This window comes from Myotis myotis, unplaced genomic scaffold, assembly GCF_014108235.1.
Source record: "Myotis myotis isolate mMyoMyo1 unplaced genomic scaffold, mMyoMyo1.p scaffold_m19_p_3, whole genome shotgun sequence".
Classification (NCBI taxonomy): Eukaryota; Metazoa; Chordata; class Mammalia; order Chiroptera; family Vespertilionidae; genus Myotis; species Myotis myotis.
In genome coordinates, this window is record NW_023416335.1 from 203,134,001 (window position 1) to 203,249,474 (window position 115,474).

At 42.8% G+C, this 115,474-nt stretch overlaps 4 protein-coding genes and 1 long non-coding RNA gene across 12 annotated transcripts; 2 read left to right on the forward strand and 3 right to left on the reverse strand.

Moving 5' to 3' along the window:
• The first annotated feature begins 5,739 nt into the window (after positions 1-5,739).
• On the forward strand, positions 5,740-8,827 carry ASCL4 (achaete-scute family bHLH transcription factor 4). Its single transcript, XM_036296503.1, has one exon. The coding sequence runs from the start codon at positions 7,375-7,377 to the stop codon at positions 7,864-7,866; it is 492 nt and encodes a 163-aa protein (XP_036152396.1). The 5' UTR covers positions 5,740-7,374; the 3' UTR covers positions 7,867-8,827.
• Positions 8,828-23,117: 14,290 nt separating this feature from the next.
• Positions 23,118-42,031, reverse strand: RTCB (RNA 2',3'-cyclic phosphate and 5'-OH ligase). The gene is made up of 12 exons (XM_036298602.1): positions 41,842-42,031; positions 40,374-40,452; positions 38,954-39,021; positions 37,206-37,305; positions 34,811-34,967; positions 33,740-33,896; positions 32,663-32,822; positions 30,872-31,047; positions 30,159-30,347; positions 29,433-29,543; positions 27,892-28,011; positions 23,118-25,328 (listed from the first exon to the last, which is right to left on the reverse strand). The coding sequence occupies exons 1-12, from the start codon at positions 41,932-41,934 to the stop codon at positions 25,221-25,223; spliced, it is 1,518 nt and encodes a 505-aa protein (XP_036154495.1). The 5' UTR covers positions 41,935-42,031; the 3' UTR covers positions 23,118-25,220.
• Positions 42,032-43,229: 1,198 nt separating this feature from the next.
• BPIFC (BPI fold containing family C) lies at positions 43,230-78,240 on the reverse strand. Of its 6 annotated transcripts, XM_036298597.1 has the most exons (18): positions 78,105-78,236; positions 77,535-77,626; positions 72,451-72,512; positions 71,688-71,811; positions 69,603-69,723; positions 65,652-65,780; positions 64,257-64,412; positions 64,060-64,123; positions 62,044-62,104; positions 58,634-58,725; positions 57,010-57,186; positions 55,807-55,860; positions 54,571-54,741; positions 53,877-53,944; positions 46,840-46,882; positions 45,172-45,235; positions 44,360-44,436; positions 43,230-43,831 (listed from the first exon to the last, which is right to left on the reverse strand). In XM_036298597.1, the coding sequence occupies exons 4-18, from the start codon at positions 71,809-71,811 to the stop codon at positions 43,709-43,711; spliced, it is 1,524 nt and encodes a 507-aa protein (XP_036154490.1). In that variant the 5' UTR covers positions 72,451-72,512; positions 77,535-77,626; positions 78,105-78,236; the 3' UTR covers positions 43,230-43,708. The 6 variants fall into 6 exon arrangements, with proteins under 6 accessions (XP_036154490.1, XP_036154494.1, XP_036154489.1 ...); XM_036298601.1 differs by lacking the exon at positions 69,603-69,723 and having other exon boundaries at positions 78,105-78,240; XM_036298596.1 differs by lacking the exon at positions 72,451-72,512 and having other exon boundaries at positions 78,105-78,234.
• Positions 78,241-87,070: 8,830 nt separating this feature from the next.
• On the reverse strand, positions 87,071-92,523 carry LOC118650006. Its single transcript, XR_004965827.1, has 3 exons — positions 92,413-92,523; positions 88,757-88,854; positions 87,071-88,655 (listed from the first exon to the last, which is right to left on the reverse strand). It is a non-coding gene; the product is annotated as an uncharacterized LOC118650006 (long non-coding RNA).
• A 156-nt stretch (positions 92,524-92,679) lies between these two features.
• FBXO7 (F-box protein 7) lies at positions 92,680-115,233 on the forward strand. 3 transcript variants are annotated; one of them, XM_036297701.1, is made up of 9 exons: positions 92,680-92,997; positions 96,669-96,963; positions 101,200-101,427; positions 103,524-103,665; positions 106,149-106,232; positions 110,126-110,221; positions 111,477-111,653; positions 113,556-113,593; positions 114,548-115,233. In XM_036297701.1, the coding sequence occupies exons 1-9, from the start codon at positions 92,876-92,878 to the stop codon at positions 114,938-114,940; spliced, it is 1,575 nt and encodes a 524-aa protein (XP_036153594.1). In that variant the 5' UTR covers positions 92,680-92,875; the 3' UTR covers positions 114,941-115,233. The 3 variants fall into 3 exon arrangements, with proteins under 3 accessions (XP_036153594.1, XP_036153596.1, XP_036153595.1); XM_036297703.1 differs by lacking the exon at positions 92,680-92,997 and adding an exon at positions 93,053-93,187 and having other exon boundaries at positions 96,821-96,963; positions 114,548-115,228; XM_036297702.1 differs by lacking the exon at positions 92,680-92,997 and adding an exon at positions 93,826-94,817 and having other exon boundaries at positions 114,548-115,228.
• Positions 115,234-115,474: the final 241 nt, after the last annotated feature.

Genomic DNA, 115,474 nt, shown 5'->3' on the forward strand with positions numbered 1-115,474 from the left:
CTTCATTAGAAATAGGGAAAGAATCGAGAATGAGGTTTTGGCCTCGGGACCACCAGGCTTTGGGGTTAATTTAACGTATTGCTCTGATCTATTTTAGGGTTTTAAGGCATAAAAATTAAATTGCCCATCTGTGATTCTAGGCTGGTCACAAAGGATTAGTAGTTGCCAATGAAGGAGGATGACAACTCGGGAGGGAAAGATAAGAGCAGTACCAGCGGCCTCCTAAAATTCCAACAGTAAGGATAAAAGAAATTAAAAAGTAACTGAAAAATGTAATACTAAAGAACTTTCATGTAGTTATTAGGATGTGGCTTACCAAATCTTCAAGGAATAGATCATGTCCACCTTTTACAAATGCTTCCGCAGCGTAGAAATAGATGGAAAGCTACTCAACTTTTTTTAAAGTTTAAATTAATGCTAAAACTTCACAAAAGGAGAGCACAAGAATATAAAACTATGAACCAATATAATGTGGGACTGTGGGAACAAAGTCTCAACAAAATATTAACAAATTGAATCCAGCAGTGTATTAAAAGAATTATGACTCCACAAGATTTAATCCCAGGAATGCAAAAAGGCTCGACATTAGCAAACCTATTATTGTAGTTTACTGCACTAATAAAGAAGAAAATATACGTAGTTATCTTTACATATGTATTTGATAAAATCTAACAGCTATTCCTGATAATACTCTTAGCAAACTAAGAGTAGAAGAAAATTTCCTTAATTTGATAAAGAATATCTTCTACATGGTGGAACATTAGAAGCTTTCCTGTAAAAAATACAAGGATGCTAGCTAACTATTCCTACTACAATTAGCATTGGATTGAAGATCTTGGGCAGTGAAATTCAATAAGAAAAATAAATGAGTTATAGTAAGGAAGAAACAAAACTATGATTACTAGTAGACAATATGATTATAGTTAAAATCCTACAAAATCATCTTTTGAAAATAATGATTAGAACTATCTTGAGTGAGATGATGCTTTACAATTGTATACGTTTAGCAAAACTCATTAAATTGTGTATTTAATATATGTGCATTTAACTGTATGTAGATTTTTACCTCAAAAACCATGAGAACTAATAAGAGAGATCACTGCAATGTCTGGATTAAAGATTAACATGAAATAAATCAGTAGCTTTGAAGAATAGAAAAAAAATCCCATTCATACCAGCAACCAAACCTGAAGAAACCTGTGGAACTTTATTAAAGGGCAGAAAAGAAACCCTGAATTAATGAGTTCTATGTTCCTATAAGAGAGCATCAATATTTTATAAAAAGTCCATGCTTGCCCTGGCCTGTTTTCTCAGTGGTTAGAACATCAGCCCTCGGACCTAAGGTTTGCAAGTTCGATTCCCAGTCAAGGGGTACCTTGCTTGTAGACTCAATCCCTGGCCCAGGTTGGGGCGAGTGTGGGAGACAACCAATGGATGGGTCTCTCTTGCATGGATGTTTTTCTCCCTACCCGCCCCCCCTCCTTCCCTTCCAGTCTCTCTAAAATTCAATGGGGGGAAAAATATCCTCAGGTGAGGATTTTTTTAAAAAGTCAATTCTCTCTCAATTAATCTGTATATTGAACACAATCGCAATTACAATCTCAAAATGTGTTTGTTTGTTTGTTTGTTTGTCCTGGATACAAACAAGCATGTCACCTTTTTTGCTCTTCTTTTCCAAATTTGGGCATCCTTGCTCAATAGTTATTCCAGGTGGGTTGTAGTTAGCCACCCATTCTTCGAGCCTTGAGTTTGGTGCCTTTTTCTGATTCACACCAAGGTGCCACATAGACAAGAAAAGACCTTGTAAACGTGTGTTTGGAAAGGTAGCCTAAATAAGAAAGAAAAGACAAAAACCATAAGGAAAGAATTCATGTATTTGACTACATCAAAATTTTACATTTCTATATGATAAAAGGCTGCAGAGACAAGATTAAAATGCAAATAGCGTTTGAGATGAGAACAAAAAAATAGAAAAAAAAGAAACAAAAAAAAAGAAAAAAAAATAGTACTAGATTGTACCTAAATATTTGTGGTTCTTTAAATCTGGCTGTAAGTTATATTATCTTTAAAAGAGAATGTAGCTGAAACCAGTTTGGCTCAGTGGATAGAGCGTCGGCCTGCGGACTGAAGGGTCCCGGGTTCGGTTCCGGTCAGGGGCATGTACCTGGGTTGCGGGCACATCCCCAGTGGGAGATGTGCAGGGGGCGGTTGATCGATGTTTCTCTTTCATCGATGTTTCTAACTATCTCTCTCCCTTCCTCTCTGTAAAAAATCAATAAAATATATTTAAAAAAAAAAAAGAGAGAGAGAGAATGTAGTGGTGTGGGTAAAGGATTAATAAAGCTTTTACCCTTCTGCATGGCAGTTCGACCTTCAGTTAACTTTCTGTTATCTGTTCCTCTAAAACCTGATAAAATAGACTTGTCAACTATGTCGTTAGGCAACATTACTCATATTAGAGCAATTACTTGATTGGTAAATTGCATTTGGCCTGGCAAAACTGTAATTACCCGATGGGAGAGCATCGCTTTGGGCTTTCCTGAGTGTGAAAACTCTTTAATTGGCCCTGGTGGGCCCCTGGAAGCTCTGCCTGTGAGGTGGGTACAAGAAAGACTGGCTCCTGAGGGCTGTGCGTCTTCTAAGTCAGGGCAGCTGCCAAGGGGACCTGGTGTAAGTCTTCTTTCCTTGCACCTGAGCTGTCAGGTGGCGGCAGGCAGGCGAGGAGGGAGCGGCTGTGTGATCGCTTTGTAGAGGATTACAAGCGCTCCCGGCGAGGCGGAACACCTAATTCTGCTGTGCTCCAAGCAGTCGTTCCTTCCAAATGAATCCGGTGCGCCATGTGGCCCATGGTAGTCTTAGCGAATCTCGATGTTGAGTTGCACCGAAGAAGTTGTACCCCTGGTGGATGTTGCATGTGGTGATACAGTTTATTATATAGAAAAAGCTATAAACAAAAAGGCTGATTGGATAGAATCACGTGGGATAATCAATCTGAGTGTGAACTACACCTGTGAGGAATCTGATGTCTATCATGAGTTCATAATACTGTGTGTTTCCCTGTTCCCTCTTGTGATAGTTGCAAATATGGGGCCAGCAGAGTATGTGTACACCTCTGTGTCATGAGCCTGGGAAGCCCAAATCTATACACTGGTATCAGGCATTTCACAAGAGTGGAACAAAGTCTCTTCACCTCACCTCACATGTTTCAAGCAAGTGACGAAGGACCTGTCTGAGTTTTAGGGGTGGAAGTTTTCCTTGACCTTAGAGATGCCTTTAAAGCTACTGAACCTGATATTATTATTATTATTATTATTATTATTATTATTATTAGAGAGAGAGAGAAAGAGATCGATTTGTTGTTTCACTTATTTTGTGCATTCATTGGCTGTTTCTTGTATGTGCCCTGACCAGAGATCAAACCTGAAACCTTGGCGTATTGGACGACACTCTAACCAATGAACTACCCAGCCAGGGCTTTGAACCTGATTTTTAGTGACTTGCATCCCCCTTTATAAGTAGATCCACATAGGGCTACGCCAGTGGTTCTCAACCTTCCTCATGCCGCGACCCTTTAATACAGTTCCTCATGTTGTGGTGACCCCCAACCATAAAATTATTTTCGTTGCTACTTCATAACTGTAATGTTGCTACTGTTATGAATCGTAATGTAAATATCTGATACGCAGGATGTATTTAGGCAACCCCTGTGAAAGGGTCATTCGACCCCCAAAGGGGTCGCGACCCCCAGGTTGAGAACCGCTGGGCTACACAAACCTAGTCCCAGTGTCCTTGGAGGGTTAGCATACCTGTTACTCCATCCGGCCAGTGTGGGAGGCATCTTTCAAGTTGCAGAGAACATCTGTCTGGGTCAAAACTGACTGGAGAGTGATTGGGAGTCAGAGCCTCCTCTTTCGGTCTCTTGTTTTGAGGAAGGAGGCCTCTCCCACTCCCCACCTTCACATCTTGTGAGTAAAATAATGTATTTTCTCACGGGAAAATACATTATTTCCAATTCATTTATGCCTTCAAAAGCATGAGAAAAACTCCCATTAGCATTCTGTGTGACCATGTGGATACATCATAACATCACTTGGACCCTATAAAAGACCACTACAGGATCAGTACCTGACAATTTTATTTTTTAAATATATTTCTTTATTGATTTCAGAGAGGAAGGAAGAGGGAGAGAGAGATAGAAACATCAATGATGAGAGAGAATCATTGATTGGCTGCCTCCTGCATGCCCCCGACTGGGGATCGAGCCCGCAACCCGGGCATGTGCCCTTGGCCGGAATCAAACCCAGGACCCTTCAGTCCGCAGGCCGATGCTCTATCCACTGAGCCAAACTGGCTAGGGCAGGACCTGACAGTTTTAGATTATAGTATTAGTGGGGTAGTAGGGGAGAGGTGGACCTTAGTCCTATAGGTATTTATTCTTCAGAAACAAATTTGTAGAGCTGGAAAACCTGGTCTGAGAGCTTTAAATTGTCATAATAAACCTGCTGATTTGGGTCAGACAGGGTGTCCTTTAAGTTTTCTTTACATTCTCTTATTTTAAACTTCATTCGGTTAAAAAATACAAAAGTAATGTGTTCTTTGGTGATGAGTTAAACAGTAGAGAGATTCATAAAGAAAAATAAACACCCTATCCCCAGTGCCACCCTTTTAAAAGTTCAGTGTTTGTCTTTCCACTTCATTTTCTGTGCCCACACAAGCACGTATAAAGACATGTGTCGTGTACAATAGTTTGTTTTGACTTCAAGCTGGGTATGCTACTCTGCAATTTCTCCTTTTCACTTAAGGCATTATGAACACATCTACAAGTTCTCACATATAGATCTAATTCATTACTTTATTTTTTAAAATATATTTTATTGATTTTTTTACAGAGAGGAAGGGAAAGGGATAGAGAGTTAGAAACATTGATGAGAGAGAAACATTGATCAGCTGCCTTCTGCACACCTCCTACTGGGGATGTGCCTGCAACCAAGGTACATGCCCTTGACCGGAATCGAACCTGGAACCTTTCAGTCTGCAGGTTGATGCTCTATCCATTGATCCAAACCGGTTAGGCTAATTCATTACTTTCAATAATAGCATAATATCCTAGTAACTATTAGAATATTATTATAATAATAGCATAATATTCTAATAACTATTAGCTCTTTTTCTATTGGTGAACATTCAGGCTGTTTCCTTTTTTAAAATCACTATCAACAATATTGCAATAGATATTAACGTACGTAGAAATCCATATTGGTGCATTTATTTTTGGACAAATTGTAGGGGTCTCTGGGTCAATAATATGTGATGCGCACTATTAATTTCAATACTTACTTTCCCAAAAGCTTGTAGCAGTTTATGCTTCTGCCCCTTCCCCAAATCTTTGCCTGCCATGGATGTTAGCAATCTTTTTCATTTCTGCCAATATGAGGATGAAAAATACCTTTAACTGTTCTCTCCTGTGCTCCCCACCCCCCAAATCTATTCTCCACTCTGCAGATAGTGATCGTTTTGAAAAACAAATTTTACTACATCACCTCCCTGCTCAAAATACTCCACTTATTTTCTGTCATTCTTAGAATAAAGGCCAATACCTTTGACATGAAAAACAAAAAACAAAAAACACCTTGTGGTCTAATGGTCTACCTGCCTCTCAGGAGGGCGTTTCTCCCAATAGAAAGGGCCTTCCCCAGGTCGAACTCTACTGAGAAATTAAGATGACATATTAGCTTGTTTGCCGGAACAAGCCTCATAGGGCGTTACGCTTTTTAAAATGTGACTAACTTATGCCTGAAAGGAATAATTATTTCTATATTATGTGCCTTGATGGAAGTGTTTTTCCAGTTGCTTGGGGCAGACCATTTAGAGTAAACAGGGAAACGAAGGACTTGTCAAAAGGAAAAAAAAAAACAACAACAACATGTTAGGGCGACGCCTTGGCTCCCAAGGAATAGGCAGAAAGTCTGATGGTAAATGTAGGGGGTTTTTGCTTCTCTTGTTTTTAAGTTGGACTTTTAAAGCAGAAGCTGCCTTTAATGTGCTGGTGTGCAGAACAGGAAATCTGATTTTTCGGTGTGATAACACATTCTTTGACATTAACCCGGACGGTTGGATTGTTAATGACACTTTCATCTTCAAAGCCCTTCACCATCACGGGTGGATTAATTATTCGTTTTTTTGGGTGTGTGTTAAAAAGTCTTCAAAGCCTTCATCCTTTCCTCCTTGGAATTGGGGCTCTTCAACCTTTCAAATGTTGCTTTCCTGCCCCCAAGGGAGACAATAAATTGCCTCTTTTTTTTTTTTAAGACAAAAAGAATACAATAGAAATATACTCTTTACACTATGGAAAGCTGATGTCCTTATATCCTGGGTGGGATTAGAAGAGGTCGGAAAGCAGTGTTTAAACTGTGTTTACAGTAAGCACTGTGAGATGTAACTCTGGCGAAGAGTGTTTGTTACCGCTCGGGCTTTTGATGTGCTCCTGGAAAGTGCCACAGCTACCCAGAGCACCCCGCGTTCGCCATAGGGGAGCCTAATAGGTGAGTGTTGCTCAAGTATTATTCCAATTCCTGTCCCCTTCAAACAGTGCCTAATGGGGTATTTTTAAAGACTTGGTTTTGGAGAAGAAAACCCTCAAGCCTTTCCTCGGGGGTCCTCCTGGATTTGACACATTGTATAACCACAAGGGAGCAGTCTTTTCTTTTGATGAGGTCTTCTCTCCACCTCCCCCAAAATGAAAGAGCAAGTGCAAGTTTGCAAACAGTCTCAAAGCCCTTTCCATTAGCCCTGGACGCCGGAAACCACAAAGGGCAGTTCAAGTTGTGATTTTCAAGGAGAAAGCCTCCGGGAAACTTTCGCTCCGCCGCCAGGAGGCCTGTCGGTTCCTGGGAGGAGCCCTTGGGAATCCGCGAGGATTCCTCGGCTCTTGAAGACCCAGATCAGTGGATTACAGTAATTGCAAACCTCGGGTGGCTTCGGAAGATTACTCTGTTTGGTGTGCGCTCACATTTCCAGGCTGGGGGACCGAGCAGAGGAACCCCTTTTGTTACCTTTTTGAAAGAAGAAGATCAGAGAGGAAGACGAGGTTTGAAGTGCGGATTAGGGGTCCTAAATCTTGGCCTGGCACCTCCGTCTGGAACTTTATAAGGAGACGGAGGCGTGCACTGGCTTTCCGGAATCATGCACAGTTTCCCGGGAGCGTGTTCTGGAACTGAGCTTCGGGGCTCAGAAACGTCTCCCCACACAGACCTTCCGTGCCAGGCAGTCTGAATGGACCATCCTCTCCGCTTTGAAGATTTGCAGCCTCGTTTTCTGCTGAGACATTAACTTCTTGGTTGATTTGTTCGTTGGCTTTTTTTTTTTTGACGAGCGATGGAGACACGGAAATCGGCCGGACTGCTGACCTTGCCGTACCCCCTCCACCCGGGGCCCCTGAACCTGCCCGAGACCCTGCCCCGCCTCCCTCTGAGGGACCCCTTCAGGGTCTCCTTGCATCTGGACGCCGCGTGCTGCGCCCCGAGACGGCCCTACCTGCCCCTGCCGCTGGACGGCGCCTTCGAGCCCGCCTTCCTCCGCAAGCGCAACGAGCGCGAGCGGCAGCGGGTGCGCTGCGTGAACGAGGGGTACGCGCGCCTCCGCGACCACCTGCCCCGGGAGCTGGCGGCCAAGCGGCTGAGCAAAGTGGAGACGCTCCGCGCCGCCATCGGCTACATCAAGCACCTCCAGGAGCTGCTGGAGCGCCACGCGCGGGGGCAGGACGGCCCGGCCGGCCCCCAGCGCAGGTCCGACTGCAACAGCGACGGCGAGTCCAAGGCCTCGTCCGCGCCTTCGCCCTGCAGCGAGCCCGAGGAAGGGGGCAGCTAGCGAGCCCCGGACCGCCGCCGGGACCCCGGCCTGGACCCCGGCGCCCGTGCACCGCGCGTCTTTGCCCTCTGGTCTAAGGTTCTCTCCGAAGGTGGTTGCGTTTTTAATCCGGTTTCTCCTCCAGGGGGGAAAAAAATCTTAGAAAAAAGAAATTCGTGCTTTAAAGGGAAAAAGATATTCTGACATTCTGGTTGGGTTTCCGCCTCCCCCTTTTATTGGCTTTGTGCCTCCAACTTAATTAGGTGCCTGCTTAAAGGAACTTCTGGACTTCTCACATGCAAACGGTACCAGATGCGGAGCACCTCGTCCTGGAAACCCAAAGGGCAGTGACAGTTTCCCTCCGTCCTCGGTGTGGGTAAATCATGTACCTAAATATCGAAATAAATCCAACCTTAACCAAAGAAGAGCTTCCCAAAAATAAATAAAGGACAGCTCTCAAGGCGAGAGGCACGTTTTCCTGCGTCCCTCCCCTTAGGAATTACATTGGGCGGCACCGCGCCTTGCTCGGTGAAGGTGACACCCGAGGACGCGTGTGCCCGCGGCGCTGCGGGGCCGGCCTGTGCCGTTGACCGAGCGGGTGAGCCGCGGCGCCGGCGAAGGCATGTCTCCTTGACACTTCCCGTCTCATCAAAAAGTGGCGATTCTGGAAACTCCACAGGAGTCGGCAGATAACATGTTAGCGTCCATGAACCTTTTGGAAGAGAGCTCAGATTTGTGTGAAAACTTACTTTTCCTCTCTGTTGTTGTTGTTGTGTGTGTTTTTTTCCTTTTCTTTGCATCGCCCCTTGCAGTTCTTACTCAACTGTTGGTTAAATTGAAGTGACACCGTGACCTTTTTGTTTGTCTCAAGTAAATGCTTAGATGGTTGAACGGGATGGGCTGGGGCTGGTCCATTCTCACACTTTCATCACAAGGAGGGCTCCCAATTATCTAGGGCAGTGGTTCTCAACCTTCTTCATGCCGCGACCCTTTAGTACAGTTTCTCATGTTGTGGTGACCCCCAACCATAAAATTATTTTCGTTGCTACTTCATAACGGTAATGTTGCTACTGTTATGAACCATAATGTAAATATCTGATATGCAGGATGTATTTAGGCGACCCCTGTGAAAGGGTCGTTCGACCCCCCAAAGGGGTCGCGACCCACAGGTTGAGAACCGCTGATCTAGTGCCGCCAGCTTGTTCCTAGTTTCTTAAAAATACTTAATTCTGGTCATTTATTTTTTTTCCTCTGAGAAACAATTAGAAAACCATAGATAAGTAAAAAAAAAACCAAAACTGACATAAGATAAACTTCCTCTCTCAAAAGTTCTAATATGCTGAATTGCCCTTTCCTCCGAAGTAGCTGCGGTACGGGGGCGGGGAATGGAGCTAGGAAATAAACGGAGAGGAAACTGACAAGGGTGCGCCCCCTCAGGGAACTGTTTCACTTGACCCCCACCCTGGCTTCATTGGGTGGGTTGTATTACCCCCTTTTTACAGATGAGTCAGCCGAGGGAAGCTAATAGCCAGTGCACACCTTTCACATGCCAGGAACTATGCTGCGTGCTTTTTTTACATTTTGTTGTATTTAATTTTCATACCTCTCTGAGGTGGGTGTTACACATATTTTGTGGTTAAAAAAAAGAAGCTCAAGCAGATTGCCCGCCTGGCCCAGACCAGTGTTGCTGACCCCAACGCCCAACTTGCTGTCTCCCTTATCATGCCTTCCCTTGCTCTCAGCTAACGTTACTTGGCCTGTGGAATGCTGAATCCATCTTAGAAGGTATAATTACTAATATTTATAACTATGAGTATAATGGTATTCTGTTGTTTTCAGCCGCACAGGCAAATGCTGTGCAATGATTCACAGCCAAGCTTTCTTTTTTCCCAAGAACAGTGGTGGAGCTCTTGAGTTTGAAGGAGCAAAGGATATAAGAGCCATTTTCTCTAATCTCACACACTCCCATAACATATCCACTTTAGCCTTCAGGCAAGTTGTTATTCTATAAGGGCGGGGGCGGGGGGACCTTCAGTGAAGCCAGCCTACCTGAGGTATATTTACTAATTAGGAAAAAAGAAAAGGGAAAACATTCATGCTGCCTTCCTAGGTAACTTAGAGGAAATGCTAATTAACGAAATTGTTAAAAACCTTGAGAGACTTTTCTAGGGGCCTTAGTGGGGCAGTAATCACAATGTCCGTTCCTTTATTCTACTCTCTTTTCCAAAGTAGGAATAATAACCTGGCCAGGTGGCTCAGTTGGTTAGAGCATCATCCTGATACGCCAAGTTTGCAGGTTGGATCCCCAGTCAGGGCACAGATAAGAATCAATAAGTGGAACAACAAATCAATGCTTCTCTCTCTCAAATCAATAAATAAAAGTTTTAAAAGTAGGAATAATAATAAAAAAGAGTATATTTTGTTTAATCTACACAGACTATGTGATTGTTTTCTAACTGCAGGGAAAAAGAAATACTTTTTCTTTACTTAATTCATTAAAATAGTTGTATAAAGTCTGTGAATAAATATCCTTTGCTGAGATAAGTGACTTATAAAGAGGGCAGGTCAGTTTTAAAAGGGAACTTTATTTTGGATAAAATGCCTTGAGAGACTTTTAATGTGGTTTTGATTGAAGCCTACTAAGAATAAGGCAATCATTTTGAGAAACCTTTTGAAAAAAATAAAATCCCAGCTCAATTATATACCTATTTTTAGAGAAAAAACAAAATCAGGCAGTTTTTCTGGAACCTTCCTGATGGCTTACAGGAGGAGCACCATTCCAGGAATGAGGCCTTTTAAAATGTTCAATCTCCCCCTTTCCTGTGAATGAATGCTTCATTAACCATAGAACCATTTGATTCTCAAAAAGAAAATTGGTTCTAGATACTTTCATCATCGTATTCTTGCCACAATCATTTTTGCTGCAAACATTTTGCCCACGCGACTAATTGACCATAAGGCAATCTTGCTGTATAAAAGATAAAATAACGCCGAAGCCGGTTTGGCTCAGTGGATGGAGCGTCGGCCTGCGGACTGAAGGGTCCCGGGTTCGATTCCGGTCAAGGGCGTGTACCTGGGTTGCGGGCACTTCCCCAGTGGGGGATGTGCAGGAGGCAGCTGATCGATGTTTCTCTCTCATCGATGTTTCTAGCTCTCTATCTCTCTCCCTTCCTCTCTGTAAAAGATCAATAAAATATATTTAAAAAAAAAAAAAAAGATAAAATAACTGGTTGACCGTTTGGGTTTTTGTTTGTTTGGTTTCATTTCCGCATTGACGAATCAACTGTGTTCAGTGGACTTAATGTACTTAAGCTCGTTGTCAGTTTGGTTTCATTTCTTCATTGACAAGTTTTCACAGTTACTCCCATTTTTATATTACATATAAATCTTGCCCTGGCCGGTGTACTCAGTGGTTAGAGCATCTGCTAACCCACAGAAGGGTCTCAGCTTTGAGTCCCAGTCAAGGGTCCTGTTTGTGGTGCATGCAGGAAGCAACCAGAGGATGAAGATGTGTCTCTCACATCGATGTTTCTCTCTGTCTCTCTCTGTCTCTCTCCGTCTCTCTCCATCTCTCTCCATCTCTCCCCCTTTTTCCCTTCTTCCCACTCTCTCTGAAAAGTAATGGGGAAAATATCCTCTGGTGAGGAAGAACAAAAAACAGATCTTACCTAGGCCTCATAATGGCCAGTGGTTCTCAACTTTCCTAATGCTGCGACCCTTTAATACAGTTCCTCATGTTGTGGTGACCCCCAATTTCATTGTTACAAACTGAACATAATTAAAGCATAGTGATTAATCACAAAAACAATATGTAATTATATATGTGTTTTCCGATGGTCTTAGGCGACCCTTGTGAAAGGGTCGTTTGACCTCCAAAGGGTTCGCGACCCACAGGTTGAGAACTGCTGGCCTAGACGGTGATAAGCAGATAGGGTGGTGGAGATGGTCTTAAAATAGATGAAGATGATTTGCCCCAAGAGTTGGTTTCTCCTCCTCCTCCTCCTCCTCCTCCTCCTCTCTTCCTCCTCCTTCTCCTTCTCTTCTTCTCCTCCTCCTTCTCCTTCTCTTCTTCTCCTCCTCCTTCTCCTTCTTCTTCTTCTTCCTCTTCCTCTTCCTCTTCCTCTTCCTCTTCCTCTTCCTCTTCCTCTTCCTCTTCCTCTTCTTCTTCTTCTTCTTCTTCTTCTTCTTCTTCTTCTTCTTCTCCTTCTTCTTCTTCCTTCTCTTCTTCTTCCTCTCTCCTCCTCCTCCTCCTCATTCTTCTTCTTTTGGTTTCTTATTTTGAAACCCATGACATTGGGAGGAGAGACACTGAGGGCCCTCTCGGAGGGTGCAGAGTTGAGCCAACATTTCCCACAGAACAAAGACAAGTGCTTAGATACAATCCACAAAGTAAAATCAGTTATCTGCACAGTATAACCATGAATCTACACACATTTTTAATGTATTCAAATATTTTGTATTTCTCAATAAACTTTAAAAAATGTTATGTCCTTGTTAAGGTCCCTCTTTTATTTTCCATGATTTTATCCTTTTTTATGGCAAAATTGCCTTATGGTCAATTCCTTAGGTGGTGAAAGCGTTTGCAGTGAAAATGCTTGTGGCAGATATCAATGGCAAAGATGCTACAGTGACAATACCGGACATGGACAAAATCAATTACCAGCAAGCTTTGTAGAAGCCGTAGAGGGAGTTTTATGGAAATGATGCATTCATGAAAGGAGAAACATTTATATGGCCTTCAAGGTCTTCCCTGGTTTTTTGGCCACTCAGCCCAGACATATCCAATGACTATAAATTGTTTTTACAGTATTCCCTGTGGTTCATAACCCTAATAGGTGTGACACTCCACCCCCACCCCTGAGTGTACAGAGGAAGGAGAGGCAGTGTTGGGGCAGGGCAGAGTGTGCCCTGGCCTTGGGCTTGGTCCTACTCTGCCACTCAGTGACCTGATGACCTGAGATGAGTCCCTAACTTCTGTGCCCTCAGTTCCCTGTGCTAGGACATAGTAATATTAGATTGCATCATCTTTTAGGCCTTCCAGCTAGAAAATGCCCTTCATCTGACATGTGCAGAGTCCTAGACCAGGGGCGACAAAAGCCACTGAAAGCACGAGGACTACGCCCTCCATCTTACCCTGGGTCCTCCATTTTTGGGCAGAGCCATGTGCTCGGTGGGGCTTCTTCCCGGAAGCCCAAGCCTCTGCTAGCCACACCCAGGACTTCTCTGGACTAACCAATGATAATCAAGGGAAGTGCACGCCATCAATATGACCACATCCTGTGTAACGAGACACCGACTTGCGCCTGGCCAATCGGCAGGACCCACAGTCACCTCTCCACCCCTTACTCCACTCCCCTATAAAACTCCTCTTCCCATCGGGCTAGCCCTCTCTCTGCCACCTGCTGCTATGTCAGTAAGGAGGGTGGGGGAGCCAGACCTAGGTTTGAAATAAAGGACTCTTTGCTTTTGCATCGGACTCGCTGGCTCCCTGGTGGGCTCTTGGGAATCTTGAAATCTGGGCATAACAGCCACATGCCTGCCTCTTGCACGTGGTACAGCAGCAGCCTCTCTCCCACTAGGAGGATCCAGTCCCAGAGTGGCAGCTTCCTTTTGAGTTCTAGTTGCTGTTGTAATGCCTATTTTTTTCAAAAACAAGCTTCATAATTTTTTGTTGAATAGAATTTAACACTAGATTGCCCAAGGAAGTCATTTTGACTGCTTTTTAATTTCAATTAGAAAAACAATTATGTATATAAGGACACAATGTCTTAGAATTTTGTGACTTTTTGTACAACATATAAATGCGTTTATTAATAATTGTAGTTACCTCCCCCTCCTTCATTTCTGATATATATATATGTGTTATACCTATATTGCCCAAAAGCAGTCATTTTGACTGCTTGGGAAATTTTAGACTCTTATTATTGAATTGAGTAAATTTCTTATATGACCAGTTCGGCTCTGTATTGAAATAACAGTTTTCATTTTTTTTTCGGTTACCGTCACATGATAACATACAAGTACAGGATAAATTGTCGATACTTGATAAGTTGCAGGTGCTCAATAAGCTAAACTAGTACTTGTTATTCGAATCTTTATGCAGTGATACTTGTTCTAATAAGTTATTGTATTTCTTTTGCGCCCTAAATTCATGAAGGAAATGTCGAATAGAAGTGAGTTATTGGAAAAGCTAAGGAACATGAGTGAAGAGTGCTCCGATATTATTCTTTCACAATGCAGTCATTTTGACTGCTTTTGGGCAATATAGGTATCTACTAAATTTCAGTCTTTCTAGTGCTAAAGAATCTTACAAGCTTGCCCAGCCAGCATGCTCAGTGGTTGAGCATCAACCTATGAACCAGAAGGTCACGGTTCAATTCCTAGTCAGGGCACATGCCCAGGTTGTGAGCGTTATCCCCAGTGTGGGGTGTGCAGGAGGCAGCCGATCAATAATTCTCTCTCCTCATTGATGTTTCTCTCTCTCAATAAAAACAAAATTTTTAAAAAGTATCTTACATTCTAGAAAATGCACCCTTTTTGCCTCAACATGAGGAAAAAAGGTATAAGTGGTATAACTGGTGTCTTACATGAAAAATGATATGAGGATACAGAGCAGCTTTAAGTGAGTAGAGAACTAGGAGGAAAAGCTTTTGGAGTTGTGGCATTGATGGGTGAAGACAGAATGAGAATTACAGGCAGATGGTCCAAGGGGAACAGAAATGTCTCAAAGGCAGGAACTGTGATTAGAGAGAAGCTGAGTAATAGGATGGCTAAGACAAGGTTCTAGAAGGCATTGAAAGCCAGGTTTTAAAAAAAAATCATGAACTTTATTTTTTAGACAATGGGGAACTATTGAAAAAACGACTTTTTGTTTGTTTGGAAAGAGGGTGAACCGTTTAGCACTGTGGTTGAGGATCACTCTAGTGGCAGGAAGCAGCAGGCCAATAGGATATTGCAATAATTAAGAGAGGAAGTGAGAGCCTGTGGCAGTGGCAGTGGGAATGGGAAGGAGGAGATGGACTGGGAGGCCATGTGGGAGTAGCATTGATAGGTCTTGGTAATTCAAAAGATGGGGAGGAGGGAGGAGGGAGTGGTGTAAGTTAAAGACATCTCTACTAAGTCCCCATCCAATGAAATGGGGAGCACAGGAAGAGAAGCAGATTAACAAGGTACAAGTCTTATTTTGGAGGTGCTGGGTTTGAAATACTGACAGGTTACTATTCCAGTCCATAAACAGTTGGAAATACTGATGTTGAGGTCAGAAGGGAAGTCAAGAACAGCTGTAGACTTGAGAGCCACACCTACAGAGAGGAATAGGAACAGGTGAGATCTCCCAGGGAGCATGTTGATGAAGACAAGAGAAGAAAACTGGGGTGGGCCCACACTGAAGGAGTGCAGAAGAAATGTCTTTGGAGAGGATGAATCTGGCTGGTATGAGATCATGGCAATTGAGTGTGGATGTCATTTTATAAGGAGGGAGTGACTGACAATATCCTATGGTGTCATAGGTGACAGCATACAGGAACCCATTGGTTTTAGCCATTAAAAAAAAAATCACTAGAGCCCTAGCTGGTTTGGCTCAGTGGATAGAGTGTCAGCCTGCGGAATGAAGGGTCCCAGGTTCAATTCTGGCCAAGGGCACATGCCTGGGTTGTGGGCTTGATCTCCAGTGAGGGGAATGCAGGAGGCAGCCGATCAATGATTCTCTCTCATCACTGATGTTTCTCTCTCTCTCCCTCTCCCTTCCTCTGGGAAAAATTTTTTTTATATATATCTACACTAATAAAAGACAAAGATGCTAATTGACCATACCTTTGCTCCGCTCATCAGCCAATCAGAAGAGTATGCAAATTAACCCAACAAAGATGGCCATTAAATTTGCTCCCGCTGTGCCGCCCTGCGCAGGATCTGGGCCTGCCGTGTGCAACCGGGGGAGACGGGGCAGGAACCGCAGGATTGGGCATGCCATCTGCCACCGGGGGAGTGGGCCTAAGCCAGCAGGTGGTTATCTCCTGAGGGGTCCCAGACTGTGAGAGGGCACAGGTTGGGCTGAGAGATGTCCCCCCATCCCCCCGCCAGTGCACAAATTTTTGTGCACCAGGCTTCTAGTATATATATATATGACTAGAGACATTTGTCAGAGCATAATAGGGGTGGGGTGAGAAAGCAGAGGTAAGGTGAAGACTGCTCTTTTGAGATGCTTCACAGTGAATAAAGAGAGCTGGGCTGATGCAAAGGGAAACCAGTTGGAGAAAAGGATGGTATATCAAAGACAGTTCTGAGCCTGAGGTCTTAGGTGAAAGTTCTAGTTGATTCAGAGACTCATAGGTGATGAGGCTTCAAGGAGTCTGAAGTCCAGTGAAGGTGAAGGTCCTAGGAACTGGGAAGGTAACAAGTACAGGTAAAGACTGAGGCAGGTGTTTAAATCAGGAAGATGAGCATGGTTTGTCACTTGCAGGTTATATTCCATATCATTTTGTATTAGTTTCAGGTGTATGGTATAGTCGTCAGATAATCATATACTTTATAAAGTATTCTCCTGATATTTCCAGTACCCACCTTGCCAGGTTAGTACATACATACATACATACATAGTTACTACAATATTATGACTTTATTCCCTATGCGGTACTTTTTACATCCTCATGATTCTTTTGTAACTACCAATCTATACTTCTCAATCCCTCCACCCTTTTCACCTGTAATTGAAAAAAAATTTTTTTTTAAAAAAATGTTTTTATTGATTCCAGAGAGTGGAAGGGAGAGGAAGAGAGAGATAGAAACATCAATGATGAGAAAGAATCATCAATGGGTTGTATGGTCCCTACTGGGGATAAAGCTCACAAATTGAACCTCGACCTCCTGGTTCATAGGTTGATGTTCAACCACAGGCCAGGCATGTACTGGCCAGGCATGTAATTGAAAAAAAAAATTTAAAAAAGAACTACATAAAACAAACTGATTAAAAAATGGATGAAGGAAAAAAATGAGAAGAGGGTTGTATGAAAAGTATGACTCTATGGGTTTAGTATTGTCCCTTATGTAATGTCTGGTTTCACAAGTATTAACAGTTTTTAATGACTTGGTTAAAAAGTTGGCACAAGTCTCCTTTGTGATGACACAATTTTAAATTTGACTCATTTATATTTTATAGTTTACTAGGGGCCTGGTGCACGAAATTCGTGCACTGGGTGTGTGTGTGTGGGGGGGGAGAGTGTCCCTCAGCCCAGCCTGCCCCCTCTCACATACTGGGAGCCCTCAGGCGTAGACCCCCATCACCCTCCAATCGCCTGATCGGCCCCTTGCCCAGGCCTGACGCCTCCGCCAGAGGTGTCAGGCTTGGACAGGGGACCCCTATCTCCCCCCGATCACTGGCTCTGGCCCCCGCCCAGGCCTGAGGCCTCTGGCCCAGGAATCATGCCTGGGCAGGGGACCCCCATCTCCCTCTGATCGCTTGCTCCACCCCCCGTCCAAGCCTGACGCCTCTGACCCAGGCTTCAGGCCTGGGCAAGGGGACCATCATATCCCCTCAATCCCCAGCTCCGCCCCCCACCCAGGCCTGATGCCTCAGCCAGAGGAGTTGACCCTCATCACCCTCCGATCACCAATCACCGGATCGGCCCCTTGACCAGGCCTGAGGCCTCAGGCAGAGGTGTCAGGCCTGGGCAGGGGACCCCCAGCTCCCCGCGGTTGCAGGCTCCGCCCCTGCCCAGGCCTAACGCCTCTGGCCTAGGCATCCGGCCCGGGCAGCGGGGACCTGCAGTGGCAGCGGGGGGCGCCGCGATCGTGGGCTTCGCTTTAGGCCCAGGCAAGGGACCCCTAGCTCCTGGGACTGCCAGCTTCGACCGTGCCCAGCTCCCATCGCTGGCTCCACCCCTACTTCCTGCTATCACTGGCCAGGGTGGCAAAGGCGCCTGATTCTCCGATCATGGCTGGGGGGCAGGGCAAAGGCGGCCCTGGGTTTCAGATCACTCTTAGCTCCCCCCTGGGTTTCAGATCACTGTCAGTGGCAGGGGGCTTCTTCCTGCTTTCCCTTTCGCCTCCCTGCATTGTGCCTACATATGCAAAATAGCCGCCATCTTGTTGGCAGTTAACTGCCAATCTTAGTTGGCAGTTAACTGCCAATCTTAGTTGGCAGTTAATTTGCATATAGCCCGGATTAGCCAATGAAAACGGTATCGCCATACGCCAATTACCATTTTTCTCTTTTATTAGTGTAGATAGTTTCATGACAATAGCTAACTCTGGAAAGTTCTACAGTGTTCATTGTATGAGATAATGCTAATATATGCAATACACCTTGCCCAAGAGTCTGGCAGCAAATAATAGATGCTCACTAATTTATTTCCTTTTGTGTGTGGCTTCTGAGACAAACAAACAAACAAACAGAACAAAAAACCTCTTTTCATATAGAAAAACTTCAACAGAGCAACCAGTGCAGAGTAAGAATTAAGGGCTGGAGAGAAAGAAAATAGTACCTTAGTACTTTCTTCCCTTTGTGAAATTTCTGGGGGCAAGGGAAGAACAGGATAATCTAGGAAAGAATAGTGCTTGGAGGAGAGTGGAATTGAGGCATCCTTCATTCATCTGGATCGTCTGCTTCTATGGTCAGCAGTTGCTGATCTGTCAGTAGCATAACTTGAACCCTGGACCATTGCGCTGAACTGTCATTCTTCTGACTCCAGGTGCTATAAGCCTTAGCTTGAATTTGAGAGCGAAGTCCTATCAAGCTGGAAAGGCATTTCACAGGATGAGTCAGCGTTACTCAGCTATAAGCACGCCAACCAAGATGTGTCAGATGGTGCGTTTTCAAAAGCGTTCTGAGCTGTTTCTGTCTAGACAAAGGTTTTCTTCAAAGCTCTCGAGGTTATCACTGTCATCTGCAGAAATGGGTAACAAGCCCACGTGTCACGCTGGGAATGACTTTTGATGGAAATGTGGGCTGAGGTGGAATCCTTCCCTGCAGAGTGATTGCTAAAAAGGCAGGCTCTGCCCCTAGGCCCTATCAGCCATTGCCAACCCTTTCATCCCATCAGGCGGACCGACCGGCTGCTGGGAGAGGGCAGAGGGCCTAAAGTTGCTTTATATTTTCTTTATTGGTCCATGAAACCATAGAACTATTTCCAGCTCTTTGATTATTATTGCTGAGTTATGTGTGTGTTTGATGCCCAGGCTGTCTGGGTGGTGAGATTGGTTTTTAATCCTTTCGTAGCTATTTAGCTGCGTCCTTTTGTGAAAACCTGTCAGCGGCCTTTTCATGTTGGGTTACTTGCTGTCATTAACCAGGGCCAGAGCGAAACCGCAGATGCTGCAGAAGGTGCAGCCAGACGAGAAAACTCTCCAAACTGGTTTTTGCCTACAGAGCAAGCCTTGAAGGGGCCACTTCTGAAGACATTTCTCATTTCCCTGACAGTGGAAATCTCTGGGGAAGGAATCCTATCTCAGTCATAGGACCAGAAAGCGCCTTGGGAAATGACCTGGTTTAACCCTGGGGGTTTTAGTGAAATGAAGGATTAAACCATAGAGGGCAGAAGTGTATCTGTTCTCTCTTAAAACACCTCCATTGACAGAAATTTCCCATTAGCTAACATTTTCTGAGGACCGATGAGAAGGCGGGCTGGCCCTTAAATGTACTACTCTCATCTGATCTTCACAACATTCCTATGATGTAGGTATTATATATCACTTCTATTTTAAAGATGAGGAGACTGAAGCTTAGAGAGGCGAAGCACTTATCACACAGACAGGTGGTAGCAAACTGTGTCTGGTTGGTCTTCATCCATCCATCTGTCCATCCATCCATTCATCAATCAGCAAGCACGTACTGACTGCCTACATGGAGCTTAATATTAGGAAGAGGAAGAGTCAATAAACAAGCATAAATATGTATGTTTCAGTTGGTGATCATGGCTAAGAAAAATAAAACCAGGATTTCTGCAATTCAATCACTTTCCACCCTTATTTTCAACCACCATCTCTTCTTTCACTGTTCTGAAGTAGTCCTTTGCAGATTCAAATGACTACATCACTTTCAATCCTAACAGCCTATTTGAAGACTCACAGCTCAATACCCACCTAGGAAAAACCAAAACAAACAAAGCAAGGGACAAGTAGAATAAAGTACATTTGGGGCCCTGGCTATTTAGGGGACCCCCACACCCCCAACACCCATTTAGCTGCACAGGAATCAAGGTTGATTTGGAACGTGAGAGCACTTCCTGATATAATTCTGGTTTGACATGTGAGGGAGAGGACGTGTTCTTACAGAAGGCCCACGACTTCAGCTATACCTTGACAAAGTAGAAAGGATCTAGATTCCAAGATTCCAGTCCTGACCTCAGCACTTTCTCTGAACTTATTTCTTCATCAGTAGAATTCAGGGTAGTAACACCTATTCCATCTCACAGTCTTACAGTAAAGGTGAAACGAGGCCACATAGGTATAAGATCTCCATCAACTAGAAAGTTCTATCACTATTAACCCATGTGCAAAGCAATTCTCTAATGGAAGACAGGGATAGCTTTGCAGAGAAATATAACCACTGTATTGATACTGAGGAAAACTCCTGTTCAGCAGTTAATGTTGATTACATTCTTATGTATAATGAAACAGTAATATGCTAGGTTTTCTAATTTGTGTAATGAGCCACTCCAAAACTTACAACAGCCATGATTTATTATCAGAGAAATAGAATTGCTGGATGGCCTAAGATGGTCTCTCTTTTTATGGTCCTGTGTCCCCAAGGAGGTCTGGGCTTCTTTCAGTACCAATCTCAGAGCAGCAAGAGGGAAAGAATGGAGGCTGCTAGGCCGTTGGAGGGTCTGCATTCTTTTGGTCAAAGCAAGTCACAAGGCCAGTGCAGACTGAGACGGAAGGGTCCACCTCTTGATGGGGGAAAGCCACCTTGCAGAGGAACCCAGGATAGGAGAAAACTGCGGTGGCCTGCTGGCAAATGACCTACCATAAATACTTTGTATAGGAGATTATCCTAAAAAATTATTTGTAAGTTAATTTTTAAATTATTTCAAACTTAAAGTTGTCAGAGCAGTACGGAGAACTCCCACACCCCCATTCACCCACATTCCCTGTTTATATTTTACCTTACCGCATTTGCCCACTCTGAATAATTAAGTACTAATTATCATTAGTTTTCTGAATCTTTAAACATGAGTGAGCCACTCATTTCTTCCAAATAAGGACTGACATGTGTTCTTCCAATACCACCAAGCACTTCTTAAATTTTTAGTGGCCACTGGCTGGGTGTCCAATTTAACTTAATTCTAACACCACTGATCTAGAGATAGCCTCTGATCCCACAGGTAAAGGGCTCAGTCCCAGAAGACTTCAGACACCAATCCAAGTCCAGGTGGTTACCTGTGCTTTTGACTGAGTGACTGAAACTCAAAGGTTCCCATGACCCCTTCCTTGATTAATTTGCTAGAACAGCTCACAGTACTAAGGAAACCAATTTACTTACTAGATTTGTGATTTATTACAAAGGATATTATATATATGAATGAACAGCCACATGAAGAAAGGTCTGAAAGGGTCCCAAACACAGGAGCTTCTGTGCCTTAAGTCTGGGGTGCATCACCCTGTAGGCACTGGGATGTGTTGTGGAAGCTCTCTGAACCTGGTCCTTGTGTTGTTTTATGGAGGCTTCATTATGTAGGCATGATTGATTAGATCACTGGTCATTGATGATTGAAGTCCATCTCCAGTCCTCCCCTCCCTGGAGGTCAGGGTTGGGGCCGAATGTTCCATCCTTCTAATCACAAGGTTGGTTCTCTAGGCAACCGGCCCCCATACTTAGGGACTTTCCAAAAATCACCTCATTAGCATAAACTGTTATAGTTGAAAGGGACTTGCTATGAATAATGAGACACTTTTATTCCTCTTAGCACTTAGGAAATTCCAAGGGTTTTAGAAACTCTGTGCCAGAAACAACCAAATATATTATTTATTAATCACAATATAACACAAGGGCACTACCCTGCGTAACTGCCACCAAGAAATCAACCAAGGCACACCACTGCTGACCCACGTATAGATTCTATTCTAATCTCACCACCTGCCCCAACAAGGTCAGTTTTTCCCATTTCGTCCAGGATACTATCCAGAATATATATTGCCTTTCAGTTGTCATGTGTTTTCAGACTCTGGAACAATTTTTAAGTCTTTCCCTTTCCTGGACAGTTTTGAGTGTACAGACTTTCATTCTGCAGGAGGACCCTCGACGTGGGTCCCTCTGATGTTTGCTGACTCAGGCCATGCACTCTTGACAGGAACATCTGAGATGGTGCTGTGTTGCTCTCTGCCTTCCAGAGACATGGCTCGTTCTACCATTGGTCACGGTAACTGTGATCACCTAGTGCTTGGCACTTTGTTCACTTACTACCTATGTGCAAGGTAGAACTTGAGTCACCACACACTTCTCTATAACATGCCCCCTAGTAACATTATCTTTTTAGATCGCCGGTGTTTCAGATGTTAGTTTTAGAGCAAGAGCTTTTAAAGATCAGAATCTATCATAATGACTTGGCATGCTCCAAGGTGCCTGATGGATAATTAACAGCATCTTCATAACTCAACTGATCAAGATGGGCACAAGTCATGTTCTCTGGACAACATGAAAATCCCATATAGTCAAGCATTGGAGCAGATGCAAAAAGAGTAAGGACTGTGAGTAGAAAATAAGGACAAAATAGGCTGTGTGAGTTTTGCACAGGGTTGTGAAAGTTTCTGCAACATCAATGATGCTGACAAGCAATTTTCAGAAGTAGGAGAAAAACCTGATAGTGAACATGAAAATAAAATGAAGTGTTAAGCAGAAAAAACAGGAAAAGTTAAAAAACATGTTATCTTGTATTCAAGTTTTCAAAGGTTATATGAAGATTAAAGTGGGAGTGTCTTAAGATCTGCAAGATTTTGTTGAATTTTTAAACCTTCACTTCTTTGTTGCTCCAGGAAACTCACAAAATTAGAAAATTGGTGTCCATATTTTGTCTGTCTCATGAACTGTTTTCCTAACTACATTCAGACAACAGGAATATCACAGCCCATCATCAGTGTGAATGTCAGTGCTTTTGAGAATATTAATTATAAACCGGCTGACTTAAGAGGCCTTTTAAAGGGACCAAGATGTGCACAGTATTAGGACTCATCTTCATAAACCCGACAGGGGCTTATCAGAGGGAGCTCCTAGCTACGTGCACATGTAGAGGCATGGAGTATTTTTATTCCGGGCAATAAAAACAGCTGGCTACTTCAGCTTCATTGGAACATTTATTTTAAAGTGGCTTTTTGCCTCAAATGGGAGAGTAACATCTTTAGAACAAGGGAAACAATGTTTATACCTTTCTTTTTGAACTCAAAATATTAACCATTACTTTCTGTGGTCATTAATAGGGCCAACTTCACTGGAAATGCTACATATAGGAGAAGCTAATAAAGCAGAAGTGCCACTGCATAAACTATTCTCTGTATTTCCCCTTACCTGCTCCCTTCTCTGAAGAGTAACTTTTTTTTTTTCCCACCCACACTTGTCTTTTTTAGAGGAAGGGAGAGGGATAGAAATATCAACAATGAGAGACAATCATTGAGTGGCTGCCTCCTGCATGCCTCCTACTGGGAATCAAGCCCACAACCTGGACATGTGCCCTGACCAGGAACTGAACCTGTGACCTTTTGGTTCATGGGTTGACTCTCAACTACTGAGCCGTACCAGTTGGTCAAGAATTTTAAAGTGTCTAAAAAACCTGAAAGTATCTAAGTTCATCTGTAGCATTTCTTGCACTGACATCAGTTAGTTTTGGGAGGAAACCTTGCTTTAAATTAGTCTCAAATGACATACCATTAGACAAGCCCAGTTTCAGGAAGTCTACATGGACACTCCAATGTTGCCTCATCTCCAGAGAATCCAGCACCTGCCAAGAGCCTGTTTCTCATCTTTAAATTAAAGGCCCTCCAGCATTCACTGGTAACTTGTACCCTTAAGTCTTCTGTGTACAGCTACTGGTCCAATCTGAAGGCACAAGTAATCTATAATTATTATGTTGATTCCTAACTTATATTTATTGATAACTTTCAAGCTCTACCATAAAAAATGTTTTAAGTTACTGAGTGCTCAGAGTAAAGCCATGCTGTTATTTCCTATCATATATTTTACAGAGGAAGTCTGCTTTTCTCTAGCCTTCCAAATAGCATCTAGAGAAGATAGTCCAATGGGGGCGTGGGGGGAGAGAGGGAGGAGAGTTATTTTAAGTTGTGGGATGAGTTGTAAGAATATTTTTTAGGGTGAGTCTCTGAAAGCATCCTGGGAGACAATCAGAAAACATCAACATTGACCAAAGTGACACAAGTACAAATACTAATTGACCTAAGCTATAAAATATTAAACAAAATATAAACAACCTATTACAACTTTATTAGACTTTTCTCTTTATTGGCTATTTGGATTCAACTGAGGCCTTAGTAACCTACTTTAACATCTTGAAGGTGTCAGTACATAACATGAAATGTGATTAGATGGCACAAAACTAGTCAACTTGTCAACACTGAGCAACCAGTATCACAGATGTGGCCGTTTCCTGCTTTTATAATGATTCCATCACCCATGTAAAGGTATTGCTGCTGTAGTGCAAGTTATTATTTAAGAAAGGTTTGCCAGACCAGGCATAATTAATGACAGATACCAGCAATGCCATTTTGCAGACTAAGTCAAAACTCTGCCTTATATTTGGAATGAGAGAGGTAGCAACTCTATGAAAAATTACTTTTTCTTTTGGGTCCCTATTCCCACACTGCCACACATATTCCCTCCTCAATGTGTCCCATCAGCCAATCATCTAACATCCTGACATGACCTGTGGATACTCTCCCAGTAAAAGTGGTAGGATTTTGCTCAGCGCAGGGGAAGGAGGTAGACAGTGGATAAATGGACAAAGTGGCAAAAGGAGGGCAGAAACATTCTAAAACCTTCTCGTTTAACAGAATGTTCTTCATGACACCTCTCAGGATGTAGAGAAGAGCTTGGTGTAAAGAAGTTCATTCTGATGGTTACAGATTAGTATGACTGAGTAAGGTGGTTTCTTGAACCACACCCATCCACTAACAGGTTTCCCTAAAAATCTGTGGACAACCAGGGAGGAAGTGTATGCATCCCTTTCCAAATGGGGACCATGTGACTCCTCCCAGAAGGTGATTTTATAACACTGGTTCCCCAGGCATCAGCCTCCCCATCAGCCACTTGCAATGGGCGGTTACAGCAACACACTTTGGAACCTGTCAGGTCTCTGAGTTCTGATATCTGAAGAGCATTTCGGTCGACGTCCACTTCAGTAAGGGCATTGGAGTCCATGGCCACAGTCAGGGCTCTACCCTTTGATAACAGCAATCGGTCTCAGTTTAATGGCCTTCTTGCTGATTCCAGCATCATGGCAGGTGTTCACCACATCCGTCACGTTCTTATAGGACTCAGGAGCCTGCAGGAGTGGAGTTAAACATGGAGTTAAACTTCACTTGTAATTAAAGAAATGCACATTAAAACAATACTGAGACTTTCCCTCCCTATCAAATAAGCAAAGATTAAAAAGATAATTAAGTTCATGTTGGTAAAGGGGTAGTAAGATAAACACTCTCATCTTGTTTTATATTTTTTTGAAATTTCTCATGATTTCCCTAAAGAACATGTATCACTTGAATAACTAAGAAAAGCAGCAAACACAACTGAATGAAACATGCACACTAATACCCAACTGGAAGGAAATGCACCAACCACCCTATTAGTGGTAAATATCTTTAGATGGTGGAGTTATTGGTAGTTGTCAAAATTCCTGGAATTAACATGTATTATCTTCACAAGAAGGGAGAGTTATAAAATTCATATATATAACTAACACTATGTATGTGTTTGCATATATGTGTATATATGTACACACACAAATTCTGCGGATTTCTAGCAAGACCTCCCTTCCTTTCTTCCTACCCACACTCACTGTTTTGCCACCATTAGAATGAATCTCATCACATACACCCTTTATCTCCATTTACGTCAACACAGCAGCTCAGGTCTCCCAGACCTATTCGCATAGAGCTCTGTACACAGTTCCGTACATACCCCCTTCTGGCCCATCTCTGTTCTCTTCTGATTTCTGAGACTTTTCCACTGTGGTCTCTCCAACTCCTTCCATTGAGTCAAGTGCAAAATCCTTTCCCTCTTTCCTTCTTTAACATTCCCTTCACCTTTTCGTTCTTGCTGAATCATGGATTTCCCCTGAGGATGTTACTTCTGCCTCCAACTTTCTGAAATGGTAGCTATCTTCTTTCTCAGACTAGGTCATGCCATTAGGCTGAGGAGTGGGACATGTGTCCTTGCTCTTCCTGGTTCTTTACAGACCATTCTCCCTCCTTCCTCCCTAAACACTACCAGTTTTGAATCTTGCAGTCAGCATTTATTACCATCTACTACCTCTTTTTGTTGCAATTATCTGTTAGTCTCAATCACTCCCCATCGTTCCGTGAAGATTTCTAGCCCCTTGCTCACTGTTACTCTCTCCTGCTATAATTCTGAGTGATTTCAGTTTTGAGGAAGAGGATTCTTTCAAGTAGCCTGGCTTCTTAGTTCACTGACTTCTGTTCCTTCAATGCTTACCCTGGCCATTCTCTCCCTGGGTCATACCCCAGAATTTATTACCAATGATCACAAGTCCTTCATTATCTGTTCCAAGGCTGGTGATTACAGCCTAGGTTTCCAGCTCTCTCTCCATCGTGTTCTATCTCTGGTAATCCTGCAAACCCATGAGACCTACAATCTCTTAGCAACACCCTCAACAATCTTGCTTCTTATTCACTGTGCTGCACTCGCAACCCTGATTAAAGGTAACCCAAGTTGGCCCAGCCAGTGTGGCTCAGTGGTTGAGCATCAACCCATGAACTAGGAGGTCATGGTTCAATTCTGGTCAGGGCACATGCCCAGGTGTGGGCTTGATTCCCAGTTGGGAGCGTGCAGTAGGCAGCTGATCAACGTTTCTATCTCTCTGTCCCTCTCCCTTCCTCTCTATCTAAAATAAAAAATCTATATATATAAAAGCCAAGCGACCAGAACGACTGGTCGTTATGATGCGCACTACAGCTGGCCAACTGGCCCAATGGGGGCAGGGCTGGCCGGCCAACCTCCCTTGGTCCTCCTGTCCCCAATCGGCCCCTGTAACCCCATCGGGGCTGGGGCCTGCCAACCAGACCACACCTGTGCACGAATTCGTGCGCTGGGCTTCTAGTAAACATATAAAAGGTAACCCAACCTCTACTTCATGCCTGCACTTCTACAACTGAATGCACCTGACAACCCCCAACCACTGAATTTAGCTCAAGTGTGTCCTTGGTGCTGTCCTGGCAAATTACCTAAAATTTCACTAGACCAATTACTTTCTCTCTCTTTTAGTTAATTATGTCATACTTTCTCCTTCGTCCTCACTCTCAGCTGCTGGCCCTATGGCCTATTACTCTGAAAAACTGTTGTTTCTTAAACATCCAAGCATAATCTCACTTGGATTTTTGCACCTGCTGTTCTCTATGCCTGTAAAGCTTTCCCCTAGATACCCACATAGCCTGTTGCTCACTCCTTTCATCTCTTCATTCAAGCATCACCTTACCATACCCTATTTAAATTGTACCCACTCCCAATCTCTCCGTAACTCCCTTCCTAGTTTTACTTTGTAGTACTTATTATCTAATGCACTATTGTTTTTACTATTTTGGAAAGTTTCATAAGGAAGGGATTTATGTTAGTTTTGTTCATTGCAGTATTCCTAGCATTTAAAACAGTACCTAACTAAAGCAGATGCTTAATAAGTATTAGCTAAATAACTGAATAAAAATATTGTAAAATATGCAGGTAAAAAATATACTAAGAGTAGTTAGTTATCTCTGGTTGGTGGAATTCTAGATTTTTTTGTATTCCCTAAAATCTCTTAATTAAATCTGTGTTGTTCTTAAAATCAGAGAAAAAAAAATAAAGTTATTAAAAAGTAAGGTTTTGTCACTTACCTCTTCCATAACCAGTTTGGGTGAGGCAACACGAATTGCAATTCCCATATCTGCCAATTTGTCTAAGACGTCCTGGAAATCTAAGTTACGTCGAGATTTTGCTCGGGACAATGCACGGCCCTAGATTGGGAAAGAAATGAACTTCACTTTATAAATTTAATTTTGTATTTCTCATTACTGTTATCAACTCAATATGAACACATTAATTTTTAATTGTAAACAGTATGTCTGCTGTAACAAAAGCTTTGTACTCTTTTTTTTTTTTTTTAAATATATTTTATCGATTTTTTGCAGAGAGGAAGGGAGAGAGATAGAGAGCTAGAAACATTGATGAGAGAGAAATATCAATCAGCTGCCTCCTGCACATCTCCCACTGGGGATTGTGCCTGCAACCCAGGTACATGCCCTTGACCGGAATCGAACCTGGGACCCTTCAGTCCGCAGGCCGACACTCTATCCACTGAGCCAAACCGGTTTCGGCACTTTGTACTCTTTATGGTTTAAAAGTCTGCCAACCTTAGCCTTACTGACATTTTGGACCAGATAATTCTTTGTTGTGGGGGCTGTCCTGTACATTGTAGGATGTTTTCCAACATCTTTGACCTCCACCCACCAGATGCCAAGAGCAAAACTCCCCTCCCCAAGCGTGACAATAAAAAATACCCCAGATGATGCTTGTGTGTATGACATGTCATACTGGTTTTAATCACTGGGTTAAAATTAGGAGTTGGGAGGCAGCTGGAAATGAAAAAGGATTAGAGAAAAGAGTAGGATTAAAACATATTTGTGACAGTTTGTGCTATGTGAGGGTATTCTAGACAGCTTCTATTTTCTACTACAGCACTAGCTAAGCACGCTAATGGCTTAGCACAGGGCTTGGCAAACTGGTTTGCGAGCCAAATCTGGCCTACCACAGCTGTTTTTGTAAATAAAATTTTACTGGAACAGAGCAATGCCCATTTGTTTATGTACAGTCTATGGCTGCTTTTCCACTACAATGGCACAATGGAACAGCTGTCACGCAGACCATATGACCCCCAAAACCTAAAATATTTAGTCTGTTGCTTTATAGAAAAAAGTTTACCAATGCCTTGCTTAGAAGAGGCAATATGTTGATATAATTATGCAGTCTACCCAAAGGCTCTGATTTGCAAATAGGGCATATCCCACAAATCTTGACTGGACCCACCCGTAAGGGGCAAATTATGAAAATGACTAGGTCCGGTGAATGAGATAACTTGTGAGGTAAACCTGCATCAGTTAAAGTTGTACCAATTAGGCTAGTGTGACTGAGATCTGGATTTTGTGGACTTGCAGAAATCAGAAATAGTTGCTGGCCTGACAATGACCCTGCTAGTAGAGATAATAGATGACTTCGGTTGGTTCACCAGACAGTATATATTATGGGGATAAATTCAGGTAGACGACAAGACCCAAACCTCAACTTTGTTAATGCTCAATCAAGTACATTTACTTCTTAAAATTCAAAACAATGACTAAACAGAAGAGAGCATTTCTAAGTAAGTTTTTATTTTCCTTACCGCTCCATGGCAGGTTGTCCCAAAGGTCTCAGTCATGCCCTGCTCAGTGCCAGTAAGAACATAACTACAGGTTCCCATGGTGCCACCAATGAGCACTGGTTGTCCAGTGAGCTGAGGATGCACACAGATCAAACATGTTAAAATTCAGAAAAGCATGAGCTTTTTATGCCTGAGATTTAAATTGCCTCTTATATTGGAGGATTGTGGGAGAAACCTGAGCTTCTATTGCATTTCTCTCACAACTATATTGACATTATTTTGATTCTTTGATAATAGAGAAGGGAGGAAAGATGAAGGGAATAAAAATGGGAAGACCGGTAAGGCAGCAGAAGGCAGACTGAATGCAAGAGCAAAGCATTCAGGGAAAGGTCATTAGGAGGAACCATCCTAGTGAGGCACCTGCCTCTCCAGGCTTCAGTTTCCTCATCTGTGAAATGGGAGTAGGTTAAGGTCTTTCTAACGCCATCACAGTCAGACACCAAAAAGATAAAAAGAACGAAACAGATTGAGTTTAATCTTAATCCTGTCTTCCAATCATTCAAAGTACTTAAAAACAGAATCTAGAGAATAGATGATGGGGAGAGTCTGCTTCAGATATTAGAAATCAGTTTTCATGGATGACAGATTTTCTTTTCATAACTGCTGTCTTCCTATTTAAATTAACCATCTTTAGAACTAGCTAAGTCATGCACCCACTGCCTGCAACCACAAATGCTTTGCACGTACTTGGTAATCAACAGCAATGAGGGGATGGTGAGGAGGGAAAGCTCGGGTGGATCCCTTCCTGTGTACTAACAGGGTCCGCTCCTTTCCATCCACCACATGCTGTTCCACTTTGGCGATATTGTGAGAAACATCATAGATGACGTGTAGGTCCAAGTCATCAGGGGTTGTGTTGAATACCTTGGCAAAAGCCTAAAAGAAAAAGCTTAAGTTAAATGCAGCCAGAACCAGCTCTTCAAAACTCATCTTACTGATCCCAGCGAGTCTGTTCCGGAAGGGAGCGAGGGATTTAAGAGTTCAAAAACAGTAGTATTACTCATCTTCACGTAAAGGTAAAAACTGTCTTTTAGACCACCTAGGAATTCCATTCCATAAATTCCAAGTTTGGCTGGAAAGCTTCTTGACTATTCTTGACCCCTCCCTTCAGAACTGACTCTTCCTCAGCCTTCTGAATCGTAGTGAATGGTACTTCTAGCCTCTCCAGGCTCAAGGAAAATTCCAGGAATAATGTTGGCTTCTTTCTTCCCTCATTCCCCACACCTGAGAGTCTGCTTATTTATTTTAAGGAGATACCAAAAGCTTACAGTGCCAATATTTTAAATATTTATTATATAAATTTCCAAAACCACATTTTCCAAAACCCTGATTTGACTACACTGTTTAAAGCACTTAACTTCATCATGAGTAAGTTGGAACAGAAGAGCAACTTCAAGTACCTGACGGGTTAAGAAGGTCATGGAAGAGCGGTTGACCCAGGCATAGTTCCCAGCTGCTGCCATTCCCTTCAGGTAGTCCTGACCCTCTGGAGAAGCGATTCGAGCACAAGCCAACTGACGGTCATTGACTATAATCTTGTCTCTCTTCATGGCTTTTTCCATAGCAACCAGGGCATCTGGAACAAGAGAGTAGCAAGTCCAAACTAGCCAGCTTTCACGAAATAATTCAGATTTATTACAGAAAGGTACGATACATTCAAACCCATTCTATAAAAAAAAGAAGTTAAATACAACTTTCCCTTTGAAGTGTTTCTCAGTTCATCTATTGGCTTGGTCAAGATATATTATTGAGACTATTTTCTATCAGAACTGTGACACAAGCTAAGTGGGCTACAAAGACAACATCTGCCCTCCAGGGACTTATAAGGGAAAAAAGGTATGTACACGCACAGCAACAACATGTACTAGTTACTCCTTTACTGGCAGGTAAATGAATAAGAACAGAAGTAGTAAACATTTTATATCATCATGGTTTTTAAAAATAATTTTTAGTGACTTAGTGTAAAAGAACTGGATACAAGTTGCCAGACCTGGAGGAAAATCAAATCCATGACAAGTGTAGAGAAGAACTCAGCATAAAGTTAAAAAATTCTAGTAAATGCTCCATATATTTGCTACATGAAATATTTTAAGGGGTCAGGCTGGCACAAATTATTAAATTCTCATAGGATGAAATGTACATATAAGGATGAACTATAATATGCAATTTAAAGTTCACAATAATTTCCATATCTCTATAAATTTTCATATATTCATAAATCCTTTCAAACATTCTATTAAGTATTCAGAGCGATCTTCCTACTATTTCCCTGCTTCCTATTTTTGTTCATGCTGCCTTTTGGTCATGAGTGTCCTTTGTTTATGACTGTCCAAACTGCAAACATTATGTGGCCATGAAGCCACTTCTGAAATACTGGCATGTTTTTCCTTTGTCTCTTCTATAATATTTAATCCATTACTACCTTCTGTCTTTACCCTTTCTTTGTAATGAACATCACATATCTCTCATGAGACAATGTGAGGGCAGAATTCTTGCCTATTCCATCACAGAATCCACTGTAACACCTAATCAGTATGTAAATTTAAGACATATTTGTTATATTATGTCTACAACATAAATTCCCCATTTAAGGTCCTTCCTGCTCTTTCTCAGCCAGATAATAATTTTAAGAGGACAACAAAACAGCTGGAGCCAACATTTACTGAGTACCAAGCATCAGACACTGATGTAAGTAATTTACATATATTTCATTTAATCTCCTATGAAAAAACCATATGAAATAATTATTATTCCCATTTTTTTTTTTTCAGACAAGGAAATTAAGGCCTAGTGAAGTTAATTTGTTCAAGGTCTAGTTAGAAGAACCAGGGTAAAAATCTACACAGGATAGCTCTAGAGCTTTCTTTCTTAAATCTCTATATAGTTCCCCATAAAACGTACATTTGGGTCCAGCCCAGCCAGTGTTGCTCAGTGGTTGAACATCACCCTATGATCCAGGAGATCACAATTCGATTCCCAGTCAGGACCCATGCCTGGGTTGTGGGCTAAGTTCCAAGTGGGGGGTGGGGGGGGTGGGGTGGGGGGAAGAGGGGTATGCAGGAGGCAAGCTGATCAATGATTCTCTCTCATCATTGATGTTTCTCTCTCCTCTCTCTCTTCTCTCTCCCCTTCTCTCTGAAATCAATAAAAATATATTTTAAAAAAAGAAAAAAACTAGGTCCAGAATATACCTGTGGCTACTTGGTGGCCCAAGCCTCTGCTTCCACTGTGGATCATCACGCACACCTGTCCTTTATGGTCGATGCCCATCTTCTTAGCAGCATACTCATTGAAAATCTCATCTACAACTTGGATTTCTGCATAGTGGTTACCTGCTCCCAGGGTCCCCAACTGAAAATACAAGAATGTCTGGTAAAATAGCTTCTAATCTGATAAAAAATCCATTTAAAAGTAAATAGGTAAACAAACAATAACAAAACAAGAAAACAATCACACAAATAGTGTTTTATGTAACAAAAATATTTTTAATCTTTTGAAATGCTTCACTCATTTTAAGCAATAGTCCACACAACAGAGATAAGGCAGAGCAGCTCCTGAAGTTTACTGTATCATTATCTGCTTGAGGAACACACATATCAAAAGCTTCACAAACCAAAAACCATACCATTAAGTGGCTCAAATGACATTTTAAACATTATTGGGAGAAGGGTCAAGTTTGGAGATGAACAACTATGAGTTCACTGACATCATTATCCATCATTGAAAGTCTATGTCCCTTAACTGGAGCTAATAGATGATTTAGGAAACCAGAGTATGGCAGTGCTTGAAGAGTTTTTAACTATCCCAATTTTCAGATGAGAAAATGAGACCCAAATAGGCAAAAAAGACTTGCCCAAGGTCACAGTGAATTACTGGCAAAGCCATCAAAATTAGTTGTAATATCTGGTATATTCTTATCTCATGGATACCAATAATTGACAAGGCATCTCTTTTCATCTTAGATATGAGAAAACTTTCAGCCAAATCTTAGATTGTCAAAGCAATTTTAGCATACATTTTAAGCCTGATCCCATTTTTTCCCATCCACTAATTCATGGTATCTTGTTTTATCTTATGAAAATTGGCAAGATCCTGATAACTTTTTAAAAGAGTAAGAACGAAGCACAAACAAATTTGTGCTCAATCTGATATACTCTGAAAAAACCGGGGGATGTGTATTTCCTACATAGAAGACACATTTTTTTCCACCACCAACAAAAAAATACTATGAAAAATATTAACATGTCCCCCTCCAAAGTGAGTGTTACCTGAGGAAGGCCTCTTTTTTTCGCCCTCGCGGAGACCTTATTGGGGTCAGCCTGCAGCATCCTTCCATACTCCTCACAGTGCTCCTTGTCTTCGGCCCAGGCGTAGCCTTCTCTTAGCGACCAGTCCACACCCATCTCCAAGGCCTCTTCCAAGTCTCTGAGTGAGCAATAAGGTGCTGGTCATTTCACAGTCAAGGCAGATCAAAACCTAGGGATGATGGAAATCTCAAAGGGTAGAGGAAAAGCTACATTTACCAACTATCGCCTGTGTACCAGGCATTGTGCCAGATAGAAAGTTTATGCTCTCAGCAACTTTAAAGTTTTCTGAGGAAAGCAGCTTCATAAATAACTGCAATGTAAAACAGTAAATGCTACATCAGAGATGATTACAGTTCTTCCTTGACATTTACATAGCCCTTTATTTATAGTTTTCAAATCTTATTTACATTAGATTTGCCTCTCTGATCCTGCATTCCATGAGGTGCTAATCAAGCAGCCAAAGATTTATGACCATACTCAGATGTCACTATTTACCATTAACTTTACCACAGCTACCTGCCTTCATTAATAATTTATGGAAAATTAGTCAAATAATACATAAAACTATCTAAATGTCCTTAGGCGACACAGGTTTTAAGCTCTATTCCTACCTTCACTGAAGTACAATATGGCTTTACTGCACCTGCATTTAGAAGTCAAGATGCACATACATTAAAACCCCTAGAAGGAAAAAGCTCTCTCTGATCTTCATCTAAGGTACAGATGTCTTCCAAAACAGTGCCAGGAAAAATCGCAGTGTTCAATGTTCCTGCCTGCTACAGCCCACTCCAAACATTATTTATAGGACAAAATTCCTATCTAAAAATTTATAAAAATGAGTATTTATTTATATGTTCCAGGCATGCTTTTCAAAGTGGGCTAGACCTTATGCTTAAAAAACCAATTCGTTACCACTTCCTGTAAAGAGGTTGAACAATCCCCATCTCCTAAGTGTCCTGAATTGGAAATGACTGTGAGGGTCTGATGGGCATTATTTCTCTCACTCCATTTATTAGAACCTTGTGCGCTTACTTGGCATTCATTGGGATGACACCTTTGGATCCCACCCCAACAGGGATGTGGTCAAACATAGCTTGGGCAAGTTGCTCCTTCACAGGCTGGACATCGCTTTCATCTAAATTGGTTCTTAGCAAGCGAACCCCGCAATTGATGTCAAATCCGACACCACCTACAAAACAGAGAAAAGTCAGTAACTATTAAGAAAATCAGGCAGTTGGGCATTGTGACCTGTGGTTGCCCACCACTGATGAGGGTTTAAAGACAGCCATTCTTTTAAAAGTAACTTTTTATAGTGGCCAATAAAGGGGTTCTCTGTGGGTAAAGTCTGATGATACCAAAACAATGTAAAGTAACTGACATACTAAAGGTACTTTGTGGGCCAGAGAGGCAATAATGAACAATGAATAACATCTAGACCAGAGATTAAAATGTGGATTATGTTTCTTTCCTTGATCACTCTTGTTTGAAGTTTATGAATTCTATTCCTTTTCTTTTTTTAAATCTTTACTGATGAGAATATTACCAATGTCCTTCTTTTCCCCCCTCATTGCCCCCATCCTGCCCTGCCTCAGGCCTTCACTGCCCTATTATCTGTGTCCATAGGTAATGCATATATGCATATAAATTCTTTGGTTAATCTCTTCCCGCCCTTCCTCTCCCCACTTCCCACTGAGATTCATCAGTCTGTTCCCTGTTTCCATGCCTCTGGTTCTATTTTATTCACCAGTTTATTTTGTTTCATTAGATTCCTTGTTGTGTGCACTTGAAAAAAATGTGTTTTCTATGGTTCTTAGATGCACTGGAATGGCTGTATACACACAACCATGAATGTAAATCAGAGGTCAAGGTGTCAAATTTGTCAACTGCATTGTTCAAATCCTCTATATCAGGGGTGGGCAACCCCTGGCACGCATGCCAAAAATGGCACACCAGTAACTTTTGCTGGCACGCGAAACCCTCTCTTATAATCTTCCATTTACAATTTTTTTCTTAATATCGACTCTTTTATTTTTCAGATAAATTCAGTGTAGGTGCATCTTAGATAAATAAATAATTTTACATAACAATTATCTTAAAGACCATAGACATGGATTGACGAGATTGGGGAAGAACAATTTCAATAGTGTTGAAAACGAACTATTGAGGACTTGGAATGCCATTCCAGAAAATTTTTTCTGTTTAAAAAACTTTGCAACAGCGTTATTCTCCATGTTTTCATCCACATACGCTTGTGAATCTTTGTTCTCAGTGATGAATTCTGTTAAGTCTCGTAATAGGAGTAGCCTGACGGATGATAGTAGTAGCTCGTGCATATCTCTGAAGGTCACGAAACATAAACCTGATGTAAAATCTCTGTCATCAGTGATGCAGCAGCAAAAGTCCCACTGATAATATCAAACGAAGTCATAAAGTTTTCTGTCGGACTATCAGTGTACATGTATACATTAAAAAATAAGTGTATCTTTCATCATCATATACTGTGTTTTTGTCGCTCGAATGAATTTTATTATTTCTTCACGGTTCTTCACATACGTACACCTTAAGAGATATCAAGTAGGCATAACATGTTCTCAAAAAATTAGGGTTGGCACGCAGAAGAATTTTGAGTCAGAGATTTTGCTGGTTTTGGCATGCACTCACAAAAAGGTTGCCCACCCTGCTCTATATCCTTACTGAGTGAAAGCTGCCATTACCTCGAGAAAAACAATATTTAATGTGGGGCTCATGCATTTGTACTTTTGTCTCTGGATTGTAGCCTCACAAATCCTTGCTGCCATAATAGCTTTCCCAAGCTCTCAAAGAGATTTCAAAATTTTTTAAATCTAGCCTTCCTGGTTATTCCCAGCAAGGGATTTATCTGAAACATCCATGTTCACCAGTGCCAGAGGCAAAACTCTCAAGATGTAATTTATACCCCCCCCCCTCAGATTCTGATGTGAATTATTTTCAGTGAAAGCACACACAGCAGGAAAGACATATACCACTGGAGGTGAATAATGATGACAATGAAAGCAAACACCGGGTACTTGCTATGTGCCTAGCACTGTTCTAAGTATTTTCCACAGCTTAACTCATTTAATCCTTACAATGATGCTGCAATTTGCCCAAGAGGTAACTGTGACATAAAGATACATACTTTGTCAGGAAAGTGTTTGTTCTGTAGCCAATGTTTGAATAGCGCCTGGCATATAGTAAGAGCCTGAAGCATTCTCATAACTATATGCTTTACTTGATATTTTAAGAGCCTCTGAGCGTCCACAATTAATTCTCTCAGTAAACGAGGAAAAGAAGTGATAGTGTTGGGTGAGACAGAGAAGCACACAGGAAGCAGCCATGCTCTAGTTCACCGAGGCGATGATACGCTGAGAGGAGCTACACACTTGACAGCAGCATGCAGTCACCTTACCTGGGGACACCACTGCTTCAGGGTCATTCATATCAAAGGCTGCCATATTCCCAATAGCAAACCCATAACCTGAATGGACATCAGGAAGCCCAATAGATCGCTGAAAGAGAGTTAGAGAATGAAATACAGCTTTTTTAACCTGACACTCTGGTTGCCTGATGATCCTGATACTAATTCTCAGAGAGGCTGCAAGCTAAAGCCTTCCCCAAATCAAGATCCTATTTTCATAAAATATTCTCTATTGGTGAAAATTAGGTGTAAACATTCCTAATCACGAAGTTAATACAGTGGAAAAAATCCTTCTTCTAAAGTCTGACCATTAACTAAGGAAACCTAAACAGAAAAGCCTCAGTATAACATGATAACAGTGGACCACAGAGTACCTTTGATGTGCTAGCACATTTTAAAGGCATCAAAAGATAGATACTGACAAATTGTGGTCATGTCAGGTTAAAAGGAGAGAAATATCCGATTTATATAGGTCCTTGGTATTTAAGCAATCACAGACAAATGTAATCCATTTAATGGTATGCATACTGTATACTTTCTACATCTGGGACCTAGAAAGGGATCCTGATCCAGGAGGAATGCAGGTAAAACAGGGTGAGGATTTATGGAGATACCAGACACCTGTGAGTTCTTCATATCCATAAGCCCTGTCTTTTTATCCCTGCCTCCCCACTGCCCAGCATAGAAACTGGCATTAAGACCTCAAAAAATGTCTGTAGAATGGATTCATTTTTAACATCTACCTGTAATGATGGAATCTGAATGTTAGACTGCAGTGGGGGCCCACTTATACCATCCAGTTTTATCTCTGTTGCCTTCACTACCCTTTTTCTTTCTCTTTTTTTCCTGTACAAGCTAATAGCATTCATTTTACTTGTTCCCTTAAACAAAAGGAGCAAGAGGCCCAGGCCACCATCCCTGTGATACCCTCAGCAGACAGGGAGACGCAGGGGTGAGGCCTAAGGCGGCACAGGTCGGGAAACCTGAGCAGGATGCTGGTCTGACCCCTTGTCTGCGCAGAATGGCTTGGAGGGGAGGAGTGACTTTTGGGGGGAGAGGTCAGGGTCATGTGAGAGGCCCCACCCCGTCCACAGCCTGAAGGCCAGAACAAGCATCTTGAGAATGAGTAAGAACACCTCTGTTGGGGCCGGAGGCCGGAGCTCCAGGTCACTGGGGCTCCATTAATTCACTCCCCTCATTCATTCCTGGGTTGGAGCCTTCTCTGGTTCCCCCGGCTCCTGGACTGCAACTGGTTGCTCTGTATTGTAACTAATTTTCTGCCTCATCACTACCCTTTTTTTCAATCATGTCCAGAAAGCTATACTGTCCTCTGTCCCTCTCAATCCCAACCCTTAAACTTCTTTCCGTTCCTTCTCCAATCATTCTCTTAAATGGGGCCAGTGAAAACTACAATTGTGGTGTATACTAATCCAGGAAAAAATGATGTATAATGACAAAAAAACAAGAACACATTAAAAACTACTTCCAAAGTTCTCAAACGCTTATAGGCTGCAACCAGAATCTGTGATATTATTCAGGCCCATTATTTCTTTATGTCCCAGGGTTATTTCTAGATGTTCAAAATCAGTGGTCGCCAACCGGTGGTCTGCGAGGTCTGAAAGGTTGGCGACCGCTGGTCTAAATGACACCACTAGAGTTAGGCATGGTCATGTATCTATTCAACAAACTTTTAGACTAAGAGAAAATATAAATGATTAAAGCTCTGAACATTGACTCACATGAACAATCCCAGGCAGGGCTGCCACATTGCCAATTTGTTTCATGGCAGGCAGGAAGCCACCAACACCTGAAGACAAAAACCCAAAATTAGAGGACACATTTGCTTTTTAGTAAGTATATTTGTACATTTCTAGGTTGCGTTACATGAAGGAAAGTGATAAGGCTACTAAAACAATATAAAAGGACATTTGAGATGGAAGTGTGAAGGCAGCTTCTTTAGACGGCAGCAGAGACAGGGGTCCTCAAATTACGGCCCGCGGGCCACATCGGCCAGGGGAAAACATTTATCCAGCCCGCCGGGTGTTTTTGCCGCTGCTGCCTGTTGCTTAGCAGCCGACTAGTTTTTTTATTAAACTATAGTCCAGCCCTCCAATGGTCTGAGGGACGGTGACTGGCCCCCTGTTTAAAAAGTTTGAGGACCCCTGCGCAGAGAGGCAGCAAGGGCGACCAGACTAATGACAAACACCTGTCAGTGTTCTGTGCAAACCAGGGAAGGTTGTTTGCAAAATACTGGGAAATGTAAAACACAATTATTAAACATTATGTTGTCAATATAAAAAATGTATTCTTTCATAGTTCACCTTTTTTTTATCAAAAAACATCAATATTGGTTTTACTCTAAGTGACAAAGAGGGGCAATGTAGAGTTGAAAAAACACGGGATTAAGAGTCAGGGAACTGGGGTTCTATTCTAGCTCCAGTTCTGTCCCTTGGTCGCTGTCATTTTAGGCAAGTGAACATACTGTGGCAGGAGGCAGGTGGGACTAAGTTTGTTGATCTAAAAAATAGAAGGATTAACATTAGATATCAACTCCACCATTACTATTAGAGCTTTTTACATTTATCTCATAAGTTCACTGTAATCCTGCAAAATAGGTGTAATAAAATGTCCTTTATAGATGGGATAACTGAATTAATTAAGGCTAATCAGTGTACTGGTTAAGAATACTGACTTTGGAATCAGTTACTTCTGGGTCTGAAATCTGGCTCTGTCACCAAGAGGCTGTGCAACCTCTGACAATTAAAAATTAGTTAGCCTCACTGATCCTTGACTTGCACATCTTTAAACTGGAGATAGTATCTTCCTCTTAGAATTCCTCTAAGAATTACATGAGATAACCTAAACTAAGCACCTGGTAAAGTGCCTGGCACACAGTAAGTGCACAATAAATGATAGCTCTTATTATTATCCAAAGTTGGCTTCAAAACCAACCAGTTCCATCCAACTCCAAATGGTTTCTACAAGGTCCGTTAGCTAACAATATAAGCACAAATTAAAAACAGTTTTTCGGGTCTCATTTCAAGTCTTGGTCGTTTCTTGACAATATTTCTGTACTTTTAAATAATTATCTGAATTACCATATTTTTCAGGCTACAGGAAAGACATACTTGACCACATATAAAATTCTAATGCACTTACCGCCACCTCGACACGCATTCCTTAATTCCTCAAACATTAATTTTTCCAGAGCATCATTTACATAGAAAATTCCTTCAACCTGGTACCAAAGAAAATGAAGAACTATGTCTGAGCACATGTACATGACATACAGACACTGGATAGAATACAAATACTGTATGCAATATTCATTTTGCTTTACTCTTTACAAAATACTTTCACATTACCTTAAACAAGCAGAAAACTTCCTATAACAAAGTACAAGATGTTCCCATCCTTAAACACAGTTGCCCCCGAAAAACGTGGGGGTTTAAGGCACTGACAAACCCCTCCCCCAACCAAGTAGTTGAAAATCTGTGTGTAACTTTTGAACCTCCTCCCCCAAAACTTTTAACTACGAATAACAGTCTAACTGGAAGCCTTACTGATACCACCATGAACAGTTAACATGTACTTTGTATATGTACTAGTACTACATTCTTACAGTAAAGTAAGCTAGAGAAAAGGAAATTATAGTATTTATTGAAAAAAAAAATCCATGTATAAATGGACCCATGCAGTTCAAACCTGAGTTGTTCATGGGTCAACTGTATATCTTAAAAATGTAGTATTTTGAAAGGTTCACCAATTGTTTTATTCATTCTCCTATTCTCAAAGCCACATTTAAGAATGTAACAGGTAAACCACTTTGTACAGGTGATAAAAGTCTTTCAATTGCTCTTACGCCCAAAGGTCTCAGTGTTCTTGTGCTTGTACGATATCGATGGGCTTCAGTGTGGTGACTGCGGGAGGGGCTATAGGCAATGAGGCAGAAGAGGGTAAAGAGGGGACAAATGGTGACAGATGGAGACTTGACTTGGGGTGGTGCACACACAATGCAGGGCACAGATGACGCGTAGAATTGTGCACCTGAAACCTGCACCCCTCTGTTAACCAGTGTCACCCCCATGCCTGCCCTGTGAACTTTCCAGGCTGCCGTGAGGAACAAAACCGCTTTATTAAAAACCAACGCGGAGCAGCGAATGCTACCATCTGGTTCGGGCGAACCCGCATCTGTAAAGGTCACATGACCAGCAGGACGCGGAGGAATGGAGTTCCAGTCCCAGCAACTCTACCCCGGACTGGCCGCGCCACCTCGTCAACGGCAACGAACGTCCCCGAAGCCCGGGAATGGAACGCCTCGCACGGTGCGTTTGTGACCCTCATGTGTGAAAAGGGCCTGACAACGGCGCCTTCGCACTTGCTGGGAACCCGCCTAGACAAACCCCGCTTTGCTCGTCCACGTGGTCTGGAGACCTTTCAGCGGGGAGACGGGGTCGGGACCCCGGTCCCGAGGCCAGAGGGTGGGGTGAGAGGGGCTCTGACGGGGTTGGGGCGGCCCCGGCGCTCGTGGGGCAACGGGAGGGCGAGGAGGCCCGGGGGGAGGCTGAGGCGCCGCGAGCCCCCGGCGGGAAGGCCCCGCCACCGGCTCTCGCTCCCCCCGTCTCACCTGCATGTTGGGCACGAAGCCCTTCTTGATTCGCCAGCAGTTTTTATTGATCTTTTCCAAGAACTGCAGCTCATCGTTGTAGTTGCGACTCATGGCGGCGACTACGGGTATCAACGCCCGGCGCCGCTTTGAAGAGAGGTGCCGCGCTGTCCCGGGGTCTTGAGCGCCACTTCCGGAACTCAGCGCGCAGGCGCGGCCGGCTCCGCAACAGGAGGGGCTACGGCAAGTGCCGAGGTCCCAAACTCATCGCACAACCGCTTTTCTCTCAGGTAAGTTAGACTGCCCTCCCGTGTTGACCTTTTTTGGGTAGTCACTAGTCATTGTCTCCAGGCGAAAGCCAAGCGAGCTAAAGCCAGCAGTTTTTAGCACGACCTAGCTACCTTTTGCTTTGGAAGTGCTTGCAGTACTGGAAAACGTGCTGAATCTGGGTCGGGTCGCCGCTCTAATGAATAAATCAGCCTGGAGTTTCATCCCCACCAGCTGAGAAAGATGAACATGTTTAAATAAATGCCACCACTGAACGTTTGTAATGTTTCAGAATGAATTTGTGGATATACCTTGAGTAACTTTTATATCGCAAAAGAGCACCCCCAAAGCATTAAACATGCCAGTTTCATTACAACAAGCACCCAAGGGGCAGCTGTTATGGCCAGATGTGCGCAGTCTGACTTTCTTTGGCGACTCAGTATCCTATGATCATGCTTTTGTCTGCAGTGTCTCCTTCAGAATAGTAAGTGAGCTTTCAGCGATTTCAGTGTCTAGTCCTACCTCTTGTAAACAACGACATGGGAATCAGAAAGACTTGGATTCAGTTTCTACTTCTGCTGTTTACCAGCTTTGTGTGTTTAATCTCTCTTGACCTTTGTGTCCTCATCTATAAAATGGGATCATAATTCTTCATAGAGAGGCTGTGAGGACTAAATGAACCGACACTCCTGCAGTAACCTACATCGGGTCTGGCATGTGGTTAGCACTCCCATCAACCACTCTCTTCCCTCCCCCCACTAGATTACAAACAACACAAAAGCAAAGTTTGTGGTTTCTGTTCATTTCTTACATCCTCCATGCCAGTCTCCCCTTCCTCCTCTTTTGTCCCAATTACACCCCATTGATTAGGTGCTCTAACAACATTATCATCGTCATCATCATCAAGTGTGAGTTTCCAGGGCCAATACTCGGCACTGCCATTTAATTTAACCTGGGAAGGAAAACACCCTAAAACTCAAAGAAGTGATACAACTTCCAGACACCTAAGAGGCAAAATCAAGTCTTGAAATCTGCACAGCCTCAGTTTTCATCAACATTAAAGATGCTAAATTCTCTTCCCTCTTTTCTGTCTTATTTTATTTTTCAAAGGGACAGGAAATTTTGCAAATAAAAAGACAAGGTTGACATCGATAGAAAACAATTTTAATTAAATACAGGGGACAGTAGCAGTAAATATAAAACACAAAATCCAACATACAGGAAGGGGGAGAACCCTCGAGAGCTGAAAGGGCTGAAGGGATCTCCACTGACACCACCAATTCAAATCTTGTCCTTACACGTTTCTCACAGACCTCTTCAGAAGCACAGGCCTAGCTCTTGTTCACAGAATCTTATAAACACAGAAACACACACCATGCATTGAAACATGAACACACATTCAAATGATCCTCCCTACACATGCACAGAGACACACACATCCTGGCTTAACTCTTTAACCCAGTTTGCTCCCTCTGTCGCAGAGGGCTCGAGAAGGAAAATTTTCAACCTAGGCACTCCACAGGAACTTTAAGACTCCAGCGTGCACTGTTTTCTCCTTCTCAGTTGACAGTCGGTGGGATTAAGGGCCGGTGACTTCCTGGAGTGGACTCCAAACCAGCAATCAGGGCACTGATTTGTCCATCCACTGTCCATTTATGAGATTCAGACCTTCCCAACCGTAGAAACTTGGTTGCCGTTTTAAGGGCGTTTCATACTTCAGGTCGGTGGAAATCAAAAGGAAATGCTGAAAAAGATGTAACAATGAAGATAAGGTGAAACTTGAGGCATCTACAGCCATAGGATGTCTGGGTTTACCTGAGGGGTGAGGAAGAGGTGGTTTCTTTACCAGGTCCTACTGTGTCACATCCTCTCCTCCCATCCCCGCCAGCCATGCCTTTTGCAAGCTCCATAAACCACTTCACCTCTCTGAATCTTACTTTCCTCATCTATAAAATGGGATGGATACTCCCAGCCTTCCAGGCTGTCTTATGGAATAAAGAAAATAAAAGTGCACTACAGTGCCTCTTGTTCTGTGGTGTGAATAAATTTGGCTGCAAAGGGAATTTGGACCTGGCCTGATTCTAAAATTCAAGTTTAAATGCTCTTCATTGTTAACTGCAAGCTTCAAGAGCTAAACATTTTGTTTATAAGATTCCTTGGGCTTGGAAAAAAACAAAGCAGAACAAACTAAAACAGAAGGTAAGCAAGTAGAAGGAGGCTTATTCTACTATGACCAGCAATGGGGCAATTAAGGGACTGTTCACATTCTTACCTCAAGGACTTCAATGTCTGAATTGACGAATGAGATTTTGTGTGGGCTGGGCAGAGGAAATCCTTGCTGCAATTTTGCTAAAATATAAAACAAGATGTAACATAATTGGGCACGGGCACAGAAGTTTTGTCAAGCTTTTCAGTAAGAGACTAACAGGCAGCTTTTAAATAATCTATCTTTTCATTCTCCCTGGTCCTTTGTTTTCATTTTTTTCCGACATGTCCCTAGCATTGCCCCGGAAGAGTGGTTAATTAATCCATTCTTAATAGAAATGCACCTGCAATCATGTGCATTTGGATGGCAGAAACATGCTGGCACCTTGTCCAATTTATATTTTGAAAACACCTTACTTTTTGGGTCCTGAGAACATTCTGGTCTCTAATACAAAGTATAATTTAATTAAGCCAAACTCAAGATGCTGCTGTGTGTGAACATTTGTCATTCATGAAAACTGTGTCTATCCAGATGGTGGTCTTTGCATAAGAGCCAGAGAGACACCGACCGCTAAGGAGAATAATGCCATTTCTGGCTGAAGGCGACTCTTCACTGTGGAAGGAGAATGGTTTCAATCTCTGTAACTCAACCAGAGATAGCCTTTCTTGCCGAGTCTTCATGCAGAGTTGCTAACAAGGCTTGGATCTGGAATAACTAATTTTGCAACCGTATCCTTGATGGTACAAACTTTGCAAATTGTGGCACTGGCCTGGATTCCTAATAACACCTGAGAAGTACAAGCTTTGGGTGGAAAGTCCCAAACAATCCCCGACATTTGGCCAATGTCAGAGTCACATGGTTTCCCAAGGACCTCTTACCGTTGGCCAGTGGGAGGACGCCAAAGTGGAGAATGGAGGACAAAATATTTTCAAACCTCAAGACCTGAAATGAAAGGGGAAACGAAATCACTTGGGCATTGTGAAAGAGCCATCCCTGGGTTAGGCCTGCACTTTCCCAGACCTTACCGGCATAGAGAGCTATGATTAGAGTCTCCCCATAGAGATACGTATTCTAGCTTCCAGACTCTGAAAGCTATTTTGTGGGAAACCACACTACAGAGTTTCCCAATCCCTTTTCCTCCTTGAGGATGGACATTTCTGCTCCACTCTACCCTGGATCATGGTGACAACAAATGCCGAAGGACCATCTGGTGGCAGCAAACATGGCAGCTTAGATATCTGCCAAGTAAGACAATCCTGGACAACTAACACATATCCCAATGCGTAGTCTTTCCTTAATTTACTGGGAAGCCCAGCCACAGCATTATGTTATGCGCCATGGTTAATGACATCACCAGAAGCCCAATTTATCTTTAATAAACTATGGTAGTTGTATAGTCTTAGCAAAGTGCTGATTTCTGGGAAGGCTCAAGTATTAAGAACTAAATGGACTATGATAAACATGGATTCATTCAATGAATATTTTTTGAACACCCTCTAGGTTTAGCAATAATAAGGACCTCTTTGCAGCTTAACAAGGGTGGCTCTGAAGCAGATTTCCTAGCTTTACCTCTTGTTTATACCACTTTACTGTGTGATGCTGGGAAAGTGCCTTAACCTCTCTGTGCCTCAAGCTCCTCAACTGAAAAGTGACGATAACAGTACTAATCGCATAGGATGTTGTCAGGATTATACAAGTTAACATAATGCCTGGTATATACTATTGTCAGTCCCCCCCCCGCCCCCAGAAATGTCATGGTTAGTACAATCTGTTGTTGGTAGTGAGCAGTTTTTCTGGGTCTTCCTGGAAGACCTGGACTCATTTTGACTCCTCAGGGCTCAGGAAATATTATTTACAAGACAGTCAGCTATGCATTCTCACTGACTACTGTCTGTCATCTACCAAATGGCTATGCCACAGAGGTGCTAATCCAGGGTGACCCTACTTGAGAACCACTGCTCTAGAATATAAGCACCATGAAGTTGGATGCCAACTAGTGATTTGGCTGATCTTCCTGAAGCTTGGGAGGGGGGCTTCCAAGTTGCACGTTGGATTATACTCTTCCAATCAGGAGGTCACCAGGCTGTGCCCCCCACAAGGTATCTATACAACCAGCCTTGACCTAATTTTAAGAGGTGGATAGAAAGCCTTCAAAGAGCAAACTTGATCATGGCCTAATAGCTGACATGGAGCCTCGTTCTTTGGGAGTCTGGATCTTAAATTGAACTATAGAGGATTATTTTAGAAAAAAATAAAATCTTCCTGAAGACGCACCCCCCCCCCCCAACATTACACAGTGTCTTAACAGTCAAGTTCCTTTTAAAGTCTTTCTGAGTAGATAAAAGTGAATTGGAAAGTTCCTCTCTTGTTTAATAGTTAATGGGCTTGGTGGACTGACCAGTAGCTACATAAAGAATTTTAAAGTTAAAACCTACACTCCTGGGAAAACCAAGTACTCCTCAAGGCATAGAAAACAGTCATCCAGCTACTCTATAGGAGGATTCACATTCTCCCGGGACAGGGAATGATGAGACTCTGATTCCTACCTCGATATTGTTGCGATTGGACTCTGGCAAAGAGAGGCGGAACCTGAGAACAAAACCACAAAAACCAACAGGTTAAAGGAGGAATATTTTAAAACAACCATTTAAATAGAAAGAAACAAAAGGGGTCGGAACATTTTTTTTAGCTGAATATGTTACTATTTAAAAAACCCACACCACCCAATCTTGTAAGGACATGATGCTCTATTGCATCTTTACCCCTAAATTCGCTGCTTAAAAAGCAGGGCAGGAACAGCAGAAGGCTTGGGTTCCCCAAGTGCCTTTGCTCTGTGGGACTTAGTCTGTTGGCAACTTGGAATGCAGAACAACCGTAATAGTTTTCAGTCAACAGCCATAACAACCCCCCCTTCCCCTCCCTCCGCCCCCGTTGCCCCAATCTCCTCTGATCTCTGAAGCTAGGCAGGGTTAGGCCTGGGTAGTACTGGGTTGGGAGAACAGTTCCAGGTCTTCTGAACTCAACCTCATAACTTCTCTGATCCAGGCTGGTACCTTATTAATAAACATGATGATGATGGTGATAATGGTGACACTATATGACATGTCCTAGTTTAGGAGATTTATACACATTTTTTTAAAATAATTTTTTTGTTAATCCTCATCTGAGGATATCTTCGAGAGAGAGAGAGAGAGAGAGAGAGAGAGAGAGAGAGAGAGAGAGAGAAAGGGAGGGAGGAAGGGAGAGAGAGAGAAACATCGATGTGAGAGAGACACATCAACTGATTGCCTTCAGCACTCGTCCCAACCAGGGGTGGGGAGTGAACCTGCAACCCAGATATATGCCCTTGGTCAGGAATCGAACCTACGACACTTTGGTGCATGGGCTGATGCTTTAACCACTGAACAACACCAGCCAGGGCTAAACATTTTTAAATTTAAACTTCACAATAACCCTGTGATAGATGCAGTTATTGTTGTCCCTTTTGCAGATGAGGAAACTGATGATCAGAGAGGAGAATTAAATTACCCAAGTCTCAGAGTTAGCAACTGATGGATCTGGATGACAAACTCACTCTACTTGACTCTAGAGTCCATGCCCGGCCGAGGCCACAGCTCTCAGGAGGCGGTATCACCTATATCATTTTTTATCTGTTCCATCACAACACATTGGGAAGCGTCAGCTCTGACAGCTGTCTGGCGTCACAGGCAGTGCAGGGTAATTGTGAAGGCGCTGCTGGGACATGGGGAGGGATGCCTCCTCTGGGTCACACCACCTCCTATGGACAAGGCAGACCAGGTTGGAAATCTGGCCACATAAGGTGGGACACACTTGTGAGTTTTCCTTCTTTTCTTTCATCACAACCCCAAGCCATGATTGGTTGTTTCCGGACCCCCTGCTATGAGTAAGCTCGTCTGGGGTGTCCCACAAACCAACTGTCCTTTCCTCGTAAGACCATCTTCTGTCTCTCTCCGTGTTTTCTAGGCACACTCACAGGTTTGCTTACTAATGGGCACGTCTCACTGTCTGCAGAGAAACAGGTGGAGCAAAGAGCAAACTCTCCCTCCTCTGTTTCTGAAAAGCACGCAAGTGCAACTCAGACCACGAGGTGGCGACTCAGTTCAGTCCTTTGACCTTTCATTCTCTGCCAGGCCCCTAGCCTGCTACGGAAAGCCTTGACACTAGGAAATAATTTTTATGACAGAACCACAGAGTTCTTGGGGAAAACGGGAGCTCAAATAGCCTTACTTTGCAGACATATAAGAATATACCTTATTTTAAAAGTTTTGGAGAAGGTTTATTGTCCTGACCGAAAACCAGAGCTAAAGTGCAAACTCTGAAGCGTGGCAAGAGGCCCTTTATGATCCGGGCCAATATAGCAAATATGACACAATGAGGGTCAAGTGCAGCAAAGCACAGGCACTCACAAAGCCATTCCTCCAACCCTGTGGCCACAGCGGACATTGAAAATCAATCCTGCACTCAATATCTACCCTATAACAATTGTTTATCTCTGCCTGATTGTGAACTCCTTGAGGATAGAGATTCAGTCTTAACTTTGTATTCCCAGATTGAGTTCAGGGCATGGCACATTTAGGCACTTACTGTTCGTTCGTTCGTTCATTCATTCATTCATTCATTCATCCAGCAGATATTTACTGAATACCTAATAGATTGTGAGCAAAACCAGACACAGCCACTGCTCTCATGCAGATTATTATAGCCCAGTGGGAAGGCAGGCATTAATCAAATGATCCACTGATGAAGGTGCAATTGCAGATTGTGATAACTGCTCTGGTGGAAAGGAATACATTCATGGAGGCAAATGAGAAAGGAACCTCATCTTACTTGGTGGTTACGGGAAGTTTTCCAAACCACAGAAAAATGTCCTTGAGCTAACATGTAAGGGATGAGCAGGGTTAAATAGGCAAAGGGGGAAGGGAGAGAGAAGGGGTCTGGGCAGAAGTTGCAAAGGCCCTGTGGAGGGAACAGAGAGCAAGATGATGCTGGAGAGGCAGACGGGGTTGACCAGGCTAGGTTTCTCAGGCCATGTGAGAATTTTGATATTTATCCTAAGAGCAAGGAGTCGACAGAAGGTTTCTAAGAAGGGAGGTGATGCCTGTCTTCTGTAAAGATCACTCTGGCTGCAGCATGGAGGGAAGACTGGCAGGTGAGAGGTTTCCCAGGTGCTCAGTCTATGCTCAGTGATGTGGTTTGCAATGTGCAGAATTTTATTTATGTGAGGGATGGAGAGAAGCTGCTGAGTGTGCAAGAGGCAATTAGAGAGCAACGCAAAGCAGTGTGTATTCAGGTGCTCTTTCGTAAGTTGCTGCAGGAAGTCTGAGAAGGTGGGACAAGGTAAAACAGCCAGCGTGGGCAGCGTGTGTGTGTGTGTGTGTGTGTGTGTGTGTGTGTGTGTGTGTGTGTGAAAGGGGGGGGAGAAAGAAGAAGAAAAAGAAGAGGAGGAGAAGGAGAAGGAGGAGGAGGAGGAGGAGGAGAGCGGGGGTGGGGGGGATAAACTGCCCTTTGAGAGAAGCACTCTGTACACTACCATGTCCCTTTGCACCCAGTACTGTAATTGCCTGAAACTGAGTGTTTCTCTCTCCAGACTGTGGATCTGGAAGGTCGACACCACTGTCCTCTCTACTCTCTGTATTAAGAACAGGGCAGAGCACATAATAGGTGCTTAATAAATTCTCAATGAGTGGATATTATGGATAAATGAGCAGATAAAGGACATGGGTGGGAGAGTGTCTATTGGAACTGAGGTCACTTTGAGGGTGAGCCAGTGTGGGTGTCATTGCACCAGCAGAGTGTTCACTTTAGGAAACTATGGGAAGTCAGGCTGGCTGGCTTGAAAGGTAGAACCAGTAACTGAAGAGCTTGAAACCCCAGGCTGTGGATTCAATCCAACTATGAAAGATTTTGAGGGGAGCCCATTCCAGTATTTAAGGATCCTCTAGATGAGGAAGAGTTCCCCAATGTTTTAACTTGATTGCCTTCTGCAATCTGGAAATTCCCCCCAAAGAGTCAGGGAGGAGGGGAAGAAGTCATTTGGGGTTCCCTTCTCTGATGGAGCCCCTCCCCCCACAGTGGCTTCAACATTCGCTCAGAGGAAGGGTGGAGATGGAGGTCAACAGGATGCCAAGTCTGAGCTCTGTTGACCTGTCCGAGCACTGTTCCAACAGAAACCGAATCCATTCTTCCCGGACCTGTTTTCCTCTCTGGGTTTCTCTCCAGATGGCTCACCTGGGGAAATGTTTATCTGCCCAGGCTTGAGGAGTGGAGTTAGGTGGTGATTCTATCTGCTTGTCGTCAGCTATATTTGCATTTTCTGCCAGTGTTGCATGGGAGGGGTTGTCGGGCATGTGTGTGTGTGTTAATGTAGTGGGGTGGGGTTCAGTTTGGGAGCATCCAAAGCCTCAATCCCATAGCAATGTCAAAAAATGATCTAAAGCTCTAAATGGTTCAACACGAATGTACATTTGATTGCTTCAAGCTTTGCTTGCAATTAAGAGGGTTAGACTTGCACCATCTGGATGAGAACCAAATAAGGGAAAGTGTTGTTTAATTTGGCCTCAGAAATAATTGCAAAATGTCTACTATGTGGGCCAACCTGTGCTGGGGTTACCGCCAAAAAGAACTGTGTTTGGAATGAAATTCTCTATTGTAGATAGAGCAGTAAGAATCTGATGTACGACCGAGTGCCAACTCCACAGCTTTTAAGACCATCTGGGTCACACTTTGATGCTAGAATGGGGAAAGAGAATGAAATACCACTGCTAGTAGGAATGGATCTTTCTTGAGAGCTGATAATGTGTTGGGTATTGTGCTTTTCACACTTTAGCTCATCGACCTACCCATACAGCGATGCTATGGGGAGGTGCTCTGTCTTGCTGGTGAGGAACTGATACTTGGAGAGGTTGATTAGCTTGCTCAAGGCCCCACAGTTCCAAATGACTGAGGTAGAGGTCAAACTCACATATATCTGGCTTTAGAGCCTGTGCTCTTAACAGACATATTCAAAGAGGTCAAGTTTGTTATTTCTACTCTCGGCTTTGGCTTTCTTTATCCTTCCTTTACTCAGTTACTTAATGCAACGAGAAGTCCAATGCCAGTGTCTCCTCTGTCACTACTTACCAATGAGGAAGGTCATGCTCCCTGTTTCAGTTCAGTGTGACTCCATGCTCATGGGTTTCCGCTTCTAGGCAGGGGATTTATTTTCTAAGTCTTAGGTCTAAGTCTTATTTTCTGAGTCTCAACTCTTCACTACACCAAAGGCACTACAATCCAGTAAGGAAACACTCAAGGCTTTGAAAACAGATTCACCCAGCTTCACGTTCTGGCTCCGCTATCCAATAGCTCTGTGACTTGAGTAAGTCATATTACCCCCAGAAACCGAACCAAGGGGATAATAACACCTACCACCGGGGTATTCATTCAATCTACAGACATTTATTGAGTGCCATGCCAGGTCCTGGAGATACAGGGTTCTGAGGTTGAAATGAAATAACCTATGTGCAGTGCTTGGCATAGGACCAGCAGACAGTAAAGCCTCACTAACACAGAGTAGTCATGAATAGTAGAACAAACAGCGATTTCCCTAAGCACCATCCCAGCACAGGGGAGTGAGGTGTTTTCTGAATAAGGGAACTCCTGAAATGATCTTGTATGACTGAGCACCACTTTCTGCTGGCTGAGGCCAGCCCCCAATTTTAAATAATAGCCACAGCTGATGTTTCTTGAACACATAACATGCACCTTACATGTATTAACTCATGTATTCCTCACAACAACCCCTGAAGTAGAAACCCGCCTGGGAGTCTGGGCTGGGATCTGAACCAGCAAGTCCGACTGCAAAGCCTGTGAGCTCACTACCTCTCTAGCCTCCCCTCTGGATGTGCCTCTGATTTCCGCAGCTCGTCTCTATGCAGCCCGTCTCTATGCAGCCCGTCTCTATGCAGCCCGTCTCTATGCAGCCCACCCCTAGCAGCTCCGGAAAGAACTGCTCCAGGCAGGGGACGGTTAGAAAGGCCGGGTGTTCCGGAGAGCTGCATTTGAAGACCCGTGTCCACCGATTCTTCTCAGGGATGTTTGTTTCTCTGATCCCCACCCCCTTTCCTCTCCTTCCTGCTCTGTCTCTCTGACATCAGATGAAACCAGCCCATCCTGAAAAGCCGTGCTTGCCTGCGAAGCCCAGGAGTGGAGACACTGGCTGGGGTGGCCTGTGTGGGCGGCGGGGCTACCGTTCTCGCTGCCAAAGGCTAAGGCCACTCTTCCAGCACCACCTCTGCTCCTTGGCAAAGCCTTGCCTCTCACGTTGGCTGCCTGAAGTGTGAGTGACGCCCGGCCCACTCGCCTTGGCCATAGTCTGCTCCTTGCCGGAGGTTTGCTACAGTCCCCCCTGCAGGGGCCACCCTCAGACTCACGCAGGCAACCTGTGCAGTTAGGACGGGGCCTCTGCTCACAAGGGCCCTGCTCGGTTAAATGCCCTGCTGTCTCCATCTTGAAATTCTACATAATTTTTGAACAAGGGGTCTGCATTTTCATTTTCACAGGGCTGACCCATGTGCTCATGCAGTTCCATATTTTTACTTGTTTCACTTAGTATTACAGGTACTTTATTGAACACATCTTGCAATGGGGAAAAATGGGGACATATGCAATACTTTCAACAATAAAGTTGTGTTGTGTTTGTTTTTTAAAGAAAGAACATGTGTCTCTACAATAGTCCTGATAACCACCAAGTTGACTGATGGTGATTGACTTAGTTTTCCCCTCTGTTGGTTTCCTATTCCTATTCTTTTTGGACTCTGCCTTCTTTGTCTGTTTTATTCTTTGTCTATTTCCTCCTTTCACAGGTGTAATCTGGGCCATCTGATCATTCTGTATCTCCTCCCCACAGGTAGTCTGATTCATGGCTTCAACTATGGGCTTCATAGGGCTGAGGAAAATGGTCTGTTCCTCCAAGTGGCCATCAGTGTTCAACGATCTGTGTCTATGACCTGCTCAAGCCCCTTCACACCGCATGTGAAGAGAGCCAGCGGAGAGCCAGCCAGGCCATGTGGCACAGGCTTGTTAAACTCTGCCTTACAGTAATGAGATCCGAGTGTCAGAGCCTGAAGGTATCTGTGGAATGATTCAGTCCAACTTCATTATTTCTCAGATAAGGAAACTGAGACTCAGCGGTCAATATGGAAGCAGTGAGCAGGGATTTGAAACTTCATCCCTTGACCTCCAAGTTTTATGCTCTTTGCTCGATGGCCTGGCTTCTGAATTTGTTAAAGAGGAATTTTAGTTTTGCATGGCTGAACCATTAGAATGTGCATTTATAGTAAATAATTATATTACCGTGTTGCCTATTTTAGCTTAATATTATTTAATGGGAAGGAAAAAAGAAAATGTTCGCAACACATTTTTAAGTCCCTATTTTGCAATGACCTGGACTATTGCAGGAGAAGTGTGTAAGTGATTCATGTTCTATCCAGCGGTAACTCGGTAACTGCACTTGTTGTCTTTGTCTCTATGGTCTGTTGATTCACTTATGGTGAAGGTTCCCAACATTCAAATCATTTGATCTTACCTGTTCAGAGACAGGGAGCAGATCAGCCTTTGTCCCAGAATAACCAGGCCGACACTGGTGCTAGCGACCTGCAGACAAGAAAAGCATGGGTTGCTAAGAGTGAAGCTCTCTGGCCATAAATTGGCCATAGATATTATTCCCAATAGTGGAAACATCATAAGCTCCATTTCCCTCTCATTCTGAGAGATATTTGAAAGAAATAATTCTAAAAATACTGTCTTTCAGGTAAGAAAACTAACTATAAAGACTTCTGCTTGAAGATCTCCTTTAAACTGTTTTTTTTCCCCCTCCTAATCTCTCCTCTCTATGTACCATATGTGTGTGTGTGTGGTATTTCACTTAGGTTCATTGTATTAGTCCCTTTCTATTGAATTGTATTTGGCCTTTATCTGCTCAAATAAACTTGAATTCCACCTTGATTAACTTATTTCAAGGGAAAAGAAGCTTGGCTGTCAATGTAACTGAAGCAGAGGGAAGGGCACACAGGGAGCAGAGAAGGGCGCAGAGCTATTTTATAATGTATGGGGTTTGAGCACTGGCCTCTCATAGCTCCCCACACTCCATCTCAACCCTGTCCTCACTCCTGATATATCACTTCCCAGCCCTCCAAGCACTTAGGAGACCACTGCTGGCCAGTGGTTTCTACAGGAGAGCATTTGCATCCACAGGCTGCCCTCTGTCCCCACAGACTTACAAAGTCCATGGAAACGATGGTCTCGGCAGTGGAGTTCTCAGACTGGGTGAGTAATATGATGGAAGCAGGGATGTCCAGGGTGAAGTTCCCTGGTAGTAAACTGATCACGGGAGGCTCCGTGGCCATGATCCGAACCATGAAGGGCTGGGACAAGATGTAGATCTCCGCAATCTGCCCGGGTTCAGGGAATAAATGGAGACCGGGGGTTGTGAGTTGATGAGTGAAAGTCACAAATTTGGGGTGACTAAATCTTACATCATGCAGTAAGAATAGAAGAAAAGCTCCTTAATAGTAACAACAACAACAACATGCCAAAAACAAATAATAATGGCCGAGGTTTATTGGACACACACTGTGTGCCAGGCACCATGCCAAGGCTGTTTGTATTATCGAATTTAATCTTCACAAAATCCCTGTGAGGCAGTTCTCTCCATTTCACAAATAAAAAAAAGTCAGTCTTGGAGAGGTTCAGTCATTTTCTCAAGGTTCCAGGTGAGTAAGTTGTAGAATTGGGGTTCAGATGTAGGTCTGTGTGATTCAAGATCCTTACTCTAAATCCAGGATGCTCTAGAAACAGTATGTCTTGCCCGGCTGGTGTGGCTCAGTGGCTGAGCATAGACCTACGAACCAGGAGGTCATGGTTTGATTCCTGGTCAGGGCACATGCCCGGGTTGTGGGCTCAATCCCTAGTGCAGGGTGTGCAGGAGGCAGCCAATCAATGATTCTCTCTCATCATTGATGTTTTTCTCTCTCTCTCTCCCTTCCTCTCTAAAATCAATAAAAATATATTTAAAATAAACAAACAAAACAAAAACAGCATGTCTGTCTTTGTCCTCAGGGGCAAACCTGAGCCTTTCATACACTTGGTCCAGCACTCAGGTGCTCTGAGGCATGGCATTAATCGTTGCTTGATGAAAGGCACAAGCAAGGGCACTAGCCATCATTTCCCATTTGAGCTAATTATTTCCAGTGTGTGGAACCTTGTGGGTGCAACATATGATTTATCTTTTGAACTTAAAATCTTTTAATAGTAAAATGTTCAGTAAATATTTGTGGATACTTGAACAAAAGAAAAAAATTCCTTAAGAATGTAAACATGGACTCGGGCTTGCACTAAAGAGGAATAAAAAGAACCCCCAAAATAAAAGACAAAACAACAAAAGAACCCCAAGTGTTCTGGAAGTAATTCCAACGAAACCAAATACACTATCAAGGAGTCAAATCCTGACCACTTACCCGGGAGAGAATGTTGCCAACGCCTTGAGAGTTTCGAACCAAATGGCTGGAAATCTGGAAAAGGAAGCCCATCATGTCAGAGTGTAAGGTTTTTACTTCAGGTTGTCTTTTCAGGGAAAATATAGTATTCCCCATAATTTGTATGAATTATGAAGCTGTTGCACCAGAAAAAGTGTTTGAAGTCAACTTACCATTTTATAGACCAACCCCAGGAAACATGAGGCCCGGGGAAGTGAAGTGACTTGCACACGGGGAGTCCCACGGGAGAGAGATACGTTCCTTTTGAGTAAGTGGCTTTTAACCGTGGGAACACTGTGTACATCATATACTATGTGTGGTCCGTGTATAAATATTCTATGGTGGTTAACAACACGTTTTATGCTACTGTCTCCATTATGGAGACATAGAAGGCTTAAGTAATTTATCTTTACGGATGGGTGGTTTTTAAGTCTTGAAGCTAGAAGTGTCTAATTTTCAGCACATGGTAGCTGGTATGTATGGCCAACTTAGTATTCTGAACATAAGGTTTATGACAACGTGCATAATTAAGACCTTTGGAATGAAGATTCATAAGGGATGCTCAGTAAAAGTTGTTGGTTGGCTGGCTGGAAAGAGTGTTCTCATATGTAAAAGGGAGGGGCATGGCAGAGAGAATCAGTGAGTATCTGTATTCTCACAGCCACTACAGATAGGCCAGTTGCAGAAGAAATATTTATGTTGGCATAACATAAGGAATAATAATAATAATAACCAGCAACACTTATAGCATACTTTCTCTGTGCTGGGCATTGGTCTGAATGCTTTAAATATATTTAAATCTCTTTAATGTCCACATCAACCTATGGGTTATAATGGACATTAAAGAATTATTATGATTCCAATTTTTCAAATGCGGAAACTCAGGCACAGAGAAGTTAAATAAACTGAAATTGCCCAAGGTTACAGGTAATAAGTGATGGAGGGGGTCCTGTCATCTAGAACAGTGACTTGGAGTCATAAAAAAATGAAATTAGAAGAACTGGAAACTCAACAACTTTCCAACTATTAACATTCATGCCACAACTCCTTCACTCATTGTCCTGATAGGAGTGCTGGTCTACAGAGCCTAGGAATAGAAGTTATGACACAGAAGCCCCCAACCGGGAAACTTATGATAAGATGAAACGTGGGAGCCGACTGTCATCACCCGTTAGCTCTCCTCACCTCTTTTGTGGAGAGAGTGACATTGAAAGCCCCAGCTGCGAAATGAGCGAAGGAAGCAGATTTAAAGAAATATTCGGAGATTCCAATGTAGAGCATAGAGTCGCTGCGTTCTGGGAGCTCAAAAGGCACTGGGGAGAAGGGGGGGTCGGCGAGGTTTTCCAGTGGGTAGAATGCGCCCTGTGGGAAAAGAGAGAGAGGCCAGTGTGTTAGGTGAAGGCTCAAATATGCAGGACACAAGAAGGTGGACCCTCTCAGGTCAGAATAAGAAAAATTGTAGAAACTCAGTAGAGAAGAAAAAATGATAAGGCCTTCTGACTCCTTGACTAGTGACCATGTTTCAAAGCTCTGACGACTTCTTGAACGTACATCTGGGCATGTCTGTCCATTCTGGGGTGTAAACTAGTGAGAAGTTCCTTGTCGGTCCTCTTCTCCAGGAAAGAAAGGCAGGTGCATTTAGCTGGAGGTGACAGCTCTGAATACTTCCTGAGGTGCCAGGTAGAGATGTCAACCCCTGACCTTCAACCCCTGTGATTGCTGAGTGTCTGGGGTGTCACAGAAAGACTCAGGAGGCTCCAGAACTCTATATGAGTTAAAGCATTCAGCAAATATTAATTGAGTTGAACTGGGTTGAACACGGCACCTTGAACTGCACCTGGATCACATGTTCATGAATGCACCATGCGTTTCAGAAGTCTAGGAGAAAATCCATGGCATTTCTAATGGCCCTCATTAGCCACTCGTTGTCTTGTGTAATGTTTAACTAATATGAAGGACTCTGAGTGATTGAAATATAAGCCAATATGCATTTTTAAAAACAATGATATTAACTTTGGGGTAAAACTAAACATAAGGGCAGTTAGTCACTTTCCCAGAATCAGCAAACACCATTTTCATGTGCTAATAGCCCCAGTAGAGGTCGGCAGCTTGCAGTTAAATGGACTAATCTGAGAGGAATAGAAGTACTAATATGTACAATTACTGATGTGCTAAGTTCTAATAATTGCAGACCACTCTACTTGCTGCCTCCTAGCCTCACCCCACTCCCAGAGGCAAAGGCATCATGAGACTCTTCTTGAAGAAGACAGACATGTCTTGTGCAATCCAAACCATCGTTGACCGATCAAGGAAATGTTCAAGAGTCTTTCGAAAGAGCATACACATCAGGGATTGTTTCAAAGAAAATTATTTGAAGAGCATGTAGGTATATTTCCTCTGCACACATTTGTTCCCTGAATACAGTCGGCCCTCTGTATCCTTAGGTTCTACTTCAACCAACCACAGACAAAAATATTTGAAAACAAAGTTACATTGTTGCTGAGGGGCACTGTGTAGTTAGGCCTCTGATGGTTGTGTCTCACCGAGCATGTACATTTCCTTTTAACACACATCTACCTAGCATTTATGTTGTATTAGGTTATGTAAGTAATCTAGCAATGATTTAAAGTATACAGGAGGCCGTGCCTGGGTTAATTGCAAACACCTTGCCATTTATGTAAGGGACTTGAGAATGGAAGATTTTGGTCTGGGGAGGTGTCCTGTAACCAATCCTTGGAGGACACAGAGGGGCGCTTGTACTGGCTGTTGGTAGCCAGGATGAGGACTCTGATGATGATGATAAAGTTACCTTCAAATTCAGGTCGATGTAGTTCTCAGTAATTTCTGGGGAACTCATTAGCGAATAATCCAGCAGGGTATAGTTGTCAATCTTGGTTAAAACTAAAACAGATAAAGCAAAAAGAAAATTTACATTCATTAAAAGCATAATATATGATTAATGTATATCTAGAACAAATTTTTAAAAATTTAAGAATTTAAAATTATATTGTTTAAAAGAATAATTACCCTGTTTCATAAGTAATACACGTTCACCTTTTTCTTATTATTTATTTATTCATTTATTTATGTATTTATGTAATAGCTGACATTCAATATTATATTAGTTTCAGGTCATGCTCACTTTATAAGATCCAGGAAAAGTAGGTAAGTCAAAAGAAGAAAGTAAAAACCCTTTTAAATCACATTACCCTGAGAGAAACTTAAAATTTCGGTATATACCCTTTTTATTTCTCTCTGTTTCTCTCTCTCTTTCTCAATGTACATAAATTCTTTTTTAAAATATATATTTTATTGATTTTTTACAGAGAGGAAGGGCGAGAGTTAGAAACATCGATGAGAGAGAAACATCGATCAGTCGCCTCCTGCACACCCCCTACTGGGGATGTGCCCGCAAACAAGGTACATGCCCTTGACCGGAACTGAACCCAAGACCTTTCAGGCCACAGGCTGACGCTCTATCCACTGAGCCAAACCAGTTAGGGCATTCTTTTTAAAGAAGGAATTAGACGAACAAGTCACTTGTCAACATTAAGCCATACATATCAGGTTGGTATAATGAGAGACTTTCAAGTTCTATGTTAAAGCCTCCTATGTAGTTAGAACTTAATTTTCTCACAATAAGCAGGCATCACTGTTGTAATTAGAAGTCATTTTTAAAAAGAAATATCAAGAGACACAGACAGACGGGAGTAAAATCCACTAGGTTGGAGAGGCCAAGGACATTCTCAGGCACAGTGCTACTGATTCACATCCTTTTTGTACTATCGTTTTCAGAGCCAAGCAGAAGGCCGGGCAGGGGGCCCGGGGCCAGGGGCCAGTGGGCATGGCTTTCAGGAAGCATGGACGTCAGTGTCTGGGACGGGTTATGTGTTTGGTGGTGCGGTGCTCAGTTCCCACCCTGGCCTGGGAGCTGCTTTCCCGACCACCACCCTGTGCTCTGTGAGAGGAAGGCTTCCTCCCGAGAGGCAGGCCCTGAGCACCACAGCTTCCCTTCCTGCACGTCATGCTTGGTTTATTCCATAGAAGGAGATGCGAAGGAAGAAGAGATGAAGCGATTTGCCAAGGTGAGGGAGCAATACTATCCTATGACACCATAGTTTTAAATCTGTTTTCAAATTCACAATCTCCATGGATCCACCATCAGACTGTGAGGGAAGCAGGGCCGTGATCACTTTACAGGTGAGGGGAGTGCAGCTCCCAGAGGTACAGAAACTTGCCCAAGGCAAGCTAGGACATGAGACTCCTCCACCAGTTCTTTCTTCACTCCTTCTTTCTCTTTCCCTGCCTCCCCAACCCATTCATTTTCTTTCATCCACCTGGATCCATTCATCAATCCATTTGCCCAGCCACCCATCTCCTGTCATCCCCTCATCAATCCAATATTTATTAACTTAGTGAGGCTTAGGCACTGTGCCCGGTGCTGGGAACACAGAGATGAGTCACAGTCCCTGCCCTCGTGGAACTCATAGTCTGGTGGAGGAGACAGACATATAAACGGGGAATCAGAAGACAGGGTAGTAAGAGCAGATCTAAAACTGAGCTCTTGATGGTCCTACTACAAACCTATTCTCACAGTCTTCCCCATTTGGGTAAATGGTAATTCCATTCTTCCAAGGTTCTGGTTGCTCAGGGTGAAAACCTGGGGTCATCCTTGACTCCCCTCATGACCTACACTCGGCGTGTCAGCGAATACCACTGTCTCTACCTGCAAGCTACATCCAGGACCTGAATGTGCCTCGCCTTCTTCATCTAGGCTCATGGGAGTCAGTAGCCTCTTAAGTGGTCTCCCTGCTTCCGCCTTTGCCCCTCCCTCCTGTCTGTTATTAATGGACAGAAGTCAAAGTGATATTCTTAACATATAGATGAGATCATGCAAGCATTGCTCAGAACTCTCCAAAGGCTTCCCAATGACCTACAGAGTCCTGGACATCTACCCATCTGCTTTCTCCTCCCTGATCTCATCTCCTGCTATCCTCCCCTCAACCCCCAACTCCCTCTGCTCCCCATATGGCCTCCTCACAGTTCCTCTAGCACACCTGGCATGTTCCCGCTTCAGGACCTGTGAGCTTGTGGTTTCTTCTACTTGAAATGTTCTTTGCCCAGATCTAGGAGTGGCTCACTCCCTACTTCATACAGATTCGTACTCTATGTTACTTTCTCAGTATCTAAAATGGCAACCCCTGGCCACACTATCTAAAATGAAAACCACTCCCCAGCTCCTTCCCTGCTTTAGTTTTGTTCTTATCACTCATCACTAGGATGCCATAGATTTTACTTATTATCTTGCTTGCTGTCTGTCTCCTCCCACTAGTCCCATGAGGGCAGGGATTTCTGTTTCCGAGCCTGACTGCTGCATTCCAGCACCAAGAGCAGCACCTGGCTTGTACCATTGGTGAATGAATGGGTGGACTGGAAAGAGAGAGACACTTTCAAAGTATCATGTGAGTATAGAGGAGGCGGAATTTTAGGGTGTGGACATCGGGTAAGGTTTCTTGGAAGAGACTATGCCTGAGCTGAGCCTGAAAAGATAAAGAGAAGTGAACCAGACAAGGGATGGCCGAGGGGTAGCGAGTGGAAGGGACTGCATCCCTCCCTGCTTAGCACAGTGTTGGCAATGAAATAGGCACTGATAATGTCTACTAAATGAATGAATGGGTGAAGGGAGGGGAAGCTCTTCTAGGCAGAGAGGACAGCATGAGCAAAGGTAAGGGGCGTGAGGTCAGGAAAGGCAGTTTGATTGCTGGAGCAGAGAAAGGTGCAAGATGAAGCAGAGAGAAGTAGGAGCCAGAGCGTGGCGGGTGGGTCTTGCAGTCCACGTTAAAGCATTTGGACTTGATCCCGAAGTCAGCGAGGAGCCAATGAAGGGGATAACCTGGCCCAGATTAGCATTAACCATTCTGAAGAGGACGCATTTAGTGCCAGAGCTGGGATTAAAGCTCGTGAGAGTTTAATTCTCTGAATGGCATCTGGTCTCCTGAAGCCACCCCCGCCTGCAGAGAAGTTGGTTGCAGAAGCAAAGAGCAGGCCCCACACACAGACTGTGCCCCTCTGGTCCCCCACCTTCCTGAGGCTCTAGTTTGCAGAGTGGAAAGCAGACTGAAGAGGCGGAGCTGTATTGTGTGGAGAAGCAAACCTGGGGAGCACCAGAGTGGGAAGGTGGGGAAAGAACCATCCAGAAGAGACGGTTCAGAGACTCACCCTCCAGCATGCTGAGATTGGCATTCAGTGCTTCCACCTCTCCCGTGATAATGGGACAGAGCTGGCCATAAAAGGAATTTTTAAAAAATGCAGGTTATCATATGATACTGGAAAACTCTATTTATGGGCGTAGACCCTGCCAGCAAACGGCTAGGAGACAGTCTCCATTCGGCCATTAAGACTTTCTTTTAAATTAGTTGATGTCTATGGGCCTCAAGTGACGTATGTATGGGCGGCAAGTCATTGAATGCTGACTAAACTTCACAGCCACTGGGACTCCACCCAGGGAGGCCCATAAAAGAATGAGCCACTGCCTTTTCTTCCTGTGCATGACAGGACATGTGCCCCAGTCCATGCTGGAGGTGTCCCACCTGAGGAACCTGCTATGCCTTTTCCCTGCTCTGTCATCCCCATGCTGCCGGGCGTGGACACAGCTGGGGCCTCTACTTCCCCGCTGGGCTGGTTCGACGAGATCCATTAGATCAGGCATCTATTTCAATTGAACCCCGCTTGGAATTAGAAAATAAACCTTGAATCAGACTCGAGCACATCTGGAGGAAGAAGGAAAGACATCGATGGACCTGCTGTGTGCCAGGCGTGTGCTATGCACGCAGGGTGGTGGTTACTAGCAAAGGCTCGGGAGGTGGGCTGCCTGGGTTGAATCCCTTGGCAAGTTACCTGTACTCTCTGTCCTCAGTTTCCTCATCTGCAAAATGGGAGTGACAATTGCACCTACCTCATCAGGTTACTAAGAGTAAGCATTCAGTATATGTTAGCTGTTGTTTTAACCCCATTTCATCCTCGCTATAGCTCTGGGAGGTAAGCCCTACTGTCCCCTATTTACAAATGGGAAAACTGAAGAAGGGAGGCTGGCAGAGTCACCAGGTGTCACATCACAGCTCGACAGCTGTGGTCTCAGTATTCTCTTCATTTTCCAGTGGCTCAGAGGGAATACTAGAGGCAAAGCAGCTATGATTCCTAAGTTGTATGTAAACTCCAGGCAAACTTAACTGTTGGCGAAGAACCATGCCTCGTTCTGAACAAAGGAATGGTCAACTATGAGGTCCTTGAAGGTGGCAGCACTATTTCCCAGTCACTCTTTAATGTGCACATCCACTGGCCCCCAGCCCCTGTCAGGTAAGATGGAGAAAGACCGAGAAGCCTCAGTCCCTTGATGAGCCGGCAACCTCACTGGACAGGCTGCTTACTATTTCTACCTGTTGATTTCCTCGCCGGTATTCATTAAGCACTGAGCTGAGCATGAGGGAGAGGAGATAGCCAGACACTGTCCTTACCCCTTTTCCAGAAGTCTCCCTTCGTTCCCACTCTTCCTCATCCCTCTCTCTGTTTCCCAAATATGGGTCATGGGTTCAGGGAAGGTCTGGTCAGGATTGGAAAGAGGGCACACAGCCAAACCCGTCTTTTCCCTTCGTCAAACTCGGACTTCTGGAATCTAGCTACTTGTAGCTTTGGAAGCCATCTTAACTCACATTGTTTCTATTGGCTGGAAATAGCCTATCTTCTTTCCCATTCCTTATCTATCCAGATCCTACCTATATTTCAAGGCCCAGTTCAAGTCCTGCATCCTCTAAAAATGTCTCCCGGGATACTTCCAGGATCTATTTATTTAATTTTCCCATTTCTCTGAACCTCTTCAGTTCAATCTAATGATCATATAAGTATGCCCTAAATTCAAGTCCTCATCCAGTTATTGCTTCACAAGCCTGACTTTGGTTTTCCTAAAAAGATGGTAAGTTTACTTCTTTTTCATATCCCAACAGATGCTAGCCTACTGCTGGGCATGCAGTGGGTACACAATAAATAAATTCTTGTTGATTGTTTGGCATGAACTTGAGTAAGGGAATTCTATAGAATGATGTGTGTGAAAGAGCCTTGGATGGTGCCTAGCACACAGTAGGTGCTCAATAAAGGTTTATTGACCAAGAATTAATTCAAGCATGGCAGACCTGCAGCTGATGGCATTTGACCATGGTTGTGTAACCTCTAAAGACTTACCATTTCATTTAAGTTCTTTAAAATGGGTTTCTCCATGGGCTCAGCAAAGGAGTTATACAGGACACTGGAGAAAAAAAGGAAATAAGAAAGGGCTTACTCAGGGACTGTACCTGTTGGTTATTAACCTCTCCTACATGCTGCCTGAGAATCCAGACCACCCCCAACTAGCCACCGTCCACCAGGGCACTCTCCCTCACCTGAGTTCTCCAGAAAATGAGACGTGGGCGTGGCTCACTTGGGCGTGGCAGTCTTGGAGCTCCAGGTTTGGTTGACCTAAGTCATTTCGGGTCAGGGTAAGGATACCCGCGAAGTAGACCCCAGAGAGAAACAGATCAGCTCCTCCTGAGTCTTGGCTGTTGAGAGAAAAAGTGCAAGGTTAACCAGGCCTCGGCAGGGGAGGAGATGGCTCAGTTCTCTATCCATGGACTCTGAGCTCCTGGAGGGCAGGACCCTTGTCACCTCTGGATTCCTGGCACCTACAACAGGTAGAATCAGAGCAGGTGCTGAATGAATATTTGCTGAACAAATGAAGTAATGGATTATGGGAATGGTAACAGCTTTAGGGACCTTGGAAGTTATTTCATCCTCAGTGCCCTGCCCCCGCCCCAGTGGTTGAGCACATACTGAGCACCATTCGTATACAATGCTTGTTCAGAGAGAGAACATGGTTGGGGGCGGTGGGGGGCTGTTGGCCACACGTTATATAGGAGGGGCATGGATGGGAAAGGGACACGTAGTCTGTGAACTCCTTGAAGGAGTGGAGTATGTGTTACTCATGTCCATGTCCCCAGGACTTAGCTGGTGGCCTGATGCAAAATAAGCATGCAATGTAAAGCTGATGACTCAGCAAAGACAAGAATAACAAGAATAAATACATGAATCCATGCTACTTATAGGAGGATATGTCATTTCTCCCCAGTCCATAAGAGTTCTTGGAGTTCTTGAGATGGGAATAAATGGTAAACAGTAGGCACTCAATAAATGTTTGTTAAATGACCAAGTAGGTGAATGAATGTGTTATTCTGGGGCACCAACCAAGGCAGACCTAAACATTATACCTAGGATAGCAACTTGTACTAGTGGGTGGTCTGTAAGCATACCTTGATTTGATCCCTTCTTTCTAAGGAGGGTGCAAAGGCCTTTTATTAGGGGAGAACTGGGCGCAAGCTGACTATCCTCCTCCAACCTCCTTGTGACAGGGAGGCTCCAATCTCCCTGTGAGGTAGGAAGGCCCCACAGTTGGCAAAGCGTGTTCAATGACTGGCTAAGATCATACAGTGACCCATGAGGCATCTCAAGTGTTGAGCGCATGTCCGTTTCTCCAACCGTCTTTTAGCTCTTAGGAAATCGTAAAGGACCTTTCGACCAGTTACTCTGTCTTGCTGGTAAAGATGACTTTCAGCCCTTCCCCTCTGACACCCAGCAGAGATATTAATTCTGATTTAATTCTCTCCTGGAAAAATGCTCTTGAAAAAGAGTGTTAATGGTTGAGGAAAGAAGCCCAACATCAAAAACATTAGCAAATTTCCTCACTTTGGATTTCTGCTCCATTTCCCCCCACAAGGGCAGCAGGCTTTTTAGGGGATACTCACAAAAGTGGCGACTTGACTTCCCAGTTTGTGCTGATGTTGGCCGTGCCGTGGTTGGTCAGGGCCTTGATTCCCACCCCCGGCACAAAGGCTAATGATGTGTTGGGAAATGAAAAGGCATTGATTTTTATGCTGTAAAACAAGAAACAGAGGAGTTAGTGTGACACATTGCTAAGTAAGGGAAAATGGGAAATTCAGTTGTAGAAATCGTGACTGTGAACTCCCACGGAGCAAGGAACCCCGGGTCTGCAGTGGTGCCTCTAGGCACTGCCTTCTAATTCCCCTCAAACTTTGGGCAGGCAGCTCCTGTGCCACATTGAGGGGGGAAATGAGCAAGTTTGAAAGAAAAGTTGCAAATCAATCTACTTTTTTAAACTTCTTTAAAGACAAAAAGAGGTACACTTGCCATCATACCTTTTCCTTCAGCTATTCCAGTGTTTCTAAATAGGGGTCATTAGTATTTTGGTTAGGACAACTAATTTTTTGTAGGGAACTGTTATACACATTGCAGGATATTTGGCACATGTGCCAACCAGCTAAATGCCAGTAGTGTTCCTCCCCTCGAATCATTGGGAGAATCTAACGGGTGTCTCCTCCTCTTCCCAAATGCCCTCTATGTGGACACTGTCTTCCCTAGTTGAGAAACTTATTTCATAGAGTTAACTTCCCCCTAAGATTCTCTGATCTGTCAAACAGGCAACTAGGAGGCAGTGGGTTGCATGTCATCTACATAGGTAGATGGCCACATGCATTATGGTAGGTTATTGTTATGAACATGTGAGTACTCATTGCCAGGTACTGTGGTGAGCACTTCACATGTATTCGCTCATTTTAACCCTCACGATAATCCTATGAGGCTGTTGCTGTTTTTGCAAACTGCAATTCAGAGATGAGAAGACAAGAAACTTGGCTGAAGTCATATATAAGTGGTAGAACCAAATCTGGAAACCTCCTCAGTCTGCCTTCAGACCGTGTTCTTATCCACGAGGCGATGCCACTTCATTATTGTGCAAAGGGCACTCGACTTGGAGACAAGTTTTGTGCTGGCGGTGCAACCTTGGCTAAGACACGTCACCTTTTTCAGTTAATCACTCAGAGGAAGTGTTACAGGCAGGTGACGGAGACAAAATGAGGTCACCTGTGCATCATTGTTGCTTAGCAGGAAGGCATTGTTGTGAGCTAAGATCAGGAAGATGGCAAGACATAAGTGTGATAGCTGATAAGAAATGGTTATTTTGCTATCTCATCTACTTTGCATCCTTTCCTACTTATTATCCGTGACACAGCCTGAGACCCACTGTGGGAAGAGGAAATCTTGGAAATGTTTTCCTTTCGATACTATGGGTCTTACCCATTCTTTGTAACTACTGTAGAGTATCCCAAGCTGTGGATGTATTGTTAAAACAACAATAATTCCTTTGTTGGTGTCATTAAAACAACAGTAATTTCCTTGTTGGTGTCCACCAACAAGGGTGTTTCCAGTGTTTCTGTATTGTAAACTAAACCACCCTGAAAATCCTCATACATGCAGTTTATGCACATGTTTCTCTATGGAGGCTGCCGAGAAGGGTATGCCTAAAAAGAGGCCGCTGGCCCTAGCCAGTTTAGCTCAGTGGATAGAGCGTTGGCCTGCAGACCAAAGGGTCCTGGGTTCGATTCTGGTCAAGGGCACATACCTCAGTTGCAGGCTCCTCCCCAGCCTGGGCCTTGATCAGGGCTCATGCAGGAGGCAACCAATCAATATGTTTCTCTCACACCGACGATTCTCTCTCTTTCCCTCTTTTCTCCACTCTCTCTAAAAATCAATGGAAAAATATCCTTGGGTGAGGATTAACAACAACAACAAAAAGGCCCTTGTAAATCTGTCCAATAAAGATATGATGCGAGCCACATATGTAATTTAAAATATTCCAGTAACCACATTAAAAAAAGGGAAAAGAAACGAGAGTAATTTTATCATTTTTAACTTCACCCAACACATCTAAAATATCATTTCAATGTGTAACCAATATAAAAATTATTAATGCGATAAATTTTCCTTTTTCCAAAATAAGTCTTCAAAATATAGTACATATTTTATACTCATGATACACCTCAATTTAAACACTGAATTTTCATCAGAAATACTGACCCGTATTTAGATGGCATAAAATTTTCAATTGAAAAAGTAAACTTGCCAAAACCGGTTTGGCTCAGTGGATAGAGCCTCGGCCTGCAGACTGAAGGGTCCCAGGTTCGATTCTGGTCGGGGGCATGTGCCTGGGTTGCGGGCACATCCCCAGTGGAAGATGTGCAGGAGGCAGCTGATCGATGTTTCTCTCTCATCGATGTTTCTGACTATCTCTCTCCCTTCCTCTCTGTGAAAAATCAGTGAAGTATATTTAAAAAAAAAAAAAAAAAAAGAAAAAGTAAACTTACACTTGTCCCAAGCATACTTAAAAGTTTTCCAATAACTGAATCGAGTATCGGTTTTTAAATTAAAATTAAATAAATGTGTAATTAAGTCATATTTCAATTGCTCAAAAGCACATGTGGCTAGTGGCTACTTGTTTGGACAGCATGGGTCTAAAATTCTTGTACCAGCTTATCTATTCCCACCAGTAGTTCACGAGAATTCTTGTTTCTCCTCATTTTCATGTACCCTTGATGTTATATGATTCACCCTGGATTTTTCTGCTGTGGCATTCCCATCATTATACGTAAATAATTAATATTTTAAAAAATATCTTACAATTTTTTTTCAATTACATTTCAATAAAGCTGAAAAAATACGGAATTCCCCCCAAATTACTTAAATAATTAATCTTAAAATTTTTTTAAATATATATTTTTATTGATTTCAGAGAGGAAGGGAGAGGAAGAGAGAATCAGAAACATCAATGATCAGAGAGAATCATTGATCAGCTCCCTCCTGCACTCCCCTTTCTGGGGATTGAGCCCGCAACCCGGGCATGTGCCCTTGACCAGAATTGAACCCATGACCCTTCAGTCCACAGGCTGACATTCTATCCGAAGAGCAAACTGGTTAGGGCAATAATTAATCTTATAAATATATATTTATTGTCCATCTCTCTCACTGGACATCAAGAGCAGAGGATTTATCTGTGTCATTTACTACAGTATCTCCTATGCCTAGAATAAAGCCTTAGTACATAGTAGATGCTCAATAAACACTTGTTGAATGGCTGGCTTTATCACAGAATAGAACAACTGTGATAAAGGAACTTTCCCTAGAATACCACCCCTCTTCTTTCACAAAATACTCTTGGTTTTATAGAATGTCATCCTTCATAGCAGGGAAATTACTACTCTAAAGGGCTAGGGTAGCAGGGAATTATCACTGGATTGACAAAGCATTGTGGGTGGGACTGCTTTGCATGAGGCCAGTGGAAGAAACTGGTGTTGCTCCAGAGGAGGAAAGGCCAAGAGAGCAAGAGGGCAGAAGGCCATGTGCCCTGGGACCGCTGAAATCGTGACTAACCTTTACGAAAATTAGAGAACATTTGATGGAGTAGTTATTCTTGGGACTGTGGCTGAATTCTGCTTCTAGGTTTATGGGGGTGAGGGTAGCAATGGAATGATCAGGAATTTCCTTTAGAATTCGAGGGATAAGGTGGCTGCAGCTGACAACTGTATTGAATTAGGATTCTCATTTTAGGAGAGAGACAAGGACATAAGGACACTCAGACACTGAGCGGATTCACCAGGTGCACACAACTAGTGTGCAGCCGAGCCATGACCTGGACCCAGGTGTTCTGACCCAAATGTCACACTTTTTGTCAACTTCATGACCCTTTTTCCTTTGGTTATTTTCTGATAAGCCTCTCGCCAAAGGTTGGTTCACTTCCACTCTGCAGGGCCTGATGTTACAGCAGAACAGGTGGTGGCATGTCCACAACCCTGAGAGTTTAAAGATGAATTTCACTGCTGACATTGCTCTGCTCTTTTACTTACTTTGAGAAATTGTAGTTCACATAATCAACCTTCAGAAACTCAAGAGATTCAGAACCTTTTAAATCTGGAATGCTTCTTTCTTTGGCCATTTGCTCAATCATCTCCATCCCAGCTTGAACGCCTGTGAAAGAACCGAACAAAGTGAAGTTAGGTTCCCTGGTGGTCTAGTGGTTAGGATTCGGCGCTCTCTCAAAGTGAAGTTTGTTGAATAAGGCATTCTCCTAGATGCTTAGAAAACTGCAATCTTACAAGGTGTGTATTATTGTCCCTGCTTTACATATGAAAACACTGGTTCTCAGAGGGGCTAATAAAATTGCTCAAAATCCCAGAGCTAACAGCACGAGAGATTTTCATTATTTGGCCAGGGCCAAAGAATGTTACCACAGGACAGTATGATAGGAAAAGTATAAAATATTATCATTATCCACATTTTACCGATGATGAAACTGAACTTCAAATAGGTTAATCCTTCCCTAGGTCACCCAGCAAAGAACTGGGGGACCCAATAGTCAAATCTGGGCAAATTGGCTCCAGAATCTATGCCTTATTATAGCCAGTTCCAGAAAGTCATTCCCCCCAGCCCTAGATTCTTCAAGCTCAGGAATTTCTGGCCTGAAGTCCATGGGCCTTTGGGAACTTTTGGACCTCTTGAAATTCTAATAAAAGACTGTGATTGGTTGTGCATGTGCCTAAAGGGGTGGGCAAAGGTAGGTTTACAGTGGTTCATATGGAAAATAATTAATAAATAATAATATAAGAATAAACTGGCCCAGCTGGTGTGGCTCATGAACCAGGAGGTCACAGTTTGATTCCGGTCAGGGCACATGCCTGGGTTGTGGGCTTGATCCCTAGTAGGGGGCGTGTAGGAGGCAGCTGATTGATGATGCTCTGTCATCATTGATGTTTCTATCTTTCTCCCTCCCTCTCCCTTCCTCTCTGAAATCAATAAAAATATATTTAAAAAATAATAAACTGTGTGTCACATACTCACAACTATAAACCTACTTTTGCCCCACCCTATATGTATCTCATTTTTCAGGGGAGAGGGTCCACATTTTCGTCAAATTCTCAAAGAATCCCAGGACTCCAGAAAGGTTGAAAACCACTGCTTTTTATTTGGGAATAGACCTGTCTTAATATGGTAGCACCACAAAACACATTCCTCTGAGTTCAGGGAGAAAAAGAGGCCGCTTCCCATTAAAGAGCTTGAGAAAAGTAACTTACACAGCTATGAAGAGTGATCTTTTCATCTTCACCTTGTCAAGGAGGAAGCTGTGCCTTTATTCCTTACTTTGCAGCTTTAGCTCATTTCTACTTACTCTATCCTTGTTGGACAGGAAGTAGGAAAGAGTTTGTCCTCTATAATACCGTGAATAATATTGCAATACAGGATGTAAAGATCGAATGTAAGGATGGAAAGATGGAACCGAAGGCACTATCAGAGAGCTTTGGCGGAATCCCAACACTGCCACTTACTAGCCTGTGTGACCCTGCAAGTTATAAAATCTCTTTATCCCGAACTTCCTTCATCTGTAACATGGGACATTAGTGAATATCAACCTCATTTAGCTAATCTTAGACCAACATTCACAGGTGAGAATAGGCCCATAGACTTTGATTTTGCAGTTCCTTTCTTCTACATAATCTGTCCTTATCCCAATTTAGCTCGAAGAAAATCTCAGCCCAACACTTTCCTCTGCCTGTTCTTAGTTTTGCAGACGCCTTTGTGCCTCTAATATGTGTACAGAGCCTCCCTCAAGAAAAATGCATGATCATCATTCCCATTAAATTTTACACACACAATTTTAGAAAACTCTGTTTCTTTCGGAATCAAACCCTTTCTGAAACTGTAAGTTATTACTTTTACTACAAATCTTCTTCCCTCTATCCTATAATGAATTCTCTGAGATGTTCACTGTGTGTGTGTGTGTGTGTGTGTGTGTGTGTGTGAGAGAGAGAGAGAGAGGGAGAGAGAGAGAGAATATGAATCTGTGGCAGTGTTTGGATATGCCAACTGTTAAGGTGATTATTTTTTCTGCAACACTAGGGGGGCTGCAGCCTGGCTACTGAAAGCATCCAACTCACCATAGTCCAGAGCCCGCTGAGTAGCCCTTGCCTTGATTCCAGGGTGTGTGGTCCACGCAGATGAGATGTAGACATTCCACAGGAGGAAACATCCCCAAAGGACTTGGACCATCTTTGTACACATCTGCAATTAACCGACATTTATGGCTCCTTTATTATTCTTGACTTTCTCATTGGTCAATTCCACCCAGAATTTCTAGGCTTTCTCATTTTCATTGTTCACTTCCAGGACTACCGTACATCTATCCATCCAGTAATCATTTGTTAAACACACCAGAACATGTTCTAGATGCTGAGGATGTACAGATGATCCATGTGCGTGGTCCCTGACCTCTGCTTCCCATAGACTAGTGGTGAGAGTCACACACCCACACATACACACACACACACACACACACACACACACACACACACACACACACACAGATGATTATAACACAATACAGGATGATGCCATGCAATATAATACAAGAGCCTTACAGTACATGTAATGATTGGGATATGCCTTGGGGAAGATACTGGGGTGGGGGTGAGGATAGTTTTAGGATCTTCTAGGGCCAGCTCCAATGTCTGCTCTGTGACAGCTTCCCTCGCCATGTCATTTTGCACTGGGTTCACCACCATCTCCCCTGCACTTTGTACAATACATATGCATGCATGCATTGAAACATCATGAGCTTTCAGGCAGGCTCACTATTTCCACTGCTATACCTCCAACCATTACACCAAGCCAGTATCATTTCATGAATGTTCAGCTCCTTACTGGTCTCTCTGCCTCCCTTGTCCTCTTCTGGCTATGTTCCACACCACAGCCGAGTAGGCCTCCTAAAATGAAGTCAGATCTTGTCACCACCACCCCATCTCACTCATCATAAAATCCAGAGCCCTTCCACCAGCTGCAAGGCCATGCCCTACTCCACACCTCTACCTTCTCATTGACCTCCTTCCTTAACACTGTTGTCTGGCTCACCTGTTCCCAGCCTCACTGGCTGACTTTATCTTTCTTGAACACGCTCTGGGACCTGCATCCTCAGGTCTTTGAACTTGTTGTTCCTTCTGCCTGGTAGAGTCACCTCACAGATAACCACATGGTTGGCTTTCACTTTCTTCAGGTATCTCAGGTGTTATCTCACTGAAGCCTTTCCCAACCATTCTATACAAAACAAGGATCGTTAACCCGCCTTACCCCCAAGACCCTGATATTCACTATGCCCTTCCTTGCTTTATTTTTCTCTAGGCACATATCATCATCTAGCATAGTCTATAGTAACTCATTTGTTCATTGCCTGTCTCTCCTGCTGGAATTTTTAGGTTTCATGGGGGAAGAATTGCATCACTTAAGCACCTTGAACAGCAACTGGCACACAGTAGGCAATGGGTAAATACTGAACGATTGATTGGTTGAATGAATGAATGTCTCTTCCCGGAGACTGTGAAGTGGGCCAGATTAACCTTCTGAGTTCCCACAGCACTTGGAGCAGTCCCTGATCTTGATATGCACCATCCTGTATTCTGATTGTCTTTGTCCCTTCATCATTGGCACTGTCTTACTTTTATATCTCCAAAGTCTCTGGTACGATGCCTGGCACATGGTAGATACATCAAAAAATCTTAATAAACATCTTCTTTAAGGAAAGAGACCACATATTCTTCACTGTACCCAATGGGTTTTGGGCACATTCTCATACATGCCAAAGACCCACAGGTGACAGAGGCCCACCGAGTTACCACACAAATAGGAAACAGATCAGAGAAACATTTGTGGGGGTAATCAAAGAAGAGGAAGTTGTGGGAGCCATTTAGACAGAGGGAGGGGTAGGGCAGGACAGAATTCAAAAGGGGTTCAGAAGCAATCTGGATGAAGGAAAAGGGGTTACTGTAAGAGGTGTGTTTGAGTGTGTGTGTGTGGTGCATGGCCAAGATAAGTGAGAGCTTTGATAAAGGGGCTTGTGTGGGCTTATGGGTAAGGCCATAGAAGTGGGAATCGGGGTGGCACAGACAAAAGGATTTATTTGAAAGGAATAGAGCAGTTTGACCAGGGAAGGGAGTATCTGGAAAGGGCTGTTGCTAGCTTATCTTGGCTTTTGTGTGAAATGGGTAAAGGTGGCCTCTGGCACAATGTGGAGCTGGTGAAAAGTGTTTTAGGAAAACCCCACACCAGTGTATCCAGTTTGGTGGGGCGAGCAAGGGCTGCCCTACTCACCCCTTGGGCTGGCATTTGTCCAGTGCACAAGCTGCCCAACTCATACAGTGGACCTACGCTCAGATTAGTGAATGCTCAGGCAGGTATTTTGACGGCCGGCCGTGAGGTTGAAAAGGGTGTATTTACTATGTGTCTGTTCTGTACAGCATAAGTCCACCTTCAGGTGTGAGGAAAGGCTGGCTCAATCAACCTCATCTCCCAGGAGCCCTCTCTGTGTACCCCACTGGCCAGACAAGCTGGACTCCTGGTTTGTAAACACAGGCCATGCTTCCTGCCCAATGCCTGTGCTTATGCTGCTCCCCTGACGTAGGCCTGCAGAAACCCTGTGCATCCAAAGGTCCATTTTATTTTTATATTTTTAAAATATATTTTTATTGATTTCAGAGAGAAAGGGAGAGGAAGAGATAGAAACATCAATGATGAGAATCATCACTTGGCTGCCTCCTGCACGCCCCCTACCGGGGATCGAGCCCACAACCCGAGCACGTGCCCTGACCGGAATCGAACCTGGGACCCTTCAGTCCGCAGGCCAATGCTCTATCCACTGAGCCAAACCAGCTAGGGTGAGGTCCATTTTAAACACAGCCTTCTTTCTGAAACCACTTCTGAATTCCCACAGCTAATCTCACTTCCTTTGGAACCCTCAGTCAAAACATATATCGAAACATGGGTATATGTTTATCTTCTTGCTTATTACCTGTCTCTCCTACCAGAATGGAAGTACCAGAAGGGCACAGACCTGATCTGGTTTGGAGGTCCTAGAGCTTGGCTTGGTGTCTTGGACATAGGAGTGATGGATAAGTATTGGTATAATGAATCAGTGAATCATAAATGAAGGAATAGCCCTTACCTCACTCTACATTCTAGTTCTTTGCAGAGGTGATTGAAAAAGCACCTATACACTAGCAGAGCACAGGTAGGTACCCATGAGAGCAGGTGTTGGCCATAGTCCTGAAGCACAGTCAGGGAGGCCAGGCACTGGATCATGGGGAGGAGGAGTGGTCAGTGTGGTTGGGGTACTGGGCATGGGGACTCAGCATAGTGACTATTTACTATTATTACTCAGTTATTTCAATATTTTAACACTGCTATGGCCGTATGCACTCAGTGTGATGTTTCAGCCCTACGGAGTTGGTTTGGGTTATAGAGGACAATCTACAGAAAGAACCTGGGCAGCAATGCTGGGGGCAGGGCTAAGGAGGGGTGGCTGGAGGACAATCGGGGTGCAGAACACACTAAGGGAAGCACAGAGGAAAGAGACTGAGAGCTAAGGAGAAGGGACTTGGGTAGGAGAGGAGGGTCTCTGGCCAAGAAATGAGTGATCTGAGGGCTGGAAGAAATGCGAGGAGTGGGTAAGCAAGTGTGAGCTCTTCCACGTTCTGGGAGGCACATCTTACACTCAGGATGGACTCAGGAGCTAGGTCCAGTTGCCATTTGTGCTAGGCCTTCCTTAATCCTTCAGTTGACCTGGGGGATAGCAGAGATGAATGGGACTATGGGAGTAAGCAAAACACTCCTGGGGCTCAGGTCTGTGGCTATTCATCAACTGGTACAGAAGTGTTTCTACATTTTAACAAAAGATGAGGTCATATGAATGTGTAGTCATGCTAATATCTGTAGGCAAAGAACTATAAATGGATGTGTCATACCAAGGCAGGCATAAGACAAATTTTTCAAAAGAGGAAAACATTTTTCATAGCAGTCGAAAGCAATGGGAAAAAATGTTAGACCAAAAAAACTATACCCATTAAATTGTGTGCAAATTAAAGTAGAAATGATGTATCTGCCTAGCACATAGTAGGAATGCAGTAAATATTTACTAACTGACCAACTGACTGACTTACAAGATCCTGGTTAACTAAGAAAGGTTCTAGAACAGGGTGAAAAAATGAGAAAGTCAAACCATCATATAAATAGCTCTCCATTTCTATAGCAAAAAAGCACGATAAACCAAAGCAGAGATACTACTTGCTAAGAGGCTCAGAACAATGCTTTGAGGTGGATGTTATCCGACCTCTGTTTTGGACATGTGGGCAGGGGCTTAGGGAGTCTGGATGATCTGTCTGAGGCCACACAGTAAGTCAAGTATCTGGGAATCAAACCTTGTTCTTCTGGCTCCTCCTTTTACTATTTATAATTTTTTTTTTCATTTAATGACTTGATAAATGCTAGAATTTTAATTTTCACTTGGGAATTTTAAATAGGAGTTTCTTGATGCCATCTTCTATGTGGAAAAAAATATATTAAGTGTCGGGAAATTTTTAAGCATCAAGTGCAAGTCCCTTTGTCTTTCCTTGGGCACAAGTGAAGTTTTTAATTCCCTTCCAAAAGCAAAAATCTGTTTCCCTTCTGAGTTAAAGAAAGTTTCTGAAGCGGTCCACATTGATGGAGATCCAGGACCTCAACAATGCATGTAGAAAAACATATTTTTCCTCTAAAATTTTTATGAGTGAATGAAATTACTGGGCTATAAAGGGATGAATTGTATGTAATTTTCAGTTGAATTGTTTGGCTAGGAGGATAATTTATGGGCCAGGGAGGAAAGGAACCTTGTCAAGCAAGGAGATGACTCCTAAAAGGTTAAGTCATTTGGCTGACAAGTAAGGGCAAGGTGAGTAGCCTGTTAAAAGAAGGGATCCAAGATGATTTTAACACCCTGCCAGCCAAGTAACCTATCTTGTTGCTTCTGAGGTTTGCTTCTTTCTAAGATTCAAAGCCTCGGAACCCATGACAGTTCCATGCCAACATTTGGGCGGAATAACACTCCTAAATTAGATGGCCCTTGCCTGAGCCATTCTGATGACTAGAAATAAGAAAACTGGTAAAACTGAGAAAATTCTCGAGACAGATCAATTTGCCATTACCACTCATGGGGGCGAGCTCTGACAGACTTGAATAATTGATTAAAGAAGTGATGAGTGAATGAAATGTGGCTTTCAACACAGAGGCAAAGGTGGAAAAATTAAGTTCAGTTGGTTTAAAGAAGCCTAGAGTATAATAATATTCCAACCTAATGGTGAAGACAAAATGTATGTAAGAAATCAATAGGTATGGGATAGGGGAAGAACTGGAGAATATTTCAAGGGATTCAGCTCACACATCTGATTTTATATCAAGATCTCTAATGACAAGGGCCTTGAAATTTTACACCAAGTCTTTCTTCCCCAAACTCCATACACAACACGGACACATTAAAACTTTCCGGCAAGTGGGAGAGTCTTGGTTGCTGATGAAGACCTGGCCCCCAAACAGAGAGGTCAAGGCAGCTCCTTAATCCCAACCACACTGTTGAGACCCAAGTTAGACTTTTCTGCCACTGTGCTGGGTTCCCCATTGAAATGGAAGCAAAAAGAAGTCCAGACTCTTGAGCAACCTTCTTAACACTGCTGAACGATACAAAACTGAACAGGTAGTCCCAGCCAATTCTCTTTTCTTTCTTAGAGCTGTTCACAGTCTTCTGGGTGTGTGTGAGTGATATAAAAAGCAAATAAAACATAAAAACCAAGGCAGACAATAACTCAGAATACGTGACAGCTGCCCCCTCAGGGTGTCCGACCAGATCTGGGATCTCTCCCAGTGGGAGGGTAATCCCCGTCCGGAGATCCTGCACTGGCGGAGACCTGAAGCTTGTTCATGATTCTTACCTTCAGCAGAGGAAGAGCCCAAAGCTGGGGAGCACCGTCGATTCCCTCTGCCTTTGAAGTCGATGTGTTCTCCACTTGAGCTTTGAACCCAGCTGCCGCAAAGACAAGATAATTAAGTCTGAATCACCTAGTGGTGGATTTTTTTAATGCCTCTTTCAAAATATGATACGTAATTGCTTCACTTCAATTACCCAATGGCATGAATGAACACTACAGTTTCTACCTAGATGAGCAGACAATGCCACCTATGCAGTAATTACCTCCCCACAACACGCAGGCGTATACACACACACACACACACACACGCACGCACGTACACACACGCACACCACATGTGAAATAGTGATGGCTACTTTACCAGAATAATGAAGTCAAGACTTCCAATGATATTGAGAAAAAATGTTGAACTGGGAGAGGAGGAATTTTCCTCTCTGGAATACTAAGCTGGTTTCTCCTGGTCAGGGTGCCTGCAGGGCTTGGCTCCACTACTGCCCAGCATACCTTCTGGGCTCTTAGTGGATCAGATTCAGTCTGAAAGCATGAGCTTGATAGCCAGGCTGACCTACTTACCATCTTTATCTCCCAGGGTCAGACCACGGACCGCATCTCTGGGGACCGCATCTCTGGGCGCCAGCTCCTTTTCAGCTTATTAATGACTTCCTGTTTCAGCATTCCTTTGAAGGAAGCTGGGTGGGTGCATCAAGCAGGTCTTATGTAACTTGATAGCTTTAGATTCTAAACCCCATCCCCCAGGTTTTGGTCATTGCATTTTCGATGGCCAGGGATCTGATTGCATGAAGTGTCTAATGTCTTATTTACAGTTTTCTGGGTAGGACAGGGTGACAGTTTGTCCTGGTTTTCCCAGGATGCAGGATTTTCAGTACTAAAACCAGGACAGTCCTAGGAGAACTAGGAGGATGGGTCACCTTAGCAAGAAAAGCAGGCATGTTCACTTGGCATTGTCTGCACTTCTGACAGCTTATCAGTTTTCTCATCTAGTGTATCTCCAGTTACATTTACCTACTTAGCCGAGTTTCCTTAGGGGCAAAATGAAGATAAAAATAGTATCTACCTTAGTTAGGTTCTGGTGAAAAAAAAAATGTTAGTAACTATTTTAGCTTGTTTGAGCTGCTATAACAAAATACTATAGAACAGTCTAAGCTAAACTGAGCTAAGCTTTATGCTAAGATCGCATCATTTATAAGCAACAGACATTTGTTCCTCACAGTTTTGGAGGCTGGGAAGTCCAAGGTCAAGGTGCCAGCATGGTCATGTTTTGGATAGGACTCTCTTCCAGCCTGGCTATGTCCTCACGTGGTGGACAGAGTTGGGAGCTCCCTGCAGCCTCTTTTATAAGGCTCTAATCCCATTATGACATAGGGCCCACCAACTAATATCACCTTTGGGGATTTGGATTTCAACATATAAATTTTTGGGGGATACAAACTTTCAGACCATAGTAATAACCTATGAGAAAGTGCTGCCTTGGCTGGTGGCTCCGTTGGTTGGAGTATTGTCCCAGGCACCAATGGGTTTTGGATTCGATTCCTGGTCAGGGCACATATCTAGGCTGCAGATTTGATTCCTGGTTGGGGTGCGTTCAGGGAGCAGCCAATTGGTGTTTCTCTCTCACATCAATGTTTCTCTCTCTCTCTCCCCTTTTCCCTTCCTCTCTCTCTCAAATCAATAAAAACATATCATTGGGTGAGGATTTGAAAAAAAATTAAAACAAAACTATAAAGTGCAGTAAAATCTTATTCATTAGTATGTGGCCCTTATCAATGGTGACATGAGACACTGTAGACTTTCTCCTCATAGAATCATTTATTGGCAGTCATCACAGATTAATCCACTCATTAAATTAACAAATAAACAAATATTTATTGGGCATCTACCACGTGTAAGGTCCCTTTCAACACAAAAGACAGAATCCCTGTCCATATGGAGTTTATGTTCTAGCAGATGGAGAGAGAAAATAAGCAAACAGCAAAATCCACAAAAGGTGCAGATTATGGCGTCTATGAAGGGAATAAGGGGATGTAGTTTGTGGGGTGGTCTTACAATTGGTAGGGCGATGTAACTGGGGGAGATGTGTTTACTTCGCTAGGCTGGTCCAGGAAGGCTTCTCTGAGGAGGTAACATTTGAGCATTAGAAACAGGACAGGCAAAGCTCTGAAAGGAAAGGCGGAGGGAACAGCAAATGGGGGGCCAGCGCGTCTGGAAGGTAGCAGGAGCAGAAATAATGGTGTTAGACATTCAAATGGCGCTCTCGGTTGTTCTGGGAAGAGGTTGGTGGGAAATACGAGTTCCTAAGTCATCCTCCTCGAGGTGGAATGAAAGCCGCAGAAGTGCCATCTGAGGCAGCTCCCATGGTGCAGGTGCTAGCCTGGAGGGATGGGGAATCATTTCAGGTGCTACACAGATGAACACCTGAAACTGTATTGTGATTACCTTTAGTGTATTAGAAAAGAAATACCAGACATGGAAGAAGATGAATGACATCATACATCACGTGGGAAACATTTTTATAAAATGCCTCCCATTCTGTTCTTTCCTCAGCATCTCCCCTGGATGGCACCAGTTTCTCTCCCCCTCCCCCTCCTCCTCACTCCTTCTGGTCCTAGGTTTACCCTTATCTTACCTCACCCCAAGCAGCTTCTTCGCTCTCCCTTCCCTGCTCCCCTTTTCTACCCCCATTCCTTTTCTCTGGCAGAAAGATTTAGATGTTCAGCCTCCTATTTGCATCTCATGTCCATTAACCAGCTGCATAGGATCTGCTAGACTTTAAACTGTAAAATAACAGTTGCAAATATTTTCTGATGCAAATAGTAATTTTTCTTTTTGTCACAAAAAACCTGAAAGTCTAACCATATCTTGGTGAAAACCTGAGTCACTGTTGTGTATCCTGGGACTTTCCGCACAGGATTTGGGAGGAGTTCTCAGGAAGGGTGGCCTGGATGAATGAGGAGAGAGAAGGTGAACTGGGGGGCTTTGCCCTGCAGTCCTCGAGGGCTCTCGCCTCACCTGGACCTGCTCTACCCCCCCCCCCCCCCCCCCCCCCCCCCCCGCTCCGGGGCCTTGGGCAATTTACTCACTCCTCTGGGGCGCAGAGCCATCATCTGTAAAAGCGGAGTTCACATTTACTTTGAAGAGTCATGATGAGAATTAAACTAAAAGAGCTGGCACATATTAAATTTTTTATATGGTGTCAGTAAATTAGATACATTATTACTTGCATTTCCTCTATTTCTATTTTTACACTAGTAATTTAAGATCTTCTAAACAATTTTTATTTTTAAGAAATGTGTTCAATTTTCATGGTATTTATTTTTTTATATTTACCCTCTATTTGGAAATTAACAGAAGTTTTCCCTTTATATAGCTTCCCCCTTTAAATAAATTTATATACGGTTTAAGAAGTGGGCTGATTTATAGGGGGGAAAAGTAAATAACAATACAGCTCATGAGGGACATGGAATAATTTTGGGAAAAGGGCTGAAATAAATAGAGTGTAGGAAACTAAGACTGAAGAAGAGAGTGTAGCTAGTTTGTTTCATTTCATTTGAAAGGGTCTATATATCATTAACCAGTGTCACCCCAATACATTTAATAAAAATAAAATAAAGAAAGGGGCTATAGAAATCAGCTCATTAGCTTTCCTTTTTATTCAAGGAATCATTTTAGGGCAAATTTGCCAAATTCATCATTAAAAACAACAACAAAAGCCAGCAGCACTATATCCAGTTTCATTATTTATTTTAGGTTTTCAGGTTTAACTGGAGATTTGCTGGGAATGCCTACTTATCCAGAACGCAAACTGAATTATTTTACTTACTGATGGCTGACAGTGCATTAGCCTCTGCAGATTAAGGGGCACCTTTAATTAAAACTCCCAAAAGAAGAATCTTCATGAACTTGGTAGAATAACTGTTCATTAAAGAAAGATGCCAAGATACAGTGTTAAGGAACCGAGTGAGCATCCTAGCTCCTGGTTTCCAGAATGTCTGGACTGTTCCCATGTAGAAAAAAGCCTATCTGAATATCAGGCTCTTTTTTAACTTTGAAGACAACTATGTCATTCTTCATGGCAGACAAAAGTAGGAGGGGACAGGGGTTGGGTGTATATGGGGAATGAACCAGAGAGGGCAATTTTAGAACAAAAGACACTTTGAGCTCTGACCCTTCACTGCCCACCATGCCCTGCACCCAACATTTTTTGTTGGCAAAATCTGGTTAATGGAACCCCTGAAGAGGGAGAGAAGGGGTAGAGGAAAATAAGAGGTAACATTTTTTGTTATGTTCTGGGCACTATCTATATATGCACTCTTTAAATTTCCACCAAGACTGTGTAAAGTACTAATATTATCTCCATTTTACAGATGAGGAAACCAAGAGGTTAGGTAGTTTTGCCTAAGCTTAGGCATCTCAGACAGTAAGTTACAGAGCCAGGGTTCAGGGCCCAGGTGGGTAGGTGTGCTGCTTCTGGAAGTCACTCCTAACTACTATGCTAAGCAGCCTTTTTAGGAAGGTCACTAAAGGGCAATCCAAAGTCTAGGGGATGTGGAAGGTGAGGAGAGAGAAGGATGCTGTTGCCAGGCAACACATCTGGTTTTTCAAGCTGCTAATCGAATCAGTGTAATTGCTAGTTTGAAATTGCTGGTTTATTCCTGACTAGAGGAAGCTGCCTGGAGTTTATGTGCCTCTTAAAAGAGACAAGTGACTCTGCAGTTCATCCAGAAGGGCCGGGGAGACATCTGGCAGAATCACCCTACCACCTGGCAGCATCTCCCCGTCTCTTCCCAGTTCTGTTCCAGGCCACACTCCCTTGAAGTCTGTGTGATGATGTTTCTGGGTGGACACCGATGACTGACTCGGAACGTGGCTTCTCCCACCCACCAGTCTCACTCTGGAATGATTTACAGCAGTGACTCCCTACTGGTTTTGAAAAATAAACACACCCACTTGCCTGCTTACCTCCACTTATTATCAGTTATCTAAAAGCGAGTTACATTTTATTATTTGCAGTTCAAAGTGAACTTAAATTCATGCTAAATTTTAAATGCATATACATATGACTTTTAATTTTTATTTAATTTTATTGATTTTAGAGAGGGAGAAAGGGGAGGTAGTGAGGGGGGGGAGAGAGAGAGGAGGGGGAGAGGGAGGGAGAGAGAGAGAGAGAGAGAGAGAGAGAGAGAGAGAGAGAGAGAGCGCAACTTGAGAGAGACACATTGATCTGCTGCCTTCCATACATGCTCTGACCAGGGATCAAACCCACAACCTAGGTATGTGCCCTAACTGGGAATCGAATTGGTGACCTTTTGGTGCATGGAGACGCTCCAATTGAGCCAAACCACCAGTCAGGGCACACATGACTTTTGTGAGAAGTGGAGGGTATTGTGAAATCAAGCAAATAAGATAGTGTGATACAACTCTGACACGTCTGAGAACCACTGATGTGAGCCCAACTCAAACAAGTAAGAATTTGTCTACCTTGGCATTAATGACACTTTGGGCCACAGAATTATTTTTTCTGTTTTTTAAGAATACTTTTTCTATGAAACACTTTTTTTTCCAATTGAAGTTGACATTCAATATTGGACCACATAATACTTTGCTGTAGGGGGCTGTCCTGTGCTTCGTAGGATGTTCAGCAGCATCCCTGGTCTCTACGCTGATGCTAAGCAGCACCACTCTCTCCTACCTGAGTTGTGACTATGGCAAAGGTCCCTTGACAGGCCTCAGATGAGAACCAAGGAAACTAATATGTGTGTGTGTGTGTGTGTGTGTGTGTGTGTGTGTGTATTTTATAATATATTTTTATTGATTTCAGAGAGGAAGGGAGAGGAAGAGAGAGAGAGAGAAACATCAATGATGAGAGAGAATCATTGATCAGATGGATGCCTCCTACACACCCCACAATGGGGCTCGGGCCTGCGATCTGGGCATGTGTGCCCTGGCTGGGAATCGAAATGTAAGCTGGTTCATAGGTCGACTCTCAACCACTGAGCCACGCCAGCAGAATGTATATGAAAGTATTCTATCTAGACTTTGCAGTAGAAAATGACATTCTTCTAACATTTAAAAAATATTTTTCTTAATTACCCAATAAACATATGAATACATTCTCTTGGTAAAAGATGCAAACAGTACCGAGTTACAGATCAAACTGTGAAAATCTGAATGCTCCCTCTGACTTCACCCTTGTCTCCTGTCTGCCTCTTTCTAATTTGCTCTCCAATAATATTTTTATTTCTTCCTTCCAACAGGTTCCAAACATCTTCATTTGGTCCATGGGAGGATTTTAACCATTTCAACAAATAAGGAGTTTTTTTGTTTTTTTTTTTAACTTGCATGGTTCTAATTTCAATCCACAACATTTTTTAAAGGCCCATTTCAAATTCTCACCAAGCACAATATCTACAAACTTTTAAAATTTCTTCTACAAAGGAGATTTGCCTATTCTCTATTCAATCACTTGTTTAAATCAGTTTGGACTTACAGATATTTATTTTATACTTTGGCTTATAATCAAAGTCTTTATAATAGTTCTATAAATCTAAAACCTCAAAGACTTTTCATAAATTAAAAAAAAAAAATCCCCAACAACCTCAGTAAGAACACACGGTATAGCCCAATGGTTCCCAGCGTGTGCTTCCACAGTAGCCTCGCCTGACAATCATTAGAAATGCAAATTCTGAAGCCCCTCTCCAGACCTGTTCAAGGAGAGACTCTCTTCAGTGAGAGACTGTAGGGCTGGGACTCCACAATCTGAGCTTCAAAAAGCTCTCTGGGCGATTCTGAGACTAACATGTGAGAACTGTTGGTAAGTAGATAAAAGCTCAAGATTCAGGTAAGTAAACGGAATCTGTAAGAAAACACCCGAACTAAGGCCAACCTGCCCTGCCCTGGTAGAGACAGAGTGAGGATCTTACTTTCCCAAATAGAGATAGTAAGAACTCAGAGACAAGCATGAATACTTCATTTTATTCTTTAAAAATATATTTTATTGATTTTTTATAGAGAGGAAGGGAGAGGGATAGCGAGTTAGAAACATCGATGAGAGAGAAACATTGATCAGCTGCCTCCTGCACACCTCCTACTGGGGATGTGCCTGCAACCCAGGTACATGCCCTTGACTGGAATCGAACCTGGGACCCTTCAGTCTGCAGTCCGATGCTCTCTCCTCTGAGCCGAACCGGTTAGGGCTGAATACTTCATTTTAAATCTTGGTTCACCATCCTTACACTAGACATGGAGGTTGAGGGTTGTTTTTTTTTTTTTTTTTAAATATATTTTTATTGATTAAGATATTACATATGTGTCCTTGTCCCCACGTTACCCTCTACCCACCCCCCCCCCGCTCATGCCCTCACCCCCCCCCCCCCCCGTTGTCCGTGTCCATTGGTTAGGCCTATATGCCTGCATGTAAGTCCTTTGGTTGATCTTTCCCCCTTATCCCCACCCTCCCCTACCCTCCCTCCAAAGCCCGACAGTCCAATCAATGCCTCTCCATCTCTGGATCAGTCCTTGTTCATCAGTTTATGTTGTTCATTATATTCCACAAATGAGTGAGATCATGTGGTGTTTATCCGCTCTCCAGTTCCATCCATGCTGTGGCAAATGGTAAGAGTTCCTTTTTCTTCTTCCTCTTCTTAAAGAATACCTTTCAGCATTTCATATAATGCTGGTTTGGTGGTGATGAACTCCTTTAGCTTTTTCTTATCCATGAAGCTCTTTCTCTGACCTTCTATTCTGAATGATAGCTTTGCTGGATAAAGTAATCTTGGTTGCAGGTTCATGCTATTCATCACTTTGAATATTTCTTGCCACTCCCTTCTGGCCTGCATGGTTTCTGTTGAGAAATCAGCTGACAGTCGTATGGGTACTCCCTTGTAGGTAACTGACTGTCTTTCTCTTGCTGCTTTTAAGATTCTCTCTTTGTCTTTTGCTCTTGGCATTTTAATGATGATGTGTCTTGGTGTGGTCCTCTTTGGATTCCTTTTGTTTGGGGTTCTCTGCGCTTCCTGGACTTGGAAGTCTATTTCTTTCACCAGGTGGGGGAAGTTTTCTGTCATTATTTCTTCAAATAGGTTTTCAATATCTTGCCCTTTCTCTTCTTCTGGTACCCCTATAATTCTGATGTTGGTACGCTTGAAGTTGTCCCAGAGGCTCCTTACACTATCTTCATATTTTTGGAATCTCTTTTCTTTTTTCTTTTTCAGTTGGGTATTTTTTGTTTCTTTGTATTTCAAATCTTTGACTTGATTTTTGGGATCCTCTTGTCTGCTGTTGGATCTCCGTAGATTATTCTTTATTTCAGTCAGTGTATGCTTAATTTCTAGTTGGTCCTTTTTCATGTCCTCCATGGTCTCACTATACTTATTGAGGGACTCATTAAATTTATCGGCGGTTTCCATAAAATTCTTGAAAAACCTTATAAACGTGGCCTTGAACTCTATATCCAGTCGTTTGCTTTCCTCCATTTCTGCCATTTGTGACCTGTTTCTTTGTCTCCGCATTTTGGCAGCTTCCCTGTGTTGATAGAGTGGCTTTGTGTGCTAGGTGTCCTGTACGGCCCAGTGGCTCAGCCTCCCCAGTTACCTGAGGTGGACACTCTTGGTGCACCCCCTCGTGGGCTTTGTGCACAGTCTTGTTGTAGCTATGCCTTGGTTGTTGTAGGATCACTGGGAGGAATTGACCTCCAGGGCAATTGGCAGCGAGAATCAGCTGTGTCTGCAGTGGGAGAACTTCTGTGCTGGAGACACCCTTCTGGGGCAAGACTTGCTTCAGTGGGGCTTTGGTGCTCACTGAGACTGCACCCTGAGTGTGTCCCTTATGGATCTGAGGAGTTGTGATCTGGATGGTCCCCCCTCTGACCACTGGGTACAGTGGCTCTTGGATCTAAGGAGGTGCTAATTTAGCCTCGCCTGAGGTTACACAGCAGGAACTACAAAGAGAACTGCAGATTCCCCTTCCTTTTTTTTGGAGTTTGGAAGTGCCCTGATGATGCTCAGCTGTGTAGCAATGCAAGCTGCTGTGGGGCCTTGGGCCTTCTCTTGGAAGCTCTGGGTCTACCTGGCCTGGCTGTGGTTAGGTAATTACAGGTTGCAAATGGCCGGGGCATTCATATGCAAAAGCCTCTGCCACAGCCTGGGCGGGGCGGGGTCTCAAGGAATCAAAGGGCGGAGAAAGCAGCTATGGCGGAGCCTCAGCCCCGTCCTAAGGAGTCGCGAGTCCCAGTGTCCCGGCAATGGCTGCAAGCACCTCTGAGGGAAAGCCGCTCTCAAGCTCGCCCGCTGCCAGACAGTACAGTTTCTCCCCGTATGAGTCCTGGGTCCCCAGGGACTTCCCGGGACGGATTTCAGAGCCGTCGGGAGCTTGTCTCTCCCTCCAGATTCAAAAAGACAGCCGCTTCCTCAGGTGCCAGACCCTTTAGCGCGCGCGAGCCCCCGTACCTCTGCACTCCACCTACGCAGCTCCTCCCGCTCGCAGTGTGCTTTTCTTTCCTCCTAGTTGTAGAATTTACACTCAGCCAGCCCTCCTGTAGTTCTGGATGATGTCCACCTTGTGTTTTTGATGCATTTATCGATTGTTGTGGGAAGCAGCAATTTCCCGGTGTTTATCTATGCCGCCATCTTAGTTTCTCTCCGAGGGTTGTTGAAGATAGAGAAGACCTGCCCTTTCCCATTGAGAAACTCATACTCTAGGATGAGAGAAAGCCTGGTGTACTAGTAATTGCACTGTGATGTGACGGGTAACACCAAGAAGTGTGTTCCCAGTGCTCCTGGAGCAAAAAGAAAGAGAAGCACATTCTGCTTGGAAGAAGGGAAGGAAAGATATTCCAGATAGAAGGACTGGCATGTGCAAAGGCATGCAAATTGACTGTGTATGCGTATGCATATATACACACATGTATCTCCTTGCTCTGTCAGCTGAGAAGGCCTGGAAGCAACAACACCCCAATAGCAATGAGCACATCTAGCACCCAGATCTTGGTTTCTAATACCCTTCTCCAATGAAAGGAACTAGGACTCTTTGGAAAAATGACTGATCCTAGGGTTGGGGCAAGATATATACAAAATGTAGCATCTTATAGTGCCAGAAAGTGCTTGGAAACAGAACAAATCAAATGCACAAAAACCAGCAATGATGTCAATGGACATAGTAGCCGACGGAAAGATCTCCCAATGGTCAAAGTTGGAACAATTTGAGCAACAAGATAAAGTAGTGTTGGATTATAAGCCAAAGTATAAAATAAATAAGTCCAAATCGATATAAACAAATGATTGAATAAGTAGAGAATAGGAAAACATCTTGTGCAGAAGAAATTAAAAATAATTTATGTAAACGCTTCACCTCTGAGGAAGTAGAGCATAACTCCCTCTCTTTAAATGTGGGCTGTCCATGGCTAGAGTATGAAAAGGAGAAAAAAAGGAGTGAATTTACAGTGGAGCAGCCAAGAGACCAGGGTTAACACCAACAGTGAGAAGTCATATTGAAAATATGTACTGTTGATGCGATGTGAGGAGAATGGCGCTCTAGCATAAAGGGTCATCTTCCCAGGAGCACGTCACCTCAGTCAAATCATGAGAAAATATCAGACAAGTCCCAATTGAGGGACAGTCTACAAAATACCTGACCACTGATCCTCAAAACTGTCGAGGTCTTAAAATACAACAGAAGTCTCAGAAACTGTCCCAAACAAGAGGAGCTTAAGAAGCCATGACAACCAATGTAACGCGGTGTCCTGGATGGGATCCTGGACCAGGAAAAGGACATCCAGTGAAAACTAAGGAAGTCTGAATGAAGTGAACTTTAGTTAATAAAAATGGATCCATATTGGCTCATTCATTGTGACAAATGTGCCACCCTGATATAAGATGTTAGTAAGGAAAAATTGGCTATGTGGTATGTAGGTCTTCATAATAATTCTGTATATCTAAAACTGTTCTAAAATAAAATGTTTACTTAAAAAAGCCTACAGGGAGCCAATGAATGGAGTCCCACAGAAGAGTGACATCATGTAGTATTGTATGAAATACTACAAAAAATAATTTTAAATTTCTGAACTCTTTGAACGTTGGAGTGCCCATTGCTTGCAGACATTAAGGTGACATCCTGCAAAAAAGAAAAAAAAATCCCGAGGGAGATGGTTGAGAGAGGGGTATATAATATTCTTGCGGACCTCTAACGTGTTGGGGTGTAGTCCTCTAGAGTACCTTAATTCCTGGCCGTGCCTTGGGAATGCTCTGGTTCTCTTTCAGGACCCTCATGTACTTCCCTGGTTGGATCACTTCGGCCATCTGGTGGTTACACTCTGCTGGGCAAAGGATTGTGATAAGAATCCCTGGTGCATTAGTTTTCTGTTATTGTCATAATAACCTTAGTGTTTTAATACAAAAGTTGTTATTTTGCCGAATCTTTATAACACACCTGCCTGATATCTATATATCTATACCTATACCTATATCTCTCTCTCTATATATAAAAGCCTAATATGCAAAGTGTCCCCTTGGCAGTTCGACCGACCAGGAGTTCGATCACTTGCTATGACGTGCGCTGACCACCAGGGGTTGGTGAGGAGTGAAGGAAGGCCCCAGCCGGCAGCTGGGGAAGGGTGGGGCCCTGGCAGGCAGGGACCCTACCTGTGCACTGGGTCTTTACTGACTTCAGAGAGGAAGGGAGAGAGATAGAAACACCAACGAAGAGAATCACTGATGGGTCGCATCCTGCATGCCCCACACTGGGGATCGAGCCCTGGGCATGTGCCCTGACCAGGAATGGAACTGTGACCTCCTGGTTCATAGGTCGACATTCAACCACTGAGCAACACTGGCTAGGCCAGTGAGGGCGAACTTATGACACGCATGTCAGAGGTGACACGCGAACTCATTTTTTTGGTTGATTTTTCTTTGTTAAATGGCATTTAAATATATAACATAAATATCAAAAATATAAATCTTTGTTTTACTATGGTTGCAAATGTCAAAAAATTTCTAAATGTGACACGGCACCAGAGTTAAGTTAGGGTTTTACGCCAAGCTCAAAAGGTTCGCCATCACTGGGCTAGGCTGTCTGATATATCTTTGTTACTTTTTCATTTTTACAGATAGTAATTTCTTGAGGTTTACATTGTATTAAGAGCTGGTTATGTCGTGGATGGTCTCCAAAGCCACCATATTAGCCTTGCACTGCTTTCTCCAAGAATGTTATTTCAGAGAGAAATACACTTACATTTACCACTATTATTTCAGATCTCTGCTAGAGCCGCTGAAGCTATATCCTAATACAGCCTCCAAATACAGTCATCTTCCAAGTTCTATGATTTCTACCTCTGTAGCATTACTCCTGTCCATCCCACTATCTCCATTCCCACTGGCATTCCACTCGTTTCTTTCTTCTCTTAGTTACCAAAAGAGCCTACGAAGTGAGCCAGTCTCTACTCCAATGGTTCGCGAGGCAATTTTGCTTCCTAGGGGATATTTGGCAAAGTTTGGAGATGTCTTTTGTTCTCACAACTGCAGGAGGGGCGTTCTACGGGCCCTTTGTGAATAGAGACTAGGGATGCTGCTAACATCCTACAACGTATGGGCTTGTCCTCCACAACAAAGACGTAGGAGGCTTCAAATGCCAGTAGCGCCGAGGTTGAGAAACCTTGATCTAAGGTATCCCCCACTAATACGTCTATTATATCTGCTGTGACAGGTTCACATTTCGTATCTGACCCATGCCCCTTATTGTGTACACCTGTCAGACTCATGGCTTCCTATCATTGTTTAAACAGCCTTCCTATATTTGGGGAAATTCCAATATATTTTTTTTAAGTTCTGCCTCCCCAGGAAAGGAGTTTGGACCCCAAATTCCAGTCTCTTTTGCAGCCAGGACTCAGGCATGGGACCTGGTCTCTCTCTCAGTCAGATATATCCCTAGGAACCTTTGATTTAGAGGTGAGCAAGGTGAGGAATCAGGCTCTTTTGGGAGCTTGGCACTTTGTTGGTGCAGGAGGCCGCGAAAGTGTGTGGCATTTGAAGGTGGCAGCCATTCCCCAGCGGTGATGCAGTTTCCTCCAGCGTGGGGTGGGTGGCAGCAGCAATCCCAGTCATGGTGGTTTTCTCATCAGGCCAGTTCTTCAGCATGGTTCTGAGCTTCATTCCTGGAAGCTTAGCCTGGAGCCACTTCTCCAATCCTTCCCAGGATTCCCTGAGCTCTCCAGTATCATTTTAACATGTTCTTTTCCCCTTAGTCACCCAGAGTCAGCTTCTATAGCTCAGAACTAAAATCCCTGGTAGCTAAAGACACCCCTGCTTAAAACTCTCCAATGGCTTCCCATACATTCTAGAATGTGCCCCAGATCCTTTCCTTAGCCCAAGGCTAATTTTGATCCAGAGCGGTACCCACTGACCTTTACCCTGGTCCTGCCACCCTTGCCTCAATCCCATATTGCTTGCTACTAAAGAACCCTACTGTCACAGCAACCCTCCTCTAAGTGCCCTAATCCCCAGGACTTTCTCTCATCTCTTTCATAAAAACAACAATTTTTATGCTTTACTACAAGAGTCAATTCACTGTACTGTAAACTGCGTCTTTTCAACCTGAGCACCTAGCACAATGTCTGCCACAAAGGTGATCTATACAGGTTTCCTTAGTGAAGGCCAGGATGTGGACAAGTACTGCCACCTAGGGGGAGAAACTTTACTCAAGTTTTATGATTTGGACAGTGGCTACCAGACAAGGATGAAACTGGCATACTCTCCCCCTCCTCTAGGTTATCTTCATTATTGTCAGACCCTCCCGCAGGGCTCCCAAGGAGCCCTGCCTATTGATTGTATTCATGCCTTTGCGTTGATCTTCCCACGCTGAAGGGCTGGTTTGGGAGCCACAGAATATGACAAAAGTGTTGGTGCCTGACTTTTAAGGCTAGATCACAAGAAGACACCATGGCTTCTGCTTTGGCCTTCCAGCGATCACTGGCACTGACAGAAGCCAGATGCCAGGCCATGGGGGCACTCAAGTGGCCTCATGTGGAGGTCGTGCAGCGTAAAACTGACCTCCTGCCAAAAGTCATGTGAGCAAGCCACACTGGAAGCAGATCTCCAGCCCAAGGTCAAGACATCAGATAAATGGCCTTGTTGGTGTGGCTCAGTGGTTGAGAGTCAACCTATGAACCAGGAGGTCACGGTTCCGGTCAGGGCTCATGCCTGGGTTGTGGGCTTGGCACTCCCCCCCCCCCCCCCAAGAGGGCATGCAGGAGGCAGTCGATCAATGTTTATCTCTCCCTTTCCCTTCCTCTCTCTGAAATGAATAAAAATCAATCAATCAACAAATAAAATATATTAAAAAAAAAAAAGACCAGATAACTGCAGCCTTGGCCTCCATCCTGACTGTAATCGCCCGAGAAGCCAAGACGGAACCACCCAGCCAAGCCAGGCTCCAGTTCCCGACCTGCAGAACCTGTGGGGCAATACGTCTGACGTTTTAAGGTGTTAAGCTTTGGCGTGACTGTTATGCAGCAACAGAATACTAACATACTCTCCGACACAGATCACTGACTACGAGCTGTTTTTTACATTTGGCTGGAATAGGAGGAAACTACCTGAGCCTGGGTTCCACCTGCAGCGGTTCTCAACCTGTGGGTCCCCAACAATGAAAATCCACCCTGCATATCAGATATTTACATGACGATTCATAACAGTAGCAACATTACAGTTATGAAGTAGCAACGAAATAATTTTATGGTTGGGAGTCACCACAACATGAGGAACTGTATGTATTAAAGGGTCCCGGCATGAGGAAGGTTGAGAACCACTGAGGCTTCTCCGAGCAGATGACGCAGGCGCTGGGCGCCACGAAGGGCCCGGGAAAGAACCAGGCACACCTGGGCCTTGCGGCGCGGCAGGGGCGTCGTCTGCAGTCCCCGCTTCAGGGTGAACATTCCCCAGGACCACGTGGAGCGAGTCTGCACAGCCACGGCGGGGGCAGAGCCAAGGCAGCTGCGCCCGGCTGCAGTCCCCGCGCCTGCGCCGTGGGCTCCTCGCGCCCCCAGGTGGCGCCGTTGAGCGCCGAGTCATCGATCGCTAGTCCCCGCGCGCCCGTCTCGCGCAGCCGTCAGCGGCCGCTCGCGGGGTGGGCTGCAGGGGGCGCCCTCCAGAGAGGGGCCGAGCGTCCCGTCGCAGAGTCCGGCAAGCTGCGCGGTGTCTCCCCGTGACCCCTCAGCACCCCTCCCCCAGCTCCGGTAGTCGTCGCTCCGGGGCCGCCGCCGCTGGAGGCAGAAGCCGTCAGGCCGCGCCGTCGTCACCGTCTCCGCCTCTGGGTCCAGGTCCCCGGGCCCTGCCGCCGCCATGAAGCTGCGGGTGCGGCTTCAGAAGCGGACCTGGCCCCTGGAGATGCCGATAGAGGAGCCGACGCTGGGGCAGCTGCGTGCGCACCTGAGCCAGGCCCTGCTGCCCACCTGGGGGTACAGGTACGCGGCCCGGCGGGCGCGGGCGGGGAGGCGCCGGGCCGGCCCGGGGCTGCGGGAGGCGTGGCGGGCGGCGCGGGCCCCGCCGTCACGTGAGGCGGGCGGTGAGCGGGCGTCGCCGGGACGGAGCGGGCGTTGGGTCCCGGCTCGGAGGACATGGCCCGGCGTCCGGGGGGCTCCGTCCCCTTCCAGGGTGAGCTGTCGCTTCCGTTTTTCCAGTAAACGAACCGGGGGATAGGCCGGCGGCGCCCAGAGTTCCCCCGCCCTTGGAGACGTCAAGTTGGAAATTACGGGTTTCGTTTGGGTTAAAACGTATCAGGCCCCCCAGGGAAGTAACTTCACCCTCTCCAGCTGCCGGGGTATTTCAGTGAAAAAGTTTGGAAAGTACTAAAAGGAGTTAGCATCGGCCCCGCCTCCGAGGCCACCTGCACCTTGTTGAGCCGCGCTGAGGCTGCAGTAATCGGAAGGCTTCACTGGGTGTTTACTACGTGCGGGCGCCGCAGTGAGCGCCCTGCAAAGTTTTTATTTTTTTTAAAAAAATGATTTTAGGGTCAAAGACATCGATTTGTTGTTTCACGTATGTGTGCGTTCATGGGTTGATTCTTGTATGTGTCCTGACCGGGGATTGAACCTGCAACCTTGGCCTTTGGGGAGGACTCGCCAACCAACGGAGCTACCCGGCCAGGGACCGCTGCGAAGTTTTGCGAAGTGCAGCGTGTCCGGGTGTTTCAGATAATCCTGTTTTCCTGGGCGAGCTGTTGCTTTTTTTGCTAAAACGAAGGTACACGTGGGCCTTATGATGACTCTGGAGGCAGTGACGTTGAGAAGGAAAGGATCAAAGTCTGTTGTTTATGGGGCTGCAGATGAGGCAGCTTTGTTTCCACTGAGGGTCTCTTTTGGGGACAATAATCTGGGAATAGAGGGACATAAGGGTGATCCTCTTCAAATTTGGAATTTTGTGATAAGAAAAAAAAAATGTTCGCTGGGCCTTTTTAGAGGAATTCTTTAAAAAGAAAACCTTTCTGTTAATTACATGGCTCCTTTTGCAAACTTCCATTCTATTTGTGGGGAATTCAGAAAAATGAGACCATATTATGAACTACTCACCCTTCCATTTTTCAGGTTAAAAGTAGGCCTGATTTTTTCCAAATTAAGACAAAAATAGAAAATGAGGTATTGACATAACCCCCTTTAAACATACTAAGTGACATGCCTATTGTAATTTCTTGGTGTTAAACCTAAGAGTTTTGATGCTGACTTCATTACCCCACCACAAATTTTCAAAATTAACCTCTCTTTTTAAGGTATTTTCATGTGTGTATTATTATTATTATTATTATTTTAATTAGGAGGGGCGGTCTTAAACGGATGTGCAACACAGTGTGACTCCTTGTTTACCCAAGAGCCCAAGTTAGTTTCTCTTTCAAGTTTGTTTTCATAGTAGAGGCTGGTTAACTGGAAGGACTGTAGCTTCTGGATATATGTTCATTTTATAATAGGCAGTTTTAAAATGTGTCCATATGACATTATTATTTTTTAAAATGTCTTGGCTGAGTAAGTGGATCTGGAGTTGCCATAAAACATTTTTTAAAAGGCCTGAAGTTTCTAGGAGGGAATTTCCTGATGAGCTTAAAAGGTCATCAGGAGTAGTTTCTAAAACTTCAGTAATTTCTCAACCAAAGACACTCTAATTGGTAAGAAGAAACGTGAAAGGAAAAACAATGAATTATTTCAAGCACTTTTGAAAATGCAGCGTTGTGAGAAAGAATAAACAGCATGATTTTTCAAAGGACTTCATCCTTTGACTTCAAGAAGTTAATGAAGTCAGTATTGCTGTGTGTAGATGTCTTATAAAATGTTTTACAATTGTTAATTATTGCTTTCCACCACATGGTGAAATGATGGTTATTCTTTCAGGTCAGATACTCTGTGATACAGAAATGGGCCCAAATGCTCACCCAGCCTGTAATTCACTACCTCGCCTCTCCCTCTTGTCTGTATCTCTACCCATCCTAAGGCCCTGCCAAACATAATACTTTAATTTATCTTTATTATCTCTATTGCTTTGGAAACACCTCATTTTTTATCCTGCCTTTTGATTTCTTGTAAGTCTCAAGTGATCATTTTTATTACTTAATTTATTAATAATATATATGTCAGCTTGTTAATGGTTTTGTCTATGTATCACATAGACAGAGGCCCAAATGGGCGCAGGGTTCATTGCTTTAGGATAATTTGAGCTCTGAGCTTATTTACCAGTGATTTTTTGGATTTGTGCTATCTTCCCTGTAAAAGACATCATAGCTGGTCATCAGAAAGAAGAGAACTTACACTTACCAGTAGGAGGAATGAATTTGTATTCAGTCATCTACATATACTCGTCCAGCTTTTTGTGATTACGAATATTCATTTAGGACATGGGTCTAGTATTTTGGAACCGACATAGCTAACTGTCCTGTAAGGGCATTGAATGGGTAGCCTGATTTCAGTCTCATCCAATGTTGGTTGCATTTATTCCACAAATATTTTTATTTGCCACGTGCTGCAGATACAGTTTTGAACTAGACAGACAAGATACCTGATCTTATGAAACTTAACTTCTAATGTGGGGGTTTGGAAAGAGAGACAACATATAAATAAGTATATTTTCAAATAACGGAGTTACAATAAAAATAAACATGAGAATGAAATCAAGTGATGGAGATTGGTGGAAGGCATCTCTGAAGAGGTGACTTCTGAGTTGAGACCTGAGTGATGGGAGTCAGTTGAGCTGGAAGAGCAAATGCAGAGGCCCAAAGTCTGCAATGAAGTAGATTTGTTTTGAGGACAGATAGAAAGCTCATGTGAATAGAGAACAGTCCGTGAGAGGAAGGATGGCGCAAGGTGGGTGAGGTAGAGAAGCAGGTTGGGGTCAACTCTTGGGCTTGGAGGCCATGCTAAGGACTCTGTTCCAAGTTCAATAGAAACCATTGGAGGATTTTCAGCAGAGGAATGCTATAATTTACATTTTGAAAAGACTGTATTTTATTGAATCTCAGTTGCTGTCACTCTTAAGAGATTGTTTTATGTAACACTAAAGGAAAAAATGCTGTCTGTTAAGCTGTGATATGTCATAGATTTTAAGAAGCATCCTTATTTCAAAGATCAAAATACAAAAAGTATGTGTCTTAGAACTGATGAAAACATGGATTAATGATAGATAATTACTGTATCCTATCCCACAGGCTAGAATTGTTGCCATTAGAAATCTGTAACCTAGGCATTTGGTGATAAGAACAAATAATTTGGTTGTTTTTCCAAACTTTGGCTTCCTTCTTATTTTTGTTTCATTTTCATTATTTAGTTTGTCTAGGGCAGGGGTGGGCAAACTTTTTGACTCGAGGGCCACAATGGGTTCTTAAAGTGGACCGGAGGGCCGGAACAAAAGCATGGATGGAGTGTTTGAGTGAACTAATATAAATTCAAAGTAAACATCATTACATAAAAGGGTACGGTCTTTTTTTTTTTAGTTTTATTCATTTCAAACGGGCCCGATCCGGCCCGCGGGCCGTAGTGTGTCCACGGCTGGTCTAGGGTCAGACCATGTACCTTATATATGTTCCAAATATATTATTGTTGAGGATAATGGTAATAGGTAGGTAGCTCTTACCATCCTTATCCATCTTTCTTGGCAGTTCTGATACCCGGTTTGCAATTACATTGAACAACAAGGATGCCCTCACTGGAGATGAAGAGACCTTGACTTCATATGGGATTGTTTCTGGGGACTTGATATGTTTGATTCTTGAAGATGCCATTCCAGCACCTAACTTACCTTCATCCACAGATTCAGAGCATTCCTCACTCCAGAATAATGACCAACCTTCTTTGGCCACCCCCTCCAGTCAGTCCAGCATACAGGATGAACGGCGGACTGATTCATTCCAAGGAGAGGCAGCCCAATCCGATGTCTGGAATGATGGCAGTATGGTGGGTATTACTATTCAGACAGAAAATGGGTAGTTGACAAATCATACTTGATTGAATTCTGAGCCAGTCAGGATCATTATCATCAGTAGACTGCAGATTATATTCTTATAGAAACATTTTTGAAACTGCTAAATGCCTGGATTAATATTGGGCATTCTGAAGAACCCAGTTTTTACCTATTTATTTTGTTCAGATATTCATTTACCCCCTCAGATAAATTACCCCTTGGCTTCTCTCGCTGCCTTTAACTATTTGAATGCCATAAGCATCTATAGATGCAAGTGGCGGTCCTTTTTTAATTCAAGATACCGTGTCAGTTAACCGGTTAAGCTCATGTTCCCAGCTTTGCTTCTCTGGTCTGCTCCACTTGTTAAGGCTATACATAGTCCAGTTATTTCCAAATGATTTGTTGGACATTTATACCTGGGTGTTAAAAATTGTCACCTCAAAAAATATTGTTACTTAATATTCTCTATGCCAACATAAATTTGAAAATATGTGCACTGATGTTCTTTTGTTTGTCAGTGGTACTACTGTTTTCCTGAGCTTAAAACTTTGGAGTGATTTTTGACTCCTCATACCCAATCCCTTAACAAGCCCTGTCAGTGTTTCCTTTCCATTTCAGGCTTACAGTGTCTGTTCTTCAGTGCACTTTCTAGGTTCATTTTCTTTCTACAGCTTTTTGGTTATGTTGTTCCCTTGCTCTTAACTACTGTGTGTCACAGATATACCCGTGCTCACACTTTTGAATTGAAAAAGACCACATATCTCTAGTTCAGCCCTGTCATGGTGCAGAGGAGGAGAATGTCTCTCCCCCTGTACCAGCCAACACACTCAACATGTGCACATGTACACACTACCTAAGGACTGCTTCGCACCTTTGCTCTTGCTGCTCACCCAGCCTGTAATTCACTACCTCTCCTCTCCCTCTTGTCTGTATCTCTACCCGTCCTAAGGCCCTGCCAAACATAATACTTTAATTTATCTTTATTATCTCTATTGCTTTGGAAACACCTCATTTTTTATCCTGCCTTTTGATTTCTTGTAAGTCTCAAGCGATCATTTTTATTACTTAATTTATTAATAATATATATGTCAGCTTGTTAATGGTTTTATCTATGTACTTATCTCTTCAATTTAATTTTTTTTCGTGGGCCTTTAACATTTATAATTATTCATTGTGCCTAGCGTGTCTTTCAGTATATACATATACTAAAAAATACGTTTTAAGAGGTTTGTAAATTATGAAAAGCATTTATGTTCAGATTTTTAGTAATAGTATCCAGAGAGATTAAGCAAGTTAAAAAAGGCTTTTATAAAGCTTAATGTACCTACTTTTATGTGTATTTTTTTTTTTTTTAGAAATTATTATGTAATTTTGTGTTTTTGTTTCATAGAGGTAATCTAGGGAATGAGTAAGAATATTCAGTCACATATTTAAATTACATTTCTGAATCATTTTTGCTGATAGACCCCTTCAGAGATTCTGGTGGAAGGGCCCATTCCCTTTACTTCTGTGTACTATTAAAATTGTCCAGTAAAATGGAACTTTTCATAGTATATGTAATAGTTACTTTACTAGTTTTCTTTTGGAAACTTTTGAGAAATTAATATTACCTCAAGTTAGTAATTTAAGTTCCAAAAGCAAGCTGTTTTGTGCTCTAAGACTTGTATAGGACGACTGTAAAACCTTCGTGTGGAAACAGCTTGAAATCTCATAAATAATGCATTAAGTGCTTGAAACAGTACGGTCTGCTAATTAAATGTAGGATGGAGCATTAGAAAATGAAAATAGGAAAATTTTACTCTTGCAGTTAAGTATAAATTAATTTTCTTAGATGCCGTTATATTTGGGAACTCATCTAGTACCTGTTGATTCTTTAATGGGAAACAGATAACTGGGTATCAGACCCTAATGCTAGCTATAAGCTGCATTTTAGTCACTTGTTCCAGTCATTTGTAAATGACATATGATACTAGTAAATGATCTGTTCAGAGAGGTGGTGCTGAACATTTTTTTTTCACTTCCCCATGCGTGAAGAGTAAGATAAATATTCTCATCATATCAGAATGGCTCAGTGAATGCCAGTGGTTCTCATTGAGTGGCAGTAAGGTTTGATAAGTTCACCAGGGGATTCTGATATCTTCCTCTTATGTCATTATCAGTTTAGGGCAACCTTTTCAATATTTTTTTCACATATATTCTCCCATGCAACTGTCAGTAAGTAGTTAATGGCCCAAAGTTAGGCATAATCCTGTATAATAAAGAGCTAATATGCTAATTAGACTGAATAGCAGAATGACCGTCCAGATGACCTTCCAAATGACCTTCCGGACAAAGTTGGGGCTGTGAGGGCCAGCTGGGGCTGCTAGGGGCTGCGAGGGCCAAGCCCCTTGCACGAATTCTGTGCATCAGGCCTCTAGTAGATAAGAAGCAAAGAACCTATACACTTTATAATTTAGTTAGGTGTTAAGTGGTTTTAATAAGTAATTTCTGTTTGTTCAAAATATGATAGAGCCTCCTTTTTTTATTGTCTAAAATTTTACATATGTCTCCTTTTCCCCCGTTTGACTGCCTCCCCCGGCCCCCCTACATCCAGCCATTCCCACTCTGGGCAAGCCCCCACTGCCCCAGTGTCTGTGTCCATTGGAACCTCCTTTTTTAGGTAGTGTGAGTTGTCATTGCCCTCTAGGTTTTAACAAGTGAATTTGGATGTTTTTCATAAGCCACCAGGGATTTTAGAATAACCTCATGCTCCTTGACATTCTCCCACCCTTGGACTCATAGTATGTAATTTTAATTTCCTCTGCCCCTTCTTTAATGGAAACATGAACTGAAAAAGAAGAAACATGTGCTTTGCATTAGGAGTTGAGCACAAGCCTAGAAAACCAACTTTGTGAGCAAAGTTAACATAGTAACGTAGTCTTATTGAAGCAGCATATTATGTTTAAAAGCCGTGAACTGGGAATCTGGTGAGCTTGTTCACTTCAAAGTTTTATTAGTTGGTAACCTCGATTGTTATTTAATATGAGTCACAATTACAGCATGTATAAAAAGGTGACATCATTTGTCATGCCTATTTTATAGCATTTTTGCATGTTGCAAATGAGAAAACACTGAAAACAAAACATAATGAATTGTAAGATAACCATCTTTTACTGAGTGTCTACTATGTCTTAGGTACTGTACTGGGGTTATACAAATAGTTGACATGTAGTTTGTTCATTTCTAAGTTTGTGGTCATGGTAGGATGTAGATGAGTAATTAGAAAATTTCAATACTGTGTGATGAAGTGGAGTAATACAGCCTTTGCAAAGTAGAGGGTAGTCGGTGTCGCTTCTGTTGAAGAGGTAGAGACTGCTAGAGTGGGGAGGAAGGGACTGGCAGAAAGTGAACTTGATACAGAGTCAGGGATCAGGTGACGAAAGGCCTTGTATGCTAAGGAGTTTAGGAGTTTGGACTTTATTTGTAGGCCTGCATTTCTCAGCATGTCCTCTATGAAAGACTTGTTTCATGAGATTATAAGTAAGTGAGGAAGGAGGATAGCCTTTCTTGGTTATGCACTCATTATTATTGGACTTCTCAGAGCTTTGTAATGCCACAGCATACTTGGTGAATATGGAGGGAAGGTTAGGTAGCAATAGCATGTAGCATTTTCCAACTTATTTTATTGTCAACCTCTTTCTTTCCTAAGAACATCTAGGGTCACATTTCAAGGCACAATGTAGGGAAATGCTGCTGTCTACATTGGGGAAATACTGACAGAGTTTAAGTTGGGACATAGGACATAATTGGTGTCTTAATTGTCAGAAAACTGGCAGCAGTGGGTGGAATGTATGGAAGATAAAAAAGTGGAGTCAGGTGTATTGGGGAGGCTGTTGCTGGAAGTCAGGAGATAAATGAGTGTGAAGTACTGTTGGAGTAGGAAGGGGCAGATTTTAGAGATACTTAGGAGATAGGTTCAGTGGAACTTTGAAGTATGATCAGATTGGGGTGGGATTTAGTAACGCAGACTGAGAAATCTAGGAAGATTTCCAGGTTAATGGAGATAAGGAATTTGGAATGGAGGAGTAGATTGCAGGCTCATTTATGTAGGAGGGCTTGCTTTAATGTGTCCCATTTCTGAACCCAATAATGTGCTTTGACTTTGAGCACTAATCTCAGTTCACTTTAGGATACAAAATATCATGTATAAAAGTCTATTTAATGAATTCATTGTTTGTTATCCTTTTCAGCCAGGGCCTAGTCAAAATGTTGAAGCTGAGTCAATTGAAGATATTGTGGATATGGATGAAGACACAGGTTTCTACCCCTCAGAACCAATGCTCTGCAGTGAATCAGAGGAAGGGCAAGTGCCCCATTCATTAGAGACCCTGTATCAGTCAGCTGACTGTTCTAGTCCCAGTGATGCCTTGATAGTATGCATTCATCTTCTCATGTTGGAGTCGGGTTATATACCTCAGGTAAGATGACAAGAGAAGACAAGCATCTTGTTAGGGTTTACGTTTCTATTAGGAAAGGAGGTATATCAGTAAATATCCCTAGATTTTTGTGTTGTGTATTCTAGATTTCTTTATTAAATGTGGTTGGATATTAAATGTAATATGCTGAACACAGTGATAGGCATACAGTAGGCAAGCAGTAAGTATTCTCTTCCTTTTTTTCGTTTTATCAGTTTTTTATTAATATTATAAAAGTGATGGCAACTTGGGTTAAAAGAACCACAAGATTACAGTATGTAGGATAATATGTAGGTAAAATGTGTTCAGTGAGTGTGGATTGGGTGTGACTAGACAGATGATGACACACTAGGTTTTATATATTAATGGCTCTATGAATTGCCAGTAATTTAATAAGATTCAGTTAGGAAGAGGACATTGTTCTTATGCTGTAGTTGCTTGCATTCATTCATTCATTCTCCATCGTCAGGTGCAGTGCTTTGTCTCTGCTCCCAGGTTGCTTATAGTCCAAGAGTGAGAGAGACAAGTATACAAAGCATTGTACTGTATTGGTTAAATTCTAGGAGAGACTTAGCCATAGATAGGATGCCAGAGATTCACAGAGAACATTTAGAGTAGAGTTTCTTAAACTTTTTTTTTTGGTGTGGTGGTGGGGTGGGGGTGGTGGTGGTGGTGGTGGTGGTGGGAGAGTTTCTTAAACTTTAATGTGCACAGAATACCTGAGGATCTTATTAAAATGCAGATTCTAATTTAATAAGTCTAAGGTGGAGCCTGAGATTCTACATAGTCTCACACAATAGCGATGCCACAACTGGTGGTATTATGAGTAACAGTAATTCAGTGATCACTGAACACCTGCACCATGCCATGCACTGAGCCAGGAATCAAGATATAAAGACAGTCCTTTTCAGAAGTCCACAAGTATGGGAGATAAATAAAATGAAAATTATAATATATTATGATAAATAACATTAGAGAAGTACATAACAATGGAAATATGAACTGAACGTTAGTGGATAAAAGAAAGAGGATGACAAACATGATTTTTTTCTTGTTATCCTCACCCAAGGATATGTTTTTATTGATTTTAGAGAGGAAGGGAGAGAGAGAGAAAAAAAACATTGATGTGAGAGAGAACTATCAATTGGTTGCCTCCCATATTTGCCCCGACCAGCATCCTAGTTATGTGCTGCGACTGGGAATCAGACTCACAACCTTTTGGTGTTTGGGACGAAGCTCCCACCAAGTGAGCCATGGCCAGGGCAGGATTTAAAAAAAAATTTATTGGTGTGACATTGGTTAATAGGTTTCAAGTGTACATTACTGTATATTGCATTGTGTGCCCACCACCCAAAGTCAGTCATCTTCCATCACCATATATTTGGCCTCCTTTACTCTCTACCACTCCTCCACCTCCTTCCGTCTGGTAGACACCATACTGTTATCTGTCTGTGTCTCTGAGTTTCAGTTTTATATCCCACATATGAGTGAAATCATGTAACTCTTAGTTTTTTCTGACTGACTTCGCTTAGCATGTATTTATATATATTTTCTTTTAAAAGGGATTTCCAAATAAAGTGATATTTAAGTTGGGTTCTTGAATAATGACCTTGGTAAGCAGAGAAGTGAGTCTTTGAAGAGAGAAATTAACTCCATCTCTGATATTATTTTATCTATTTGAACAAAATTTTTTTTTTTTTAATATTTTATTGATTTTTTACAGAGAGGAAGGGAGAGAGATAGAGAGTTAGAAACATCGATCAGCCGCCTCCTGCACATCTCCTACTGGGGGTGTGCCCGCAACCCAGGTACATGCCCTTGTCCGGAATCGAACCTGGGACCTTTCAGTCCGCAGGCCGACGCTCTATCCACTGAGCCAAACCGGTTTTGGCTTGAACAAAAATTTTGATGGAGGATAATATATGGAAACTTTTTTTCTATCAAAATTTTATTCATAGCAATGTTAATGATTTGACAAATTTTATTAAGGGGATTGTAAGGAATGCTTATTTCTAGACAAGTTAGGGACTTCCTGGATGGTTAATCTTTTTGAGAGTAATATATTTCTATATTTGTTTCCCTTTAATTTCCTTCCCCAGGGGACTGAAACCAAAGCTATTTCCATGCCAGAGAACTGGAAATCAGGAGGAGTGTATAAGCTGCAGTACACACATCCTCTCTGTGAGGGCGGCTTTGCTGCTCTCACCTGTGTGCCTTTGGGAAACCTAGTCGTCATAAATGGTAATTGGATGGCATAGTTGCAGTCATTAGTTTACGAATACTGACATCTTTCTCTCCAAATGTTTTATAGCCAGTTCATTAATTGCCCATTATGATATAGTCTTTTTTCAACTTTGTTTAATCCCTGTACCGCTGATAACATGAGTCTGAAAGGTTATAGAATTATGGGTTGGCCCTACCAGTGTGGCTCTGTGGTTGAGCATCAACCTATGAACGAGGAGGTCAGGGTTTAGTCTCCAGTGTGGGGCGTGTAAGAGACAGCCAATCAATGATTCTCTCATTATTGATATTTCTATCTCTCCCTCTCCATTCCGCTCTGAAATCAATAAGAATATATTTATATGAAAAAAGAGAATTACGGGTTGATGTTTTAGGCTAGCAGCCTTCATTCTTTGAGCAGCTCTACTCTTTTGCTGTTTTAACCTTATAATTTATTTTTTGCTCCCGTGGGAGTTGTTATAATAGGAGTGAGATGAACTCTTTGAAGAATATACGTTTCTTTGTGATTATAAATGGCTTTTTTTTTTTAAATCAAGGTCTCAAACTGAGAGATGGTAAGAGGTGAGATTGAGCTGGGTCCCTTTGTATTCAGTTTGGCACCACTGAACAATATATAAATACCCACAAACACTAAGGGTTCTGAGGCTTTAATCTGTGTGTGTTTTCTCCCACACCCTGGGAAAGTCGCTCTTAATGGTTTCTTTCCTAGTTGTCTTCAGTATTAAGAAAATTTCACTGGGATAGCAATACATCCCAATTTCATTTTAGCTCAGATGCCACCTGCATGTCCATACCAACTATCAGTGGTGTTTGGAACAGTTTCATAATAAACATTCTGGAGATCCATTTGAGTGACTAGAATCTTGCATTTTTGTTGCATTTTGATTTTTTTAAATTAAAAATATATTTTATTGATTTTTTGTAGACAGGAAGGGAGAGGGATAGAGAGTTAGAAACATTGATGAGAGAAAAACATCGATCAGCTGCCTCCTGTACACCCCCTACTGGGGATGTGCCTGCAACCAAGATACATGCCCTTGACTGGAATTGAACCTGGGACCCTTGAGTCCGCAGGTCGACACTCTATCCACTGAGCCAAACCGGTTAGGGCTGCATTTTGATTTTTGAGGTTTATCCTCTTAAGGATAATATTGGAATGACTGCATTTTTCCTTTTTCAGCAAAGCTCATCTTTGTATAACAAAGGCAGCAGGTGCTTTGATGTGTCTTAGCTCAGTGGTTTCAACATGTTCTGCAGCTCCTAGTTTCTGCTGAGACGAAGCAGGGAGGAGGCTTAGTAGAACTATCTCCACTTAAATCTTGAGCAGCAACATGTTTGTCTATTTCACTTATTGGGGTCCCTACAAGATTTTATAATGTGTTTTTTTTTTTCTGCTGAAAGACAGTTCTAGGTGCCCTTTTGTGTAATTTCTGCTATTTCCTTTTTATGACTCGATTCTTTGACATGTTACTTAAAAGTCTCAAAATTTCAGCTTTAATAGCTTTGGTGGTATTCCACATTTGTCTGGACGCAACTATCTGATGGCACGAGGACCTAGTAATGCCTTTTCAGCAATTCATGACAATTACAAATGTAACTTTTAGTTGGGTGTTCCACCCAGATCAGCAGTTGCTGCCTCCATTTAAGCATAACTTGCAAGGTGGAAGTTACCAAATGGTAAATGTGAGGTTGTAATTTTTGCCTCAGTTTCTTACTAAAACTCTTTAACAACATCTGTATAATAACCTCTATTTACTAGAGTTTCAAGATACTTAAAAGAGAATAGCTGTTAAATGTCTAATGATTTCCGATACTTCGTTTATTTACCATTCTTGGCAAGTCACCTGCTTGCAGACTTGCATGGCAGACAGCCATTCCAGGCTTGATTCTTTGAAAGGAGTAGTGTGTCCTTAAATCTCTCCTTCACCGAAGACATCCTGTTCGGTGCACATGTGCATAAGCACATCACTGGCTCTTTCATAGAATGAGATGAAGTATGCCTTTGTGTATGTGAATGAAATTGAACTCTCTGGTGATGTCAAGAATATTGGTCTTTTGGGTCTAGAGAGAGGATTCATTTAACAAACAAGGGAAGACTCATTGCCAAGGGTTAAATAAAAAATAAATGGAGTTTTGGTGATACTGGTGGAAATAATGATTTTATTGTGTTTAACTGTCTTCTATTAACCTTGTTGCATATCTTCCAGTTACTAATGAGCTGCTATTGGTAATACTTTTTATATAGGTATTATATAAAGGTGTTTACTGTAGTTTTTAAGGGGTGTTTTAGAGTGATTTTTAATTCATGCGATGGCATGTTTATACTTCGGACTTCGCTGTGAGGGAAGGATGTAAGCATAGAGCAGTTTGTTTTGTATAATGTGTCCTTTGTATATTGGGGGCAAGGAAATACAGTCCCATACTGGAAAATGAAGGCAATTGATGAAGTGACGAATTTTCATCTTTCTTTTGCTTATTTACAGCTACACTAAAAATCAACAGTGAGATTAGAAGTGTGAAAAGATTGCAGCTGCTGCCAGAATCTTTTATTTGCAAAGAGGAACTAGGTAATGTAACCGTGATTTAACTTTTGGGATGACATTTTGAGAGCTTCACTTTTAAAAACCTGAAAGGTAATGTTCAAAAGACTGAGTTTCTGAATGAGATTAAAGCAAATTCAAGACCATGATGCAGAGTTTCTGTTTCCTGTTATTCTTAGGATCTTGGAATGCTGGATTATGTTTACATTGCCATTATGTAATGACACTAGTATGTAATTTTTTGCACATTATTGATGCTTCATAATTTCTGGATTTTTCTGGCATTGTGGTTAGCCAGTATGGAGAGGAGCTATGTTTTGTGGGAACCATACTAGTATAATGGAACCTCATTATTGAAGATATTTGCTTAAACCTATATAAATTTGATGTAGATTGGACCTTTACCAGAAGTTTGCATTCTATGCATGGTTTCATTTATGTTCTATAAAATTATTAGTAGACGCAAAGAAATTAAGTTTTTATTTTTTTAACTTAAGTCAAAGGATGAGATGTGGGTAGGTGGTTGAAGGAGAAGAGATGGGGTAGAGAGGGAAGTATCATATTTAAGTACTGTTTTGTGCCTTTACAGATGTTATTCCATTTCATCCTCATAGTAAACTTGAGGGTTTAAAATCCAGATGGAGAGTGGTGTGGTATAGGGGAGAGATGACATTTAAAGCAGTGTCTTTTAAGGGAAGACCATGTAGATCTAGATCTTTGCTGTGAAGGCCTAACTTAGTCTTGTTAGTTCCCAGGGGAGATCAAGCCTTGAGAGACTGACGTATATGAACTGAAACTGATAGAGAAAGCAGACATCAGAATACAGTTGACCATTGGAAAACTGGAGTTAGGGTGCTGATCCCCCATGTAGTCAAAAATACACATATAACTTTTGACTCCCCTGAAACTTAACTACAGTTGACCTTTGGTATCCAAGGGGGATTGGTTCCAACATTCCCTGCAGATACCAAAAACCCACGGATGCTCAAGTCCCTTTTATAAAATGATATAGACCAATGCATACAATTGGCCCTCTGCATCCAGATTCCCAACTGCGGATGGAAAACACTATTTTCTATCTGCTGTTGGTTGAATCTGAGGATGCAAAACCAGGGATATGGAGGGCTGATTGTGGTTTATTAAAAAAAATCTGTATATCAGTGGACCCGTGCAGTTAAAACCTGTGTTGCCCAAGGGTCAACTGTACATATTTATAATGGTCTCTGAACATATAATGTCATAGTAGACCAGTGTTTCCTAACCTTTTTTCCCTTATCAATCCCCGAAAGAGCCATTTACACATTTTCCCCCTAGTCATTCTCCCCCATGAAAATTTAATACGATAGATATCTGTATTTGTATACTGTGACCCTTAGGAGGGGCAAAACCAATGTCATAACTAGGATTTTATTTTTTTGCCCTCCCAAGAACCAATTTTTGCCCTGTTGGGGGCAATATTGCTCCTGTTGCGAATGCATGAACTGACTCATTAAATCTTTAAAGATGATCTTACCATTAGGGCCAGAAATTCCTTGGCTACAATACTGTATATTCACTTCTGTGCTATGGGGAGTAGAAATACTCTACACTTTATAGCAGTAGAGGTTATTATGCCCATTTTATAGATCAGGAAATAGGTCTAGAGGAGGTTAAATTACTTCAAGGTCACAGAGCTAATAAATGGTGGAATTTAGGATCGGAATAGATTTGACTCCTATGCCTTTTTTTAAAAACAACTTTTATAGAAATGTAGCTCAGTTCATTTTCTTTATTTGCTTTCTGTTAAAAAGGAAATGAAAGGAAAGGAAAAAAGGAAATGAAAGGGAGGGAAAAAGTTAATACAGTTTTATTACAAGTTTATGGACTATATTAATCGAATATTTTTAATGTAGCACTTTTTATGTTAGGAATATGCTGTTCATTTGACAAGTCATTTAAATAAATGTTTACTGTGGCTTATAGTGTCCATATATACTAGGTACTGTTATTTATCCTTTTGTTCTAAGTCCCTAATTATATTTATTATAGATCACTGAAGGAAATTTTCTTTTTATAGAAAATCAGTTTTCACATTAAACCAAATTTATTTTTTAAATATCTTGAAATTTGCCCTAACCAGTTTAGCTCAGTGGATAGAGCATTGGCCTGTGGACTGAAAGGTATCAGGTTCGATTCCGATCAAGGGCATGTACCTTGGTTGCGGGCACATCCCCATAGGAGGTGTGCAGGAGGCAGCTGATCGGTGTTTCTAACTCTCTCTCTTCCTCTCTGTAAAAAATCAATAAAATATATTTTAAAAAATCTTGAAATTTGATTTAAACTCAAGATTGTAATTCATGCAATAAAGATGTAGAGTTTAGCTGCATATTTTTTTTATTCATTATCAAGTTATGCATGTTTTATTATAGACTAGAGGCCCAGTGCATGAAATTTGTGCACTGGTAGGGTCCTTAGCGGCTGCCGGCCAGGGCCTCCCTCCCTTCCCCCAGCTGGTCCTGCCCCCTAGTTCCCTGGTGAACTCCTGGAGGAACTCCCGGTTGAGGGGACAATTTGCATACTATGCTTTTATTATATAGAATAGTGAGTTGCATACATATGGACTGGGGAGGGAGCAAGCATAAATTGATTATCTGATAAATACTAGGCACTGTGTATGTAGCTTTAAATTTTAACTACACTTATCTGGTGCAGTGGTGATGTCTTCTTTAAACAGGTGAGCAAACAGGTACAGATCAGAAGGTTCAAGGTTATACACTTGGTAAATTTATAGCAAAACTGAAGTGGGAACTCTAGGCACAGTTTGACAGTGTACATGCTGTAATGTGCATGAAAATCACCTGGGGATTTTATTAAAATGCAGGTTCTGATTAAGTAGGTCTGTGGTGGGTCCTGAGATTCAATATGTAGAAACATTTCCCAGGTGATGTCAATACAGGTGATCCATGGACCACACTTTGGTAGCAGTTTAGTGGCTAATGTGAGTGCTTTGGAGCCCTACTTAGCCTTATACCCTGCTCTGCCACTTACTCTAAGACCTTGGATGGCTCTATATCTTGTCCTGTCTTTAAAGTGGGAATAATAGTATTTATCTCTGAGGGAGAATTGCTGATTCTAAAGAAGGCTTGAAAACTGTGTTATAAACACTGTTTGTTACTAAATCTAAGCTCCACAAGAGTAGTGCCCACTGCATTCCCAGTGCTCAGAGCAGATTGGTAGATATCTATAATAATAAAAGGGTAATATGCTAATTAGATCGGAAGTCATTCCAGACATCCTTCCTGATGAAGCCGGGGTGGAGGGAAGCCGTCCCGGTCCTAGGTGCCTGCAGGTGGCCTGAAGGAAGCCAGCCCAGGTCCCAGGTGCCTACTGGCAGCCAGAGGAGGGAAGCCCGGGTCCCAGGTGCCAGAGGGAAGCTGGTGTTGGCAGCCAGGGGAAGGAAGGTCTACTCTTGCATGAATTTTCATGCATCAGGCCTCTAGTCTATAATAATAAAAGCATAATATGCTAATTAGACCAGACATTCTTCAGGACATCCTTCCGGACAAAAGCTGGGGCCGTGAGGGAAGCCTGGGTCCTGGGTGCCAGAGGGAAGCTGGTGCCGGCAGCGGGGGAAGGAAGGCCTACTCTTGGCACGAATTTCATGCATGGGCCTCTAGTTCAGTATATCTAGTGTTCCCTGCCAAATGATAGCCTATGAGCTGTATAGATTGGTACAGCTCACTTCATTTGATATGGGATTTTAGCTTTCAGAGTCTCATGCTATATACTCCCTAGTCTATTGGAGATTTTGATTTATATCTGTGTTGGAATTATTTGTGAAAATTTATTTACCTCTTTGATTGGTTTGGCTGAAGTAGAGGATACCATTTCAAGTTTTTCCACTTGATTTTCTATTTGATTTTTTATTTTAAATATTCTAGGGGAAAATGTAGCCAACATCTACAAAGATCTTCAGAAACTCTCTCGCCTCTTCAAAGACCAGCTGGTGTATCCTCTTCTGGCTTTTACTCGACAAGGTGAGAGATGATAAATGATCCCAGGTCAAATGGCTAGAAAGAATAGTAAATTTAAAGTACTGTGCTCATGACTCTCCCCTCTTTTCTCCTCCTAGTGAAATTCTGCTCTGATTTTAAGACTAAGCTTAAATGTTAATTCCTTAAATGTTATTCACTCCCTCTTGGTAGTTCCATAGCATTGTGTACATATCTTTATTGTAGCTCTTTATTCAGTGTATAATAATTGTTGATATAATTTCTTTCCACCTAAGGTTGTGAATACTTGAAAGCAGGGAATATGTCTTATTCACTTTTGTATTCTCATGGCCTAGCACAGGGTCTGGCCCATAATAAGTTCAATAACACATAAATAAATAATGTGTAGCCTGTAAATTGCATCTAAGGTTTTTTTTTTTTTTTAAATAATATTTATTGGGGCTCTATGCTAGGTACTTTGGATATTTCACATGTGTTCTTACTTAATGCTAACAACTTTGAAGTAGCTTTTATTCTCATTTTATAGATGGTGAAACTGAATAATTCAGTGAGGTTTATATTCACTCAAGATTCTTGTATAGTCAGCTTTCTCTTATTTGTGTTGTAGTAAAAAATACTTAAAAATCGCAGTGACTTGCCCTGGCCAGTGTGGCTCAGTTGGTTGGAGCATTGTCCTGTACACCAAAAGGTTCATAGGTTGACGCTCAACCACTGAACCATACCGTCAGGGCTCTACCTCCTAATAGTAATTGCTAACACCTGAGTGCTTATTGTGTGCCAAACATTGTTCTAAGCACTATATGTATTAATAAATTTAATTCCCAACTTAGTGAGGTAGATAATGTTATTAACCCATTTTACAGATGAGGAAATTGAGTTAGGCAGAGTTTAAGTAACTTGTCCAAAAGCACACAGCTAATAAGTGGCAGCATTGGGAGCCAGTTATAAAAGCCAGTGAATTATCCATTTTCTGTAGTTGAGAAGAGAATTAAAAGAAGCCATTGACTAATATCTACAAATTGTCAGAATTATTTTTTCTATCTGTATTAAACAGTATTTGTCTTTCCACTAACACAGGGGAACAAGGAAGGGGCTTAGTAGTAGTAATCTAGTTAACCTGGGGTTAAACATTTGTTGTAGATGTGTGTGCTTGGATAATTGAGACCACCTCCCAGTTTGTTACCTCTCTATAAAGGAACGAGTTGCCCGCTTTTGTTGAATGTGTGGGGAAAGCTGGATGTTCTTTACTCAGAGACACTTGTTCTTTTTCTCCTTTTAGCACTGAACCTCCCAGATGTATTTGGGTTGGTAGTCCTTCCATTGGAGCTGAAACTACGGATCTTCCGACTTCTGGACGTTCGTTCTGTCCTGTCTTTGTCTGCAGTTTGTCGTGACCTCTTTATCGCGTCAAATGACCAACTTCTGTGGAGGTGTTTATATCTGCGGGACTTTCGAGGTGATTTCCATGATGACATGTTAACAAGAAAGGGGCTCTTTCTTACTGAGGTCTTAGTTCTTAATGATTCAGCTTGCCAGAAGTTTTTAGTTATAGGTTTTCTTTTTTAGGGTAGCAAATAATCATAACATACAGCCTATAGTAAAGAGATTCTAAGCTTCATAAACCTTTGCCTATGTCCTGAAAACTCTCCTCAAATAGCCACTTAGACTAAGTAGACCGTCAGGATAGAAAAATGGACGTGAGATAGGTTTATTCTCTATCGGCCATCCTCAGTGTCTGACTTAGAAATCCACTGCATTTCTAACTACTTCCAGGTTGTGACCAGAGTACTAGTGGACAGAGTCTTGCTCTGCTGTGGCAGGCGTGTTGCTGGGGAAGCTGTATTTCTGCATTGTCACATTTAAGGTGACCTGGTCATCATTGCAGCAGTGATGACAGTGGAACTTGGGGCTGGGGAGAATTCTCCAAAATGTCACAGGGTTTCCAGATACAAGGCTGGAAGCCTGAGTGTGGAACTTCTTTTTGGTCACCACCATTTTACTACCTATCAGTGTTAGACTGTGGTTTGACTCTGGGTGGGTCACAAAATCAATTTAAGGGGTCATTTTACAAAAAAAAGGAAAGTCAGCAGCACTTTATAAAATAGGAGTAAACTTATATTTTAGCTATATAGATACATAAATGTAAAAAAATCTTACATGTTACAGTGTAAAATAAAAAAGTTTGAATGATGGTGCTATATATGATAATGTACCACTCTAGTAAACATGTATGGGTAGGTTCCCTTCCTCTTTTTTTTTTTTTTAAATTAAAAGTACATGTAGAGTCATTTGGATTGTCAAAATTTTTTTCTTTTAAAGCTTCAAAATGTAGAAAGTGCAAATGACCTGGTTTTTCCTTGTCTTCCTTCTTGATTCCTGAGGTCCTCATTCTTTGTTTCTGCTCCTGAATCCAAAGTTTAAAATGTTATTTTGTCCCTGGAGGCAGGAAATGTCATCTCAGAAATTTAAAAAATTATAGTCAAAATGAAAAGACAAAATGACCAACATATATGGAAGATCCAACCCTAAAAAAGCAGGCTATGATAAAAATACCCATGAAAGGAACAAATACTTTTTACTTGTATATTTGAGTTCAGGTTTAAAATACAATCAGTCTCTACCTCATTTCCAGATTGTGGTCCACAAGCTCATTTGTAAGCTGAGTGTTCATATTTTTTTCTTGAATTTCCCTGTACATACAATGTTATGGGGCTGGAGCTTTTATAACTTTTTCTTCCATGCCAATATAATAACATCTAGAGAAGACATCACTATCTTTTATCCAAACTCGTCACTAAAAGGAGTTCTTTTCCTCATTTCACAGATTTTAAGTAAGTACATTGAAAATTACTTAGTTATGATCAAATTTCTGAGAGTCGAATCATTCAGAACATGTTTGGGAGAAAATCTAACCCAATTATGGAAGAAAACCTTACCAGCTTGACCTCCAGTAATGACCATGAGCGGTAATACAGACACTCAGAGGTTGTCACCTGGGTTAGTGTGACATGAGACTTGGGGTCAGAAGCAGCTGACACACTAGATGGAGTTAGTGGGAGACGGTGTAGTGTGGGTCAGTTAGCACAGGAGAGAACAGCCGTGCAGCCCTCTGCATCCCTGAGGGAGTCACTGCATTCAGCCACGTAGTACAGAGCAGTGCCGGCTGCCCTCAGCCGTCCAGAGAGGATCTGAGTTAGGTTCAAGAAAGTATAAATGGTAGTGTGTGTTAAACCAAGGATGGATTCCTGTTTCTGCTTAATGAGGATGCTTTCGTTTCCTTAGGACAGAGGCAAACTTGCTGTTTCATGCTGGATGAATGAAGCATTTTAAACCCTTATTTTTTGCTTTTCCTTTGTAGATGGTACTGTTAGAGTTCGAGACACAGATTGGAAAGAAGTAAGTGTTTGCAAATATCAAGGCTAATGTTCACAACACAGAAATAACTAGTGGATTAGTACATTATGGGCAGTTTTCACTTTTTTATGATGTAATCTGTTTTCACTAAATTTATTGCTCATTTTCAGTAAATGGAAATGTTTTCAACTTTTACTTTAAACTCAGTCCGTTTTCTTGTAATTACACAGGAAGTAAGTTTTAACACAATGATTATTTTTCACCTTAATAAAACATTCTCCCTTCTTCTGTTTCAAAGAAGATTTTTTTAAAGTGAGTTGCTTTGTGCTGGAATAGTGTTTAGCTGTTCTGCTAGTTAGAATAGTACATTAAGAAAAGAAAAAGTGATGTTATTTTATTTGCTGATGCCTACTATAAAAGACGTTGATAGGACTGAGAAAAACTTGGGAGGAAGGACTAGAGAAGAATAAAATTCAATGAAAGTATTCAAATATGTACAAAATATGTTCCATCCTCTAAAATGGGCATCTGTTTCATCTTGTTTAAATTGAGATCTATTAGGGACACAATTTAAGTGAAAAATAATAACCTCACCCCCCAACACCTTTATATTTTATGGCTTGATATTTTCAACAAATATTTAACTTTGCTACTTTTCAAAAAGGCTGACTTACGATTGCACGTTAGCTTGGGCACTCTGGGTTGCAGTCTTGAAAGTACATGCCACTCAGTTATCCCTCCTTTGGCTGTATTGTTGCTCCAGGTTGGCACAATTGCTCGGTTGCAGTGTAAAGACTAGAGCTCATCGGTATTGTATTCAGAGCCACTACCTTATTCGCTTACAAAGAAATGGTGAAAGTTCGTTTCTGTGCACTGGTTTTTGGTCTGCTTGATAGTGTGGGAAAAGGAAAGGACAGATCTGTACAGTGAAAGCAGGTTGGAACTCTGGGGAGACATCCCAACCACTTACCAGATCCTGTTCTTGTTTTTCTTCAGTTGTACAAGAAGAAGCACAAACAAAGAAAAGAAGCTCAGAGAATTCGGCATATGATGTTCCTGCCGCCGTCGTCACCCCACCCCAACCCATTCTACCCCAATCCCTTCCACCCCAGGCCTTTCCCTCCCAGCTCGCTCCTTCCTCCAGGAATTATTGGTGGTGAATTTGATGAAAGACTAACACTTCCCTATGTTGGGAACCCAATCAATTCACTCATCCCTGGGCCGGGGGCGGCACCCGGCCAGTTCCCTCCACTCAGACCACGTTTTGATCCAATTGGCCCACTTCCAGGACCTAACCCCATCCTGCCAGGGCGCGGTGGCCCCAATGACAGATTTCCCTTCAGACCCAACAGGGGTCGGCCAACTGATAGCCGGCTACCATTCATGTGATTGACTCGCAACCCCACTCTGGAGCTTGTTTGGTTTTGTTTCTTAAAACTACAGCTGTCATCTTGTTGGGTTGTTGACCTCTAGTGTTTTCTGATTGTGGTGGTGAGGAATGTACTCACACAAGCCTTTCAGTAGATGTATTTAAAGCTCCAGGGGTGGTGAGGCCCAAAGGTTACTTCATGACAAGGTTGGCCTTGGGAATAGTTGGCTGCTGACTTCCCTCTAGAATGAAGGTTGTTCACCGATAATGTTCTGTACCAGATTTTTAAAAATTAAGTATAAATTACATGGCAGTCTCGACTTTTATTACAGAAAGATATGTGATAAATATTCAGAACAGCTTTACAACATTACTTGGACATTTAAAAATGATCAGAGAACCTATTCAGCGTCATCAAATTGTTGCAGGGGATTTTAAACATTTTAATGGCCCCTTTTTTCAAATGAAATCATTTGCAGAAGCTGATTTATAAAATGACAAAAGCAGAGCTAGTTTGGTTGAACTGAACTTTGGACACCCACCAGCTCAGTCCA

Excerpts from the sequence above, each read along its gene's own strand:
- BPIFC (XM_036298597.1), bottom strand. The coding sequence starts at position 71,811 with ATGTGTACAAAGATGGTCCAAGTCCTTTGGGGATGTTTCCTCCTGTGG. Across the intron at positions 44,437-45,171 it reads CGTCCTCCCACTGGCCAACG|CAAAATTGCAGCAAGGATTT; the intron begins GTAAGAGGTCCT and ends TTTATATTTTAG. Across the intron at positions 43,832-44,359 it reads CAGACATTGAAGTCCTTGAG|CATTTCCTTTTGATTTCCAC; the intron begins GTAAGAATGTGA and ends CATCTTTTTCAG.
- RTCB (XM_036298602.1), bottom strand. The coding sequence starts at position 41,934 with ATGAGTCGCAACTACAACGATGAGCTGCAGTTCTTGGAAAAGATCAAT. Across the intron at positions 32,823-33,739 it reads AAAAAAGAGGCCTTCCTCAG|TTGGGGACCCTGGGAGCAGG; the intron begins GTAACACTCACT and ends TTGTATTTTCAG. Across the intron at positions 28,012-29,432 it reads GGACAACCTGCCATGGAGCG|GGCCGTGCATTGTCCCGAGC; the intron begins GTAAGGAAAATA and ends TTCCCAATCTAG.
- ASCL4 (XM_036296503.1), top strand. The coding sequence starts at position 7,375 with ATGGAGACACGGAAATCGGCCGGACTGCTGACCTTGCCGTACCCCCTC.
- FBXO7 (XM_036297701.1), top strand. The coding sequence starts at position 92,876 with ATGAAGCTGCGGGTGCGGCTTCAGAAGCGGACCTGGCCCCTGGAGATG. Across the intron at positions 96,964-101,199 it reads TCTGGAATGATGGCAGTATG|CCAGGGCCTAGTCAAAATGT; the intron begins GTGGGTATTACT and ends TATCCTTTTCAG. Across the intron at positions 113,594-114,547 it reads GAGACACAGATTGGAAAGAA|TTGTACAAGAAGAAGCACAA; the intron begins GTAAGTGTTTGC and ends GTTTTTCTTCAG.